The sequence below is a fragment of the Mus musculus genome, chromosome 13 (assembly GCF_000001635.26).
Source record: "Mus musculus strain C57BL/6J chromosome 13, GRCm38.p6 C57BL/6J".
Lineage (NCBI taxonomy): Eukaryota > Metazoa > Chordata > Mammalia > Rodentia > Muridae > Mus > Mus musculus.
In genome coordinates this window covers 71,715,139-71,822,517 of record NC_000079.6, presented here as the reverse complement: position 1 = coordinate 71,822,517, position 107,379 = coordinate 71,715,139, and the positions used below count along the sequence as shown (strand labels likewise).

The window sequence follows — 107,379 nt, the reverse complement described above, 5'->3', positions numbered from 1 at the left end:
CACCACAGAGGCAGAGCTACACACAGGGACTCACAGTGGTTGTAACAACATGTACAAGACCTGTGCAAAATCAAGTCAGACCAAATACCTGCATAAAGAGGGAAAGGGAGCACAGAGTCTTAGCCCTGGCTGAGGGCATATTGGCAACTGATAGCCACTGGGGGGAGGGAAATCAGCTTTCTTTAGGAGTATAGCTCCTGGTAGTAGGTTGACCATGTTCCAGTGGAAGCCATACTTACTGGAAATTATGGGTAGCACAAACTGAACAAGGGGGGCTTAGGAAAGCATAAGCAGGACACAGAGTTAGGTGGATGAGAAAGATGGATTGGATATGCTCAAAGAAGACTGTGAAGTCATCTAAGGACTGATTTAAAAAATGAGGTAAACTCTGGAAGTCAGTCTGGCGGTTCCTCAGAAAATTGGACATAGTACTACTGGAAGATCCAGCAATACCGCTCCTGGGCATATATCTAGAAGATGTTCCAACTGGTAATAAGGACACATGCTCCACTATGTTCATAGCAGCCTTATTTATAATAGCCAGAAGCTGGAAAGAACCCAGATGTCCCTCAACAGAGGAATGGATACAGAAAATGAGGTACATTTACACAATGGAGTACTACTCAGCTATTAAAAAGAATGAATTTATGAAATTCTTGAACAAATGGATGTATCTGGAGGGCATCATCCTTAGTGAGGTAACCCAATCACAAAAGAAGTCACTTGATATGCACTCACTGATAGGTGGATATTAGCCCAGAAACTTAGAATACCCAAGATACAATTTGAAAAACACAAGAAAATCAAGAAGAAGGAAGACCAATGTGTGGATACTTCCTTAGAATAAGGAACAAAACACCCATGGAAGGAGTTACAGAGACAAAGCTTGGAGCTAAGACAAAAGCATGGACCATCCAGAGACTGCCCCACCCAGGGATCAATCCCATAATCAGCCACCAAGCCCAGACACTATTGCATATGCCAGAAGATTTCGCTGAAAGGACCCTGATATAGCTGTCTCTTGTGAGGCTATGCCAGTGCCTGGCAAATACAGAAGTGGATGCTCACAGTCATCTATTGGATGGAACACAGGGCCCCCTAGAGAAGTACCCAAGGAACTAATGGGATCTGCACCCCTATAGGTGGAACAACAATATGAGCTAACCAGTATCCCCAGAGCTCGTGTCTCTAACTGCATATGTAGCAGAAGATGGCCTAGTCAGCCGTCATTAGGAAGAGAGGCCCCTTGGTCTTGCAAACTTTATATGCCTTAGTACAGGGGAACACCAGGGCCAAGAAGTGGGAGTGGGTGGGTAGGGGAGTGGGTCTGGGGGAGGGTATAGGGAACTTTCAGGATAGCATTTGAAATGTAAATATAGAAAATATCTAATTTTTAAAAAATGAGGTGAAAACAAAAGAAACTGTCTCCCTTCTGATGATGGCCCCACATGGATGCAGGTGCCAGCACGGAGACAGCGATGAAGTATATTATTCTGTTCCTCTACTTTCCTTCTTCTGCTCAGTGAACAGCTGCTCACGCGGAATAATTGTTAAATAGTATAAAAAATACATACACCCTGCTTAGGAGCCAAGTCAGGATCTGCAGAGTTGTCTGTGGCTTTGGAGCACTCTCATTTGTTGCTTTGGTTATGTTAAATTGAATGCTTAAACCATGTAAATGTGAGTGTTGTCTCTCTGTCCCTGTTTTAAATGAGAACTTCCAAAAGAAAGGTGAAAACAAGCATTTCTCCCTTTTGTAACTTGTGTGAAGAAAACGGAGAACAGGGAAATAGAAGCAAATCTTTGAGGACTCGGGAAGCTTCATGTGAACTGAAGCCGGATATCCGTTGTGAAGATCAAGGCCGTCAGAGCTCACAAAACGCTGTGATGCACACAGAGGGGCTCTGGATCACTTCTGATAAGTGTTCCCTTGAAGCCACACGTCAAGTGTTTCATCCCCAGCTGATGAAACTATTGAAGCCACCCTACTGGAAGGGATTGAGGCCACTGGGAACTTCCACTCGGAATGGATATGGGAATCCCGGCCTTTTCCTCATCAATGGCTCTGACAGGGGCTCCAACCATGATGGCAGCAGAGTAAGTGTTACAGCCCAGCATGAACCCACGTATGCAAACCCATGAGTCAGAACCAAGGTCATGTCTGAAAGACACAAGTAAAGAGTCAGGTCACTTATGGGAGATTCATTAACTCTTAATCCATGACCGAGGTATTCGCTCATTTGCCAAAAGGGATGGAAAATATCAGATGTGGAATTTTATCATTTCCTGTAAAAATCAGTTGAAACATGTTTTTCCTAAACAGCAAGTAGATTGGGTATTTATTGACCTGCGCATAGCAGTCACTGTTAACTCCTCTCTGGCAAGTCTCTACCAGTCACATGACCCACACCTGCTGCTTTAAATGTTATCACTTCTGTCGCATGGGCCTCAACTCTTCCAGTCACATGACCCACAACCCTTCTCGTCACATGACCCATACCTACTTGTTGTGCCCTCTAGAATGCACTCTGAGAGTTCCTGTGAGGATTCGTGCTAGGAGATGTAGTCTGTTGTTTTATTTCTCCTTCCATTGTTACTTCCTCCATTTTTAATAAAACCTTTCCCACTGATTACCAAATACCAAAGAAACTGATCTCATCTCCATGCCTTGCCTTTTTCTGCACTTCTGGTTGCTAGGATCCCAAGAGTTTCCCTCCTTGATTCTCTTAGGAATTTTAAGCTCTACCATGGCAGGGGATAACGTCATGCTCATTCTTCTGTTTGGTATTTTTTGCCTTCTACATTTGCTCAACTTCAGGTAATTTCTCCAAGTACTCCAGAGTTACTTAAACCCATTACTTAAACCTCTCAAAATATGGTGTGCATTTTATAAGATATTTTCATAAAGCCTCTTCATTCATCTGTAAAATGCCTGTGGTCATTGATACACTGAGTGTGTAGACTTCAATGTACAATGTCCTATCCCTTCCTCATCTTAAAAATATGTGGCTATATCACCTGTACACACTGAGCCCAGTGCCTGAGACCAGAGGGCACTATATACAGGGATGGGTGGGTGGGTGGTCATGTGCAGATATTAGGTCAAAAGCTGGATGGAGCTTCACGGACACAAGGTGGATGGATGGCCGAGAGTGGAATCATAAATAAGATGAATGGGTGGTATTCAGCATGGATGAGTAGATAAATAGGTGGACAGTTTTGGACAGATCTGAGGTGAGTTTTAAACAAGGGACAATGTTTTAGAGCTATTGGGAGCACTCATTCTAACCAACATTAGAGAGCAAGACACGTTTGCTCTGCTAATATAGATTCATGGATTGTCTTAATCTCCCTCTAGTGTCACTTTTGTGCAAATTGTAGCAAATACTTTTGGATTAAAGTAGTATCACTTTAGGAGTATCATTTTAAAAGGCAAGAGCATTATTATTATTATTATCAATTAATTAATTAATTAATTAAAACCACAACTTCTCTTTCATAAGCCAGCTTCTACAGATGTTGTTTGGGGCAAACAGTGTGAGCATTCAGGACTTCTGCCTACTCTTTGGCTCTTGCTGGGAGGATCCTGGTGAGTGTAGAAAGCCAGTTTCCATCTGTGTGGATGTGTGTGAGTGGGAGCGAGATGCCTCCTCCTCACAGGTCTGTCTCCGTGCATTATCTCAACCAGCCACAGTTCAGATCCTTATCACCTACTTAGGCCTGCCGTGTTTTCATCTCTTCTTTAGACAGATTTTTTTTCACCCTTGGATGATGGAGAAGGGCATCTTCAGGCACCCTCACCTCTCATATTGAATTGTGAATTTGTCGTGGTGGATTAGATTAATCAAAACAGCCTTAGAAGAAAAATCTCCATGGTGTGCCTCTCTGACTCAAATGATTTCTGTCAAATTTTTAATATAGACACGACTTCTGCAGCTTGCTCTCACATGCTGTTTCTGTATATATCGTGTGGCTGTGGAAGCATTTATGGCCACCCTCAGTGGCCTGAATTTAAGATACTGTTTAAATAGATACCTAAGCAGGGAAAGATTAGAAAAAAAAAACCATAGCAATTGAGAACATTCAGAGTTCAGACTTTTAGTTTATAGTTGAGCAAAAACATTAGAGCTGTGTCACTCCACAATACCTGGAAAACACATAGTCAGAAATTTCTTTAAGTTATCTGAATAACAGGTGGGATTATAGATATAAGATACAAATAAAAATGTACAAAAATATCATGGTGTATTTGTAGTGTTTCTTTGTGTCTCATGCACGTTCAGCAAAATAAAAATTTAACTAGAAAATAATATAAAAATATACTTTTGATTATACATGGAAAGCAAATTGAAAGGTATTTCCCATTTCAAAAATATTCTTATTTTCTCTCCCAATACTCATAGAATTTTATATTCATATTTTATTTTAAATTTGGAAGTACTTTTAAAGATAATCTTTACCTTCCTTCTTCAAGAGCTACAGATATTTATCCTCAAAATAATGTAAGTATTTATAACGCTACTGCAAGACCACCTGCAGGTGTATCATAGATTTTTTTTTTCAAAATTGACATTTAGAGTGACATATGTATGTATCTTTTCATGTGTTTGCATGAATGGCCCACTTAACAAAATCACAAGATCCTTATATCTTTCTTAATGACCTTCATATATATACCTATCATATTATAAATAAGTTCCATGTTCCTTTTGAGTAGTAACAAAGAATGAATGTACATTTCTGGGGTTATGCCTCTAATATACACATCATTTCTCTTTAGAGAATTCCCTAGAAATAATTAATAGCGTGATATTCATTCTCACAAACAGATGATTATGTCCATTTGTTCTCCACACATGACCTCAGTAAATGAGGGTTTCTTATTCCCTCCCTAACCTTGTCTCCAGTGGAAACACTGTGAGCTCAGATTGTTTCATAGGAAAAAAAAACATGATAATAAAGTATCTTGAAAACACTGGAGTTTTTATTTTTCATGAGAGAATTGATCATTGAGATTTCTTTTGTTGGTAGTCACCTGACTATGATATTTATCATTTAAAAATAAACTGTGGGTTAGACTCAAAGTAAGAAGGAAACATACCTACACAATACAACACACACATATAACCACTTTAAATGACACATAAACAACACCCATTTGTGTTTTCTCTAATACATTTGTTTATATGTTTGCAGGTACATGTACAAGCACATGTGCATGTGGGTAGAAGCCACAGGACTATCATTATTCAGATGTTGTTCACCTTGTTTTTTGAGACAGGATATCTCCTTCAACTGGAACTCTTTAATAGGTTTGGCTGGCTCTTTGGAAAGCCCCAGCGTTCTCCCCTTCTCTGCCTCCCCAGTTCGGAGACTCCCAGTGTGTCACTATGCCTGTATTATTTAAAATGAGGTTACTGGGAGGCCAAACTTAGGTTCTCACATTTACTAGGCAAGTACCTCATCTACTGAGCCCTCCCTTCAGCCTCAACACAGTTCTAAGTGACATCTACATGTTTACCCACTAGGCACCTTGGATAGTTCCCTAAGATCTAAGGCAGGGCCTGGACCATGGCAGAGAGGTTAAGTATTACTCTTTAGGATGGAGCAGATATGACAAAATGTTTTGGTATGCAGGAATTAAATTCAGTAACATTTCAGAGAAGCGGGAGGGTAAAGCTCACTTTCAATGCTGCTGGCTTCTAAACTCTGGATGCTGAGGGACAGGGTTGCACCAGGGCCAGCCCTCTCAACCAAAGGTGTAAATGCAACTTTTCAAAGCAGCATTGTCAATGGGAAGAAAGGGGATGTAGTAGAAATGATCTTTAAAATTCCATACTGTTTGGAAAGCCAGAAGCTACACATGTTCAAGGAAGATTCTGGATGACATGGTAGCAAAGGACAATGGGACATGAGCAGAACCTTGCTTGTTCCTGCTATTGTCAGCTTGAGCCTTCCAGTGGAAAAACCATTGCAGTGAGACTGCAGAGGTCAGGATGATATTGCTACAGTCCCAGTGAGGCGTCTTTGTAGGAAAGTAGAATCTGACCCCAGCAGTTTCATAAGACCCAACTCCAAGCACTGCAAAGCTCAGGGGTGTGTGGTCATCAGTTTAATGAAACGTGCATAGCTCAGCCATCCTTGTGAGAAATTAAGCACAGACTTAATGTCAACCTGGGTCACACTCAGGGTCTTTCTGCATCTTGTCCTTAGAAACAGAGAGCCCAGACTGTGATGTAGAGGAATAGTGGGAACTGTTCACTCACAAAGAGAACAAAGAATACATAGAAGCAGACTCACAAGCACTCACAGAACAAAAATCCTGTCTACATCTACAAGGCAGAGGGATGGACAGTGTCTTTGGCCCTAATTCATAAGGGAAGCAATCTTGTCCTTAGAAACACAGACCCCGGACTTAGCCACCTCTTAAAGTCCTACCATCGCCCAGATGCTGAGCAAGGCAGTACATGTATCTTGAAAACACACACAGTCTCAGATGACAGGGAACAGAAGGTATAAGTCTAACATAAGTACAGTGGATAGGCTGTCCATCACAGTTGATACATAGGAAAAAGGTCAATGAACTCAAAAGTAGCTTAATGCTTGTTATCCATACTGATGCCCTGATAGATAACCAGTTAACACATTCATTGATGTGGGACACAGGGGGCTGCATGTTTGTGTGCATGTGCATGTGCCTGTGCATGTGTGTATGCTTGTGTTCTAAAACATACTTGAAAATATTGACTCAGGAGTCAAGGCATTTTGAAAACTGCCCCACTAGTGGAGGATTGACATCAGGGCAGTTCAGTGAGGCAATTCAGATGTAGGCATACAGTAGGGGAGATGAGAATAGATGAAGATGGAGTGGAAGGAACAGAAAGACGAGCAGGAGGTCCTCATAGGAGCAGAAGATTATCACAAAGATGGAGCTGCAGAGTGCTGGGACAATGGTCTTCACATTGTCCTTCAACCTCGGGAGAGACTCTCAGGCATTGCTCTGCTCTTCCTTTCAGACTCTTGGACATCTGTTGGTTTCTCTTTTGTCACTGTTTATAGTGGTTAATTTTATCAACTTCATATCACGTAGGTTACCTGAAAGACAGTGCCTGGGGCATGTCCACACCTGTGAGGTATTATATAGATTGGGGTAATGGAGGTGGGAAGAGCCACCCTTACTGTGAGCAGCACCATATTATGGGCTGGGGTCTTCATAAAAAGGCAAAAATGAGCTAAACTCCAGCATGCACCCATCTCCTGACTTTTAATGCAATAGGAACACCCACCTCAACTCCTGTTGCTACGAGGCTCACCCTCCATTGTAGGCTGTACCTATACTGTGAGCTGAAATAAACTTCTTCCTTAACTTACTTTTGTTACTCCAACAGGAAAAGTAACTTAGATTCTTCCCACAATTGTCTCTATGGAGACATCTTTGGAATTCCCTTAAGATGTGATCTTGGTCACATACTAGTATCCTCAAATGCAGAGTGGTCACTTCCTTCCATTGTCCAGGATCAGTTGTGTAGGCTCTGGAGTTGACTATTATATAACTCACAGGACTGTTTCGCCTGTCCACAGGAAGTGCCCTTCACAGCTGTGACTTACCAACTCACCTGCAGAGAAGTCACTCAAGAAGATGGTCTCATGGCCTTATCCTTAGCTATGAACATAGTTGCAGCAACTAAATATGCCTCATTGTAAGACTGAGACCAGATTTGACTTTTCCACTTCCAGTGCTCTCTTCATTCCTTCCCTGGACTCATCTATGCCTTTACCCCTAACATTTTTTTTTCTTTTTTTAAAAAATCAGATATTTTCTTCATTTACATTTCAAATGCTATCCTGAAGGTCCCCTATACCCTGCCCCCTACCCGCTCTGCCCCCCTCCCCACCCACTCCTACTTCTTGGCCCTGGTGTTCCCCTGTACTGGGGCATATAATGTTTTTAAGGACTAGGGGCCTCTCTTCCCATTGATGGCTAAATAGGCCATCTTCTGCTACATATGCAGCTAGAGACATGAGCTCTGGGGTACTGGTTAGTTCATATTGTTGTTCCACCTGTAGGGTTGCAGGCCCCTTCAGCTCCTTGGGTACTTTCTCTAGCTCCTCCATTGGGGGCCCTGTGTTCTATCCTATAGATGACTGTGAGCATCCACTTCTGTGTTTGCCAGGCACTGGCATAGCCTCACAAGAGACAGCTATATCAGGGTCCTTTCAGCAAATTCTTGCTGGCATATTCAATAGTGTCTGCATTTGGTGGCTGATTATGAGATGGATCCCCAGTATACAATGCTCATGTCTTTCAAACAAGGTCCCTCTTTAAAGTTTCCAGCCTCTTTGGCCAGCTCACGAGGACACATCTTAGGTTATGTGTGGTGTATCACCTTAAGACACATCAGTAATAGCATTAAATGCTTATGGTATTACAGGCCCTGTGATATTGGTGCATGTGGACATGGCAAGAGTAAATGGGACCTCTCCTGCCATTGTCTATCACATACATGACACAATTTCAAAAGACTCTGGCTGGAACTCATTCATCAGTGAGGCCAAACCCAGGCATTTCCTGCCACAGGGCTGTGTAGGTTGCTTCTTTGCAATCCTGTAAGGTACTTGTTACACCTCTAGGCTAAGTTATTAATACTATTCTTTGCTTTGGGCATCAGTGACCAATCCAAATCACTCCTAAGCAGTCCAATCTATGAAAACACAGTTAAGAGTTTGTTCATCTGTTGCCAAGGAACATCTGAAGAATGTGTCTTCCAAACACTGTCAGAGGTGTTATAAAATTGAAATTCACATGGATTTTATGAGTGCTTTCATCCTAGAAGGAAGACATCAAGTCATATGTGCTTGAACTAATTTGGCTCCAATTGAACCACAAAGGGTGATCAGCATATTATGTAAGAATAAGAATAACCAGTAACTTATAGTTTATAATTCCATAACATTTATTTCTTGCTATATGTAAGATTTTTCCCAATATGAGGTGTCTCTTTAACCCCAGACATTTCACTTCCTCTCCTATGATATCTCAACTATTTTAGAGATCTCCTGATTACAACTGTCTCATGGAATTGGAACATAAAACAACATAAACAATAAACCCTTACAACTCACTTCCCTAGAAAGAATAGGGCTAGATAACAAAATGAGATCAAGGATTTATTTTAAAATAATAGTTAATTGATTAAATATAGAGACTTCTGGAAGTTACTATGGTTGTGAAGCATCCTTCTTAAATGAAGTCAATGGCTTGGGGGGCATAGAATTAAGTCCACCCATCTCAAGCAGTTACTATAGTTTCTTTATGGAATTTTGGGTGGGAAAACAGTGATCCTTAATTTATGACCAGCTTTGGGAATGTGTGGACATATTCCTCATCTGCTAAGATTTACTGAGAGTTACAAAGAGGAGGGTATGCCAATGACTGCTCCCATGAGTTGATGTCTCCTAGAATCTCAACAGAAAGTGCAGTATATAGAATATAGGACTTTGTATAAACCACAGTGAGAGTATATAGAAGTGGAAATACTAGTGCACAGGGTAGTGGGGGGAAAGGCAGGGATGAGGTCACTATCTCATATCTGTTCTAGGCAGAAGGAGTAAAGAGTTAAGAAGCAGCTGAGCCTTGGAGCAGTGTGTGGAGAGCCCTACCTGCTGGATATCTTCAGTCAGTTTCTGCAGCCATTTCCCCAGAGCAGATGTTATAGCAGTCTATGCATTGACTTCACTTTAGTCTGACCTCTCTATTGTTCCTATCGGGATAGAAATCAGTCCATATATGAAATGTAGAGAATGGTACAGGGCACGTCTAAAAGAGTAAACTGCTTCCATCACCATAAGAGCATGTAGAGGGAGAAGTCAGTCATGTCAGCATCTCAGACTCTGATAAAAGAATGGGCAAAGTTATGTCAGAGATAAAGGGATGAAGGGACGGAAGGTACTCTACACCTCTGTTTCCATTATTGCTACAGCCCTTCATTGCCTTTGGCTCACTGACTTGGAGAGAGAGAGAGAGAGAGAGAGAGAGAGAGAGAGAGAGAGAGAGAGAGAGAGAGAGAGAGAGAGGACATTTTCTGGGTAGTGAGCCTGGATATGCATAGCATCATACTATATTTCTTAGTCATCCATCAAGGCCTCATCTAAGACAGGCAGAGTTCAGAGTAGACATGAGTGTGGCCATAGAGCAAACAGCATGTTGGTTTTGCTTCTAGAATATAAAGGTGGAAACAGATTGTGTGAACTCTAAAAATATAAGTAAACAAAAAGAGTACATGTTCTGTAGGAAGGCAACGTATACAATGACACAAAGGACCAACCGTTTCTTTTCTTTTCTTTTCTTTTTTTTTTTTTTTTTTTTTTTTTTTTTTTTTGGTTTGGGATGATTTGCAGCATCCTGGGTGAAATAGTCTGGTTTCTTTGGACACTCAGTTGCGTCACGTGACGTTTTTCTGGAAGCTGAATTGTGAGAGAATGTTTTGCTGAAGCAGACATGTCAGAGGGCACATAATGGTTGGAAAGAGTACAAGCAGGCACCTACAGACAGTAAAAGGATGCTCTTGAATCACTAGCTGTGCAATGCTTAGCTCATCTTTGCAGGTCTTTGCTTGTCTTGAATTCATAAAGAGAAATGCACTAAAAAACCTTCTTGTTGTATTCCAGCTGATTCTTGTGGCTTCCGCTGACTTGTCCTGATTTGGTGGAATGTTGAGGTTTCTGCTGGATCAAGCCACTGCTACTGATTCATGTTTGGTGCTTGCTATGGGACTGAACTGCTGAAATCCTGGCAAGAAAGAGTGGAATCATCTCAAAGAACTACTTCTAAATAGGTCTACAAACCCCTTTCCCTATTAACCTTCTTTTCCTTCTCCCTCTGGTAAGTAGGCTAGAAGGAATACTAAATGTTCAAGAACCCCAAATAAAGTAGGCTTTGAGAATTCTAAGCTTCCACCTGGTAATATTGTAAGGCAACTTAGAAAGCAGAACTTCATCAAGGGAAAAATATAAGACTTTGAGTAGACAAGTATGCCTAATGCCCTCCTTTCAATTATATACTTATAGTAGGAAAAGTAGAATCCTTGTAACACTTTGAATAACATAGGTGGGGTATATGTACTAATTTATTCTCTTATAAACAGAGCAAGTAAAATAAATACAAATGAAAATATTCATCATCTCTATTTTATGCTGAACTAGAACATGTTGCATGCCTACACAGCAAGAACAAATGAAATGAAAAGCACAGTAGTTACAGGAGCACAAACCAAAACAAAATATGTAGATTAAAATTTAACCAATTATATAAATCCACTTTTAAAAGGAAACATATGATCCCCAAAGAGAGGCCCCAGTAAGATCAAAATAAATGAAGACATGTCCCAAACTGGAGAATAAGAAGACTTGACACTAACATGTAATCTTCCCAACTCAGTGACACAAATCCAAAGAAATTATTTTGGTGACATCAATAAATTGGTTACACAACCCTTATGGAGACTAAAATGAACCAAAGTAGCCAAGATATATCAAAAGCAAATAGGAAAGACCTGATAGTACTTGGCTCTAAAGCTTCCTATGAAGCTGCTGTGAAGACTTCACTGTGACATTGGTAAAAAAACTCAGAAATGAAAGATCAATGGAAAACAGCAGAAGGCCCAGAAATAGACTCAAGTGACATGATCAACTCACCTTTCATGAAGACCAAGCCTAGCCAGTCAAGATAAAATTAATACAAAAGATACTCAACACCTGTATTATCAACAGATGATGATCAAACATTTGCACATCCATGTGGGCAAAATGAATCCAGATAAATATCTCTCATGGTTTATAAAAATTGTCTCCAAACAAACCTCAGACCTAAATGAATTGAAAATTACTTGTTGGTACACAGAGGGGGGAATCCAATGGCCTTGATTTAGGCTGAGAGTTCTTAATATTATTTTAGTATCATTTTCACTGTGAGAATTTCACATATCTATATAAGGGGTTTTTATAAAATGTACCCCATGCCCTCTACCTTTCCTCCAATTTTTTTTCCAATTTTTTCCATATCCTCCCAATCACTCTTCTTCCCAAGTTGTATGCACTGTCTAGAGCACACTGATCTCACTTGGTACTCTTTGTGGACACTTACAGGACCTAATTCCATCACAGATGCCATTGCCACATATGTATGTATGAAGGATTGTGTCTTGGAGCATGGGTGGCCTTCCTCCTGCCCAAAGAACAGCAAGAAAGGTGGGGTCCATGAAAGGCTTAAATGGACTTTATTAAAATTTAAACGCAAATGCTTCATCAAATGAATAGAGAATTAAAAGGCGAGCCTGTTCTTGGGAATGATAGTGCCAAAAGGTATACATACCAAAGAATTTATATCCAAAATTTTTAAAACTCCACAACAAAAGTGTGCATCAAATCCTTGACAAAGACAATAGCAAAAAGGAGATATAGGTGGCCAACCAGTTCACTAAAGGAGCCCATGCTTAGCGATGGCCTAGGAAGGATGAAGGACTGAGTGATTGAAAGACTAGTCAACAGAACACGGGAGAGCTAAACACCGGCAACACTAAGAAATTTGAAGCAAGCCAATCCCTCAGTCAGTTTATGGGAATACAAATTTACCCTCTACTTAGGAAGATGGTTTAATAACTTTTTGTAAACCTGAACACAGCATTGCCTTAGGAAGCTGTGATTACTCTCCTTAGTAACTTTGCAAATTAGTAGATAAAAAGAGCACAGAAACCTACAAACAATACGCCTTTGGTCAGAAAGTGGACACACACAAGATGTCTTTCACTGATGTAAGGCAAACAAGTTTTAGTTTATTTATACCTCAGACGCATTCAGTTTTCCTAAGAAGTGTCTAACTGAGAAGACACACAGTACCTAAAGTACATATCACTAAGTGAAAAAAAAGCTAATCTGAAGAACACACATGGTGTCTGATTCCAGCTGCATAACGCTGGCTTATGGGGCAGAAGGAACAGCCTGTTCAAGTATCCAGAAGCTACAGGGAATGAAATGACTGCATAAGGGAGCAAGGTGGGGGAAGTGTCAACATGTCCTTGTCTAACCCCAGAGGACGTCCAGCAGCAGAGGACTCAGAGTATAAGACACATTGATCTGCATTTGGCACCACACATGACCCATCTCATGGAAGAGGCTGACAGTGGAGTAGATGTTGTTCATGTGGAAGTCAAAGGGTATGAGGGGAATCTCCTTGTCTTCCAATTTTCCTGTAGACCCCCAAAGTAAATTCTAAATATAACCACAGGTTAGAAAAATGACAATGAATTTCTAGTGGTAGAAAGACATGGAGATTGCCTGCTGTTGAGTCAAAGGGGAGAAGTTAGACCAGACAATGGAGAGGAGAAGGCAATATGCAGTATCTATCTCACATAGCATCTGAAGACTAAATGCAAAGTTTCCTGCAATAGTAACTGCCTTCAGCAGTGCTGCTTATCAGGGTTAGTTCCCACTGTGATTCTAAGGTGATTGGAACAGAACACATTTGAGGTATAGTGGGAGAAAGCACCAGAATGAAAGATGGTAAATGTAATTATGGTGTCATCCCATTGAGCAGCACTCAATTTAATATTCAACCCAGATTGAGGGCAAGGAAGAGCTGAATGGTATGTAGGTTGGAGCTCCACATGGCAGGAAAAGCTTGGAGGAGGGACACATAGGAACAGTAGATTTTGGGAAAGGTGACAGGCTGGTAAGGAGATAGGACATGCAGAGGGAGACTTGACTGGTGAGGGATTGGGTTCTCTGCTCCTTGTGGAACTTGATCAAGGGGAGGAAGGAGCCAGTGAGGACCCGAAATTATATTTGCTGACTACTAATTAGCATCTCTTTTTTAACAGGAGGGGTGTGCTAAGGAAGCTGCAGCAATGCAAACTTGGGTTTGGTTATGGGCTCAATCGAGATCTGCTGCTGGGAACAGATTCTGAAAACGCTTCTGTAGACTGTAGATCAAACCCATACCCATTCCTGACTGAGCCTTCTACACATTCCACAAACTAAAGCTCTGACTTGAGTAGGGGAATTTAGGAAAAAAAAAAAAACAAACTCCACGGTGTGGGTGTTGTCATGTGCTGTGGGACCTAATGAAAAATAATTATCTTACCAAGGTCAAGGAGGAGGAATATGTGCTGAGATGGCAGAGAAGCACAGTCTCCCTAGACCTGTCCCTCTAAACAGGACAGAGGTATGTCTCCAGAGACACTGCGGAAGTCCTGTTCCATCAGCCTTTGATTAAGCTGATGTCACCACAATCCCTCCTGTGTTGGTAGAGTTATCATTCACACACCTGGTTCTTATGTTAACAAAAGCCACTCAAGATTCTGCAGAGTCTGGCAGGAAGGCATATCACTTTCTCAAGCAGATTTATTCATGCTGTCGAAGCCCTCAAAAAGTGGGTTACTAACAGTTTAAAATAAAGGATTTACTTCTTTGGGGTCTCGTGTGGATCCAAATTAGTATTCTGTACTCATCTTGGGCATGGAGAGATTCAAAGTCTTTCATGTCGAAAACCTGACGATCAAGGGCAGATCTCTGGCTGGCCTGAGTTGGGACAGAAAAGAGGCTTCATATACAGTTAGTCATCATAAGACCATAGCAAAAAAAAAAAAAGTCCCCTGTGCTTTTATGTCACTGTTGAACAGTGACACTTCTTTGACACTCTTTAGAATTAAAATGGAAAGTGCTTCAGGATGAAGGTTGTCATTAAACCATGTGTTTTATTTGGATAAAATCTACCCTTCCAGCCCTCATCCTAAATTGCCCAGAGTTAGTATGAGAAAAATTACCCCAAAATAAATGACTGCATTTAAACTTTGCTGCCAGTTTGGGTAAATGGAAGGTTGGATCATGGCTGCTTCCAAGTGAAGATACACATTATGCCTCCTCTTCCAGTCTTTCTACTCAGCAAATGGTAGTCATTACTACAGTGCCAAGTGCCTTTGTAATTTTCTCAGAAAGACTACTCATGGTTTAGATATCTTTAGTTACTCTCATTGCTGTGGCAAAATATTGCACACTAGTAACTTTAGGAAGCAAAGCACATTGTGGTTCACAGCTTCAGGGTACTGTCCATCAGGGTGGCAAAATCATGACCACAAGAGTATCTGCAGCCAGGAGGCAGAGTGCAATGAAAGTTTGTGCTCACCTGGATTTCTTCTCTGTATGCATTCTCAGATTCTAGTTCATGGAATGATGCTCTCCCCTTTAGGATGGGTATTCTAACTTCCATTAACACAATCTAAAAAATCATTCACAGGCATGCGCAGAGGCCTGTATCCATGTTTTTTTTAAATCCTCTCAAGATAACTATCAATAGGAACTATCATAGAAACTAACTGCTCTTAAAGACTTGTATGTTAATGACTTGGTCTCCAGCCTGGGGAAATGGTAGAGGTTGGGCCATTGGGAGACGGGACCTGATTGGGTGAAGTTAGGGTGTTGCAAGCGTATGCTTTAGTGGGTGCTGATTCTATCCTCTATCTCGTCTTTCTTTGTGCCATGATGTGATTCTTGCACAAAGTCATCCTCACAAAGACCCCCTATCAAAGCAAACTTTACTTCAACCCTAAGTCACTGGAATCCCTCTTCTGAAGGCAAAGCTGGCTGAGTGCAGTGTGCTCCTTTGAGTTGATTCCAAGCTATTGTCATGGTGCTGAATTCTGTGAACCACACAGGTGATCCTCAGTGTCTTGACACTCACTGTGACAGGATCTAGGCTTTTCTCCCTTCACAGAGGACGTGGCTGTTTGGGGGCTTCCTGAATCTGTGTGTCAGGATTTTATCAGTCCTTCTTCTCTGTGGACAACACCCCACTTCATGCTTGTAATTCAGAATAATACTAAGAATTTCAGAGCTCACAAAAAAATGACAATTTTTTTTCTAAATTAAGGAAAACTAGTGAAATTTCTTCTCTAGATACTAAAGTATCACATTTAGCTTCTACTAAATTTTCTATCTTATTTTTAAACCAAAGTTATCAAAAAGCAAAGCTAAACAAAACAAAACAAAAACAATGCACTTTTGGGATTAATAGTCTTCCCCAGAGAAGAGAGGTTATACAGTACCAAATAGTCAGTTTGAAAACATATATATGCATGTGTATGCATGCCTGTGGATGTACATGTAATAAAAATTAATGAAGAAGATTCCATGAATTTCAAAAAGATCAAGAAGGTATATAAAGCTGGGGCCTAGCAAACACAGAAGTGGATGCTCACAGTCAGATATTGGATGGATCACAGGGCCCCCAATGGAGGAGCTAGAGAAAATACCCAAGGAGCTGAAGGGGTCTGCAACCCTATAGGTGGAACAACAATATGAACTAAACAGTACTTCCCCAGAGCTCTTGACTCTAGCTGCATATGTATCAGATGATGGCCTAGTCGGCCATCATTGGAAAGAGAGGCCCATCGGTATTACAAACTTTATATGCCTCAGTACAGGGGAATGCCTGGGCCAAGAAGTGGGAGTGGGTGGGTGGGGGAGTGGGGGGGGGATGGGTGACTTTTGGGATAGCATTGAAAATGTAAATGAAGAAAATACCTAATTAAAAAAAAGAAGGGATATAAAATAGGTTTTGGTGAAAGGAGAAGGTAGGGGGAATGATATAAGTAATTTATAATCTCAAAACCAAACACTAAATGCATCCCATGTGCTAAAAAGCAATCCCATTATGTATTGAATCATCTGAGCAACTGCATTATGTAGCCATGTAAAACCTTAATGATGTGCATGATAATATAATCAATGAGAAGCACAGCTTAGAGACTACGGTATGCTTTCTTCCCATGTCAAAATAACATTTTAATCCTGGTAGAATCTGTTTTGAAAGAACCTTGTGGCAAACCCGGGATTAGTTTGTTTCTTGTTTTATCCAGGAGAAAATATGTCACATGCATGAAGACCAAAAAATAGAAACACAGTAATATTAAAAACACAATGCATGTTTCAGTGCATATTATATACCCACTACAAGGAGAAGTGGCTTATAAATTCTCTTTTCTGAACACCACAAGGGAGAGATTTGTAAACACGTGGAACCAACTGTAAGTTCCACACTTATTTATGGAGTGAAAATCATTTCCAGCATTTCCAGAAGAACAGATCTGTTTTATATGGGAAAGCTAGCCAAGTGTTGTTTTTTTTAAGTCTTGGCTCAGGGTATTCCCACGACTAAGCACTCCTGTCTGCACACAGTAGGGCCAAGAAGAGGCTGAAAAGAGAACCTGGCATCTGAGATCCTGTATCATCCCTGAATGCTCCTTTCTACTGCCTTCTTGTGGTTGTATTGTGTGAAGAAGGAGGGCACTTTCCCACAGAAGCAAAACAACTGGGTGGTGGTGGGGGACCAGGGGTATCCTGGAAGTCACTATGTAGCCCTGCAAGCTTCCATAATGCTTATAAAAGCTTTTTAGAAGAATGATTTTAGAGGCAATGGTACAGTTAATTACAAAATGAGAAAGCTTGAGCAATTTAGGTTTTTTAATTAATTGATAAAAATAATGTACAAACAAACAAGTTTGTCTGCTTGAAGTCTCCCTTGGTTTTGGTCTTTCTCGGATAGTCCTCTTCACCGCCTTTGATTACCTCAGCCAGGCTCAGGTTGCATATACATTTGGCATGTGTCTGTGCACATGCCTACTAATGCCACGAATTAGAAGCAAGCAAAGAGCATTCCTCTGGAGTTAGTCGTTTTCCCAAACATTTGTTGTTGTCTGATCCAGTTTTGCTGACACAGCAGTTTCTTGCACTAGGCAACGTCTACAGTTTCCACAGAATACAGATTTCGGTTATGGCAGCTACAGGACACCGCTGCAAGTATTTGAACACACCACCTTGGTCCCTATTGAAACTCCCCCAGTGAATGCTCCCTGGGAACCTGCTTCCCGTTTCCTTGGCTACACTGTCATCTGTGCTCCCAGAACTGAGGCTCTTTGGGGACCTGAGCCTACATTGTGGCTGAGAGGATAGCTGGCTGCTCTCACATTGTCTTCTATGCTGGGACGCAGCGCCCTTTCCCAAGCAGACTGCAAGGCAATGCCAAGTATTTCAATCCCCTGTGGCTACCAACAATGGAGACCAGTCCACAGCTCACTCACAGGGATGGAGGGGCTCTTCCCCAGTTAGCTCCTGACAGAATGCATCCAAGAGGACAGCTTTCGGATAATAAATGATCATGGCTAGGAGCTCTCAGTGAAATGGAGGGAAACAAGCCCAGCACTGAATGCCTATGGCCCACCCCGCTGGCACCCCACTGGGCAAGACGTGAGTGTCTGGATGCGCAAAGATCAGCTGTGTGGAGAGGAGTAGGGCAGCCCCTCTCAAGCCAGCAGCACTTGTCCTGGGAGCTCCAAAAGGACATTTGATATCATGGCCCTGTGTCTTTTAGAACTCTTGCCTCGGTGCACAAAGTAAGACTTTCAAATCGGACAAGAGAAGTAAATTTCCTTTCTTCCTCTCATTGCCTGGACAAAACATTGAACTTGCAAAGCAAAATGCATTTATGTACCTAATTCACTTGAACCTTGGAGTCGAGGTAAAAAACTCATGTACACTCTCAGGAGATTGTTTTCAACTGAAAAATATTCCAAGCCAGACGAACCAGAGGCAGCCCTGTCAAGCTGCTGGACGGAGGAGTTAATATTCTCTTCCAGAGTTCAGCTAGGGTGTGGGTGAGCTGGTTTCCATTGGGATGTAGGGAAAGGTTGGCTTCTGTGTTGTGATGGCCCAATGCTCTCAAATAGAGTACCTGGAGTATGCCGAGCACCTGGGAAGCATAGGTGCCGTGGGCTGCATATGGAGATGGTGAAGCCAAACAGGAAATCTCAGTACTAAAACCACTTAGAATCATTGTCAGATATCTGCCTGGGGTGTAAGCAGGAATCTATCCTTATCTTACTCAGGGGACAGGCAGATGAGAAACAACATGAGGGAGTTAAAGAGACCAACAAACACCCTCTTGTGATGAAGTTACTGACTTCACATTCCTGATACTGGCTGGCTTATCCACCTTCTCACTTGATAACATCATTGGAATAATAGTTTCTTTCTAAAAATAATCAGACTCCTTAGGAATTCTGTATTCTCACAGGTCTTAAGCGCATGTGTGAATGAATGTATGCTGTGTGTCCTTCTGTGTCTGTGTGTGACTGCATACATGACTCACCTGTAACAATTTTCATGGTCCTCTCATAATACCAAGGGGATAACAATCCACTACTTGAATCACTTATTGTTATCATTTTAAGTGTGGTTAGGATTCTATCTCAATAAGTTCAAAGAGAAGGTGGGATACTATATTCTCTGCCAATTTTCCATTCACTTCTCTTTGAAATACAAACCCACAAAATTTAATTTATGATACAAAAGTTTTGAAAGATTTCTCCTCCACTTCTTCCTCCTTTTTCCTCCTCTCCCTCCTCCTTCTCTTTCTCCTTCTTCTTTATCTTGTAATTGTGTATATGACTATTTTGTCTCCATGTGTGTCTGGGCACTATGTGTATGTAGTGCCCATTGAAGCCAGAAGAGGGAGGCTCAACTCCTAGACTGGTGTCACAGAGGGTTGTGAGCACCATGTGGGTTCTGGAAATTGAACGTGGTTTCCTCTGCAAGAGCAACCAGTGCTCTTAACCACTAAGCCATCTCTCCAGACCCCGATTTTCAAATTTTGATTTATTCAAATGCTACTTGACCATTTAAGATATCAAACTGCTGCAGTTTTCAAAATTCTTATAATTTTATACTTTTGATAAATTATCTGTGTGGACATTGTTGTGTATCTTGTGTACTCCTTTAATTTAGTAATACCACCATATGTAGTGTGTATGTGTATGCACATGCATACATGCATACATGCATAGAGGACCACCATGATATCAATTCAATATATAATCTCCTCAAAAACTCCAGCATTTTTATTTTATACTGTTATAATGAACTGCTGTACCACAGAATAGGTGTGTACAATGTACAATTATTTGCTGCAGTCTACAGTACAGTCTGATAAACATCACAGAATTTATGTTCAAGAAAATTACTAGGATATTACTCAAAAGTCATCGATCTACTGATCTATTTATCTGTCTATCTACCTATCTATCTATCTCATCTGTCTATCTATCCTCTATCTTTCATTTATCCTTTATTTATATATCAATCACCTTTATATCTATCATCTATTTACCTATCTATCATCTATCATCTATTTATTTTTCTATCATCTATATATCTATTTATATATCTTTCATTTATCATTTATCTATCTATATATCAGTCACCTATCATCTATCTTTTGTCTACCACTTATCAATTATCTATCTATCTATCATCTATATTTTGTCTATCACTTATCAATCTTCTATCTATCACCTATCATTTATCTATCAATTATCTATCTACCAATCATCTATCTACTTGTCATCTGTCAATAACATACCATTTTATCACTTATTTATACTTTGTCTATCTTCCACCCAAGTGTATATGAATAGTTACTTATCTGTCTGTCATCTCTATTATCACGATGTCTCTATCTACTTATTCTATCTTCCTCCCATGAATGTGCACAGATATCTCTACCTGCTCTATTACCTTCATTTTTATCATTCCTCTTAACAAATCTCCATCTGCCTGCATACCTTAGCCAGGTATACAGATAAGAGCGCATATTTATACCCCTTACCTACTTTGGAGAAGCCTGTGGCAGTATAAATAATTGGTGTTGAATTTTCCTCATTTACATTAATGAGTGGCAAAGTGTATGTGTCTAACTGGGTTCTCCAACATGTCTGTGGAGACTCTCCACTATAGCTACCCAAAAATACTGCTGACACATCCAAGTTTGGGACGTTTCTCTGCTCTTCTCATGAGTGGGGCCTAGATGATGTTCAGTGTACCTCATGGGTGTCCCTAACATTCAGCACACTAATGTTTGATGGCCACTGACTTAAATACTGCCAGGGAAGTTGCAAAGGAAACAGCTTGAAATGTGAAATAAAGCCTTTATTTGAAACCATAACACTTTTTATGGACTGTGTCATTACCCAGTTAAAACAATTAAATAAACTTAATGTTGCTTAGGCTGTGAAAAGTAAATATCTAGGTGTAGTTTGGAATTATGGTACTCAGACATGAGTGGTATAAAATAATTTCACAAAGCTTCCAAAATGTTAAGAACTTTCAAATGCCATGCTCAGAAGGGGAACTTGGTGTGTGGGCAGTATGATGTCATGAGAGTGGAATGCAAGGAGGCTTTCCCATGATGCTTCATGTTCGCCATCCTGCTTAGCACAGAGATGGGCTAGTTAGCATCCTAGGGAGTACACCAATTCACACATTCCTCTGGGTAGTGCCTACTGAATGAAACCATGTTGCGGTCCACATTCCCATGCAGATTTAGGATTGTTAGTAGGTATTTCCTGTTTCCCAATGTCCGATACTCAGTGATTTGTTGTGTGAAGAATACTGTATATACAGCATGCCACAGTTTCTTCTTTAGCTGATGTGGTTGATTTTTGCTGCCATCCTGACAGAATTTATAAACAGTCCTGGGAGTGGGTGTTTTGTACTTCTGGGCATACCTATGAGGGTATTTCCAGAAAGAAACAGAAGTTGAGGAAGATCCACTTTGTAGTTGGTGGACATAGCACCTGGGTAGTGGTCCTAGACTGAATAAAAGGGGAAGACAGAGAAAACCAAAACAGATAAGCATCTGTGTTCTCTCTCAGCTTGTTGATTGCAAATGTGACGTGGCCAGCTGCCTCCCTTGCTGCTATCCTCCAACATGGCCAGCTGCCTCCCTTGCTGCATGCCTTCAACAAAACAAACCCTTTCTTATTTGACTTGCTTTTATCCGACAACTTACATTAAATAAATGAGAAAAGTAACAAACACAATTAATTGCCTTCTTCCGTGTGTGTTACTAGCTCCTAACACAATTGCATAGACACTGTTGCCATAATCAGAAGGTCTAAATTTAAAACAACAATAGTTCTGCACTGGGTTAAGGTCTGGAAAACGTCTGCACATCACCTTCCTGTATACAGCTGGAGTTATCTCCCTGGGCAGGTTGACCTGATTCTGCTCAGGATGAAACTTAGTTCTGATGCCATCTTATTGAAAGCTATCAGGACCCAGTTCTGGGAGAGTTTTCTGTAAACATTGACCAGAATGGATATGTGATCTAATATGTTGAAGGAGGTGGCAGACACATTTGGAAGAGTCCCCCTGACTGTGTAACTGCTGTGACATACAAATGAACCTGATATAATTAGGCAACAAATATAATCAAACAGTATAATCGTGCACATGATATGAAACATTTATGAATCCTATTCATTACTCTCTGGGTTCTCTAGATTCCAGCTGGGTGAATACATTTTCTTTTTATCCTATGTGTTTCTCTGACTTATTTCCTGAAACTCAACTTCTCAGAGGATGCCTTTAACTTCTTTAAATGCCAGTGTTCATCTGTTTCCAACAATTCTGCCCAGCTAGTTCTTAGCACTAGAGAGAGAGAGAGAGAGAGAGAGAGAGCGCGCGCAACAAAAATCAGGACTGAAAAAGGCCAGAGCCCACCAACCCAGGAGCTCTGTGGGTTCTAGAATTGATTGCTATAAATCTATGTCACTAAATGGCTGTGAAAGTCAAGAGAAGGAAATGCTTTTCAAAGAAAAATAAGTAACCTTTGACTCCTCTTCTCTGAGCCACTTAATAATAAGATTTTATTTTCCTCAAAGATACACTGGGCACATGAGGTTCTGCAGGAAGTCCAGGGCCTCTGCTCAATGGCATCATTTACTTAACTGTCTTCAAAGAATTTTCTGAGCATTTTGTTTTCTGATGTTGATTCCAGTAAGAGAGTCATGTGTGCTATTTACCCTTGACTTATATTTATTTTTATCAACAAACCAAGTTGCTGCTTCATCTGTAGATTTGAAACCCATGAGTCACTTCTCTACAGCTGAGAAAGTCTCCGTTTTTGGAATTTGTATTTCTTCGAGGCAGGCAGTTATCTGGGGCTGGCTCAGCTGAGGCTGCAGACCAGAGACATCTGGGCTCCGGATCTGAGTTTGAAGTTTATCCAAAGCTTTTCAGTTCCATCAGATAAAACCTTACCTGTACAGCCTCAGTCAGCTCTTGCTGTCTTTCCAGGGATGGGACAGAATGTGGTGGTTTTTTTTTAAGGTGGTTTGTGTTTATTAAATATTAAAACCAAACATTACCACTATAAAAAGACACTTAAAACCATGGGCATTTTCCCTGGTAATGAAAGTTGAGTTACTTTCATTACTCCTTCTGCAGGGCACATATGAGAGCTCATAGGAACTACTGATCTGGAAATATAAGCAATTTGTAGCAGTCAGAAAGAGGTCAAACTGTGCTGTACTAGAAAAGAAGACTCAAAGTTTTTTGAAAAACTTGACTTGGGCATGCATATTTTACAGAAAATGTTTGCATTTACATATGAGGGCAATGCCATTGTTCTGTGGGAAACACTACCATTTGTAACCTGGAATAGATGAAACTTTGTTTAAATCTTATTACAAGCATGAACTAGGAATTCCCCAGTCTCACCTCTGATAATTAAACTTTGTGGCTTGGGATAGCTGGCAATCATTTCTGCCAGAACCTCTTAAGGATGGGAGCCTTCCTTAAGCAGCATGTCTTCATAGTAAAAAATAAAAACACTGAACAAAAGGGATTCTGGAACTGTATTGTGGTTAAAAGTGGTTGACAGAATGAACCCCACACCAATGGACTAGCCACAAGAAGCAATCAGCTCTCCACAGAACCTACAGAACTTCGATACATTGGGTCACTGCAAGAATTTCATGGTCCCATAAAAGTCTCTGCAGAACATGTTGAATTTTAATGGGATAAATTATTAAAGAGCAGCCAGCCACCAACCTAATCTAACTCTGACCTGTACTTAGTCAAGGGCGAGGTACACATCTGTGGCGGCCGTGGGAAAGCTCAGTCATGTGCTAAACACTTCTTCCTTATGAATATCAACAAGACCAAGGTGAAGAGAGGACAGACTGTAGGGGGTTGGAGTGAGATTTGAGAAACAGAATGGAAATGCAGCCAGGCTGTCCTTCCACTGAGCTTCTACCTGACTGAGTCCTGAGGAGGTGCCTGAACCCAAGTCCGCAGGCAGGAAGAAGAGACGCCAGAGTGCAGGGGGCTGGAGCAATGGTGACTAACGTCCTTGATGTGTGAGAGGCCTCATAACACACCACACTTAGACTCTCCGTGTTAGGGGTTAGCAGGGTTTCAGTAAGCACTCTGATGATAACCTTCAGCTGCCTCAGAGACAGATCAGCTTCAGAATTCAGATCATGGTGGTTATCCATAACACAGAGTCAGCTGTTTTCACAGACGTCCTGTTTGGAACTATGCTATGGATCTGGGGAATATTTGTCAAAAACTGCCCTAACTTCTTTCTTTCTTTCTTTCTTTCTTTCTTTCTTTCTTTCTTTCTTTCTTTCTTTCTTTCTTTCTTTCTTTCTTTCTTTCTTTCTTTCTTTCTTCCTTCCTTCCTTCCTTCCTTCCTTCCTTTCTTTTTTCTTTCTTTCTTTCTTTCTTTCTTTCTTTCTTTCTTTCTTTTGAGATTATAATTACATCATTTCTCTTCTTTCCTTTACTTGCTCTAACCCCTCCCATAGACCCCTCCTTATTCTCTTTCAGATTCATGACCTGTTTTTAAAAATTGATGGTGGTAGTGGTGGTGGTGGTGATGGTGGTGGTGGTGGTGGTGGAGTTTGTGTGTGTGTGTGTGTGTGTGTGTGTGTGTGTGTGTGTATTCCTAAATGCAATTTTTTCTGTCTGTATAATGTTACTCATATGTATATGTTTTCAGGGCTGACCATTTGATATTGGATATGCAGTTGGCATGAATAAGGTTATCTTTCACACCCCCTGCATTCCTAGAGTTGCCTGTATTCTTTGTCTAGGGTTGACTCCTGAGCTTTCCCCACCTCTATTGCCATCCATGTTAGTGTGTCTACTGGTATCTGTTTACTGCTCTAATGGTGATGGAATCTGGGAGAATGGAGCCTAACATGCAATTGCCAACTTTATTTATAGCCTCAGACCATTTACACTTTGAGGGTTAAGAGGAGCCATGTGAGAAAAATGTACAATCACAACTGCAAGCTGAACATGGTGGGTAAGCCACACACAGCACACAAGCTAAATATGGCAGAAATATGGGTTCCCATAGAGGCACATAGATAAATAACACTATCTAGTTATAATGGATAATCTAAAGTAAACTCACTCCTATCTGGTACATCTGAGAGGGTCAGAAAAGCACAAGCCAAGATGAATTCTGTTTTCCTTCAAAAAGAGTTTTTTTAAAGAAACTAAGGTCACAAGACTCTTGTCTTTTCTTGTTGGAGCTTCTCACTCAGAATTCTCCTCACAGGACTCCATTCTTGGACTGTGTTCCAACAAGTCGTGTCTTAATTCATCTCACGTTTGGGTACTCATGTTGGTGAGACTTTATGGGCATGGATTCTGACATTGCAAACAGCAAGCTCCCTGATCCTCTGTCTCTTACAAGCATTCTGCCTCCCCCTTTTAAAATGTTTGAAATTATAATATATTACAATATTTCTCTATTTCTTTTCCTCACTCCAAATCGTCTGACGAAACCTGTCCTTGTTTTCCTTCAAATACATGGCCTCTTTCTGCATTATTTGCTATTACATGCATATACGTATATACATATACTTCTGACTATATCCTGCTCAGTCTGTATAATGTGACTTAGATGTGCGTTTTCACGGCTGATCATTGGGCAACCTGTTGCTATGCTTTTTCCTGGGAACGAATATTTTCCCCATTCTCAGCATGATACCAAGAATTACACGAGTCATGGGGATGTTTTTTAATGGTGAGTTATTAATTCTGTGATGCCCTATGATCTTTAAGAAACATAGAAATTCTTCTGATTCTCTCCTTCTGTAATTATCTCCTTCCTGTCTCTAAGGTAAGCCCCCATCACCGATTTCCCATGTCTCACTTCGATCCCATGTACCTTGCAGTTCCCCTCTCTATTCCTCCTATGCCCCATTCCCAACAATGTTCCCTTTACCCTCCCAGTTTCTGCAACGACTCCGGGTTATATATTCACATCTGAATATAAGGAGCTAAAAGCCTCAGACGAGAAAGGATGTGTGTCATGTGTGTCTTCATGTTTGGGTTACTTCATACATATTTCTAGTTCCATCCATGTACCTACAAATTCCGTGACTCAATATTTTTTTTTACCTCTAAATAGTATTCCACGGTGTATGTGCACCACACTTTCATAATACATGTGTCGGTTGAAGGACATTGAGGTTGTTTCGATTTCCTAGTTATTGTGAATAGGGCAGCAATGAGTATGGATGAATAAGCATTTGTGAAGTAGGTTGCCAATTCCTTTGGGTATTTTACTTATAATATCAATTTTATCAACTCTGTGAGCATAGGATTTGTTTCTATTTTCTAGTCTTTCTCTTTCTTCAAGGTATTAAAGTTTCCCTCGTAGGTGTCCTTCATCTCCTTGGTTAGTTTTATTCATAGAGGTTTTTTTTTGTGGTTATTATGAATAGGAGTGTGTCTATAAGCATTTTGTATGTTTTGTATTGGTATATGAAAACACCATTGACTTTTACAAGTTAATTCTGCATCCCACCACATTGCTGCATTATTTTTAAATCATCTCTGTAAGTTTTCTGGTATGTTTTGGATCTCATGCATACTGTCATATAATCAGCAAACAGGGACAGTTTGACTTCTTCTTTTCCTATTTGTATTCCTGCCATTTGACTCTCTAGCCTTATTGAGCAGCTAGTGCTTTTCCTACAACTCTGGAGAGCAGTAGGGAGAGAGGATGCCAAGTCTCACTCCTGACCTCGGTTGTGTCATTTCACTCTCCAGTTAGGATGATGTTGTCTGTCAATTTCTCATATATAGCTTTTGTTATATTATACACTTTCACTGTAGCCCTACTCTGTGCGGTGTTTATAATAAAGGTAGTTTCACATTTTTCTTACTGTGGATAAGAACATGCATTAAAAATGTTCAATAAACATTTTCTTACTGTGGGATTTTCATCGTGAAGGTATGTTGGGTTTTGTCAAATTATCTTTTCTGCAACTATTCGGATGATTGTGTGATTTTTTACAAGTACGACTCTGCCTGTTTCATTCAAGCATTCCTAGTGATTTACATTTATTGACTTGTGTATGTTGAGTCATCCCTGCATCTTAAGAATAAAGCCAACCAGGGCATGGTGGACAATCTTTTTAATATAAATGTGCACATGGTTTTGAAGCATTTTATTGAACATTTTTAATGCATGTTCATCAGGGAATTGGCCAGTAGTTTTCTACTTTTTGTTGATCTTATGCCCCCCTGGTTTCAAAATTAGAGTGGTACTAGCTTTATAAAGAGACTTTTGGAGTGACTCTTCTGGCTTTATTTTTTTTTTGAAAAGTTTAAAAGGTATTTGCTGTAGATATTTGAAAGTCTGGTAGATTTCAGCTGGGAATCTGCTTGACAGTGGCTTTACTTCTGATTAACATTTCAATCTCCCCACTCGTCATAGAACTGTTTGAGTAATGGACTTCTTTGTTTAATTTTAGCAGTTTGACTTAATCTAGAACTCCATCCATTTCCTCTAGATTTTTTAATTTAATTCCATACTGGTTTAAAAACATTCCCATATAATATTCTTGATACCTTCAATATCCTGCTCATTTCTGATTCTATAAACTTGTGTCTTCTCTGGCTTTCAGTTCGTTGGACCAAGGGTCTGCCCATCTTACCTTCTTGAAGAACTAACTCTAAGATCTTAGGTCTTGCTCATATTCTCTGACACCTCACTGATCTGTCGTTGGCCCATGTTTCCTTGCACAGTGCTCTTCCTTACTGAGAGCCCAAAGGGTCCCTTTCCATGATCTACACAGGGAAGTGTGATAGCTCATGTTTTGCACACGTTACACATACAGTCTGCTCACTCTTGGATAACAAGTGCAATCTTAGTGTGTAAGTGTGAAAAGACACTGTAGTGGCTCTGTTTCATTCCAGCGTTCCCTGTGAAGACAGTGCTAGGTTGTGACTCCCCAGTATATGTTCAGTGACTGGTCACCCTCCTTTCTGGGGACCCATGGAGCAATTAGGTCATTTCCTTGTGTGGGGATGTCCTTATCTGTAACATACATGTAATCAATATGGGATGTTGCTTTAGAAAGAGAAGTATGTTTTCACAGTTCACACCATTTTAACTGGAAATTGAGTGATCACTCAGCCAAGAATTGGAATGCTATTTGTTGACTTCATTCTAACTTTGGGAGATTTCTTTCTTTTTATTTTAATAGTCACTCTCTCTGTGTATTTATTTTGAAGTTATTTTACTGCCAAGTTGTGGTTTTAGAAATTTAGTAAATGTGAATGAATGTTGACAATTTTGGAGTTTGATGAAATTGCTCTCGAATTAAGTAGTTCAACTCATAATAATCTCTGTTGGCATGGGAAACTCCTTGTTCCCAGACCAAGACTGGGTCATTGGCTCCTGTGTCTACATCAATGTGGTTGTGACTATGGTATGCTGAGCGAAACTGTGTTTTTGCTTGTTTGTTCAAAGTTGATCAAAGAACTCAATGTGCCACACATGCACAGAATGCCACCTGTCACTGAGTTAGGGACAGCACCTGCAGATGTGTTGTTAGTGTGATTTGTGACTAATTCTCTGAGAACTTCTGCCTAGTGGCCATTTGACCAAGATAATGCATATGGGCCTTCCACAACTGTGGTCATTTCTGTAGGAACTGGACTATGAACTAGCCCACAGATATTGGAACTGTAATAGAAACTCTCTGTCTCAGCCCAGCACAACACATTTCCATTTAAAGGCTCCACTGTGCTCCTTGGAGAAAACCTGGTGATCCATGAGTGACCCATAATAGATCTTGCTGTCAAAATCTCTAAATCTTGATATAATGCCACCTGCCCTTTGCCTAGAGAGGACTCCCTTGTCAGAATGTGCCCACTGCATTGACACAGAACTGGAAAACCTGCTAAAGAAAATAAAAGGGTCTGTGCACAAGGGTATGATATCTTCCAACACAGATAAGTGGAAAGCCCTTTACATAGTCTAAATATGCCACACACTAATTGGTGTTTCTATAAAATCACTGGCAGGGTCCCCAGTTTGGGATCAGTAATAATAATCACACATCTAAGTAACAAACGTGGGGAGTTCTAAGTCTTAAATGAAAGAAAAGAGAGCAATCTAAAACCTAGGTATGTAGCCTTAAGAAGCTAGTGTTCCTACACCTGGCGCAGTGGGAACAGGTGCAGGTCACATTCCTCATTTACTGTTTCTGTACTCCAGTCTTGAAAATAGTTCCTCCCAGATGTAGGAACTAGCAGAAGAAAATAGCAGGTAGGTATGCATGCATGCACACATGCATGTCTTTGACTGTGAAGAAGGGGAGAGAGGACCTGAAAAGTCTAGTAAAGAGATGTGAGCAACACTTTTAAGTCTAATGTCAAATCACTGCTCTATGCCTCCTGATTGAGAACTAGCAGGCAATATATTTATGCTGACTGAAAACAGAGTCTTAAATACACAAAACTTGTCATTATTTTCCCTCAGATCTTGAAATTCATTTCCACATTCTCATGTCAAATGGACAGCAAAGCTTTTCACAGGGCTGTCACTAGCGAGGGTGTAATATTGCTTTCCTCTGACCTTGCTGTAGCTTCCGCTGTTTGGACTACTATTCTGATTTTATACATTGCACTGAGCTACACTTTGAAGGTTCAAGTTTAACTCATTTAAATGAATGTCTAAAAATGCTAAATCTATAGACCAGTTTCCATCATTATGTTCTGGCACAAACATTGCTTTTGACACCATGAATGGTTTGGTAATATCACAAGTCAAAATCTTTTCAATCCTTGGTATGGAGTAAGCCATCGTACTCCTAAAGCAAATGACAGCTTCAGAGTGAGCGTCACAGGGAGAAGACGTTCTGAGGACTTACACGGTCATCTCTTGCTTCTTAGGGAATTCACACTTCATGGCAATTTGCATGATGCTCTCCATTTTCAATGCTTCTATGCCTTACTTTTTCTGGCTATACTACATAATGACACTTGATTAAACATGAGTATTAAACAGCAATTGCATCATCTATTAACTGTATACTCCCCCTCTTACCTGCCATTCCCAGGGCACCACTGGGAACTGTTCTACTCTGACAAATACTTTGATATTACTTTCTGTGGTTCATATAAATGCTTTGATTTAGGCTCCTCAAGGGGCACTAAAGAAGCCACTTCTTCAGTGACATTCCCTCTTTCAATGACTCTCATAAAAATGATAACCTCAGCAGTATTTATTTACAGCATCAGTTTTGATGTCTACCACCAAAGTGTAGGACTTAAATTATTGACTCAACTCACCAAATTTCCTGTGATAGGTTTTCTAGTTTTTCAATTCACATGGCTGTAATCTTGTGAAAGAAATATTTCAGATATTAAGTATCCTATTTAAGGGTATATTCTATCTTTACACACTTGTTAATGCTCTCGCCACCAGCTACTACTGCTTTTGATATTTTGCTGTTAAATATGCTGCCACACATTAGCTTTTACAAAAGAATCCTTTTGAGTTATAACTTCTGAAATGAATTTTGTTGAGAAGATATTTTTATTCTAATATTCCTTTATTTGAAAACTTTAATACATGAGTATTCTATCATTTCCTTCCTCTTTTTTACCAACTCCTTTCATGTCACCCAACTTCTTGTCAAGGTCATAGCCTCCTAGCCTATTGAAACCATTTAGTTCTGTTAGTGTGGGTATTACATAGGGTTGACCACTTTGGCTTGGATAACTTATCAAGGGCCCTGTTTCTAAGAAGACGAATTGTTTCTCCCTCCCCTAGCAGGCATCATTTATCTGTATCTTTTCATCTAGGGATAAGGTCTTGTGAAATTTCCACATTATTGCTGTCGTGTCAACTAGTGCTGTCATTAATGCATGTCTTGTTGAGGCAGCCATATTTTTGAGATGTAATGTTACAGTTTTCCTGTCATGTAAGGGATGAAACTATCTCAGATCAGGTACCTGGGTCCTCTGTCTCACAATCTTTCTATCCCCTGTTCTTCAGTGTTTCCTGAGTCTCAGGTATAAGTACTCTGCTGTGGATGTATCCATTCTAGCTAGTCACCCCCAGGTTGGTTGTTCTCTACATTTAGACCAGTTGTGGCTTTCTGTAATGCTCTCTCTGCTGTAAATAAATAAATAATAAAAATTTAAAAAACAGCTTCTTTGATGAGGGGTTGTGGTTGCTATTATTATCTGTACATACACAAATAGGCATTTAGAATGTAGTTAGAAATTATACTGGCTTAGGAAAGAGTGGCAGTAATAAATTTCACTCTAAGGTTCATGGGTGTTTGGTTAAGTTTACAGCATGAGACATGAATTCCTCTTATTGAGTAGGCCTTACATCCTATTAAGCAGAGCAGCTTTTGATGTAAGTGCCACTAATGCAAGATAAGTGGTTATCTGGCTGTGCTGGTCATTGTGGTCCCTCTGTGCCACATCCGGGTAAGACCAGTGATCGCTGTTCTGCCTTTGCCAATCACCACCTTCCAATATATCCAAGGAGGAAGACTTTTGGGCCAGATCTGATTGTTCTGTTATCTAATGTATGTGGCATTTTTACTAGTAGAGTCTTTCATTTATGTTCTGGCTGAGGTTGGTAACATTTCATGGCTGCTGCACAACTTAGAACAGAGCTAGTAATCCATGATGTCACAGTGAGTTGAAAATATTATAAACCCACATTCCATTTCATACCTTCATAAATTCAGTTCTATATCCTACGAAGCACTTGGCGCCATTGTCCACTCTGCTTCCCTGACACTTGCAGGATGACTAAAGCCTGTGGCTCTCTTCGCTGCAGCCCACCAACATGAGATAATCTTGCCTGGGAAAATGATCAAAATTCAAAATTTGAATGTTAGTTTCACTGAATTTGTATGAATTCTGCATTGTTACAATGAATGAGAACCATTGCTGACAAAATAAAAATCTCAGTTCCGCCTTGTGAAACAGGCGAGCTGGAGGTTTCTCATCTAGATTGTCAATTCCTTCTTCGTGTGGCTTATAGTTTAAGAAAGCTTTGGAGGCCCCTTGCTTTGGACAGTCATGTCCATTTCCCACTGATATATCCATCCTCTACCAAGCAATCTCTGTTCACATTCCCTATGCAATCCTCTGGAATAAATGACCACACATATTAATGGCCATTCTTACAGATCATGACTTGAAGTGACAAAGCAGATGTGTGCGTGAAAGAGCAATGGGCAAACATAGATAGCCAGGATGTGTTTCCATGGGTTTGGCTTCTGCAACACTACAGTGTGATGACTCTGGTGCCCCTTCTGGATGCACACGGTGCTCAGCTGTCATGTGGCCAGCTTTGACCAGAGCCTCCCATCCCCACAGGTGATCAGAGAATATGTGTGACTTGTAAATCATCTCTTGTACACACTTCGGTCTGAAGCATTTTCTGGAAAGTTACACTTCACAGGGCAGGAACACAGCCCCTCCAAACACCCTCATGAACGACCAGACCTTGGCCTCAAGCCCGAGGCACAGCACCTCAGCTGTCTCATACTGATCCTTCCATCTTTGCTGCTGCTCATGATTGGAGTCTGCCAGAGAGCAACACATTGCTAAAGTACATATGCCTGTCAGCAGTTCTTAACCCCTGTGCATGATAAAAAAAAAAAAACCTTTTCATTAACCTCCGAGGAATAGCAAACATCTTAAACTACTGCAAGATCTTGATTTCTTCTTAGGGCTCTTTGTTAACCCTACACAGTTGCTCCTACACTATGTACCATCTATGTATTCCTATGCAATTGCCTTTACTAGGACATTCTAATTTTGAGATGTTGTTTGAATGAAATGACTTGAACTCCACATTATTTGGAAGCATCCCCTTGGCATATGTGAGATATATATATATATATATATATATATATATATATACATATATATATATATATCTCAAAACATACGCCTGGAAATATTAGGGGTACTAATTAGGAAAGCATAAAACTCAAGCTTAAAGAATCCCATTTCAGAACAAGGCACAGGCAAGCTAGAATGTGGTTGTACATTTTCAGTTCTGGGCCCAACAATTAACTTCCATATGCTCGTAGCTTTTCATAATTATAACATATTGTGCGGTGCTGTGCTTTTTTTCATTAGCTCACCTCCTAGTAGTAATACAGATTTATATCTTGCTTAGTAGTGGATAAAGTACATGAAAGTAATAAAACTGCATTTAAGTACATATTTCATAATTCTGGATTATCACACCATTACTCCTGATTAGGATGTGTGTGCTACACAGACTCTAGGAAAGATGGATGCCGTTTTGCCTGCTGTGGCACAGAGAGACCCGAGTGTCAGTTCGACAAATGCTAGATGGGATTTCAATCTGAAAAGACTATTGAGCTTCACTATCAGTGAAAAACAGAATATTATCTGAATGATTAGATTTCTCAGTTATACTTAAAAAGATACACCCCTTGTTCCCAATAGGGCCTCAAAATTCTAGGCCTTGTGTGTAGCCAGTGATGTGTTTTTAATGTGAAGTCTTCTCCACAGGCTCATGAACTTGAAAACCTGGTCTTTTTCTAATGGTTTGGGAAGCTCAGAGGTGGACTCTGGCTAAAGGATGGGGGGAGGGGGAGTCCATAAGTTGTGTCTGGGTTATACTTCCTCATCCTGCTTCCTGACTACAGACGCCAGGTGACTGATGGCACCTGTTCCCAGAGCCATGCCATCTCTTATTAAGTGCTAGTGAATATTTTATAGTACTTTACTAGTTCCTTGGTAAATTCGTACAATGTAATTCAATCATATTCACCTCTCCTTAAATTCTCCCCAGAATTCATCCCCACATTCCTACCCACTCAACTTCATCGTTCTCTTAACAAGTAATCAAATAAAACTGCCATTTTAATATGACTTTTGATATACTTGGGTGCAGGGTCTATCTTGAAGTACAGGAAACCTGCCACGGGTCACAGCCCTAAAGAAAACTGAATTTCTCTCTTCTAGCAGTAATCCTTTTGCTAATAGCCCATTACCCAGGGGTGGAACTTTGTATCTTTTCCTGTTCTAGGCTGGGATTTTGTCTGGCTTGAGCTTGAACATGCCTTGTGCATGCTGTTACATCTGCTTTGAGTTTATATAAACTCAACAACGTTTGCATTGGGAAACACTTTGCTCACAGTCATCTATCACCTCTGTCTCTTAAAATCTTTCTGCCTCTTCCAGGTTGACCACTGGTCCCTAAGTAGAGTTGAACAGTCCAAGGACTCTTATTTTCTGTTCTTCGGTCAGTAGGGGCTCTTTGTTAATTTCTTTCTATGGTACAAAATAGCGTCTCTGATGAGGGTTGACAAATGAACTAATATGCGAATCATTATAAGCCATTAGGAGAATTGTTTTACTAATATGTCCATTTAGTAGAACAACAGTCAAGTTCTGGTGACTTTGACTGATCTAGGTTCAGGTTTCTAGCCTGGGTGGTAGTTTCAGGTACAAGACCGAATATCCAGTTGGAAAGCATTTGGTTACACCTATGGCTTTCATACCACTATTGTCTCTAAGGGAATAATAGGCTGATTTGTTACCATAGCACCCATTCTTCATAGCTAGGTGAGACTGATGACTATCTTTTCAGCTCTGGCAGTGTGCTTAAGGTCTTCTAGTACCATGAAAGATAGACAATAGAAATTAAGCTTCCAAGTCAGGCTAGAACCTAAGTTTGTTGTGTCTTCACAAAAAGTGTCTTGCTGTCAAGTTCTGGGGTTAATCAAGAAAAGTCATGCTTTTGGGTCTATGGGACCACACTGAGCACATCCTAAGGTGTAGAAAAGCAATGAGGTCAAGGATGTGATTCTGTCAGGAGCTGTTTAATCTCAATGTCAGTTTGCAGTTGTCTCTATACTTTTTCTACATTTATGCAAGACCCTTTCTTGGCCAATGATGCTATATGCTAATAAGTGTGTGCTGGGAAAGGGACTCCATGGCCACCAGAGGAGACAAACAGGAAGCTACTGAAATATCAGGTCCACAGAGGCCTGATAGGACACAGAGAAGGCTCAGCAAGGACTCTGTTTTTTAAACTTGTTTCTTTCCCTTCATGTTTATATGTTTATACTACTTGCCTTAGTACTTTTCCCACCACTCTCAAGTTTCACTACTCAGCTCTTAATGCTGCCTCTCATGCTAGTGTTTAGTTAGGTCTTTCTATCTTTCTGCTGAATGGAAATGGGTTACCTATTTCTCAGGATTGTGGGTAATAAATAGAATATACACATACTGACGCTTTGGAAATTCACCTACAAATTAAACACATGGTCCCCATAACACCTCTATGGGTATTTGTAGTAGTTGTGTTTTAACCAAAACAGAAACAACTTAAATGTCCTTCAGGTGACAGATGAGAAAGCCAAGTAACAAAGGGACATGCCTAAGGTGATTCACATCCACCTGCAGAGAGAAGAGGTGTTGACAGGGTCACAGATGAACCTTGGACCATTAAAACATCAGGAGAAAACTCTGCCTGGGAGCAGCGTCTCAGAGCTCACAGGAGTAGAGGTGCTGTTCTCTGCATTATAAGGTTGTTATTCTACAAGCTTTTGTCCTCTGTGTATTCTGGGAAGTCAGTAGGTTATTAGGTGTTCTGGAAAGAAGAGTCTCCAGTTCTTGGGGACAAATGTGGCAGCATGGAATCTATGCAGACTGAGTTGTTCTTATTACATGCTAGGGATGATCATGATGCAGGGCATTTGCAGAATACTGGCTGAGCGAGACAGGAGGATGAGCTCTGGGGTGCAACATCAGGAAGGGGAAGTGGAGGTAAGGATGGCACTTGGTTGATTGCCCCAAGTGACTTCTGCCAGGCCATCCTCAGCATTGGCTCCAACCATCCCTCTAACTCTGGGGATGAACACCTGCAAAGCAGCAGACTCCTGGAGCACAAAGGAGAAACAGCCAGCTGGTACATGTAGAGAGACTATATGAAGCCCTATTCTGATGACTTTCAGAGCTGATATTTTGTCATCAGAAATAAGTGTACACCTGTCCTAATTCTGTCATGAGAGCCTAAGCAAGGGAAGACACACTGCTTACAAAAGTCATCACCCACCTTAGGAAACCCATGCCAGGTGTGCCTGGTATTCTAGCCCCTGTCTCCTGATACATACTCCCAAGAGGTGCAGTAACAAAAAGAGATGGTTGTTCATTTTAAGATTATGCCTTTAGCATAAAAAGAATGGAATACTCATGCCTCTTGTTGGTAATACTTACTGAGAATCAACAACCTGGATGAACAGGGTCAAGAAAGAAGCCTCCACTGCCAAAGTCGATGGCTTCTCTTCTATAGCATAGGCATGTTGCACAGTGAGAGGATATTACCTCTACCTGTAATTCCTACAGTGAGGGGGGGGGGGGAAGACCAGATAGGAAGAAAGACTGGGCAGGATGGGTCATGGATGGAGGAGGGAACGAAGGATGGATTGAAAGAGGGAGGTGGAGAAGAGGTACCTAATCAGCAAGCTTCCTCCCTCCTGACCACACAGTAGTCCCTGTAAAGACATCCAAAGGCTTGGCTCTGGATCCAGCTTCTGTGTGACTCCTGAAGACAGGAGTGAGGCACCAGCTTGACAGAGGTCAAGTACCTAGGAACAGCAGCAGCAAGCAGGAGGCAGAGCCTTCTGAGATTGTTCTGTATGACAAGCCACATTTAAATTCGAGAAGTCTTTATAAACAGAAAGATGGAGATGGAGATGGAGAGAAGGGGAGGTGGAGGTGGAGAGGGCTTAGCGACTGATGGCGCTTTGTAATCTTCCTGAGAGCAAGCCAGCAGCCTCCTGGTATGCCAAGCGGGAGGCCTGGCTGCACAGCTCTGTTTCCCCCTTGCTTTTGGCAGATTCTTCGGCTGCCGTAGATTGAAGAAAATAGGAATAAGCATCTTTCGACCACAAACAGATGTGCTTGATAAAGAAAATGTCAGCAAAAATACTGAAGCAATGTGTCACAGCGGCTTTCTGACAGATAGCAGGAAAAGGTAAGGGATGTTCTATCATGTCCGACAAGGTGTTCTTTTTGAGATTTAAAGATCACTGTGCAACTTTAAACATGTTTGTCACTTTGCCTCTGACTGCAGCTATCTGGGGCTTCACACGAACTTTATCAGCTAGGCATAGGGGGAAAGAAAGCAGCCGGCTCCCATTTATCTCAGCTCGGTTCCCTTCAAAGCCAACAAATAAATTACAGTGTACATTTGATACAAATTGATTTCTTAACTCAAATAACAATGTTGTCCTCCCGGTCGGGCCATGTGTCACTCACTCGTGAGACTGAGTGAAAGGCCCAATCCGTCTGGGTGACAGAAATAGGCCCAGCGCTCCTCACCAAGGAATGCTAATCACCAGGGCTGGCCTGGCCTTTGTGGGCCAGCTGTGATAAGGGGAATCAGGCCGTCCTGTCACCATGCGACCGGCCTTCACTGCGATCCAGCAGCTGTACCGGCCTGCAGCTGCCATCCTATTTCATGTGGGAAAATAAGATCTAGCCACTGTGCCTAAGATGCCCATGGCTGGGACAGTTATGTGAGCTGAAGTGAAAGGAGACCATTGAATATCCTCAGCTGATCTTATCTGTCCCAGGAGAAATGAGATATTGGCAGAGGCTGTTGAGTTGCTCACAGCTGAGCAGGTTAATAAGGTGTGGAGCAAGGCCACAGGCTAATTGGATTTGCCCAGCCTTCATAAACAGCAGAAGCCCTCAGCCAGGAAAGCACACCCAGGCTTGCTCTTTGTTTAGATTGAACCCAGGAGAGGTGAGTGTCACTAGACTTGGAAACAGAAGGATCCTCCTCAGACACCATGCATGGCCCATCCCCAGACTCCAATCAAACTAGAATGGCACTTATAGCTCAATCGTAATGGGGCAAAACTCAGCACTGTACCCCGAAGCACTAAGTTGCAGTGGAGAGGGACATAGGGACTTTGAGACTCCTCAACTGACCTGGCCATGTTAGGTACAGTATCTGAACTGGTAGCTTCCTCTCTCCTTCCAATCATGCTGCTTCCTGCTGTGCACACCTGCCCCAAATGACAGAAGATATGGGGAACATTCAGGTGGGCTTGTAGATATTCACCTTCAGAATGACTCCCAATGCTGGAGTTGTGAACTTGCATTTAAATGCAAGGAGGTTATAGTGTCACAAGCAGTGGTATGGACCCCAGAACTTTTTATTCAGGGTGTATTATTTTGTTTGTTTTAATATACTAGAATTGGAAGATGAATTATAACTGTTTTATAGTAATATCTTTATTAATTTGCATGTCAGTATTTATATATGGAAATATATATCTTTTAAGTTCTATAACATATATATATATGTATATATATATGTATATATATATATATACTTTATGTTCTATAACCTTTTCAATGTGTTTGTAAAAATATTTTGACAATTTCTAGTCACTAACCATTAATACTATCCATTAAAAGCCTTAGGGGCAGATATAATCTGACCCTTAACAGCATCCAATTCCACTAAGGGTCAATGTGACAAATGTACGATTTTTAAAATCTCCTTTTTTTTGTTTTGTTTTTGTTTTTTGGGGGGGTTTTTTTGACAGAGTTTCTCTGTGTAGTCCTGGCTGTCCTAGAACTCACTCTGTAGACCAGGCTGGCCTCGAACTCAGAAATCCATCTGCCTCTGCCTCCCAACTGCTGGGATTAAAGGTGTGTGCCACCACTGCCCAACTAAACTCTCCTTAGCTAAACACCTTGAAAATTCCCTGAATTGTGAATGTAGAACTCTATTAGTCAGTTAGACAAAATAGTCATGTAAGGCTGTCTATAGATATTCCAGATAACTATTTTTATAATAAAAGCTTATCCAATGTCTATTTTTCCTGATCAGCAACATCTATAAAACATTTATCCACAATTGCAATATAAGTATTAGAGTAAATGTTTAGAAGGGAATGGGAACATTGAAGTATTGACCTCCAGAGCACCCTGTTTATGTTTTAGATATGTCCAGTTGGGAATTAGACCATGTATTCTACTTTCTGGTATATGATTCTCCATTTGTTGGGAGTTAGAGAAGTAGGGTAGATCTTAGCATATCTACCTTGTCTCTACAACATCAACTTGGGGCAGAAGGCTCACATCTACTCCTTCAAAGCTTAGAAATGTCCTTCCTTCCCTGTTGCTAGGGTCTCTGTGTATCTGAAGTCAGGTAGAAAGTACAAGCTCATGTATGCCAAACTAGGGTCCAGCATGGATAATGTCTACACCAAGATTGTGAGTCTCTTCTTTTGAGAAGTTATTATGTCTTCAAAAGAAGAACATACATGGGGAAAAAAAGGCTGGTCAGTGTGGCTCTGCTTATCAGGTAGAGAGAGGAAAAAAGACCCAGAGAACTGAGTCATCCTTCACTTGTGGAAGGCAAGGAATACCACCATAGTCGTGGCAAAGTCTCAGATGGCCAGACCCCTGAAAATGTATGTACGTTTGTCCTTTGAATGAAGAGGGATCTCTTCAATGCCCTGGGTGTGAAGATTCCTCTGTGACTTTAAACATCCCAACTTTAAACAGGATGGAACTTCCAGAGGCATGGCATCTGATATGCACCTTGATGTCTGAGTTAGAGAGAAGAGCTGTGTACATGCAGGCACACTGCATTGGTTTAAGTGCTGGGACTCTAGTTGAAGATGTCAGCTGCTTGCTTTTACCCTCAGCAGCATTTGAGTTTAACCTCAAACAAAGAATTGGGATGTGGATAAAATGGAGACAGGTTATTTGACGATTGTAGTATGAATGCCTAATAGTACAGTTCCCTATGGAGTCCTGCTTTCTGTCTAGATCTTTTGAGCACAACTCTAACTATCCTGCATTTCTATCAGCAGATTGCTGTTCCATGTTCTCACCAGGATCTTTTGTTTGTTTGTTTGTTTGTTTGTTTGTTGTTGTTTTCGAGACAGGGTTTCTCTGTATAGCCCTGGCTATCCTGAAACTTACTCTGTAGACCAGGCTGGCCTCGAACTCAGAAATCCGCCTGCCTCTGCCTCCCAAGTGCTGGGATTAAAGGTGTGCGCCACCATGCCCGGCTCACCAGGGTCTTCTTAAGGCATTCTAGAGACATAGAGGATGCTTCTACAAACTCTTCTAGTTCCTACAAGTCAGTTCCAACTGCTCATGGACATGTGATCGAAGTTACACTGGCAGTCCCAGTTCCCCACAGCTGTTATCTTTACTAATCAGCATTTCACACGGTGAGCAATCGTCTGATATAAATAAGTTGAATATGGAGGGATTTATTCTAGCTCAAGAATTCAGACTTCGAATGGTTGGTGACTGGATTCATTGTTAGTGTGCCTATGCTGAAGGATAGCATCAGAATGTAGGACTGGAAGAGAAAGAGAGAGAGAGAGAGAGAGAGAGAGAGAGAGAGAGAGAGAGAGAGAGAACTAACAATATGCCAAGACAATATATATTGCTCTTCACTGGTGTGCTTCATTAACCCACCTTCTAAAAACTCTAAACACCCCCCCACTCAGTTTCTACTATTTACTAAGGATGCCATCAAATGACATAATCAATGGTTAAACCATTAACAAGGTCAAAAACATCATGATTCAACCATCAAACCCACCTCTGAGCATTTTATCATGGCATGCCTTGAGCACGGGAGGTTTTGGAAATACACAATGTTGAACATAATATCACTTGTGCTACAGACATCAATAACATAATGATACTCCTGAGCTTCACTGTGTCTTCATTGCAGAGGAAGGAGCCAGTCAACATTAACTATAAATTAACAACGTATAACATAGTGCATTAAAGAATCATCAGAGCAGAGTGAGAGAAGGTGAAGTTCTATACAGAAACAGTCATGGAGGGTGACATGTTCCAGAGTTCTTCCTACCAAGAATCTTTTGAAGAGCCTATGGAGGTAGCTACATGATCAAGAGCACAGACAACTGAAAGTGGAATGTTGTGAATAAAGAACAAACTCACAGAGGCTAAGAACACAGGCATGGGAGCACTAGGAAGCAAGACCTGGTACTCATGTATGAGGACCATTGCCACAGGAGGAGGGCTAGGCAGTAGTACTGTAGGAGCAGAGCTTTCTTTCAAAGGACATGATAAGTAGCTGCTGAGAGTCCTTAAGTAGAAGGTTGATGCCATCTTGCACATTTTTGTGAGGTCTGCTTAGATAAAACACAACTCGTACATGAAGTCAATACAGATGACAAAAGTTTATTGTAGCCAAGCTGCTAACGTTTTATCAGGACTGCAGAGCAGACACGGGTGCTGATCTGTGACCCTGAGCCAGAATGTTACAGAGCTTTTAAACTTGAAAACCATAAACATCTGTGCCAACTTATCCTACCAATCAAGATTTAGAGACAGAGGATTTCCTTAGGAACATGTCTTTGTGGTACAGTTATCCTGTTCCCATTGACTGGCTTATTCAGCTGTGACAAGGTGACTTGTCTAGCATTCATGTTTCAAATTGCCAACCAGGATGTCAGTTACCCACATACACATCTCTCTTTGCCAAGCAGGATGTCAGTTACCCAGGGATGTTGTGATGGTTTAAATATGCTTGGCCAAGATAGTGGCATTATTAGGAGGTGTGGCCTTCTTGGGGTAGGTATGGCCTCATTGGTGGAAGTTTGTCACTGTGGGCATGGACTTTATGATCCCCATCCTAGCTGTCTTGAATCCAGTCTTCTCCTAGCTGCCTTCAGATGAAAAGGTAAAACTCTCAGCTCCTCCGGCACCATGCCTGCCTAGATGCTGCCATAATCCCACCTTGATGATAATGAACTGAACCTCTGAATGTAAGCCAGTTCCAATTAAATATTGTCCTTTATAAGAGTTGCCATGGTCATGGTGTCTGTTCATAGCAGTAAAATTCTAACTAAGACAGAAGTTGGTACCAGGAATGGGGTATTGCTGTGATAAGCCTGACCATGTTTTTCTTTGCAAAAATGTGGATTTTGGAAATTTGGATTTGGAAAGCAATGGAATCCTTTAAATAGAGCTTAATAGGATATCCTAGTCAGAATGTGGAAGACTTTGTTACTGAGAGTGATTTGAATTATGCAGACGTGGCTCAATAGGTTTCAGTGGAGAAGAATTTCAGTATTGGCAGAGACTGTTTTTTGTGGTATTTTGGTGAAGAATGTGGCTGTTTTTGCCATTGTCTAAGGAATCTGCCTGAGGCTAAGGTAAAGGGATTTATTTTAATTGCTTTGAAAACGGAAGTCTCAAAACAGCCTGATATAAATTTTGTTGTGTAGTTATTAATCTTTACTCTTATGAAGAACATTTTAATGAACAGGAGCAAGCTGAAAAAGGAAAAATGCAAAATCTGTGATTCAAATATTAAAGGGGCACCAAGAAGTAGAATGGAGCGGAATCCTATGTTCTAGGAGAAAACTGCCTTCTATGGAGCTAAGGATGAGGGTCTTAAAGTCCAGGCCCACAGTGACACACTTCCTCCAACAAGGTTATACCTACTCCAACAAGGCCATACCTCCTAATAGTGCCACTCCCTCAGGAATTTTAACTTTATTGGACTCATATTCAAAATGGAGGCTTTCTTCCAAGTGGTTTTAGTTTGGTTCCTTCTAACAATAAGATGTTTTTGAGTTATTCATTTGAAGACTGACCCAAACACATAAAGGCAGACAGAGGTAGGCGATTGGAGGTTTCTTACTATCCCTCCTGTGAGGGAATCAGGAGTGTGACCTGTGAGGAGGAGGACCTCAGCAGAGGAATGGTAAGTCAGTGTCTTCCCTGAGGGAGAATGTATGATCTTAAGAAGAAACAGAGCAGTGGCCGGAGAATCTGGAAGACAACATGGAGATTTTGCAGATTGAAAGATGGTAGAGGCAAAGCAGGCTTAGGTGATGTCCTCAGAATTATAGATCTGGACATGTGGGGTAGGTACTCTGCCACTACCCACAGTGTACTTTAAATGAAACATGGACAGCAAGGATAGCTAGAATCACATGCCTAGGGATGCCAGTAACTGAACAAAGTTGGTGATCACCAATGCTTATGAAGTCACTAAGGGGCTACCTGATATGAGAAGGGGAAGATGGGGGAGGGGTAACTCTAGTATGAAAGAAAAGAGATCCTCTGAACCTGTCTGAGCCAGAAACCATCAATCTGGAAAGTGAATCAGGAATTGGAAGGAGGGATGCTCCTAGCAATTGCTTCTTCCTGGCCAAAGTAGAGGACACAGAAGTCGCTGGTTGGTCTGATTCAGTGACTAGTGATTCTATGAGCCTAGTCTCCACAGGCTGAGACTACACTTCCTACATGAGCATTTATGAAGGATAAGGAGAAATGTTAGGACAACTTCCTGCCAAGAAAGAAGATTGATTTTGTTTTGTTTTGTTTTGTTTTGTTTTGTTTTGTTTGGTGGTATAAATGATGCTAGAAAATCCTGCCAAAATTGAACCAGCAAAAGGTAGAAACCTGGCCACTTGGGGATTCCATTGAGAGTCAGCCATTTGTTCCTGCTGCTTAATCAAGCCACTCACTTGAGTTCACATTTAAACCTTCAGAGAAAGGGACAAGAATTCACAAGTTTGTCCCCATCCCCTATGTTCCTTAAATAATTCTTAACAGTGTGTGGCTAGGGTCCCCTCAGCAGATGGGAGACAGATGTTGATAGTTAGAGCCTGGGGCTCACTCAGGTATCTTTGCTACATGCTGACCAGGAAGCAGATGTCAGGCTGCTCTCTGACATTTGGGAGAGATGGAGGAGACAGGCACCTTAATGTCATAGATGCATATCACAAAAGGATATGGTTTGTCAAGTTCCTGGTTGGACTTAAAGATAGGGAACAGTTCTACCCACATGTGTTTATTTTCCTATAGTGAAGCACATTGTTTATTTTTAAAATATACTATTGATCAGTGATGCTTGAGGATTTTGACTGTATCATTCATTATGCATGAATAACATACTAAGGTGTAACTGGAACACATGAATCTTGGCTAAGGTTCTGTGGCAGCAGGTGTGGGGACTTGAGGATGTGACAAGTGTAGATCCTCCTATACTCTCCTGGCTAAGCCCTTCAGTACCCAAGGGCTGAGCACCTCTCTTGCAGACCATTCAAGTTCATGCTTTGGGACTTTTTACTTAGAGTGACCTAGTAGAATTTTCCAGACCTACCATGAACATCTCTATTTATACTTATCAGTTTGAATACCAGTGTAACGTGTGCAGAAATCATATGCTATCAATCCTGCTATAATGGGCAGACTTACTGCAAAAACATCTCATCCTAGTTGATTGCACTCAAAGTGGCTGGTCACTTAATATGGTTTATACCTAATGAAGGTTCTAGATATGAAAGGGAGCAGGTCAGAAAGGCCCAGGACAGCCAACAAGAACTCATCTCCTTCCTATAAAACCTATGGGTATAATCAGAATCACCAAACACAATCGAAGTAGGTTAACTACTCAGACTGTAGCATGGTGCCCTATGATGCTCTGCTCAGAGAACTTTTCTCCTTTAGATTTACTTGTTCTTCTTGATGCTCCCAAACAGCGTCTGGGCCCCATTTTCCACAGGTAGAATGAATGACTCAAGTTCATACAGAGGTGAGAAGAAATAGACACACAAAATAGCAAGAGCCACACTACCACCCGACTTGAGGTCTCTCCTGAAGACAGGCAGGTTCCAGTGACTCCTAAGGTCCTGCCTGCTTCTCCTTGGGAGGCTGCTCTGCCTTGGGCTTCCTTGTTTGTACCTGGATGGATCTAACACCAGGGCATTGCTTTGAGATGGGCTGAGTTCTCTATGTCTGAGGTAATGAAAACAAATCTTGAGGAGAATCTTTTAAAGGGCATTTGCCTAATTACCTTCTAGGGACGTTTTGTCCCCAAAGCAATCACAGTACCAAATGTTCTTCCTATTCCAAGTGTCTGTGGCAAAAATGGAAAATATTAAATCAAGCTTTGCTCTCTTGAAAGAAGGCAGTCTACTGAATAAAGTGCACTATTACAGAAAATAACTCTTCTGTGGCAGAAAGGAGCGCAGCCAGTCAGTATAGATAAAGAAAAGAAAACAATTTAAACCAAACTTTGCTTCAAATTAAAATGCAGGTTTATTTTTAAAGGCAGAAAAAAATCAGTCCTCACCATAAATGCATGTCTGGGACAAAAATGTCTGATACAAAATTGGCTCTGCCTTAAAATGCTTTATGTATAATGACTTCCTTTAACAGCCGAGAGTTGCATTGTGTTTAGATTCAGATCAGTGCATTGTATACACAAAAGTGCAACCCACGGCCAGAAGAAGAGTCATTTCAGTAACCTAACAACAGCATCGGGCTGGATCACCGCTTCTCTAGAATCACCTTCAATGCAGACTTTCTAAGACTTTAGTAAGATCTGCTGTAGTCATCTGGGCTGCCATAACAATACCAGAGGTTTAGTTTAAAACAGCATAGAATTCTTTTCTTCTCACAGTAATACAGAGTGAAGTGTCCAAGGTCAAGATTACAGAAGGACGGGGTTTCTGGTGATAGATCTCGATGGCCACCTTTTAGCCATGTGCTCACAGGGAGAACTCTGTGCTCTCTGACTATAATGATGGACACAGATCTATTGAACTGTAGCATCAGCCCATGATTTCATTTAACCTTGATTATTTCAGTAACTTACTGGTAACACATTGCAGGGAGGGATTGAGGGTTTCAAATTTGGGAGACACAATCCAGTCCTCTGTAGTATCCCTTTAATTGCATGCAGCACTGAACACTTTTTTGTTAGGTTGTCGCCTCTGTGAAATTACCTGAGAAGCAAAATGCCCGCACATTCCACACTGATACCCAAGCCTGTGCATATAACCAGAGGAGTTTCTGAGGTTTTGGATAGTTTTATTTAGGGGACTACACATATAAAGCTCTTAGCTTATGGCAAGTGAATTCTCAGTGACAATTTTTAACCACCTAACCAATCAGCCAAACACTAAAACCCTGCCTTAGAACCTGCCTCACCAGTCATGTCACCTGCACCCAGCCTCACGCTTTTAGCAACTCAGGCTTTAATGCTCACGAAGAATCTATTTGTGATTACTGATCTGTGGTGTGTGTGTGTGTGTGTGTGTGTGTGTGTGTGTGTGTGTGTGTGTGCAAGTGTGTTAGCAGACGCATATAGGCACGTGTTGATGTAATTACTGATCTGTGTGGTTTATGTATGTGAATGCATGCATGTGTGTGCAGGCAATGTTAGCAGGTGCATACTCATATTTGATGTACTTACTGATCTGTGTGGTTTGTGTGTGTTCATGTCTGCATGTCTGTGCAGGTATGTTTGCATGTGCATATGCACATGTTGATATAATTACTGATCTGCATGGTTTGAGTATGTTCAGGTCTGTATGTGCATGTAGGTGCATTTGCAGGTGCACATGTGCATGTGCTGACGTTAGTGTCTTCCATCTTTTTCCTCACTTTAATTTTCAATCAGGAGCTTTTTGAGCCTGAAGGCTGCTGAGTAAACCAGAACAACAGGCAAGGAGCCTCAGGACCCTTTTCTTTCTGTCTCCCAGTGTGGAGATTACAAATGTGTGTCAGCTTTTACAGTCGTTATGGATCCGAGCCAGGTACTCATGCTTGCATAGAAAATTCTTTACTGAATGAACTATCTCTACCTCCCCATATATATGCACATTTGTTCATTTATACCAGTAGTTTAATTAGAAATTTATCTCTTCAGTTGCATTCTACAGGTCATTATACCCTGATGCTAATTGCTGTCATTTTGCATGCTATGAGGGTTTCCCCCGAGTGGTCTAAACATCTCACCATCAGGGAGAGCTTTCCTGCAGCTTGTAGGATAGGATAACAGTCAGGAGGGTGTGTGCAAGACTAGGTAGAAGCTCTAGAAAAGGTCAGTGGGGAATAGCTTCGGCTTCTCCATTCTAATTAAGGAATAAAGTGCTGTGGAGAACAAAGTACAGAACTTCATTTTCAACTGGGGTTCCACACACAAACTTCTGACCTTTTATGCTCTCAGTATGTGCACAAGATGAACTTTATAAGAGAAAACAGAGTGTAGTGTTGAAACACTTTAAAGAATTTTCCTCATAGATAATATGATGGAAACCTTTCAAGATGGTTGATCTCAGTGATCAATTGACAGTCATTTAACAGTGGAACCTAGGACGAAGCCACTCATAACTTGTCTATGAAAGCTAAGGGCATCATCTCACAAAACACATACTTATTTTCCCTCCTGGGAAAGAGACATTTACCATTTTGGAATTAGAATATTGAAGCAGTTTCTTTTGAAATGTGGGAAGGATGATAAGTACTGACACTATGAAGTCACAGGGAGAAGTTGAAACAGTAACTAGGAAAGCTACACCATCAGTACCACAGTGATACCAGCAGAAAGGAGAGGATGCTCACCAGAAAAGAGCTGGTGTGGGGCTTTCCTCCAGCTGAATCCATGCGTGTCTCAGAATGAAGATTGTAGCTCCTGAGACAGTGCTCAACTTTTATCCCTGAGCTAGAACAGAGCTAGCCCACGAGACAGATGCCATGAGTCTCTGTTTCCAATTACTTATGAAAGCAGAACCCTAAATACAGTAGGGGAAAACTGAGAAGCAGAAAGGCCACAGGTACACTGCAGCCCAGCACACAGCACGAGGTGCATGGAGGGCTGGCTGCAAGAGAGTTGTATTGCAGACTTTATGGTTTTGTTTATTTTGACACAGATTGTCCTCTATCTCAGATAGGCCTAGGACTTGACACGTAGCCAACGGAGACCTTGAGCTGGTCATTCTCCTTTTCCTGCCTCCAAGTGCTGAGAGGGAAAATGTGTGCCACAACTGCAGAGAGGGCAGATCTTTTAAGTACCACTAAAGATGAAATTCAGGGCTTTGTGCATACTAGATAAGAAATCTTCTGGACGATTACATCTTCAGTTCTTGTGGAAGACTTTACCCAAAGATGAATGTTTCAATATGATGTTCCAATATGATGCCTCCTGTTCCTCTGTATGTTGTGTGTCTTGCATTTTGCAGATAACCAGAAGAGGAATAACAATGCTTCAAATGTTTAAATTAGTACACTCTAGTGCTCCCCCACCTTCATGGTGTGTGTGTGTGTGTGTGTGTGTGTGTGTGTGTGTGTTCATATTGGTGGAATCAGAGAAAACGACCCATTTTCCAGGTTTTTCCCTGTCTTGTTATTGTCTAGTAGTTAGCACTTTGCTCATCGTAATAATATCAATAGTGTGTATAGCTACATATGCTAGTATATGTGTATACCAACATAAACATGCCTATGTATAAATACATTTTAACCAGTCATGGAGGCATACCATCTTTAATCTCAGCACTCAGCAGGCAGAGGCAGGCAGATCTGAGAGGGCCAAAACTCACTACATACTGAGTTCCTGGACAGCCAGGGCTACATAGTGTGTCCATGTCTCAAAATCTGAAAAAAAATATATACTTTTCCTCTCTCATGTGCATATGACTGTTGCTGATGATTCTCTTCAGCACCTGGCCTTCCATCAGTCTGGAATCCACATGTACATCCACGTTGTCTCTAGGCAACCACCTTTGCAAATGTGAAAAACTCAGATGATCTCAGAGATGAATTACTCTATTTGGCTGAAAAGTTTTCTTTTTCAAATCTCCTGAGGAATAGAATGCAAGAGAGCATCCTGACCCCATTTGCTTTGGCAAAACAGAGGATAAATGTTCGATGAATTATTGCCCCCCGCAACGAGGGGCTGGCACTTGCCTGTGCAACACTTCCCAACCAAGAGCAACTGAGCAGATGCTTGCAAGAAATGAAATTAATTATCTCAATTTGCCACATACACAATATTTTAGGCATTAAGTATACCATTAATTTATACAAACACTCCGTGTTGTTCCATGTTTTATTAAATTCACTTATCTAGCCCCCTCAGTTTGTTGTTAAATTATAGAATAAAAAGCACTAATAGCATGTTTTCTGTCAGATAATTGTATTTATTTTATTCTCCCTCTTTTAGAAATATAGTCCTCTCATGCAATATCTACAAAAAGTTGAGATTCAGATCCAACCAGATTAATTCGGTACCTACCATGTACTAGACAATGCATTACTTCATAAATGAGGGCATTCTGTATCTGGCCCTAGTTTTATGCAAGAGAAATGGGAAGAGGCACTGTGTCCCTAGGAATTTCAAATATGAAAGTATCCAATGGTGGATCTTACCGAAGAGTTACAAGGTTGGAAATGAACCAAAAATTTATTATTTATATCCCAAGAACTGAGGAAGCACAGACCCAATTTTAAAATAGCAAAGGACTTAACGATATCTAAAGAAGATACACAGTTGAGTAAGTGGATGGGGAGCTGTCCAGTGTCTCTAGTCCTTACTGAGCCTAAATATCATAATGGTTAAATTAGTGCTCCCAACAGTATAACTATTGTTGGCAGGGCATGAAGTTGGAACTCCTGTGCATTGCTGGTTGAAAATGTAAAACAGTCCAGGTGGACTGGGAAAAACAGTATATAAGCTTTTCAGAAAGGTAAATCTAGCATCCCTTGTGACCCAACAATCTCAAGTCTGCTGGCATGTGTAGCCTTAAGAATTAAAGGCTAGAGTTTAACAAACACTTGTGAAATTGTTCATAATAACCATGCAGGGAAACAGACTAGTAAGAGACGTACAGGATAGACATACTAGACCAGCCTTTAGGGCAAGGGGAATATGGAGACAGTCTCATGTAGACTATGTTCTGGAATTTTAAGTGATACTACTGTATCTGGCTTACATGATTCTGGAGATTAAACCCAGGGCTTTGTGAGTTTTAGGCAAGCACTGTATCAACTGAGTCGTATCTTAACTTCTTTCAGTTTTAAGATGGGAAGAAACTGAGCCTTTCTATAAGATGAATATGTGTCACCCTGAAGACAGTGAAATAAGTCAGACACAAAAGGAGAAGCACTAGGTGGCTCCACATATATTGAGGCACTTGACCACAAAGGTAGGATAGTGTGTGCTAGGAACTAGAAAGATCTGGAATGAGTCGGTGCTCCCATGGCTCCGGGACCTCACACAGGGAGGACAAGGCTGAGATAGATGGTGATGATGTTTGCGGTACACCAGAGTTGTTTTGATGCCATTGCACTGTACTGCACTGAAATAGTTACAATGGAATGTCTGTGTTATAGATCATCACCAGTGTTATTTATAAAAACCCTATTATGTTCAGAGTTTAGGGAAAAACTAGATTTAAAAGATCATAATGTGAGTTCCTGGAGACCATATTTCAAATTTACACATCTCTTCAAAGCTAACTTAGGAGAGTGTGACTTTGAATCATTTAGTTGTCTATTTAAATGACAGCTTAAGTGGCATGCGTAAATACCAATGATGTGCTATATAAAGATTTTGACTGTGCCAACTGCTAACTAGCCCTCTGGGGGAAATTTTTGCCATCTCCACCACCACAGTCATAACCAATGTAATGGGCTCACACTCCCCAGGGCCTCCTTCTGGTACCTTCCCTTTCTGAGAGGTAAAGCAGTTTTATTGCAGAGTTCATTCCACACTCACTCCTTCATCCTGGCCTCCTCTGAGCTCTGGGCCAATTCTTTCCTCTGTATTATGGACTGTACAAGCTGAGGTATCTGTGAATGTACTATGGCCAGGACTGTGTGAGTTCATCTGCTGACCCTCGATCAGAGCTGTGTGTTCCAGAGTCTATGAGAGTGAACATACCAGTCACCCACTGATTGCCAGCCTTGACTTAATGCCTACACAGAGGGCACCAGCAAATACATCACAAAGCAAACTGGCCTGGTGTGGAGCCCATACCAGGATGGTGCAGAATGATGAGGCTCTCAGCATTTATCACTTTATTCTGGGTGGAAGGGGATGATATTTAGTGATGAATGTAGGCAAAATGTGCTCTATCCCAATCCACAGAGAGACACCCAAGCCTTTCACATACAATTATTCCCTACAACTCACAAAAAAAAATTTAATGAGGAGAAACACATCTGTAACTCAGATTCACTTATCTTTTAAAATCCATATTTGGGTTGTGTGACAACACAAACATCAACATTGATACAGAAATAATGATTCATGACCATTGGCTTCTAGAGAGAGAAAAGAAACACGATTCTTAGTGACTTAAAATGAAAGAACCATATTCTAGGTGGTATTTTTGAAACTTTAAGAAAAAAATCTGCCTTATAGGTAAAATTATACATATATGGTAAAATTATACATATATATATATATACTACATATCTATATTATATATAGATAAATTTTATCATTATATTAATCAATAATCCTTAATTATTTTTGAATGATTAATTATTGATCAATCATTATTTGACAATATAATGTGTAATTATGTATCATATATAATTATGGCAATAATAGTGATAATAATACAAGGTGCATTCTGTAGTGTAAGCTGCATCACAGAGGACAGAGCACAAGGCTCTGCCCTCTTCCTTTTTGCCATTACTGTTAAAATACTTAACTAGAAGGAACATATGAGAGGAAGGGTGCCTGTCCCACAATGTAAGGATATAGTCATGGACTCCTTACATCTCCAAGGATCAGGAAGAAGAGAAAGGTTGAGGTGGAACTAGAGTTGGGCTATGACTGGTAGATCCTACCTCTTATGGCTAAGGCCCTGCTTCTGTTAACTGACCTCGAGCTCAAAAGGTTCCACACCATCCTCGAAAAGCATCACCAATGGAGGACCAAGTGGTAAACATGTGAGCCTTTGGGAGGAGGCCAGAGGAGAGCACCCACAGGCTGTTCTGGGGGCTGAATGGCAACAAGTGCACAAGTCCCTGGGGATGTTTACCAAAGAGAACTTGAACGTGGGAGATTTGAATTTTCTACTTAATTTTTCATCAAGCTAAGACTCTTGAAAAAATCAGTAGAAAAATCAAATGGACAACTTACCAGAAAGGGATAAGGATACCCAATAAGGTCATCACAGGATGACGCAAATCCCTAGCCACTGACAGACACAGGGTGGACTGCAATACAGCTACAAACTGACTAGATTGGCATCTGAAACCCAGAGAAAACATCAATGCCAAGAGCCAGTGATGCCTGGATCAGCTGCACCAATGTAGGGAAACTGGCTGACATGGAATGACTGCTAAGAAGGGTCTGGTGGGTCCCTGAAAGTAAAACAGCCAAGTAGCCCAGCCATGTAGCTCTTACGTATTCAGACAAGAGCCATAAAATGGCCATAGACACAAATATAAATGATCACAGCAGTGTAGTATGTAGCTGCCAGTATCTGGCATCTACCCAAGGGCTCGTCAAAGGTGACTGGGTAAGTGCACTTGGCCATCCAGGACTCATGCAATGAGCAATCCTCAACAAGACTCCAGTCATCCACAGTGACACACAACTCGGGTGATCCCAAAAGCATGGTGCCAAATGAACTACAGCAGAGAGGGCAGCACTCAAAACAGGCTTGGAATACCAAGTGTGTAATTTTCACTGATAGAACCTTGTTGGGGACTTGACATTTTCACAGAGGGTTCAAAAATCACAGCAGTGGTTGTCAGAAGTCAGCATGGAGGGCAGTGTCTACAGAAGAGGCACGAGGGACTCTTCCCATTTGATGGAAGCAATCTGTCTCAAGTGTGATGGTGATAACTTCATTGAAAAATCTTGTCAAAATTCATCATAGAAGAAGGGAGAGAGTTTTGCTCTATGTAAACTGTATCTTAAGAGACGTGACTAAAAATTCATTTCAGCCAAATGGAGAGGATGCTTCTGTTGTTAGGTTAGATGTTTTCTAACATTTGTTTCTTAGGCAATAGTTCTGAGGTGCAGAGGAGAAAGACTGTGTTATGGGGGAAGTGAAAGACATTTCTGTCTAGAGAGCCGTGTGAGGAGTTGGTAGCCTTCCCAGATGCTGTGTGATAAGAGAATATGTTGAAAAGCAGGCCTCAAGGTCAGGTTGAAAACATCCTTCAACCATGTCTCTCCACAGTCTTTCTGTATGTTTTCCATTATAAGTTGGTTGGTTCTTGAAAACTGCATATTTTCTGACTGATTCTGGAGTGTGAGATTACTTTTACACAGAAGGACACAGAAGAGTTAACTGATGCTTAGCTTGTCTGTTTGATAACTCTTTTCTGAGCAGCTCTTCTTTTAAAAAAAAATATTTCACTAGAAGGAAATAAGGCAACATGTTTAATTTAATAGTGAACCTCAAAACTTGCATATATATATATATATATATATATATATATATACATATATATCTGTATGGGACAAAATATTCCAACCTAGCAACTGAAAGTAACATTTCTTCTCTTTCCTTCTCTTTTCAAGTCCACAGCACTACAAAACACACACACACACACACACACACACACACATACACGTACACAGAAAGACACACACAAACACTTCATTGTTCTTAAACAGACACTATCTTTCAGATTGTGTTTCTAATTCTGTGTGGCTACGCATCTCTGGATCACTCCAGTAACTAAGGAAGCCTATTTGAAGGAAAGTCACACTTTGCCAATTTAATCAATTAATAAATGGATTTTGTCTCTCTAATACTTTAACAGCCCCATGATAGCAGGAGGGAGCTCTGGCTTTTGCATTTCCTGTGGAGCCTAGAGCAGAGGTGGCCTCCTGCCACCATGCATAAAGCAGAAAGAGCATTTATGAGACCACTTGCGTGAAGCTTGAGTAGGCAGATTCATGAAATTCACTGAGATTTGGATTAAATTTAAACCATTCTATGCATCTCTTCTTTTGATTAAGGCCGTGTGTGCAGTGGAAAAAAACCCCACATTTGAATAGAACTTGGGTCTTTAAGAACTTTCAATGTGCACAAATCTAAATTGAGCTCGTCATTTGATCCTCAAGTGCACAGGAGGTCAATTTACATTCAGTATTAAGTGGGGACAAAAGAGACGCTCTTCCTCTCCAGCTCTTCAGAATTTTAGCTTTGGATCAGTTTATTAATATCAGGATCAACACAGAGGCAGCTCATTAAATTATGAGAGTTAAGGTCCTTAGAAGACAATTGGCATCCACACAGGAGGAAAAGCTCTTATGTGTCTGTACCCTCATGACCCCGCCCCCCTGCCAAAAAGCAGTACTTACCAGGGTTACCCAGAGTGGCCTTTCAGAGGCTTAGGAAGAAATGCGTCTCTTTTTATCCATAGTCTTCAGGGACACAGTTTATCACAGTACTTACAGAAAAGCTGTTTTCTTTATTTTTTTTTTCTCCTGACTATGCCAGTCTTGGTCCTTTGCTTTTCTACACAGCTCATTTCTGTCTGCCCCTGTTTCCCCTCTCTGTCTGATCCTAAGAAGATGTGTAGGGACTATCCTGCGACTTGGAGCTAATTTTAATAACTATAAAAGATTCTCACCTCACTATGCAGGAGTTAAGACCTAAAAGATGAGAGAAAAGATCTTCAGGGGAGCAGAGGAGCATCCTCTCGTTCAGAATACTGCTGGCCCAGGCTCTGCAAGCAGTCTTTACTGCTCTGACTTTTTATTTTTTTAAATTACATTGTATGTCTGTGTGTGTGTGTGTGTGTGTGTGTGTGTGTGTGTGTGTGTGTGGTGTGAATCTAGGGTATCTAACTTATTTCTCCAGGTTTGGCAGCAATCACCTTTACCTATGATGCTATCTTCCCCCAAGAAGTTTTTATTAATTTTAATGTATATATGTGTCTGTTTTTGTGTGGGGGGAGCGATTTGCATTTGTGTACAGGTGTCTTCAGAAACCAGAAGAAGGTGTCAAATCTCCTGGAACTAGAGTTTCAGACAGTTGTGATCCACCTGACATTGCTTCTGGGAACTCAGGAGCTCTTCAAGAGTAGCATGCCTTTGACCACCAGAGTCACCTTTCTAGGCCATTGCTCTGACTTTTGCATTGACGCAAGAGCTCTAACATGTTGGACATAGGCACAGCTGTTCCAGAAATTAAGATTAGATTCTGGACTGATAATTAAGTGACTTCTGAAAATAGACAAGAATTTGCTATAAAAAGTTAAGCAAATATTACAGTTGCTGACTGTTTCCTATACTCATGTTTACCTAGTCTCTAACAAGACTCTACCTTAATTGTTCATGTGTGGCAAAGTCTCTGGTTCATCTGCTTCTTTCCTGTTTCCAATCACAAGGCCTCACTTCTCCTCTGAGCTATTTTACCCCCTGCAGGGAAGAAGACAGCGAATGTCTGTGCAGCTGCAGTCAGTAGAGACCCAGGTGAGGCCACAGAAATGGAGGAATTGAGAAAATCAGAGGTGCAGAATGGCTTAGGGAGCTACTGGGATCTCTTGTGAAACATCCCAAACCTCATGTCTTCCAAAATGGCTTTGAAAGAAGCGTTCCAAGACAATGCTGAAACTTCATCATTATAAAGAAGTGCCTTGGACCTTTATAGTTGTTGTTGTTTGCAAATAAGTTTCAGACACATTATTAGTGACATAACATTCAACATTAAAAAGTTTATTCTGTGCCCAAACCAAACCAAACCAAACCACCAAACGAAAAAAACAGATTTATTTTAATTTATTTTTTTTTTTTGAGAGAAAAGAAGACTTAAGAAATACAGAACTAAGCCAATCTTCCCCCTGATTCTTTGTGGTTTTTGGGGAGTAAGTGGGCAAAATCCAGCTATTAGCATAAAATGGGCTGTATGTATTAACTTGCCCCGATTTCATCTTTACATGTTAGCTTGCATGTGTAACATTGCTGTAAACTGTAATTTGTAGTGGGATAAGTAAGAATGGGTTAAACTCATAAACATGAACTTTTTTTGCATTCTGTGGTAACTTTGAAGCACTGTAAACGTACTTAGATAAAAATTTTACAAGAATCGCTTGCCAGTGAACAAAATATAATTTTATTACCAACTTTACTCAAACAACCAATTTTATGAAGGAAATTAGTAATGTGACATTCATATTGGGTAGATTATCTATGAATCACCTGATATTTAAATTCTATTTGAGTATTACAGAAGTTAGTTTTCCACTCTGGGGTTCTGGTTATCTAATATCAATTTAATAATGTAAATGTTTATGCAGTGACAATCTTATTAGGTAATATAAAATGAATTATCCATTAGGATGTTTATTTGAACATACAAATAGAGCTTAAAATGCAAACTTTTGTTAGTAAAAGCTAATAAATACCGTTTGATGAAAATGGTGACAACCTAAAGTGAAATAAATAAATAGGAGAAGAAGAAAAGATGTGGAAGAAGAGGAAGAGGAAGTGTAGCTTTTGACTCATAAGTTGAATATAGAATGTGCCCCTACCATGGGTTTATGTTTAGAATGATTAGACCAATCTTGCCACCAATTTGTGAGCTTTTCCAAACATCAAGAAGTGGGGTAACTGGCCAAAGGAAGCCAATAAAGACTGGATTTATCCTCTGCCTCTGGGTGCTCCAGTGCTGTGTTCACTGGTCTGCTATGTTGTCAACAGCTCCTGTCACATGCTCTCATCATTGTGATCTGAGCTACTCTCCCATGCTTTCCCTATGGTGATGGATTGAAGTCTGCTAAATCCATAAGCCAAAAGATTTCATTCACTATTTAGGTTGCTTCCACTGGGTTTGTGGTCACAATGGCATAATGATCTCTGTAGCATTTGATCTGAGGGCCCTTCTAGATTCTTCACAAAAATCATGTGCATTAGAACTGAGACTAACTAAGTAGACTCAGAGGAAACACATCAGCCCCATAGAGAGGGCAGTTTGCCCTAGGTTGTTTGGAACTGACTCTTAGCAGAAAGAGGCTATCATCTCTATAGCCATCTCGGGCTATTTATTTACAGGTTGATACTTTTGCACTCTGACAAGAGACTTGTTTTCCTAGCATGATGTTTTTGCAAGCAGCCCACCACAGCTTAACACACTCTGATAGCATCCTGTTTTTCTCAGACACATCCTGGACTGTGGTTAAGTGTCTCCAGCTGCACTCCCCAGCTTGTGCTTATATACCCAGGGTTGCCTTTCAATAAACAAGACTTGATCAGACGTCTCTCCCTTGCAGACCCTGTTGACTGTCCCTCGGACTGGATTACTAGGTCTGGTCCTGGGTGCCTCCCTCTCCTTCTCCCTGTCCCTGATCCTTTCCCTGTCCCTGTCCCTGTCCCTCTCCATCTTTGTGTCTCTCTCCCTCTCTCTGTTCCTCTCCCTCTCCCTGCCCCTTTCCATGTTTCCCTCCCCCACTCTTGCTCTCCCTTGCTGTCTTCTTATTCTCCTCTGATCTTCCCTTGCACCCTGGTTCTCTCTGCTTCTTTGCTCTGGCTCCCTCCATTCCTGTGGCTTCACAAGGTTTTAATTCAGTGCCTCATTGGTTGATCTACAACATACTTAGCTGAACAGTCTGGTATTCAAGCATCTCAAAAGTTAATTTCATGATTTATTAGCATTCCAATGAAATATTTCTCCTCAATATGAGCCATCACTGTCCTGTAACTGCAGGTATGGAGATGCCCCTAGGTCTTAGATAAAATGATGTCCAGCTGACAGATACATCATCATACACCTGCTATCAGAGTACACATTTCTCTTGACAAAGGCCATGGTGGAGCATCTAGATTAGTGCCGGTACAGTGGTATCCTATTGAGTGTCTTTTACCAGGCCCAGACACCTCTTCTGTTATCGCCTAAGGTACTCTTGGACAGGCTGTGGAATATAGATTCCATGTAGAGGTGGCAAGTTTCTGGAAATATCTAGAATGCAGTTCTTCTCACCATGGAAATAGTCTATGCTTCCCTGCCTCTGCCAATGTCTTTAGGCCTCCTGAAGATAGAATGAGTTGCATGGCAAATGGGAAAGTTGATGCAAAATAATTCTTTTATTCACACAGAGAGCATCCAAGGAGGATACTTGACTGTCAACAGTTCATCATAGATGTGGGAGGGGGTCAAGAGGCAATTCCTCATTATGGGGAGGGGTGGAGTTTCTTTCCTCAGTGGTGTAGCTATTACTAAGCTGCCTTACCCAAGTACTTTATTGCTCACTGTGCTCATGTAGGCAATTATCAGAAATGATATCAAAATATATGTTCAATTAAGAGAAGTGGGAGAAAGCAGTACTCTGACCTCTGGTCTTTCTGTGGGTGCAGGACAGCTGGTTCATGCATCTATAATTATACAATGGCAGAAAGAGCACACTACCAAGAAAATGGATAAACAGAAGAGAGCAAAGATATCCATCCCCTTAGGACTCTTTATGCTTGCTGGTGGTGACTGGGTCTGTGGTGGCTTCTCTACACACCTCAGCCAGGCCAACATCTACAGTAGTTATGCATTGCATATGTGGTAGATTTCTTACTAGTGTTCTTAATTTGGGTAAAAGTGTTGGTTTAAAATTTTACCCCATGGGAAAAGAGCACCATGCCACACAGAACCTTTCTGTGTAAACAGGAGCTACTAGCTGACACTGTTTGGAGAGAGCCGGGGTTAGACATCTGGTGGAAGCCATTGCATCACGAAGTTCTAACATCTGCTTCTCACGTGTGAACGCGTAGTGGCTGGAAATATAATTAGATTTATGGCTCCCCTTTAAGTCGATTAATTTTTGCAATATTTGCTTTTAACCCACTTGCATTTAATATTATTATCTAGACTTGGGAATTGCCATATAAAATAACTCGTGGTACTCAATCCAGTGTGTTGTCTGGCTTCCTCTGATTGGACAACCATTGGGATTTCAATGCATACCCCGTAGACCCATGTGCTTAAATGTTTGGTTTCCAGCTTGTGGCAATGTTTCGAAGAATATGGACCTTTAGAGAGTGAAACCTTGCATAGCCTGGCTTCATTTCCTGTTTGTGCTATGGATGTCACATATTCCATGGACTGTGGACTCTTAAGCTGAGCCAGAAGTAACCATTCTTACCTTAGGTTGCTTCCTGTTGGGCATTTGATCACAACCACGAGAAGATAACTAGGACAACACCCAAATTTTGTGAGACTGAGATGCTCCCCTGAAGAGATGGGCTGTGATTAGAGTTCTCACCTCCAGCATTGGTATCTCCAGTCTTGGGTGTGAAACCTTAACAAGACATGCTCAGCTGACAAGCACCTGCCACTGTGGAGTATCAAATCCAGGACTCTATTACAGTATCTTTTAAGTCGAAGCAAAGGGAGATGAAATTTCTGCTGGGAACTCTGGGGAAGATTAAAGCCACCTTCACTGGAGATAAACTTGGCAGGGCTGTTCTGAAAAAATACTACAGACCAACCAGCTTAGCCAGCAGAACAACATCCTCTTGTTGGGGGCTGTAGATGTGAGATCAAGTTATGGAAGACTGGCTTTTCCAAGATGGCTAAGATGTTCAGAAATGTGTTCTCCCTGTGTTTCCAAGGGGCCTTCCCATATGACATTGTGGTCCACAGATCTCTTCTTGTTTCAGATTGGGATCCACTGTGCAAACACAGTTTAAATTAGTTGTATCTTTAAAGACTATGCTCCCAAACACAGTCACACTCAGATGAGGAGCCAGGCATCTGCATATTAATTGTGAGCAATGCCATGGAGACGAAGTAGTGCCTTCCTAGCCATCAAACAGAGGTCCCATGCTATCCAAACACTGAATTTGTATTTCTATTCAAGATCTACTGACAGACACAATGAGTGAAGCCACCCTGTCAACTAAACTTGTGGAATAGCACTGGCCTCAGGATCCAACAGTATATGGTGTGATACTAATTTTTTTTCTCTTCCTTAATGCCTCCCATGAGAGAAGATGCCATTGACTGTAACTGCAGTGTTACTATGTGTTATCCTTGTGGTGGCAAACTTTTAGTACTTCCTTGTCAGCTAAGTACTCTCTAGAGTGGAGTTTGAGTCACAGAATACATAGGGAAGGCAAAGGTTTTACAAAAGTGAATGACTCTACAGAAATTAACGTAATATTGTGCCTTTTCAAATGTGGTCTCTACCAAGTAGACGTGGGTGGTATCTCCTTTCAAATAAAGACCCTAGTTTAGTTTAGAAACAGCAACTGTATTGCTGATCCCAAACTTACCAGGTTCCTCTTGGTGGGATTTTCTTGCTACAATCACAGTCTCATACTAAATTAACTAGGAGTTTTCTTTCTAGCATGTGATTCTAATCCCAGACACTTGGTGGGCTAAGGCAGGAAGGCTGAGACCAGCCGTGTCTACACAGAATGATCTTTAAATAAATAAATAAATAAATAAATAAATAAATAAATAAATAAAACAGAAAACAAAACAACAACAACAACAACAAAAAACAAAATCCACAACAACAAATTAAAAAAACCAAAGCAAACAAAAACCAGGAAAGAATGAGTCCATGTCCTCTCTTCAATCTCTCCAGGGGAGGCACTAGAAGGCCAGGGAAGTGTCCAAACTGGACATGACAGTTGCCCAAGTTTACATTTGAATGTGTGCATTCTCTAGCTTTTTGACTATTAGAGTGCTCAGTCACATATGATGTTGCCTAATTAAAGACTGGTAATTCTATGATAAAAACAAGACTGTATCACATATCTTCACAGGCCCAGAAGAATGAAATACTGGGATCACTTTGCCTGGCCACAGCTCTTGTAGACAGCTGCCATCTTTGTCTGCTCCCTCTAAACCTTGGTAGAATATACACTACTTCCTTACCCTTTCCTGTGACAAGCACAGACACCATTGCTTGTTCTACTGAGGCTTTGGCCCATGCCTCATTTTGTGTATGTGGCCTAGGAATGGCAAGCTCTTCATTATGACTCTCCAGCATCTTCTTGCTAAGGCAGATGCTGTGGAGGAAGGCGAATGGCAGCTCTTTGCTCACCAGCAGCCAGTTTCAGACATTTAGTTGCTTCCCAGAGCTGGTGCAGCCACTCAGTTGCTATCATATCCTTCCCGTGTTTATTTCTCGTCTCACCTTATCATTCTTAAATGCACAGAATGGAACACACACGTACGCACACGCACTCATATTCACATGAACGGACATATTTTCAAAAGAATGTTGTTCAAATAAAAGAAAATAAAGTAGGAAAAAAACCCCTCTGAGAATGCCTGGCAGTCTGGGGTCTTTACAGATGGAGAGAAAGCTGCTCTGAGGCTTGTGAATGTGTGTGCATAACTTGATCAGCCTGGAAGAACGCAAGGATTGTGGTTAGTAATCAGCTGTAGGCACTTCTGAGGGGGAATCACATTTTGAAGCTACAAAGGTCCCCTAAACAGCTCTTGGGAAATGACCCTGCATCCCATTAAACACAAAAATGCATCACAAAGGACTTGATGCCAGAGGTAAGGCACTTCAGTCTCAGCCTGCTTCAAAATGCCAAGAACCTGTGCCTGAGCACTCTGCTAACCTGGGAAAACCAGACCAGATAGTCTTGAGAAAAGTGTGTGTGTGTGTGTGTGTGTGTGCATGTGCGCGATTTGAAGAAACTTTTTTCTTACACTTAAAAACACAAAACCCTTCTCTCTTCCCCCTTTCTTGTCCTCATCATTTTCTGTCTTTACCCCCCCCCCTTATCTCTCCTTTATCTCTTTCTCATGCCTGTGGCAAATGCAAGTGGCTTCCCATTTTACAAATCTGCCCAATACAGCTTTATCTGCACGCGGCTTACCACTTTCCTATTTAAATGGCTGATGCTGAATCAAAGTCAAATGTGAAGGTCAGAGAGGTGGGGTTTGGTGCACTGTGGGCTGACAGTATCAGTGCTCACCTGACAGACACCACAGCAGCAGAGGTGCCCAGGCAGGCCCAAGAGCTGCTCCAAGCCAAACTAGAAAGCAATTCACACCTGCCATTGGACAACCTAGAACCAGAGGGATGTGGAGCCTCAATCCTCTTGTCTTTAATTATCATAAACACCATTGCTGAGGAGATGGCTCAGTTGGTTAAATGCACGCTGTATAGGCTGGAATTGTTGAGGTCCATTCCCCAGGCACTGTCTGTCATGCCAGCTCTGGGGGTTCGGTGGAAACAGGAGAATTCCTGAGGTTTGCTGGTGAGGGAATGAAAAAAGGAATAAAGAAGAAATGAAATGAGTGCTTCTAGGTGTGGTAGAAGAGGAAGTGTATTGCAGATATGTGGAAGAGCAGAGCCAGCGGAAGGGACACCTGAGAGACCATAGTCAGAGGAAGGGACATCTGGGAGAGTCCAGCATGGGCATGAGCAGGCTGAGTTGGGCCTTGTGTAAATGAGAGGAAGAGAGGGAACAAGGTGTAGCAGCCAAGAGAACAAAAGTCCAAAAAAGCAGGTAGTCAAATGGTGGGATTATATGGGGAAAGCCATCCCAGCCCCCTGTGCTGAAGAGTTCAGGGTAGAAGGCAGGCTATACCAGCAGAAGGATGTTGTAATAGGTAGGGGTTGAAGGATGATGGGAGAATCTAGTGGCTGGAATCCACTTTGATATGTTAAATAGGTACCTCAACCATTTGTCCCAGGTTTGAAACCTAACAGGAGACAACTATTCGAATACATTCACTGCACACACATACAAAATAAATAAATGTCTGGAAAAGTGGTCCAGCAGATAAAAGTATATATTGCTCTGCCAGACGACCAGGGCTGAATTCCCAGCACATACCTCCAGCTCCATACATCCATTTTCTCTGGTCTCTGTTTCGCGTGGCATTCTCCCTCTCTCTGTCTTCCTATTTCTCCCTCCTTCCCTCTCTCCCTCCCCCACAATTAAAATAAAACAAAAAAGTGACCACTTTAGATATTTAAAAAATATTAAAAATTTTAAAAACTACTATAAATATTGACCTATTTTTATATCCACTAGATATGTTTTATTGGCAATACTATTAACAATACAACTCTTGTATTTCTTAAAATTAATACATGATAATCCTTCGGGTAATCTGAGTTTAAAACCTAACCATGCCACCTATAGCTGTGAAGATATCTTGTTCAGAAATCATTAAAAAGTCTTTATAACTTGTATCCTTGTAACGGCCGTCAGGTGTCTTTCTGGGACCACAGAGGACAGATCAGTTCCTGGTGATTTAGTGCTTAGTTTCGGAGACTGCTTTGTCCAATCATCTATACTCTTGAGCCCAATGAGAATGTGACATAGGAGGAAAGGGGAACTGGTATCTCAACTTTCTCCTGTTGCTCTGAGAAACACCATGACCACACGCAGCTTAGCAGAGGAAAGAGTTTATTCTACCTCATAACTTCCAGGCCACCGTCCATTACTGAAGGAGCTTGGGGCAGGAACTGAAGCAGAAACCGTGGAGAAAGCTATTTACCATCTCACTCTCTGCCTTTCTCAGCTCACTCTTTTATACTGCGTAGGCTCACTAGCCTAAGGGATAGTGGCGCCCACAGTGGGGCAGAGCCTTCCACATCAATCATTAATTAAGATGATCTCTCACATACATGGCCACAAACTGATCTGCCTCTTCCACTGAGCTTCACTATTCCCAATTGACTCTTGGGTATGCCAAGTTGACAACATAAACTAAGAAGAACAAAATATGTATTTTACTTCAGTAGGAACATTCATTTCAGACATGAAAAGGGTCAGGCATGTCTTTGACACTGACACATTCTTGGTAGATGGAGTCCTAGGGTCTTGCAGAGCTTCTCACTGCTAGGTCCTTGTAGCCTGTATCAGGTCAGATGAAGAAAGTCCTCAGGGATCCTAGGCAACCTCTGCCCCTTCAGGGAGGCTAGACACTGCACATAGGAGACAACTTCTCCCAGTCACTCTTCAGAGCTACAGTGCAGGCAGCAAATCCCTTGAAGTGACCAGGTAAATCTTCTCCCTAGCGGCTGAAGAATTCCATGAGGGTGGGTAACTGTACCAAGTACAGTCTGCATGCGACTGGATCCCCTTCCTTTCTCCAACAACATCTTTTTAGCTCGCAGCCTCAACAGTCTGTTTACAACAGCTCTTCAGCTGTTCTATAACCAAGCATCCCTGACCTCACACAAATGGGCAGACTCATGCCCAGAGTGAAAGAAAGCAGCTTCTAGAGGTATGCACCCATCGATGCAGGCTCCTCCAGGGTCCTAAAGCCAGCTCCAGGAGTGGTTCACTATCATATAGTCCTTGATAGCAGGGACACAAGAGGAGAGGAGAGCCCTAATGGTGATGGACTTTGGAATCCATGGCTCCATATCTACTTGACCTCCAAGGAAACTCTATGCATTCAAGGTGGAAAGAACAGCTTTATCCCCTTGTTTCTCCATGAGGTTCTCTGCCACAACATAGCATTCCTGCCCGACTGTCAATGAGAATCTCATGAGTGATGTGTCAGGGAAATGTGTACCATGATGGGACCACCTAGCACTGATGGTTCTGCATCCCTCTGTCCCAGCACCCACCCATCCTGTAGACCCAGCCACACTGGCCTCTGGGTCTTTCTCTTCCCATTGTCTCCTCTCTCTGCATCTGTGCTGAGGTTCCAAATATTAAAACTATTTCTTTTCCATGCCAGTGAGTCAGACGCAACTATTAAAAAGTGGCTTTTAAGTCTACCTGTTAGACTGCATGCCTGTAAGGGGGGACCTGGTTTGTATGTGGTGGCTATGGGTTTCAGTTAACATGAAAAGACAGATATGTTTGAGTGTGATTTATGTAGAAGTGTCTCGGTACTCTTTTCTTTAGAGATTACATAGCTTATGAAGCCATTACAGGGGCACTTGGGTTAACAGCATGCCATTCCACAGCTGATTAGCAGCAGAATTAATAGAGACAGCGAACTTTCCCTTGACATGAGGCTTTTCTGCCCCAGTGAGTACTTAAAAGGCACAATCTGCCTTTGTGAAACAGTAGCATCGGTGCAGGAATGCAGCGTGCTCTCCCTGTCCCTGCGGTAATGGGACCACAATTCACCTCCATCTTGAGTAAAGAACTCTACCTAATCTCCTGAAATAGTCCCCAGCCCGAGTGAAGCCACAGGCTGATGATGAGGAGCGAAGGTAGAGCTTCTGTTATTGGGATTTAGGACCTGTGGTCAAGGTCACTAGCAACCTCAGTGGAAGCGAGGTATACTGATCCTGGCCAATGGTCCTTCTGGAGACTCATCATTTCTGGAATACAGCTGTGGGTGTTACCATTCTACCCCAACCTAACACTGCTACCAGAGCACGCCAGAGCTCTGCAAGCAGTATGTGCCTCACATGGTGGCCTGCCACAGACAAGGGCAGCATCCTCCACGGCAGCCACTCTAGAACAGTCAGGACTTGCCAGAGTAAATGCAGGCAACCTGGCCATAGCCCAGAATCAGCTGGAGAACTGAGTGAACAGCACCTCATAGGTACTGTTTTCATAGGTACTGTCCTCATAGGTGCTGTTCTCATAGGTACTGTTCTCATAGATACTGTTCCCATAGGTAATGTCCTCATAGGTACTGTTCTTATAGGTACTGTTCTCATAGATACTGTTCTCATAGATACTGTTCCCATAGGTACTGTCCTCATAGGTACTGCTCTCATAGGTACTGTCCTCATAGGTACTGTTCTCATAGGTACTGTCCTCATAGGTACTGCTCTCATAGGTACTGTTCCCATAGGTACTTTTCTCATAGATACTGTCCTCATAGGTACTGTTCTTATAGGTACTGCTCTCATAGTACTGCTCTCATAGATACTCTTCTCATAGGTACTGTTCTCATATGACACAGTACATTTCTGTCTTTTCTGAGCACACAGCTTTCTACAGGCTCACATGTACCTCCTTTTTCTCCAACATGGAGGTCCCTAGTCTTCACTTGCCTCTTAGCCTCTGCCAAATGTAACAGAGAGTGACCTTATGGCTAACCAACCAGCTCCAGGAATCTATCTGCCTCTACACCCCTAACTTCCTCAATGCCACACATGCAGTACCACAGCTGGATGTTTTCATAGATGCTTGGGTCTTCATGTTTGAATGTTTTCTGACTGAAGCATCTACTTAACCACTGGAAACCCAACTTTTAATGACATTGAATCACCTTTACGTATAGCTAGGGAGTAAAGTATAGCAACACATACAGTAATCCCACACATCAGGAACCTGAGGCATGGGATTGTGATTTTGAGGCCAGACTGGGGTACGTAGTAAGACCTTATCACAAGCCCCACCCCACCATGGTAAATCATAAAGATAAGATGATAAAGTTAAATGATACAAAAAATAAGATCAGAAACAGGGTAAGATATATGGGTTTGAAACTAGCTAAAAGAAGCAGAAGCAACTCTGTTAATTTTTAAACACAAACTTCAGAGCATGGGCATTTAGTGAGGATCAGGGGAGTTTTCTTCTATGATGAAGCAGTTACCTCTGTAAGGATGAACAGCATCTATAATCCTCACATTCTGAGTCAGGTTGTTAAAATGTAGGAAGCAAAGGTTCATAGAACTGGATGGAAAACACAGACATTTTGATACTTACACTTCAAAACTTAACAGCCTTGTCTCAGGAAATTATACATCTGGGGAAGTCTAACTGACCTATGAAGATTCATCTGTCCAACAAACACAGGGTACACTTTCTTCTCATGCTAAGAGCAACTACGGTGAACCACATGCTACAACATAAACCTCACTGTAAGTGACTTAAAATGTAGTTCGTCCTACAGACATCATTCCCAGGACACAGTAAATTCGTTTGCAACACAATGGCAGTAAAATGGACAGGTGTTTCTAGTTTCTCAGAAAGTTGGAGACACATGCCCAGGAGTTAGTAGTTAGCCCACGTCAAATCAATTTCATGTTCTTTTGTCTTGTTTTGTTTTGTTTTTGTGGGCTTTTGTTTATTTTTTATTTTGGCATTTTTTTATCATATTGATTTTTGTTTGTTTTTATTTCCTATCTGAGATTTTGGGTGTGTGTTTGACTTTCTTAAAGATATTAGAAAGATAGGTAGATTATAGATAGATGGTAGAAAGATATATCGATAGAATGATAGATGATAGATGAGAGGTAGTAGGTAGATGATAGGTAGGTAGATGGATGGATAGATAGATAGATAGATAGATAGATAGATAGATAGAACATAAAGCTGGGTGAGTAGGAATGTAGAGAGGATCTAGAAGAAGTTGGTGGAGACAAAACCATGATCAAAATATATTGTTTGAAATGTTAAAATAAAAAAGAAACATATATCTAAATAATCTCTGACTCAAAGTCTTAAGGAAACTTAAAGTTTGTCTTAACTAATGTAAAATTAATATTAAAAATACAAATAACTACTATTTCTTATGAAGCAGAGCCAGTTTTAGATGTTGTCGGCACAAACTGAGAAATGTCTAAAGAAACAACCTGAGCATTCAGTTTAGCAACCAGAGAAATGGAACAGAGGCCTAGAGTATAAAGCAAGCAGGGGGACGGAAATCAGAACCTAATGCAGAAAGCAGTCAAGTTGAAACAAAAGGATTGTCAACAGAATCTAAGTCATTCTTGGAGAGTTCAGCAAGATATATATAGTAGTTGGGACCATGAGAAGTAGACAGAGAATAAGTTATTACCTATACAAGCTATGGAAGTGAATTAAGATAGGTCATCACTCCTGACACAGCAGAGTTGCAAGCATAGATGACTGAGCTGGGCACAGTGGCACAGGCTTGACACCCAACTACTCAGGAGGCTAAAGTAAAAGCCCATGAGTTTAATGTCTGCTTATGCTGCATGGTGGGTTCAATACCAGTGTCCGTAATTTTTTGAAAGAACCTGTTTCAAAATAAATGTAAACGGTGGATATGTAGCTCAGCGGGCGAGCTTCTGACCGTGACCCTGAAAGCCCTTGAGTCTATCTTTAGCACTCTGGTAAATAAGTAAATGCATAAGACAATCAAGGTCCATGAGCTCACAGATTTGATCATGCAGATGTGGAGACAAGATTCCTGGAGAGGAATGACCAAGATCAAAGAGCTACAGGACCTGGATAATTCTATTTTCTGTTAACAGGTAGGTGCAGTAGGTACCTATTAATATGTAGTCAAATTATTATTTAAAAAAAAAAAGAGAAAGCACACTACTGAGGTGCTTGCTAGTGAATTCTACCAAACATTAACAGAATACACTTCACAGTGTCTTCCATGATACAGAGTCTGGAAGTGCTTTCCACTGAGCCTATGAAGTCTATGAGCCTATGAGGGGAAACTTCACCTAACTTTAAGGGAAAATTATGGGAAATTATGAACCTATGTCTCTCATGAGCATAACTGTGGAATTTCCAATATAGGTTAACAAATAAAACCCATAAATGTATATACTGAGGACAATACGCCTTAAACATGTGAAGTTTATTTTAGGTATGTTGGATTGACATAATTCAAAAATAATTAATATAATATCTGAAAACAATAGTTTAACATCAGCAAACCCACTTGATCATATACATTGATGTAGGGGAAAATTGGACAAAAGTCATTATCTGTTTGAAATAAGACATGCTAACACATTACAATTGGAAGGAAACTTTCTCAGATTGATCAAAGGTATGAGTTTAAATTTATAGCTTCCTAAACAATGGTGAACGGAAGCTGTCACTCCAACATGAGGACCAGGGAAAGGACATGCTCTGTACGAGTCAGCTTTATAATAGGCTGATGAAAGGACTCACAGTAGACTGGACAGTAAAGAAGGTTTATTTGAGCTATGATTTTGGAGGTTCAAATCTAAGCCTGGACAACTTCTGATAGACTGTGTGTCATGCTGGGAGTATACAGTATAGCAAATAGTCAAATCTAAGGATGGAGAGAGGAGAGGAAAGATGGAGGGGAAGAAAAGGGAGGAGAGATCAAAAAGAGACATCTGAATCCTTTCAAGTCACAGCTCCAATGGACTAAGGACCTCCCAAAGTCCCATTATCTCCCCAGCAACCTTAGGATCATTGCTTACACCATCTGTCTTAAGGTTTTAATGCTGTGAACAGTCACCATGACAAAGGCAAGTCTTATAAAGAACAAAATTTAATTGGAGCTGGCTTACAGGTTCAGAGGTTCAGTCCATTATCATTAAGATGGGAGCATGGTACCTTCCAGACAGGCATGGTACAGGAGGAGCTGAGAGTTCTACATCTTCATCTGTAGGCTGCTAGTGGAGGACTGGCTTCTAGGCAGCTAGGACAAGGGTATTAAAGCTCACCCCAACAATGACATACCTACTCCAACAAGGCCACACCTCCTAATAGTGCCACTCCCTGGGCCAAGTATATTCAAACCATCACAGCATCATATCTCATAATACTGAAGGAATAGCCAGTGTGATTTTGTGTATTGTGTGGTTAGTAAGCCCACAGATGAAAAGGGAAAGGGGGACTCTTTTGATTTGCAGGTGACATGACTGTGTATAAGATTCTAAACTCACACACACACACACACACACACACACACACACACCACACACACCAACAAACCTCCTGTAATTAGAGTAAGTTTGCAAAGTATATAAATCCTACTGTTTTTTATATACCAGCATTGGTAAACTAGAATTTAAATTGAAGTGAAAATCGTAGTATTGTATAGATGAATAAATATGTGTGTGAAATCCTATGATACATAATGAGAGAACACAAAGATTTCCTAAATAAACAGAGAGCAACCCTGTGGCTGTACACAGGAAGACTCAGTATTGCTAAGGTATCAATTCTGCCCAACTCAATTGATTCGTAGATTCATTTTCAATGCAATACCAATAAAGTCCTGGTTAGCCGTTCTGTAAATATTGACAAACTCTTCCCAAAGTTTGCATGTAATGCAATAAATCAAAAGAGCCAGTACAATACTGAAGGACCATGAAAAAGTTGGGGGGCTCGATCACCCCACTGTCTAATCTTTAGTCTTATTCCAAAGTGCTGGTGTGAGCCAGCCTTGTTTGGGGGATAGACTAGACATATAGATTAATGGGACACAGGAAGAGTTAGGAAGCCCAACCACACAGACACAGCAAACTGATATTGAGAGTCGCAAAGGCAATACAATAGAGAAAGGAATGTCTTTTCCACAATCCGTTGTAGTAACTGAATATCCTTATGCGGAGCATGGACCCAGACACAGACTTCATAGTGCCCATGGGAATTCAAAATGGAATGCAACATTCTAGGGGACAAAATGAGAATGTCTGAAAGCTTGGTAATAAATTCATAGACACAAATTAGAAGCACCACAATGAAAGAAAAAAATAAGTTGGAATCCATTAAAGTTAGATACTTCTACTCTGGTTAGCACAAATGTTTAATCTCAGCTACGAGTGTGGAGAGGATGCCAAGTTTAAGACCAGCTTGGCAAATTAGACTGTCTCAGAATAAACAGGAAAAATAAATGGTTATATAGATCACTAGTAGGATGCTTACCAAGCCTGAGAGACTGTACGTTAATCCCCAAGGACTGCAACTGTAATTAACATATTTAATTCAAACTCCTACTCTATAAAAGAATTCAGATGAAGAGAATGGAAGAAAATACTTGTAAGACACCGTTTGCTGAAGCATCTGTATCTAACAAGCAGACAAAAAAAAAAAAAAAAAAAAAACAAAACATTTGAAATTCCTGGAAGTGAAAATTATATAGGAACAAAACCTCCCCAGAGAAGATAAAGAGATGGGAAACAGAATACAAGATTTTGTTGGAGAATAGCAAATAAAAGTGTATAGTCAGGGGCTGTGGCGGTGACTCAGTTGGCAAAGAGCTTGCTACATAATCATGAAGACCTTAGTTTGATACCTAAAACATACAAACAAAAGCCAAGCAGGTGGCAACCCACCTGGAGCCCTCGTGCTGTAAGGGTGGAGACAGTGGGATCCCTGGAGCATGCAAGCCAGCCAGCCAGCCAGGCCAGCTGGTGAGTTCCAGGTCCAGAGAGAAAGATCCTTCCTTAAAAAGATCAAGTGGGAGCATTCCAGGAAGATATCCAACGTCAACTTCTGGCTTCTACAAACATGCTTATGTATGTATAATCACACCTATGAGGAAAAAAAAATCCCCATGCAAGCCATTCCACTGAGTTTGGGAGCCTTAAAAACTTCCATTTATGGCTCTTAGTGAATGTGGTAGTATTAATTAAATAAAAGTAAACATTGCCTTCCAGTCCTACTAGCAAGCACACCTACAGAGTCATGTACCTGACTTGGAAACTTAAATTCACACAAAGGCTCGCTTGGAGATATTTGTACAGTAGACAATTTAAAACCTAATTGTCCAAATCTGGAAGAAATAAGAATTCTGTCCTTCAGCACACAAATGACCAGTTGAATTATGGTCAGTAAGAACAATGAAATAGTATTCATAAGTAAAAAGAAAGTTTACAAGCTGTGTAAATTTGTGCATTTTAAAATATGTATATAAATTTTAAAAAGAAATAATGTGACCTATCAGTGGTTATCTGAATTTACAGAGGTGCTGGAAAGAAAAAAAAAAATGAGCTTGGCACTACAATGAACAAATGTGGCATTTGGTACCTTACAGCTCAAAAGGTAAAGCCTCGCATGTCTAGGTTACCTCGATGGTGAAGAATCCCAGAGTGGGGATGGAAACTGGGTAGCAGAACTATTCCAGGCCTGTGGAGTAGTTCCACTAGAGCGGGCCAGTCAAAATATGCTGGTTGTGAGAATCTTTCTAAATACTTAGACATCATCAGACTATCAAATACCCCCATCCTCTCCACCCCCTCCCCCAACAATTGATTCCAATTGGCCAGTGCCACCTGAGTGAAGGTTACACCCATAATGAATGTCCTATCACAAAGCCCAGTTTTCTTAGGACTACAAATCACACAGAAAAAGGGATGGATAGCCTATTAATATTGAAATAGCGATGGAGTACCAAGGGCCACCCTAGCTTGGAGAGGGATTCTGAGAGAAGAGGTGTTTGGGAGCAGAAAAAAAAATTAAAAATTTCAATGGCTGTCTTTGTTCTGCTTGAGACAGCTTTCCAGCATTCATTCTCTCTCTCTCTCTCTCTCTCTCTCTCTCTCTCTCTCTCTTCTTTCCTCAAGGCAGCTCTCCAGGCAATTCTCTCTCTTGCTATTCTAAACAGTTTTCTGGATAGCTAATCTCTTGCTGATCATAAGTCCAGTCTTTTGTTTTACATGACAATCCAGTCAGTTACCCCAGGTTCCCTTTTGGTTATCCTATGAATCAGCATCCCTGGATACTAGATTCTTAATTGACAGCAAATGCTTTTTTTTTTTTAACATTGTAAAAAGATCTGCCAGTCTTTGTTAAGCACAGACGATAAACTACCTGGGTGGGACTCTACCCTGAAATTACCATTTCTGCCATGCCAAGGCCTGGATTTGAATTCTCTCTGTCCCAGACTGACCTTGAACTCAGGAATCTGCCTGTCTTTGAAAACATAAAAGCTTATCTGGGCAGGATTCCCCGAGATCACTCTTCCCTAAGTCTATGTCTCCTTCCGTAAAGCTTTCTAACAAGCTGACTCACTGAATAGCTGCATTTGTTCCTTTAGATTCATGCAGCCCCTCATATAATTCATATGGCCTCTTCATATTTAGAATAGTTGAGAAATTATATATATTTTGAGTCATGTTTCCAGAGTTCCTTCCAACAACCTTAAGGGCTATCTTGAAAGATCCAGCATTTACCATTCTGCTGAGACATCAGCCACACTTTTGCCTTTTGTCTCTGATTATTATGGAATCATTAATGTTAACACAGAGGACATTACTTAAGAGAGGAATGTAAAAATATGTACAGCCTTATACAAGCAAGTGAAATGCCCACAGCCATTAACACTCCTGGAGGCCTATGCTGGCTGTCCAGTCCCACAGACACCCCTACCAAGGCCCCTACTTCCGGCTGGTGAAGTCAACATGAATTCATGCTTAGTATAATACAGATAGATAACTTATGGAGATAGCTTCAGCAGCACGTGTTCGTGGATTTGTACGTGCAAATCTGTATTAACATGATTCTTCAGCTCTGGAAGCTGGGAAACCATACTTTTCCAGAGGCAATGACTGCACCTGACTCTGGTTCCTGTCTTTTTAGATCTCTTCTATGATGAAAGGGACTGGGGATTCCTGGAGAAATGGCCAACTTACTCTAGTATAATGGTAGGCAACATTCTAGATGAATCTTGAGTTTCTTGTAGTGCAAGAAAAGGTAGAAGTGTGCAATGGACACACACATATTCACACACACACACACACACATCATGATACAGGGGTACATCAAAGGGACACCACAACTAAGGAGAAGAAATCACAACAGCTGGAGTGAATTTACTTGAGTAATAAAAAATGTTTTGGATTATATCTCAAAGCATGAAAAGAATGTTTATGGTCCCACAATGATAAAGATAATTGACTATATATATAAATCAATAAATTTATGAAAAACTTCACCACACAGGAACAGAACTAAGTCTCATCTCTTAGGTCCAGGCTGTGTGTTGCAACTTTGCTAGTGTACAGCAAGAAAAGAGGGAGTATTGAGAGCAACTTCACTGTGAGGAAACTAACAAAGGCCATTGCCGGATAAGGCCAGTAGCAACCTAGGTAAGACAGACATCTGGATAGCTGGGACTGTATGAAGGAAACAGCTCTGTTACCTCTATAATCACATCATCAGATCCACCCCAGCCTGGTCAGGAGAGATACACCAAGAGCATACAGAATAGATAATGATCTGTAAATCAGTGTGACTAGCACTCCGCAAATCTGCAGACCATCAAGGAAAAGGAAGTCTGAGAAACTCACAACAAAGAGAATACTCGATATTAAATCCACTAAATGCGGCACGGTGTTCTGGGACTGGGAATGTAGTCACGGCACCCTTGGAAGATCTTAGAATGCTGTGGGTCTCATTCATTACAGTGAGTGTCAGCTCTTAAAGGGGGAAGGTGTCATGGACTATGGTAAGATGTTAACTGTGAAGGACTGTAGGCTGGACATATGGGAACCATCTGTCGTATTTCAGTCTTTCTGTATGTCTAAATGTATTCTAATACATGGTGTATACTTTAAAAATAAAACTTGCTCAACTTTATATGAAACATATTAGAATATCTTCTCATGAAAATATGCAGCAATGATGATATTCAGATAGGGATGGATGGGAGGGGACAGGTTGTTGCAAATTCTGTGGTATAGGAAAAGATCACCCCAAAACTCATGTGTTGAAAGACTATGTTCAGAATATGGAAGTGTCTAGTATGTTTAAATCCCAAGGCTGTGACCTAATGAATGAATCAGTCCATCAATGGGTTCACAGTGTTATATATTGGGAGGTGATATGAACTAGTTTGAAGAGGTGTGTAGGCCTTGGAAGAGTATATTTTCTCTCTGGAGCCCCCACCTGGCCCCCTCTCTCTCTGTAAAAGCTCCAGTTGGACATGAATTTTTGAGCCAAAATGAGCCTTTCCAGCTTTAAATTGCCTTCATCATGTATCTGGAGATTGTATCTGGAGTATGTCCTAAAGGCTCATGCGTCAATGCCTTAGGGTCAAAGATTTTTCTCATTGCTGTAACAATATATCCCAGGATAAAAGCTTAAGAAAGGAAAGGTTCATTTCTGGCTCACAGATTGGGGATAGCTACCATCATGGCAGGGCCTGGTGTCAGCAGAGCATGTGTCAGTTGGTCACATGGTACCTGCAATCAGGAAGTAGGGACGGAAGAATAATGGTGCCCAGCCCACTTTCTCCTTCTAATGCATTCTGAGCGTGGATGGTGCCAACCACATTTAGGTTGAATCGTTCAGTTAAACCATTTTGATAATACCCTCATAGGTGAAACCACAAGAGTGTTTCCATGGTGAATCTAAATCCTGTCAAGCTGACAATGTTAAATCCTCACAGGCTTAGTCCCGACCTGTGGAAGTTCATAAACAAATGGACTCTAGAAGGTGGAGCTTGGTGCAAGGAAGTCAGTATGCTGAGGCCGTGGCTTTGATAGGACCATATGAATTCTATGACTGCCGTTTCTTTGTTTTGCATTCTGGTTACCACAAGGTGAACAGGTTTCCTCCGCTACACCCTCCGTCCATTAAGCCCTGGGCTAGCAAAGGTTCTGAGTCATAGGACAGGTGGATACAGATGGAAACATTATCAACTGTGAAACAAAACAAGCCTTGCCTCTGATAGTTTTCCAGGCAACAGAAAACATGCTTACCAACTTCCTGCAGCTTAAACTTGACTGGCATTCTTGTTTGGCTAGATGTACTAGTTGCAAGCTGGCAGAAGTCAGTTCCACTTAATTCTGTTATAATCCCCCACTGCTGTAAGGTGAGTTATTGCTTCTTACAGCAATGTCTCTATATAGTTGCATCAAATACAGACGTCAGGGCCTGGCCTTCAGATATGAGCCCCAAAGCACTTAGAATAGAATTGTTACAGAAACGGTGACTGAATCAGCTGCAGTAAGTCTGTGGCTAGCAGGAGTGTTTGCAGAGGTGTGCCCTCCCCAGTTACAGGGATGACCTGTGGAAAGGAACATTTGGCCAGCTGAACTCCTCACCTTAAATCAGCAGCTTATTTAAACTTAATTATTTATAAGATCAGGGCCAGGGATTTCTAAAAGGGAGCCCCTCACCCACCTTGCTAAGAGTGCTGCCAAAACTCAGCATGATTTTTGTTTTCTTTCAAAACTACTATTTCTGTGTAATTGGATTAGCCCTCTTTGAGCATAGCCAGATGTGGCAGCTTTTCCTGAAGTGGGCAGATCCCGAGTATGACCTCAGGCTTCCCCCCTTGTGCTTCTGGGCATGGAATGGAGTTGTTGGCTGGAAACACCTGCAGAGTACTTACAACTTTACGACTGGCTGTGATGGTAGGGAGAGAGCAATTGCTCAATTAAAGCAGCAAATGTTCAAATGCTCATGGTTAAAGATCAATAAACGACTACTCATTGCCAGCAGCAACGTGCTGTTTAATTTTGAAAATATGTACAAAAGGAAAAAAAAAGTATGTTCTCAAGCAATTAAGTGCAGAAGAGTCTATTTAGTTGAGCTCTTGTCTCCGTTTTGAAATATTTTATTGTCATGAATCCAATTTGTTCTTTTTCCAGATCCTTCTATTTTTCTCTCTCAAAGATACAGACTCACATGTAAGCAGACACTTAGCACAGCCTAGTGGATGCTGCAAATGGCAGGACTATAAGAACATCGCCAGATGGGAGCCCATCCTAATCTCTAACATTACATGGGTCAGACAGCAAAGAAAAAAAAATAGCAAGGTGGAAAGACATCCAATACTTTGGAGAAGAGTATGTGCCAGTGGTACTTCTTAGAGAGGATTAAGATATAGAATCTATAAAGAAGCCAAAGCTTTAACATAAATAACTAATCATTCAGTCAGTTAATAGACTAAATTCTTAGGAGATGAATGTAGATGGGTAGCCAATAACTGTTCAGCTTCCTCGGCGATCCCAGAAATGCACATCAAAGCTGCACTACAAGACTGCCTCACCCTTGTCAAAAACTGACCAGTGCTTACTCAGATGGTAAAAAAAGACGTCTGTCTTACTGCCGGTGGGACTCTAAACTTGTGCACCTACTGTACAAATCAGCGAGAAGCCTCCTCAAAACTAAAAACAGAGCTACGACGTGATGTGTTCCAGCTGTACCACTTCTGGAAACCCAGCTTGGGAATCCCAATTAGTGAACTAATAGATACCTGTTTATCCATGTTTATGACTGAGCTACTCCCCAGGACATCTCATGGAATCAGTGTGGGTGTCCATCAGAAAATGAGTGGATACAGGATGTATGCACAAGGGAGCTTTATTCAGCCATAAAACAGAATGAAATTATGTTTTTTTTCTTTTTTGTTATTGTTGTTTAGGAGCATAAAATAGAGTGGGATTGAAGATTATCATGGTAGGTGAAATAAGTCAGACACAGAAAGACAAATATCACATTTTCTCATATATACAATGTAGATGATTTTTAGGTAAATGATAGATAGGCAGATAAATAAGTGATAGATAAATGATGGAGATAGGTGATAGATAGATGGCAGATAGACAATAGGTAAATGTTTGTAGGTGATAGATAGGTGATAGATAATGAAGGATGGGTCATAGCTAGCTGCATGATAGGTTTGTGCACACACATGAAATAATAGAAATAGATTATCTGGGATGAGTAAGGGAATAGGCAGGAGTGGAGAAGGTATAGGAGAAAATAACAGAGAGTGGGTATGGCCAAAGGAAATGATACACTTGAAGATATAGAATTATGAAAACTTGCTCCTTGTGTAATGAATGTACAATGAACTAGATAAAAAGAAAAGAGAAGCTAAGGCCTGGACCATGCAATGTGCAGAGGGCAGGGGTGATGTCAGGGAAACCAAAAGAAAGCAAAATTTAAACTGAGAGATGGAACTGGGGAATATTCATGGAAACTACACTCAAACTGACTTCCAACCTGTGAAGGTTCTGAGCATTTCCGGAGGGCCATTGGCTATGTAAAAGCAGCAAGTTTATGTGTAAATAAACTATTTTATATCATTTGAGATGTAGTAAACCGAATATGGAATTATCATTGGCTAGTTGAGATTATCAAGTCTTTTGCAGGATACAGACATTTAAACCAGTCCTAAGTGGTTGAGTGCACATATACAGCCCAGTAGGGTATCCTGCAGCTCACAGCCACAGAGTTCTGCAGCCATGGTTGGTGATGAAGGGCATCTTTAAGTGTTCCCATATCCCATGCTATTTCAAACATCTTCTGAGATCACTGATGGTGCCTTCTAATAGAGCTGCTAACCTTAGTGAGCCCAAGGGTCCAGTAGATGTATGAAAGACCCTGTAGAGTACCCACCATCCTGGAGATAATTCCTTAAACTTTCCAGAAGCTGTCACACATGATTCTATTCTTTATCAAAGTGTGGCCTCAGAAGGACCCAGAAGAATCATATTTGCTCCATTAGGCCATCTATTCCTGTCCACATCTGTCCATCTTTTAGAGAACAATGATACATTTTAGTCTCCTTGTTTTATACCACAGTTGCTTGCTACTGGTATAATTAAATGACCCAGGGTGGAATGAAAAAAGATTATGTCTTTCCTGGCTGTTGAGAGCAAGTGTCTATAACTGAGGGGCTGGAATATGGCCAGGCTCATGTTTTCTCTACCCTCTGCTTCTGACTATTTTTATTTTAGTTTTGTGACTGCTTTTGCCCACATATATGCACACCTATGGTGTGTACCTAGTGTTTATAGAGGAAAGACGAGAGCATCAGATTATGTGGACCTGGTATTACAAAGGGTTGTAAGATACCATGTTAGAGCTAAGAGCCAAACCCAGGTTTTCTGCAAGAGCAGAGAGTGCAGGCTCTCGAGGTACATCACCACGTGGTGGAAGACAGAAAGTCAAAGAGAAATAGCCATCTGCCCCCGAATGAAGCCTCAGTTAAAGTTGTTAGTTCTGCCACAAGGCTGGAGTCCTCATCACCGAAAGATCCCATTTTCTGTAACATTACAATGTCTATTATATGTTGGCCCGAGTCTGGTTCGTTCAAGCATACATATCTTAGCACTTTAGCTTTTGACTTCCTATCCTAGTCAGCACTGTTACCTTAGTACTCACGAGAGGAAAACCTTGATGGAGGAGTTGCCTTGACCACATTGGCCTGCGGACACGTCTGTGAAGGACCGGATGATTATCCTAATGAGTGCATAAGTGTGACTAGTGGTTCTGTATTGCATAATTAGCCATAAGGCAGAGAGCCAGTATGCAGGATTTTTCCATCTTTCCTGACTCTAGGTTCCTGCTGTGACTTCATGTATTGATGATGGACTGTGACATCAACATTTAATCCAAACAAACCCTGTCTTCCATAAGTTGCTTTTGATTGGAGTGTTTCATCACACACACTGAAAGGAACCTCAAACATCCCTCTTCCAATATCTTTCTCCTAGAAGATTTCAGGCATGCCCCTGAGAGTCAGTTTCTCTGTTTGGTCCTTCAATAAACTTTAACGTACAGAATTTTATTCGTGTCTTTAAATTTTAAGTCAAATTTTAAATGCCATTTTCACCATTTATAAACTTGGAGAGGTATATAATATTTAAGTTATCTATTTTGGGGATGGGGTTAGCAAGTCTGTTTCTCTTTGATGACTCCTGCTTATCGAAAGCTTTTGTACTTTTTTTTGAATAATTTGAATTTGATGGGTTAAATACTAAGAGTCCTGTGTATAATGAATGAACTGAATGAGAAAAGCTCCTCCCAGAAGGTTTGAGTTTACTGACTGCTCCTCTCTTGCTGTTTCTAGATTTGTTCACATTCTGCTACCTGTGAGCTGGTGTTGCCATGTCCGGATGACTTAAGAACCCATATTCCTCAGCCTTCTAACATGGGCTGATGACAAGTAGCTAGCTCCACAGGACACCTCCAGACTTTCAGTAGAAAACTGGGGCTGGTGAAACACTCAGCCTTGTGGCCTGAGAAGCTATGAGGTTCTCAGCTTCTGAATTCAGTGTGAGGCAGCCATTATTGATTACCTGGACTATCATGTAAGTAGATCTAACAAATGCCCTTTTAGTGTATATTCACCCTGATATTTCTATTCCTCTAGAGAGCACTGATTAATTGCACTGTAAGAGGTGCTTATCAACTACGTCTTAATAGCGTTATCAGTTGTTACTACTACCCTCTCCACATTAATGGAACAAGAGCTGAATGCATGCAGAGTTGAGTAAAGGAAGAGCAAACTGTTCCTCCAGTGAGAGGCCGCTTTGTCATGGGAAGGTAACAAATGACAATAAGGGACAGCTTAAATCCTTGGTGTCAGAGCTTCTGTTGCCACAAAGAGGAGTGAAAGTGCACAATCTTGGTGCATTTTGTAGATACAATGACACCTAGGAGCTGCTATGACTCTAGGACATGTTACTAAAATTATTTGCTTTTAGTTTGGGGGGAAAGATTTTAACAAAACCAATGCTTTGTTCATAGAACCGTTTAATTTGAAACTTATTAAATAGTATAAAACTGATATAATTTTTCTTGAGACCATTGAAAATAGTTTTCAATTTTGCTGCCTGCCTGACTCTTTTGCCTGCCCTTGGGAATCTTCCTTCTATGGGGTTGCCTTGCTCAGCCTTGATAAGAGGGCCTTGTATCTTGTTTTGTCCAGTTTGGCTGTCATCTCTTTAAAACTTGATCTGTTCTAAAGAAGAGAAGGAGGATGACTGGATCTGGGGGAGAGATGAGGTTGTGGGGAGCTGGCAGGATTGGATGGAGGGGAAACTGTAGTTGAGATGCATTGTATGAAATAAGAATACATAATAATAAAATATTGCGTGCGTGTGCGCGCACACACACACACACACAAATGCACATCAGCCTCTTCAGTCCAATGGTTACTTGGACTCTTGTGTAATTATATATAATATTATAAGAAATTAATAATACAAAATTCAAGGAACTGGGAGGCTTCTCAGTTAGGAGAGGGTTTGCCTCGCATGTTTGAAAGACTGGATCCCCAGCACAGCACAACTCAAGCATGATGGCACACTTCCACTTCAGAAATCCTAGAACTCGCGTGGCAGAGGCAGGGGTATCATAAGCTCAAGGGCATCCACAGTGATATGGAGAACTCAAGGCTCACCTGGACTACATGAGACTGCCTCAAAACCACACGAAGAGTGATAAAAATACATCTGAAACGCTTCAAGCACTCAACTCAAGCAATCAGAACTGCAGAGAAAGAACAAAAGTCAACAGGGGAGCCATCAAATGTGCTGTGTTAGAAATGTTCATAACGGTATTAGCACCTTAGATTCTAATTAAAAATGGCATGACAGTAAAAAGGAGTTTGTCAGGAAGAGGAGGCAGGTAACACGGGTGGTAGAGATAGGAGACAGGAATGGCAACAGCAGTAACAGTGTACTCCGTCCCTGTAACAAACTGTCAACAGACACTTCAAAAAGGATGATTTATTGTTTGATAATTTCATACATGCATGAGATCCATTTTGATTAGATATCCATCTATTCCATCCCCTGGAACTCTACTTCCCTCTTCCCTGCCATTTCCTCCTGATTCCCTGTATTTCTTTTTTAACTCACTAAGTCCATTCATGTTGTCAGTGTTGCTCCTGAGCAGTTCCGAGTATTTCTCTGTTTTTTTTCCTTGGGCCCATCAATCAGAGTCTGTTTAGAGGTGATGGCACAGGAGAGGACCTGGGAGGGCAGGCTGGGTAGGAGAGGGAGATCCTGTCTAAAGACCACACTGGTCTAAGTGGGAGTGACTGAGGCAAGATGCAGTGGGAATAGCAGCCTCGCCACAAAGGTGTAGCTTCCAAAAGAAAAAGTCATGCATCTGAGGAGAAGGCAGATGAGGAGAGGCTACAGTGATATTCATGAGAAGCAATAAGACAAGGAGAGGACTCCAACTCGCCTGTGGAGATGGGAGGAGACCCTGTGGCCTGTATGTAGGCATATCAGGAGCTGAGATAACCCTGTGGACCCATGGAAGCAGGAGGCCTGAAACACGAAGGCAAGAATTCCAGGTTGCTTTCTCTTGCTTTTCTGAACACCATGAACAACGTAGGAGATTTGGTTTAGCTCATAGGCTACAGACCATCAAGGGAAGTCAGGGCAGGAACTGAAGCAGAGACCATGAAGGAAAGCTGACTTGCTCAACTATTTCCTCATCTAGTCCAGCTGCCTAGAGATAGCACCTCCCACAGTGGGCTTTAGCCCTTCCACATGAAACATCAATTGAGAAAATACTCAAGAGATATATATGCCCCCACATATCTCTTTGAAGTTTGAAGGGGATAGTCCCTCAGTTGAGCCTCCCTTTTTGTAAGTGACTACAGTTCAAACCAAGTAGATATAAACTGACCATCAGTTGGACATTCAGGAAATGGCAGGAATCTCTACCTCCAGCCCCATGATGCTGGGTAGTATCTCTAAGGAAAGCTTGGGATGGTGATTATAGGTCAATTTGCTGAGTATTTCAACATAGAGTTGTACAAATACCCTGTGTGAGGTTTGAAGGAGGCTATGAACTGTCACATAGAAGCCCGTACTGAACCAACTTTTCCTTTACCTCAGTGGCACAACTCAATCAATATCAACGTGTTTGCTGTCAAAACAGACCATGGTTTCTCCACAGATAATGTCTGATATTTCTGTGCAAAACAATTTCTCAACCAGGTCCTTCAAGAAAGACAGTTTATTCAGAGTTTGAGTTCTCTAGGGTCAATTGTCCCCCTGGGGTGGAGCCAACTATCTCTCTGGGGTCAGTGTTCTCTTGTCAGAAAACATTTAAAGTTTAGAATATATAAAAAAAAAACAAAATATTGAAATTGTACACACTGCTAAAGTGGCCATGAACCTGAGGCAGGTCATAGAACAAGGGAAAAACTTACTAGTATTATTCTGCCAAAGGAGCATAGCAATAAAATGACTCCTAATAAATGACTCCTAATAACTCATGCTATACCCATAGAGCAGAGCATCTCTCAGCCCACATCAGAACAGAGTCTCCTTATAGCATACAGGAATTGACACACAGCACCACAACTGACAATGTGCAGAGAGCGAGAGACTTTGGAACACTAAGTCTTAGATGGGATGTTTCCAGCAAACATCTCCACTCAAGCTCAGGGGTCCAAGTGGAAGAGGAGGCAGAAAAATTATGAGACCCAGAAGGAAGCTGGGGATGACTCTAAGGAAACAACATACTGTAGATGCAGTAGGGCTAATGCACATATGGACCCACAGAGACTGTGACAGCACAAATAAGATATGCAAGGTTCAAACCAATAAAACCCCAGTACTGGGACAGATAAGTAGACACAAAGTAGACCCCTGGCCAAGGCGGTATTTACAGTTCTTATCTTCTAGGAAGGGGAAAAACAGTTTCCTCCAATGGAGTGTCACTGGGTATATCAGCTACAGTCCAGGGTAGGCCCCATGCTCAGGAGTTGGCTAATACAAAACTCAATTTTGAATATGTGTAGGGGTTAGGGCTTAAGTGTCATTTTTATTTGTTTTGGGTATTTTTTTTTCTTACTGGTTTTATTATTTACAGTCTTTGAGAGAAGGAAAAGGGGAGAGAGGGACAGAAGGAGGGAGAGAGGGAGGGAGAGAGCAAGGGAGGGAGGGAGGGAGGGAGGGAGGGAGGGAGGGAGGGAGAGAACATGAAATTGTGTTGGTAGGGAGGTAGGCAGGATCTTAAAACAGAGCTAGGGGAAGTGAACACATGATCGAAATGAATGAAAAAAATGTTAAAAGAACTGAAGTGGATAAGTTGAAGCCATATAAAATATATGTAAATACATGATCATATTTCATTACATGCTAGTCTGAACTTCTCAAGAATAAGGAAAAATATTAAACTGGGAACAGAATTGTCAAATATCTAAGATGGCTAATTTTTCTGTTTATTCATTTGCCAAAAAAGTCAATGTTTTTTAAACATTCTATGACTGCATAACCTCAATTTCTATCAGTTCAGGATTTTATTAATTCAACGTTACAATCTAAAATCCTATGCCAACTCATACTTATAGAAGGCATAGTGTTATTGAGTCTAAGAGATCATAAAGTATTCAGTAGTGTTTCTCTTCCTCTCAGTCAGAGAGTAGTGGCAGTGGATGCACTTTTCTCTTGCTGTATACAAGACCACCACCATGTGGTTTATTGCTGAGAATTGTCTTGTTGGAGAGTATTAACAAGCATTAAATCAAAAAGTACTAACAATGATAATTCTCTTTTGGAAATAGAGTAGTTCTGCTACATGTGCAAATGCAAAATGTTCTGTTTTTACAGATAATGTAGCTTTCCTCTGAAAGCCAAGGATTCTAGGTTTTGCCTGTGACAAGGACGCTATGTCACATCCCCTACATCTGACTTTAATACTCAGATTATCCCTGGTGTCACCATACAGACACAAACTCAGTTTACCTCCCATCCTACAGTGCAGTGCACAGAAGACCGGGAAGGGCAACTCTTCTCTGCTAGAATTTCAGCCTCGTGGGGCAACTGTCTGAAGACCACTGTGGCAAAGGTGAAGGATATAATAAAGGTGAAGGAAAGATGTTATCTGTGTGAAAACAAGAGACTCACTAGAGACATCTCTCATGGCCACGGAGGATAAGTAGGTCCGGGAATGAACACTGAAGGAAAAGTAGACCTGTGTTTATAATGTAAAAGAAAGACGTCAGAAAGAAAGAACAGACATAAGAAATGTATATGAGACTTCTGCATCAATGTGATTGTTATCTAATCTGCAAATGTCTTAATATTTCAGAATACATGTGTCGTGTGGGTGGGGCTGCGATATCTATATGTGTGTATGCATGCATAGATGGAGGATAGAAACAAAGATATATAGATTATTAAGTGATATATAGATAGATGATAGGTAGGGGATAGATGAGTTATACATAGGTGGATGATGGACATATAAATAGATGATACATAGATGATACGTGATAGTGATAATGGATGGATAGATGCAGGTAGATGATGATAGTGATGGATGGAGAGATGTAGGTCCATGATCATAGATAGTGAAAGGCATAGATATATGAATAGATATGTGATGGATAGATAGATAATCAATAGATGATAGATAATACAGGTAGATAGATGATACATACATAGATAGATAAATAGATAGATGATAGATTGAGAGATAGATTAGATAAATGATAGATGACAGATAGATAGAGATAGATAATATAAGTAGTTAGATGATAGATTAAGAGATATAAGATAGATAGATAGATAGATAGATAGATAGATAGATAGATAGATAGATAGATAATATAGGTACAAAGAGAGAAAGAGAGAGAGGGAGGAGAGAGAGAGACCTGGATGATACATAGATGAAGAGATAGATTGTAGTACAGGTAGACAGAAAGATAGATAATACACAGGTAGGTGATAGGTAGATGATATATGGATAGGTAAATAGATGACAGACAGGTAGGTGATGGGAAGATATATAGCTTGTCTCTACCTGTGCTCTGGGACCTAACACTCACCTGTTGTGAGAAGCTTGTTGTTCATTCCTGAACTTAATTTTCTGTGAACCTACAGTAAGAAATAAGGAGTTGGCTTAAGACAGTCCTGTAACTATAAACACCTGTGGCATTACTGTGTCCAGCCCAGGGCTAAAAGGGAGAGGGAGGTAAAAGAGAAGGGATGAGAAGGAAGAAGGCAATAGAAAAAAATCCACAGGATCCCTAGGGGAGGTTTTACATGTTTACTCAACCCCAATATTGTTAATTAAGTGCTGCTATGCGAGTGCGCGAGCCAGGGGCACTGAGCAGCAGTTGTTGGCACTCTGCTTGTCTGTCTGCTTGAAGTTCCCTCTTCTGTAGGGTTTGGTCCTTCCACAGGGGCCCCATCCGCTGGCAGCAGGGTGGGGTCCAGCTTCTCAGAGGTGCTGTGTGCTTTAAGCTGCCCCGTTGCCAGATGAATCCTGCATGCTGTTCACGGGAGGACAGAGGAGTGTCTGTTCTCAAGCACAGTTTATAAATATTCTTTCAAAATTTTGCAACATGTTCAAAGGCATTTTTAATATTGCTTTAATTTAATTCTGGCAAGGACAAATGTGTCTGCAAAAGTTTCCCCTAAATCCGCATTCGTAGCTTCTTACAAACAAGGGGTGGGGACGGATAAGAATGCCAGCGATGCCTTTCATATTCTAAGAAGAGACCAGACACAGATTTAGAAAGTCATGCTAAGGACACAGAAACTCACAGGTCCTGCACAATGAGGTCAAAGGCTGCAACCGCATGAGCGATGCAATTGAACGAGCCAAAAGACATCAGTTTCTTGACTGTCTTACCCCCAGCCTCCACCTGTCCGCTGATGGAAGCCAGAGTCTCTCCTAAGTGTTTCCAGGCTGTCCCGAAGTGAGGCTGTGGCTTCCCTACACAATGTCCAGCCCCTCTTTCCACTCTTGGGGCCCTAGGGAGCCCGACAGCCCCGAGAGACTACCTTGTAAGAGTGGATAGACTGTGGGAGATCACAGGAGGAGACTAGGGTCCTGAGAATAGGCCATGCCCTCTGATCTTGTCACACCCTGTCCACTAGCACCTGCCTACTCCTGCCTGCCCTGACACATCTCCTGCAGACTCTAGTGGCCAGAGATCCTCGAGCTCAATGGCTGGCTCCTCACATCCCTGTGCTGAAGCTCCTGGACTACAGTGTTCCCATCAGTCCTCTTCTGTGCAGCCTCTTCCCCAGGCACCAGCACCCACCATTTAACTATTCTACAGACCCTCAGGCTGTCCCCAAAGAGAACCTAAGGCAGCAGGACCAGGAATATATACTAAGCCTGCATAGGTTCTTCCCAGAGCAGTGGAACCACAGGGGACTATGGAGTGATCACCCCCTTAGGGTCTCCATCACTTAGAGGTAGGATCCTAATTTACTTCTCTTTGAAGAGAAAAGAGTGAACATTCCTTACCCTTAGGCCTCACACCTCCCATAATTCCTGCAGAGGGTTCCTGTCTGTATACTCTCCTGGGAGACATTTTGAAGCCAGGCTAATGGGAGTGGCAGGGGGGGGGGGGTAGAATTTGAGGAAATTCTTTCCTAAACACCATCCTTATTTATTTGCAAGTTTATCTCTCTTCCTGAGACTCTGGGAGCCTCAACAGTGCTCAACATCCCTCCTCCAGGCAGTGGTATCTCAGGAGAAAGAAAGGTCACATGCTTACAAGAACCACAAAGAAAAATCAGAGTGAAGACTCAAAAATGTGATATATACGGTGCCATAGTGCTCAGTAGGAGAGCCCATTGCCAACATGTGTAAGGCCCTGGGTTCAAGCCCCAACATAGGCAAAAATATATAAATTATACATGTGAATTACCAAATAACTAAGTAGTTAATTATATTTTCATGGACAGAAATTTATGCATGCCTTCTGGCTATTTTCTTTTCCTTGTGACACTGGCTATGCCAGGCAGGTTCATTAAAATCCTCAGGTCAGCAGAGTGGCTGAACAGCTATGAATTAAATTGCTGATTCACTGAAGTTCACACAAGCCCCCTCCTCTTCCCATATAGACAGAGGGCTGGTCCTTGCCCAAGGACTTCCATAGAAGGCAGTAGCAGAGGCATGAATGTCATTACAATGCGATGGAACAGGTGCCTCATGCCAAGCTAACCGGGAAGCTAAGTCTAAGGTGTAACTCAGGGGAAATTACAGTGTTGTTCTCAGCATGCTTTGAGCTTCAGTGACCTTTAACACCTGCCTTCCCGACATGGGGACATGATGAAAACGAACCTTAATATTTAGGGTCCTCAAACACCACTGAAATTCTCAGCAAGATACAGGTGAATGTGTATGTAATATGTATGTGTACATTTGTGTGCGAGTATGCACACAGATATAAACATCTGTGTAGGTGCATGTATGTGTGAGCGTGTGTAAATGTCACTTGTGTGTGAAGGGATGTTTCCTGACTGTGTTTGGGATGCAGAGTCTCCCCACCATAGCGACTCACTTCTGTTTCTGATGAATCAACAGTTCTGAGATGTCACTTTGCTGCCTTGAGCTCTACCATTCTTGTTTAATGCCCACAAAGGGGGTGGGGGGGCGCTTAGAACAAACTGGAGTTGTGTGAAGTGCCTGACTGTGCTGGGATTCCTCCAGACCCTTCTATAGCTTCCAGTGGTAGAGACAGACTATGACAAAGAAGGCTGCGGTTAAACAGCTTCCAAGCAAACTACTTCACTGTCCGAGGCCCAGCCTTGGCTCTCTCATTCGTAATTAAGCAATAATCCCCCCAAACACACTTATTACCAGCAGTTAATGACGACTTTGTTGGTTAACAGCTCGGCCTGGAGCTGAGGACTGTTAACACTCTGTCAAGCTTCCCGTTATGAGGGCTAAGGTTTTATTCAAACACACTTGCACCACAGCTGGAGAGCTGCATGGGCACCGGGCATCCCCAGTGGCTAATGACCCGCCTTTTTCCACTGCATGGAGCAGAGAGTGAGAGCATTCCATCGTGTTTATATAACAGCTGTTAACGGCTGCTGCCTGGTGCCACTCCGATGGGGACATGGTGTGACACGGGTTCAACTGCTTCCTCCCTTGTGTCAAAGACGTTATTTGTTGCTTTTTGCTTGTTGGTTGCTGCCAGCATTTCAGCCCTGGGTATTTGACCTTTAAAATAGGAGGCATCGAGAAGTAAAAGACATACGAGCAGAGTCTGTCTGCCTGTGTATGCAATAGCTGCTTGCCTCCTTCAGCCAGGACAGCCCAGTAACAAATGAAAAGAGAAGCCCTGGGCACGTCCATATTCATCTCCTGTCACCATTTGCTCAAAGAGACATCTATAAAGGAATTAAAGAGACAGCAGAGTCCTTCCTCCACATAGGACTCCCATGCTTCCTTTTTTATCCCTTTTGGGAGTCTCAGATTAGTGCTGGCTCTGCCGAGTTTCCACCCATTCATATAAAGGAACACCACTCCTAATCCAGGTTGTGGACCTTCCATGTTCTAGCCCAGAATTGGGCTTTGTTGTGGAAGGGACTGTCAGACTCCATTTTCATACCAGTGCAGCTCCTACCTAGGACTTGTCTGTTCTGGGTTTCTGGACAGATGTGGAGTGGATACTAACTTATGGTCACTCAGAGCGCTGTGCAGTTGGCCTGTACCTTTTGCCCACAAGCCTGGAGGCCATTGAAGGACCCTGCCAACTTCTTTCAGGCAAATGTGGCTGCCCATTGTGCACTTTGTACATGGACTCAGAACAAGTTCTGGGAGCCCTCGGGCGGCCAGACCTATCGGCCCTGAGTGCTCCACCCTAGGATTCATCACCCTGTGAATTGAGAAGCATTCATTACAGTCATTAAAGGTCATGGCTTATTTACAAAGCCAAATCTAAGCAAGCTTCAGAGTCAGCACCTCTCTCTCTGGAACATTACCACATGGCTGCCGTAATCCTTACAACATTACAACAGGTTCTTCTACAGTGATGTCACTATTTCACCCTTGTCAGGTGAAGGCAGGCAAGCGAACACTTGCAAGAGAGGGTTCTTGGGGCTGAACTGCAGGAGTTCTGTCTACAGAGCCATTGCCTCTGCTCTGTTCTAAAAGATCCTTTACATAGCTACCCTAGCCCTGAATTTGCCAGACTTTGCACCAGGGACTCTATTGTACCAGAATATGAAATGCTTTCTGGTGGGACCTGGTGTTATAGAAGATGGGTGACAGGGGTATAGCTGCATGGGAGGGGTCTGTGTCTTCCCAAGGAGAAGGGAGCTGGTGATAAATATCTTTGCACTCTAGCATTCTCTCACTCATGCCCTTTACCCCACTTCCCGTTTCCAGCTATATGTATTGTTAAGGTTTGTGTAGGCTCAGGTCAGGGAGTGGCACTATTAGAAGGTGTGGCCCTGTTGGAGTAGGTGTGTCACTATGGGTGTGGGCTTTAAGACCCTTAACCTAGCTGCCTGGAAGCCAGCATTCTTCTGCTAGCAGCCTTGAGATGAAAATGTAGAACTCTCAGCTCCTCCTGCACCATGCCTGCCTGAATGGTGCCATGTTCCTGCCTTGCTGATAATGGACTGAACCTCTGAACCTGTCAGCCAGCCGCAATTAAATGTTGTCCTTATAAGAGTGGCCTTGGTCATGGTGTCTGTCATAGAAATGGAAACCCTAAGACATGTATGTCCTTCTTTTGAACCACACCCCAGAAACCCACTGTGTTAGTGTGGGTCCTGTTGCCTGCAAGGGGCACTTTCTAGATATGACTCCTTACAAAGAGCCTGTCTAATAATTGAGGGGCTTTGCAATTTCATGGACCTTGTACCTTAGTGATCAGTGGTCACCCCAGTCCTAAGAATTGGTTTCAGGGCTGGAAATGTGACTTAGTAAAGTGCTTCCTGTGCAATCATGAGCTATCCCCCCACCCCACCCCCCATCCAGACCCTCACCCCCACCCCGACAGACACAGTAGGACATGGCAGCATATGCTTGTAACACAGTGTAGTGGCTATTCCTGGTTGCCAACTTGACTATATCTGGAATGAACTACAATCCAGAATTGGAGAGCTCACCTGTGATCTGGATGTTGAGGCAGGAAGAGACAAGTTTCTGACCTGGATCTTGGCATGGAGATCTTGAGGTATAGTGGCCATGAAAAGCTTAGGCCCAGGCAAGATATTACATGCCTTTAATCCCAGAAGACTGAAGGAGGATCTCTGAGTTCAAGGTCAGCCTGGGACAAAGCAAGTTCCAGATCCACGCATGGTGGTACGAGCCTTTAACCTGGGCCACACTTTCTGTTGGAGATCTACATAAAGACATTGGAAGATAGGAGGCCCTCTCTTCTTTGCCTGCTTGCACTTACTTGCCAGCACATCTGTTGGAATCTACTTCTTTTGGATTCCAGTGTATACAGAAGACCGGCTGAAAGAAGTAGCCTTGTGGGACTGAGAAACTACTAGATTCTTGAACTTCCCATCCACAGCTACCCATTATTGGGCTAGTTGGACTGCAGTCTGTAAGTCTTCACAACAAATTCCCTCAATATAAAGAGGCATTCCATAAATTCTGAGACTCTAGAGAACCCTGGCTTATACACCCAGCCTAGAAACAAGTCGATTCTTAATGCTCATTTGACTGAGCTTCTGGTGTAGTGAAAGATCCCGTTTCAAGAAACAAGGGTGCAGAGAGAGAGAGAGAGGAAGAATGCTTAACATCAACCGTAAACCTCAGGCTTACACACACACACACACACACACACACACACACACACACTACCCACCCACCCCCATCACACAATGATTTATAAATAATTTGTTTTGCTCTTTCTGTGTCTTACAAGTTCATTCTCCAATGTCACAACCAAAGAAAGAGACTCCTCTGCCCACTGACAGCCCCCATGAGGACTCACCTGTTCCCCCATGGTATTCAGAGGTGCTCAATGACCATGTGTCCTTCATGTTGACAACTCTGGTTGAGTTACTCTCCACTAGCCTTTCTGCAATGGGGAGAGGGGAGGGGAAATGGTCATGTTGGCTCACAGTTTCAGACATACATTTCAGCCCACGGCTGTGTGACCACATCACTTTGGCCAATGGGCGATGGAATGTCACAGTGGGATGTGTGGCAGAGCAAAGCTGCACAGTTGTAGCATCCAGGAGGCAGAGAGAGAGAGAGAGAGAGAGAGAGAGAGAGAGAGAGAGAGAGAGAGAGAGACAGGAGGAGGCCAGGCTCCTAATGTGCCCTTGAAGGCCATCTGCCCAGTGTACCTACATTCCCCTGCTAGGCCCTGCTTCCCAGATCACAACAGTTTGACGGTCATGATTTTAAGATGGGGAGACATAACATTCGAGCCATGGTGTCCTCTGTGCTCTGTGGAGAACACTTTCTTTCATTTTGATGCAGTTGAGACAGAAGGGACCTTTTGCCCTGTGAAAGGTTCCTTCCTTCTCCTGTCAGACTCTTTTTAACCCTAAGAAACTTCTTCATTTCCCAAAGCATGTCAGCCTGATGGTCTTCCACCGATTCTCCTTTCCTAATGTGAGGCCCTATGAGTTCGTGATCATTTGTTTTTACCACCTATGTAGGTATTTCCATGATGACCATTCAGTGATCTCTGAGGGGCACCCACAGCATACCATCCCTGCTGTGTGCCACAGTGTCACTCACATGGAAGAACCTTGAGCTTCCCTGTAGGTTTTCTTCTAAGACTCTAGCTTTCCTCTGGACCACTGTGTCTATTCACTGTGGCACCATTCTTCACTCAGATAACAACAAAAGTTTCGAGCCCCTTTGATCCTGTCCCCTTTGCTCGTCACACACAGTGAAGCACCACACTTGACTAATGTCGCCTCTGCCACATCTCTCGTGCTCTCTATACTTTAATGAAATCCCCTCACTGCTCCCTGTCATGTGGCAGCCTCAGGAAGACTGTGTGAGCTCAACATGCTCACACCTTCATTCTATCTAGATCCTTCATGACACTTACAGGTTCCATGACCGTGCTCGATGGCATGACAAGGTTCACCTTTAAGCCACAATCTTAATTCTGTCACACCTGATACTTGTCCTGTATTTCCTCGAACTGTTTCAATGCATCCAGAAGTGATTGCTGGAGATATTAGAAGCTTTGTACAGTAGTAGATGCTCCCTCAGCACAGTAGCAGGTGCTCCCTTTGGAAGGTTGCACTATCGGTAGAAAACTAGGAACTCACAATTCCAGTAAAATGTAATCAATCATATGTGTTGAAAGTGTGAAGAGAAACTGAGATGCTAAGGAACCATAAACTATGACTGACAAGATGTCTTCCTCTGGTGGGAAACTTAGCAAAAATATCTTTTTTAAAAGCTCCTTGGTTATGACCTGGAAGATAAGGATGAGTGGGCAAAGAGGAAGTGGGAGACTGGCCCCCAAGAAAGGAAGACATGAGCCAGTCATGAGAAAGAGGGTCTCTCATTGAGACTCTGGGAATAAGATCTCAAATCTCATGAGAGATATCTTCACCCCCAAGAAGAAGTTGAACAGTACTCTGGGATGGCATCATCCATAGGCGTCATCTACCCAATTTAGGATTTGGTCATCACCCCCAAAATCATTCATCAAATCCCCATTCTGTGTTTTATCTCGTAGAGCCAACAAGTTTCTCCAGGAACAGCATAGTCAGACTTGAAACTTCTGAAGATCTCACCAAGACTCCAGAGACAGGTCAGTTGGCTGAATGCTTGCCATGCCATGAATTCAATCTCTAATGCCCATGCAGGCCAGCAGTTGACTTTACTTAGACACCAGCTTCTAAAACAGTGTACAGAGCGCTCTCTCTCTCTCTCTCTCTCTCTCCCTCTCTCTCTCTCTCTCCCCCTCTCCCTCTGTCTCTCTCTGCCTCTTTCTCTGTCTCTCTCTGTCTCTCTCTGTCTCTCTCTCTCTCTCTCTCTCTCTCCCTCTCTCTCTCTCTCTCTCTCTCTCACACACACACACACACACACACACACACCAGATCAACCAATCAACCAACCAACCAACCACGGAGTTCATAAAGATCAGGGGAGATACGTAGAGAAACAACAAACTTGAACCACTGCTGTTTCCCACCGATTTCCTTCTTGAATTTAGTGCCATGTGATAGAAATTAAAGCCAGCTGTTCGAAAGAATCATGTTCTGACCTCTTTAAAAGACCAGATATCTAGAATACGGATGAACTTGACTGAGACTGTGGATGCCAGACATGCGCTGTGTGGTCATATGTGATTGGCATCCTGTAAAGACAAGCAGTCTTGTACAGAAAGGGTGTCACACAGGACTTGTGATATGAGTCATGTCAAACTTGCCCCTAGAGGTGATGCATTTTCTTATGTTACCGAACTATTGTTTAAATAGGTTTCAAAGACATTTTAAAGTTCTTAGCAAATTTAAGGCTTGTGACTAAGTAAAATTTCTCATCTTGTTGACATCAGGACACATCAGGTTTAATCGGATCTCAGTAAGATAGCCACGGGACAGGAAGCTAAATGAGAGAACACATGGAAACTTGTGATCCACATCTGCCACTCCACTTTCCCTACAGCCAAGTGGTCTGTGGCTTAGCTGATCTCTGCAACTCTTCTCTCATTAAACTCTTCTTAGAAAGGAAAGCAAACCAGCACAGACAGGCAAATGGTATCTCTTATTTTTAAAAGAAAGAAATTCAAGGGGCTGGGGAGATGAACAAGCAGTTAGGAGTACCTGCTGCTCTTCCCAGAGGACCAAGGTTCTAGTCCCAGCACACACATGGTAGCTCACAAGCCTCTGTAATGCCAGCTTCAGGTGACTAGATGCCCTTTTCTGACCTCATCAGGTACCAAACACACACACACACACACACACACACACACACACACACATTGGCAAAACACCCATACACATAAAATAAAAATAAGTAATCTTACAAAAGAAAACAATTCCATCCTAAAACATAATTTCTTTAGAAAAAAATATGGCTTTTCTTACCATGTATTTTAAGATCTAGTTCATGATGAGTGTTGTCTCTTTCAGTTGCTCAGTTTGTTTCCAGTGTGAAGAAACAAAATGGAAACATGGGCCCTGAGCTTCTGGAGACAGTGCATGGATTCTGAGATGTGAACAAGTGTCTGTACGGTCCAGTAGCAAGGGCTGGATAAAGCTTTGTGGATAGATGATGTTTGATGACCCCTATCCTGAGGCACAAGAACTTGCTCATCTCTATCCTGTTTACCATTCTGTAAATCATTGCCTAATATGGATGAGCATCTTAACATCCAACCAAGCGGCATCAACCCTTCTTCCACAGCATAGATGCAAAGTCAGGGATATGAAGAATGAGGAGCGGACTCCTTTTGGTAGGATAGTTGTATAGTGTGGTAAAATCAGTGTATGAAACATACTGCCCAGGAGTACAGCCCATCAAGCTAAAGTGCTCCTTGCACTGCTTAGAGACATCTGTAGACCCACATTGTGGGCAAATCCAAAGAGCAGAAGCCATAGCACCCCCCCCCCTTGTTATTGGAATTTAACTCCAAATCATTATTTGTGTGTGTGTGTGTGTGTAGTGATTTGAAATACAGATACTTGATAATTCATGATTTACAAATTGATATTAAGTGTGTGTTCATGTGTGTGTGCGTGTGTGTGTGTGTGTATCGCATGCACACATGCACACATGGAGGATTACTATATCTATGACATTATTAAAACCTCATTATTCTCTTTTGTCTCCAATGTGGAGCTGTTCATTTTTCCATCAGTTCAACCTTCCAAATCAAAGGTGAGCCCATGAGTTGTGAACCCGTTTATATCACATTTCCAAGCCTTTCCTCCCCTTGATTTTGTGCTCATTTATCCAGCCCCAATAGATTCATGCCTGTGCATAATCAAACCGTTGCATCAAACACAGAGGGAGTCTGCAGTGGGCAGAATATATCAATTAAAAAGTGTGAGGTAGGAGCTACAAAGGCTTTCATCTGCCCGCGTGTCCCTGAGCTAGATTAGAGTAGCTGGAAGCAGGTTGGGTAGTCATCACATAGCCTGGGGAAAGTTTGTAGGCAACATTCATTTGCTCAGCCAGCACACGCGAAAGACCAGCTCGTTCCTGTGTTCCCGGTCATAACAAACACCTGCTTAAAGCTGAGACAAATTGCTAGGCTGGAGAGTGTTGAAAAGAACCAGGCAAAAAAATCACAGCAGGTAAACAACTGCACCCGCAGCCCAGTAACCAAGGCCTTTGGTCTACAGCTGCTTGATGGAGATTGGGTCCAGCTGGGCCCTGTTCTTAGAAAATTCTAAGAGTGTTTGACCTTTCCTGTCAATCACACTGAGATGTGTCAGGTCCAATTCAGACCCAGGTATCAGATCCAGAATTGCCTTGGGACTAGCACATTGGCTTGCTCCATGAGGCTCTCCTCTGCTCTGGGCTCATGCCTAGAAGTGTCTAGACAGTACTTACAGCTCTAGGGTCAATGAAAGTATGAAATTCCGCAAGGGACCTGCCCAGCGTAAGTCTTGGCATGGTGGTGTAGAAGTGTTTACCTTGCAAAAATGCTTCTTAAGGGACTAGAATCTACACGCCTGTACAACTGGGTCCAGAACCGCTCAAACATTTGGACCTGCTGTGAGGAAGGTATAGTGAAGTTCAGAAAAGGCATAAACAGACTGTAAGGAAAGCAGACTTTTATTCAAGCTTGGGGCCAAGAGACAGCTCAGTCAGTACAGAATCACTTTGCAAGCACTAGGACTTCATTTCTATTTCAGAAGACCATATAAAAGTGCCGGATGTCGTGGCCTGTGCACATGTGATGCCAGCACTGGAGAGCTGTACACTGGTGGATCACAGGGCTCACTGGCCAGTCAGCATCATTTGGCTGACAAGATCCAGGCCAAGGAATGACACCTGAGGTTGTCCCCTGGTCCCCACAGGCATGAACACATGTACACACTGAAAATAAATAAATAAATTCAGACTCTGATAGGATGAAGGAAATGAAGGAGGAGGTGTAGATGACTCCAGAGGGTGGTAATGTATGAGGGGCTTCTGAAAGAGGGGCCCAGGGTGTGTGGCTTGTCACTCTCTCCTCTGCAGACCAAACTTTGTCTCTTGTCTGGCCACTGTGAAGACATGGGAGGATGACCAGTAAGCCATGTGCCTGTCTTTACCTCCAGGAGATGTGAGTTTGGCTGGTGCATTTAGGCAGTGCTCTAGAGAGAAGACACCAGGACACAGTGACTGATATCTATACCTGCTATTGGTGTTTATAACTTATATACATATATGTCCTATATCTGAGATACCAACACAAATGTGATTATGCACACATATGAATAAATCTACACACACACAGACATAGACACACCGACACAAACACACACATGCCCACACCCACACCCCGGCACACACACACACACTTGCACGTGCACACACAGTTGTGCACACAGGCATGTAAGTAAATACAACTTGCAGGTTCTATTTTATACTTCTAATGGCACCCTAGTTAGCATGCTTGTGCCTGGAAAAGATTAATTCTCTGTCTCTAAGCGGTCATTAATTTCCTCTAGTTCCTTCTCCAGGGGTGGGGCCCTCTGAGAGTCACCCCGTCATCACTGGCATGCAGTGTTGTCATTTTTCAGGTCTTTGGGTGAGCATGCTGCTAAGATTTCTCTGGCAATTATTTTCTTTCTAACCCTTCTTCTGAGCCATCTCCTGAGCTGTATGCATAAGGCTTGTGTTGAAAATGTATCAGTTGGGGGTCCCTACAGTGTTGTTCTCTGCAGTTAATCAGTTGGTCTGCATATGTTTCAGAATGAATGTTCTTTGGAGAGGGGTGAGAGCTTCACTTACTGGGAAGGTAAGGATGCCTATTAGAATTCAGTTAGAATTTACATTGGTTGTGTCACGAAAGTGATTGCAATAAGCTCTCCTCTAAGATCAGTGACGTCACTAGCCATTGGCTCGGATGGTCATGACAAGCATGGGGTCAATGACCTCACTAGCCATAGGTAGATGGCTCAGATCGTAATAGCAGGCATGGTTTCTCTCCTGTTAAGAGGATGCTATGTCCAGTGAGATAGCTGTTGATGGCTACCAAGATATGAGTATCCTATCTTGCTGTAATGGTCATTGCTGTGGTTCAAAGGTATCCCAAGCAGGTTAGGACTATCATTGCTTCTCTCCCTTGGCAGATTTTGTAGTTCCTTCTGATACAATAAGAACTATTCCTCAGGGAAGAGGCTACTAGGTCAGACCCAGTTCAATTTCTTCAAGTCCTGTGTGGGAAGTGTGTGCTGTCTTCAGCATTAAGGACTTACTTTCAAGTTCTGGGATTTAGTCGAGGACAATAACAATATTTTATGTTAGTTTGGGAGTCAGACTCCTCTGACCAACAGCTCAAAACAAGGTTTCTCATGAGTTTCCTGGGATTTTTGTTCAAAGCTATTTGTATTTGCATGAACATTATCACCAGAAGGGATATATATATATATATATATATATATATATATATATATAATTATATATTATGTATATTATATGTATTGTATTATATGTAAAATGTAATTTGGGATAAATATAAAATAGAAAGACTCCCTACGTGGTTTTCAAACATTTAGTGTTATTTATCCCTACTCCCTACCTCTCTTCTCTACCATCCATCCCCCTTCCTAGTTCCAGCCACAGTCGCAGGTTTTCCTGTATCCTGCAAGTTCCCTTCTAGAATCCCCCTTTTACTTTCATGGTGGCTACAGTTACTATCGCTCATACACTCCTATCTGAAGATTTTGAGCTAGGAACCACAAAACAGAGAGGGGGCGTCTTTCTGTGCCAGAGTTACCTCACTCAATATAACATTTCCAAGTTCCATCCATTGACCTGAAAATTGTGTTGATGTTCCAAATTTTCATGGAGTCACTTTCATACCCAGTCCATAAGAAATTTAAATTCTATGGACATGTACATATGTGCACATGAGCTTTACCCTCCTTTGGACAAATACCAAGGTGGCAGGATCACATGACATATCTTCAGTTGAAAAAGCATGCCAAACTCCCCTCCTTAATGACTGTATAGCATCAGTAAGTGTCTCTCTAGTGCCACATCCTCTGCATGGAGTTATGGGACCAGATTTATGGTTTTGTAATATGTGTGCAGTGCATTCCTCTTGGCCTAGCTCACGATGTCCCAGTGGCTCATGACGCTGATGGTCTTTTCCATAATGCTCCAGTGGCACAGGCCACTGATGGTCTTTCTATAATCCCATGTGACTTCTGTGCATCGTTTTTTAGTGATGTTGTCAGTGGATCTATCTTGTGTAAGAAGTTTGGAGCTTTATGGCCAATCTCACCATGATGGTTGGTAGGTCTTCTTGAGGGAAGGATATAGGGCCTCCCGTTTACTTTCCGCCTATTCCTGTGAGGTGAAGATTAAAGATGGGTGCTACCTGGAAGTCTACAGAAGAGACAATGTGAGGATATTTCTCAACTCTGTTTCTGGAGGGGAGGTGAAAGGTTATAAAAAATAAAATCAGAAGTAGATTTACTAAGGAAAAATTTAAAAAAGTGATTTGATGGAACTTTAGAATAACAGACTTGGATTCAAAATCAATTTGCATGAATATTCTGCAAAAAAGTATATTCTTCTGGGATAAAAGAGGCCCACATTAAAAACTTATTCTCTTGGCAGAACTTTTATGTAATTAGTTGAATAAATTAAAAAGAGCATCTAAGGGTCCCACATAACCTAGGCTAGCCTCAGACCTACTTATATAGTTCTAGGATGTCTTTTTACCACAGACCTTCCTGCCTCTACTTCCTGAGTGCTGTGGTGATGGATATGTGTCCCATGCAGTGCAGGGACCAAACCCCGAGCTCTGTGTACCATAGGCAAACACTCCACCAACTAAACTCCATTCCTGTCTTCATCCAATATGTTACAATGAGTGCTATGTATCATGACATTGGTAACAATGTTTCAGCTATCTAAGATGTAACAAACATTTCCAGATTCCAGAGCCTTGATTACAGCTCCATAGACTGATTAGCTCTAGCTGACTGACAGTTGTCTGGTTTTGACAAGTACAGCTCAAGGGCTGGATTTCATGTGCTTTGTATCCCGCATGCTAGTCTAGACATGTTTTTATGCCAGGAATAATGTGATCCAACGAAGAACAACAGGAAATGCCCATAGTTCTTTGTGGCTCAGAATTGCCACAACATAAGCCCCATATTTTGTTGGCCAAATCAAATAACAGAGTAGCCTGACCCAAAGAGAGACAAATGGGTCCTACTCTCCAGGCCCCCCAGTTAGTGATAATATGTTTGACTGACAAGATGCTCTGAGAGGTTCAGGCTTTGGAGATGTATGGAAAGGCAAGTCAACTGTCTGCTGCTTGAGGGAAAGAGATGCCAAGTGTTGAGGACACAGCTTGTGCCTAGTCTCCCCACTGTGCCCATCCTTTGCCTGCAAATGAAACCTGGGTGTGGTTACATGGTAATAGGTTGTTAACCTGTCCATTGATGTATCTTCCACTGATTGCTACAATGTAAAGAAGCATTGTACAAAACAATGATCTCTCTACAGAGCTATTCAACACAATGCTTACTACCTCAGCTACTTCCTTAAATACTAGATTGTCTCTCATTTTGCTGTCTGGGGTGACTATTATACAAGGAGTCTGACACAGCAGCGTTAACCATGCACAGGTCAAGAGCAATTTCTTCCTTGAGAGAGCATGTAGTAAGTACATCTTTAGTTGATCTTCTGATATTTCCAATTCAGTATGCTTTTGGTGGGGAAAAAGAAAACACACATACTTTCTCATGAATGTGAAGAATAGATATGGACCCAAGGACAGATCCAAAAATCAATGGTGAAATGGGGGAAGCTGTCACTGGAATCACAGCAGCTGTCCTCATCTTATCTTTGCCTGGGCACACCAGTTGCTCTCAATTTTGAGCAAGGCTTTGACTCTATGGCTACATTTCTATGTTTAAATTAGGCTCTGCTTTGTATTGTGGGCTATTAAGAGACAGTGACCAAATCTTGAAACCAAAGACAGTATCAGATTTCTTTAGTAAGAATCTCAGGAGAATCACTGACTGGTGGCTCTAATAAACACTGCCTTGAAAGCAGCCTTGCCTCTCACATACTGTGGCTCTCCTCCACTGTGGAGCGGATCATCCATTGTCAGATGCATAAAATAGAATCAGGAATGCAACCTCGCTGCAACCCATGGTAATGTGTTATTTCAAACTTATGAACCCAAATGAGGGCTTATTTTCTCCAAATTGAAATTTATAGTTTCATTTCAGAGCACTAACTTGAATATTGACGGAGCTTAGGCGTGCGGTTATAAAACAGGCAATGGAAAATGCAGCGGGCGGGGACAGGCAGGAAGGAGTGATTATGGAAATGTGTGCCCTATGTAAAAATTGGATCTTGAAGCCTTTACCAATTGCTAAAAGCTCAGAACTGCCATGGGGCTTGCAGCAACAGTGCTGGGGCTGCAAGCGTTTTATTTGCTTTTCCACCATGTGGCTTTAACTAAAAGAAGAAAAAGAAATAAAGCCATTGGTCACTGTCCATCACATCTTCTAAGAGAGAGACAGAGAGCTTTGAAATTCCATTGGCCTCTATGGGATCAGAGTTTTGAGTGAAGGCTTAGCTTGCCACACTGGCACAAATGTTAAGCCATTTGATTTGTTGGCCTTTCCAGTTCAAGTTGAATTCACTAACAAACATTAAGGGTCAGGTCTTGCTAATGAGTCCAAAGTAGAGATACCACAACACCTTCTCATTGGGCCAAGTTGAACAGGCCTGCTGGGGAAGTCCTTACTCTTCATTTTTCCATACAGAAAACATGTAGACTATCACAAGGAGCTCTTTTTGGGAAGCCTCAGGCAACACAGATATAAAGGGAGAATGTAGCAATGCAATGATAGGTTAGGGCTCTGGGGAATAGATGCTACTCACATGTATGACCATATCTATTGTCATATGTAGGACCAAGGAACTGACTGACACAGGGTGCAGGAAGAGTATCCGGGCCAAATGGCCTAATGCTCCTAACCCCAGGCCACTGGTGGAGCAAGACAAACACCTGCCAGTCTCCAAGCATGGCTGCTGCTGGAAACAAGGACTGATTTCCAAAATCCCAGTAGGTTTCCAAGTCTGTCCCAAGTGACCAGGGCCAAGAGTCTTTCCAGAATGTATGAAGGATGGCAGTGCAGTCAGGATATTAGGTTACTGTTCCTAATTAGAGCCTATAGCCCCCTGTTCTGGCCTACCTGCTGGGACAACAAAAACTAACTTCCTCAGTAACAATTGGCCAGAGCTACAGGAACTTGTCAATGTAATAATGAACAGCTTTTGCTTAAGATCTTGGCCCAATGAAACAAAAATTAGACCAACAAATGCTTGTTAAAAGTCTAAGCTATTTGGCTGTCCTGATGGATAATGTCGGGGAGTCTGTAGACACAGTAGCCACCCTGAGAGGATCCCATGCACCCATCCCTCCCTTGTGGCCCACAGTCAGTGCAGTCCCCTGTTCCTTACATCAGTTCAGGTTCTGTGTGTTTCTGTGAACCAAGTCTTAAGTACAAGTCAGTGCTGAAGACCAGGTTTGCTTAGGCCTTTTCTGCTCACAGCTCCTTTTAAATGACAATGTTTTCACATGACCTGAATATCTAGGTATATAAAATAGACAAATCAAATATTTCCTGGAAATAAATCATAAATTTATTTTTAAAAATTCTTAATAATAATAATTGAAATTTATTAAAATGAAAACAAATACACACATTGATGGGAATCATGCATCTGTTTATGTTTACTTAAAGAATTAAATCCTAGCTGAATATTGATACACTTGGACATGGGGGATCATTAATGTTTCTCAGAGTTTATTGATATTTCTATTACTTCACTCCTGAGAAGCCCTAATTGTAAATAGGAAGCACAGAGTGACAGAAGTTTGTTTAGGACCATGTTAGAAATTGTTAGAGAATCTACCCTAATCCTAACCAAACCCTTTAATGGTTTTCTTTTTCACTTTTCCTATTCATGAAACTCAAGTCAAGCAATTCAAATAGAAGCCTTTGAAATCAAACATAATACAATTGAAAGCTAGACTGGATGGTCCTTCCTTCTGTCTCAGCTCCAAACTTTGTCCCTGTAACTCCTTCCATGGGTATTTTGTTCCCCATTCTAAGAAGGAATGAAGTATCCACACTTTGGTCTTCCTTCTTCTTGAGTTTCATGTGTTTTGCAAATTGTATCTTGAGTATTCTAATTATATATACTATATTATACACTATATACTATATGCCATATATACTATACTATTAAATATATTACATATTACATGTACTATACAATATATATTTATATTTTTAAAGATTTTTTTCAAGTTTACTGAATTTGTATTTGTGTGAATGTGTGCAAAAGCAATTAAAGAAAAAGAGACCATGTAATTGAGACAGGAAAATGGTTGGAGGGGTTGGAGGAGATAAAAGAAAGGAAGAAATTGTATAATTATATTTTCACTTCAGAAAATAAAAAAAGTAAAAGTTCACTTAAATTTAAAAGAAATAGAAAAAAAAAAGAAAGTTGGACTGAGTTAACACATGTTTAAAAATGATAGTAGAAAAATTCTCAGTCTTTGTGTTTCTGTGAGAGCAGGGATGTGTCTGTGTGTACAATAGAGACACTGTCTCACAGAACATGCAGGTATCTGGAATCTAAGCTAAAATGTTCCAGGCAGAGTTCTTTGGTATTGTGTAGTATGACAGCGCTCACAGTCCCAAATGTGCATGTTGTATGGTCAGAACCACAACCGCAATGAAGCCATTCAACGCGACATGAACGAGCTAAGCAGAAACACCTTAGATTCATTAAGTGTTTTATTTTTAATTAATTTTTGGTCATTTAATAATTAGAGTACACAAAAGTGTGATGGATTGTATATGCTTGGCCCAGGGAGTGGCACTATTAGGAGGTATGACCCTGTTGGCGTAGGTGGTGTCACCGTGGGCATGGGCTTTAAGATCCTTTTCCTCGATTCCCGAAAATCGGTCTTCCACTAGCAGCCTTGCCTGCACCATGCCTGCCTAGATGCAGCCATGCTCCCACCTTGATGATAATGGGCTGAAATTCTGAACCTGTAGGGCAGCCTCAAATAGGTGTTGTCCTTTATAAGACTTAGTAATGGTGTCTGTTCACAGCTGTAAAACCCTAACTAAGACAAAGAGTAAGCTTTTACTCTTGCCAAGTTTCTATTACCCTCATGTTCGGTGGCAGAAGGCCATGCCGCGCAGATTGGGAAGTGTCTTAGTGTTTTATTGCTGTGAAGAGACACCATGACCAAGGCAGCTCTTATAAAATAAAACAACTAATTTAGGCTGGATTAGAGTTTCAGAGGTTTATTCCATTAACATCATGATGGCAGCATACAGGCAGACTTAGTGCTGGAGGAGAGAGTTCTACATCTTGATCTGCAGGCAGCCATGAGGAGATGAGCATTTGCACTGGGAGGAGCCTGAGCATAGGAGACCTCAAAGCCCACCCCCACAGTAACACACTTCCTCCAATAAAGTCCCACCTCCTAATAGTGCCACTCACTATTGCCAAGTATTCAAACACATGACTCTATTAGGGCCAAACCTATTCAAACAACCACAAGAGGCTTGCAGTATACCGCACTCCCTATGGTACAGTGGTGGCATTCACTGAAGTGTGACCAGATACACAACCAGCAAGTGTGGCCCGGCGTGACTCATGAAGCTTACAGCAAGGTATGGCTCCCCTGTGGCTGACTATACACCTGATGAGTGGATTCACATAGACACCAGCTACACACCGTCTTGTGTGTTCTCCCACCTCTGTTTATATACACTTTTGGATATGGACTGAACATATACTCAACCCCAAAACTCATTTTGAAGTCCTAAACTCCAAATTATGTTGATGTTTGGAAGTGGTCAGGACAAGAGGATAGACCACTCTTGAGTAAGATTAGTAAGCTTAAAAAACTAGCTCCAGAGAGCACTCCAGACCCTTTCATCACCCGAGAACAGAGAGGAGATGTAGAGCATTGGTGAGCCCTGCTTGGCTTCGGTTTGGGCCTTGAGGACAAACCCAAGCCTGGCTCCATTTTTGAGACCTGTCATTCACTTGAAAATGACTCAGCATGACCTACCAACCTGAATGAGACTGCCTTGCCTAGCTACTGCTGGTGTATCAATTTCTTACAGACCCCATGAGATCACCCCGCACCCCTCATCATCTGACACCATCCCATAGTCATCTCACCCAATAGCCCTATCCCTACCTCCTTGCTTTCTCTATGTATGCAAGTGCCTAGTTTAATAAAGTGAGTTCCTGCTTTGATAAGACTCCTGGCCTGGGTGTGGCAGAGGTGTGTTTGTTTTGGGCCCTCAGCACCATTCCTCTAAACCCAGGAGAGACTCGGCTGGACCAGGTTCTCTCCTCTTGCCTGGACCTGCCAGCAGAGAGGCAACAGAGCATCGCCATCACCATAGGCTGACTGAATCAGATACACGGTGGCTGTGGATCTCAGTCCCAGAATGATGGGGAATACATTTCTGTGACTTTTCAGCTACCTAAGATGAAAATCTGTTGTAGCTCCCTTCAGGGATTGACTAGGATGTTAGCCAAGTATTCCAGTCAGCCCCCTTCTTCACCTTCTTTGAGATCTGTTATTCTTTTACGTTGTTTACATTTCTCAAGTATTAAGATCATCTTGGAGAATTATAAGTGTGACATGAGATGAAGCTCCCTATAAAAGATAAAGTAAAATAATCACCATTTTGAATTGCTTAAAAATAATATCTTATACAAAATTATGAGCTTATATAGTAAAATATAATGCATAGCAATATAAATTCATATTATACAATTGACACTTTAAATTTAGTACATTCATCTGTAATATGTGTAAAATAGATAGTACACACACATACACACACACACACACACACACACACACACACTCACATAGACCTGGGTTCAATTCCCAGTAACCGCATGGTGGCTCATAACTCTCTGTAATGGGATTCAATTCCATCTTCTGGTGTGCATGAGAACAAAGCACTCGCATATATTGCAATTGTATATGTAGATACTTGTACCTATTTTACCATTGATCTGCCATGGAATTTTCAGCTGGCAGGCAACGACAATATTATTGTCGCTATGCCTAAACCACCTACGAATAAGCAGTCATGAGACTTCATGGCCTGTATCTTATTTTGAGAGTATAAGTCTATACACTATAGTTATGATTGATAGCTGCAGCACTGGGAATTCAGCGTAGTTTGATAGAGAACCCATTTGGCCCCTGTCCTTACAACACTAGAGAATGAGGACAACACAACGTTCTCCTCTGGGCCACTATATCTAGTGGTCTGTGCTAATGAAAAAGAATTTCAATATTCTATGTATGAAATGTCACTAATTTAAATGTAATTAAAACAAGTATTAAGCCCAGATATTTGTTTTTTTTTTTTTAACTATAAGGCACATCACAAAACCTTCTGATTCTTTACAAATACACCCTGCCATGGGCAGACAGGTTATTTAGATCAAATCATGGGCAGCTGCCTTTTTAAATATCAAAAGTTTTATGTCAGAAACATAATTACCCAAGGAGCTAATGGGAACTGCAACCCTATAGGTGGAACAACATTATGAACTAACCAGTACCCCAGAGCTCTTGTCTCTAGCTGCATATGTATCAAAAGATGGCCTAGTCGGCCATCACTGCAAAGAGAGGCCCATTGGACTTGCAAACTTTATATGCCCCAGTGCAGGGGAACGCCAGGGCCAAAAAGGGGGTGTGGGTGGGTAGGGGATGGGGGGGTGGGTATGGGGGACCTTTGGGATAGCATTGAAAATGTAAACGAGGAAAATACCTAATTTAAAAAAAAGAAAAACTTCATATGCATTACTTCAATATTTTATTTGTGGAGCAGGGCTATCTTTTTCAAATTTGATAACTAATTATTGCAAGCAAGGATCTACTCGACTTCTTGGACTTGGTGTGTTCTCAATGAACTGTGTGTGAACTGCCCTGTTCTATGCCTACACAAGCAGGTCCTCATGGCTACTTGAGTAGATATCTCATTGAAAGACTGAATAAGTTATTTATGACGGGCCAAATAAAGAAGCCAGGTGATGGCAGGCTCCCACAGCTGGGGACATTGCTGTCAGTGCAAGCCCTGGTGAAGGAACTCTGGCCTAATTTCTTTTGACTTTGGATGAGTGAAAATCACGGGGAAGTGGAAGCTGACCACAGGCAGAGGAAATCGACGAAGACAGAAAATCACTGCAAATCAGAAACTTATCAATATTTCACCAGGCAAAGCCTGGGCTCCGCACTCCTTTGGAGGCAGAGTGTGTTATTCTGAAGTCTTCATGCAGAGAGAGTGAAGTCCATCTCAGCTGAGCACCACGAATTTCAACTAGACCTCAGAGCCCTCAGTTTGTGAGGCTCTACCTCATAGGAAGCCCAGCATCACAGAGATGCTCATGGCGTATTGTGTCTAATTAATGAGGCAGTTCATACTTAGCCACCTGCAGACAAGACACACACCAACAGCTAACTGCTTGGAAATCTGGGGTGGGGGCTGGGGGCATGATCTTATGAACCTGTCCCTGACCTTGAGCCACTGCCAGAATGACACTTGTTCTTTCATGGACTGACCTGCTTCTTCCTATCTTCAGAGTAAGGGCTTGAGAATTCAGAGACTTTAAAATATTTTATTTACATCAAATGACAATAAATTATGGTGGTCAAACTGAACCCCAACTCCTTGGTCCCTAAGCAACGATGCGCCATTTTATAAGCCCACGTTTCCTTTGAGGAACATAATCAAGTGCGTAAGACTTTTGAGATAGATGTGGTTACTTGTTCTGTAATGAATTCCCCGGGATGAAGGTCAATTAGCCAAGAAAAATAAATATAACACCCTAATTACAGTTTGGCTTAATATTCCAAATGAATGGAAGGGACATTGATGGATATAGCCACCCTCTGGTTTAGGGAGATTTATGTTTGTTTTGTCATCTGAAGTTTTGCCCCAAGGAAGAAAGAAAAATAAAATCTGCCAATGTTTATGAAAGTGGAAATAATTTTCTTACAAAAAAAATATCTTCTGGATGTAAAAGCTAAAGTGAACATGATTAGGCCAGAAAAGAGTGGTCATATTGAAGACCAGTTGTAAATAATCATGGTTACCTACAGAGTCTTGCACACATGTTTGTAAACACACATGCTTGGCTTCCGTTTCTTGCCCCACAAACACATTAAAATGGAATCATTTTTC

The 107,379-nt window shown here is 41.6% G+C and overlaps 1 long non-coding RNA gene across 1 annotated transcript; it reads left to right on the top strand.

The window, feature by feature from the left end:
* The first annotated feature begins 36,628 nt into the window (after positions 1 to 36,628).
* Positions 36,629 to 92,890, top strand: Gm40999. Its single transcript, XR_873661.1, has 3 exons — positions 36,629 to 37,198; positions 79,344 to 79,584; positions 92,670 to 92,890. It is a non-coding gene; the product is annotated as a predicted gene, 40999 (long non-coding RNA).
* Positions 92,891 to 107,379: the final 14,489 nt, after the last annotated feature.